This window comes from Anolis carolinensis, chromosome 5 (assembly GCF_035594765.1).
Source record: "Anolis carolinensis isolate JA03-04 chromosome 5, rAnoCar3.1.pri, whole genome shotgun sequence".
In the NCBI taxonomy this organism is placed as follows: domain Eukaryota; kingdom Metazoa; phylum Chordata; class Lepidosauria; order Squamata; family Dactyloidae; genus Anolis; species Anolis carolinensis.
In genome coordinates, this window is record NC_085845.1 from 176,298,379 (window position 1) to 176,408,802 (window position 110,424).

The 110,424-nt window shown below is 39.5% G+C and overlaps 1 protein-coding gene and 1 long non-coding RNA gene across 2 annotated transcripts; one reads left to right on the top strand and one right to left on the bottom strand.

The window, feature by feature from the left end:
- Nucleotides 1–11,947: 11,947 nt before the first annotated feature.
- Nucleotides 11,948–31,915, bottom strand: isx (intestine specific homeobox). Its single transcript, XM_062983008.1, has 4 exons — nt 31,044–31,915; nt 18,372–18,523; nt 15,460–15,576; nt 11,948–12,559 (listed from the first exon to the last, which is right to left on the bottom strand). The coding sequence occupies exons 1-4, from the start codon at nt 31,237–31,239 to the stop codon at nt 12,323–12,325; spliced, it is 702 nt and encodes a 233-aa protein (XP_062839078.1). The 5' UTR covers nt 31,240–31,915; the 3' UTR covers nt 11,948–12,322.
- A 28,787-nt stretch (nt 31,916–60,702) lies between these two features.
- On the top strand, nt 60,703–69,363 carry LOC134299632 (uncharacterized). Its single transcript, XR_010006865.1, has 2 exons — nt 60,703–61,028; nt 67,777–69,363. It is a non-coding gene; the product is annotated as an uncharacterized LOC134299632 (long non-coding RNA).
- Nucleotides 69,364–110,424: the final 41,061 nt, after the last annotated feature.

The following is a 110,424-nucleotide window of genomic DNA, read 5'->3' on the forward strand; positions in this document are numbered from 1 at the left end:
AATGCACTGCCATATCATAATAAAAGAAACCTGAACCATCATCACAATTTATTTAATAGTACTCTTCAACCTCCAGATTGTGGCTGAGCTCTGCATTCCCCTAGACTCCTTTGAATTGTTCCCTGCATATTTACGTCTTTCCTTTCCATTATTGTCTCCTCTTCTTCTCTGCTTCTGCCTGGCCTTGGGTTATTTTTTAAAGACAGTGCAATAATTTCTAAAATTATCCAGGCTTCTTTCTGTGTTAATGGACAGTTCTTTCCACTACATTTTGGAACTCAGCCCAGACAGAGAATGTGTAATGACTGAAAGCATGAGTTGTACAATTAGATTTTTCTTTCATCCATACCCGCCACCTTTTTGTATTGCTTTTGAGCTGAGGATATTTGTCAACTCCTTGCATCAACCTATTAGACAAAACTGAAGCTTTTAAAAAGCATGGTATGATTTTCAAAAACTTTATCCACACTTTTAACCACAACTGTAGAGCTTTTGTTGGCATTATTGTTGATGCTTTACATGTTTCTATGCGTTGATATAGCTTGTTGACTTTGGAGGAGGGCCTTCCCTGATCTTTTACAGCCTTATAGTGAGATATTATAGTACTAGCTTAGTAGTTTATGAGATATGGAGCTGCTCTTTGAATGTTTTATTCTTTTCCTTGAATAGATATATTTATAGCATTTGTAAAAAAAAAATCCACACAACTCTGATATGATCTGATGGCATTTATAAAAATAGGGTTTTACAATACTGGGAGAAGGCTGTGACTGAAATGAAAACTAGACTCAGTGGTATTCATTGGGCAGCACTTCCCAGTTATTACATACAGCAAATCTTCTGGCATATTAGGAAAGTCTTTTTCAAGAAGACAGGGATTACAGTGATTTATATCAGGGACATGATATGACAGGACATAGCACACAAGACTCTCTGAAATGAACGTTATGTGCCCTTTTACATTTTCAGTTCATTTCCTAAGGGTTTATGCTCTGAATCTCTCCTCATAGGATGCTTGTTGTGACACCAGGAGTTCAGTCAAAGCCTGGGAAAGTTTCTCAGAATTATAGCTGCTAGCATCCCCCAGCAGTGTGGATTCTGGAAATGGTAAAAAAAAAAAAAACTTTCTTGAAGCTGAGTTTAATCTAGCACTTCTGTGCAGTTTCACATACCCTCTATGCTTTACTATGCTATGCCAGTACCTTTCAAAATGAAGGATGATTAATAATTACAAAATTGTCAGGTTCTGTGGGGCAGAGACCAGATGATGATGATGATGATGATGATGATGATGATGATTTATTCATTTCTATCCCACTTTTCTCCCGTGGGTGGGACTCAAGGCGGCTTACAAAATACAAAACCAATGCAAATACATCTGCAAACAATATATAATCAGCTGAACATCATATACCAATATAAAAACCCAATTTAATATATCATATAAAACAGTTAAAACTTACGGCAAGAACAATTTAAAAGTATCCATAACCTCCAGCCACTGAGGTTATTTACCAAATATTATCAGACTGGCAGTGCCTATTATTCGTCTGGGAAGGCCTGGCTCCACAGAAAGGTTTTAATTTGTGAATGAAAGGCCAGTATGGAGGAGGCCAACTGCACCTCTTTAGGGAGGTAGTTCCAGAGCCGTGGGGCCACCACAGAAAGGCCCTCTCTCTTTTGATGGCAGTATACAACACTCAGGTGAAAACCCTTACTGAGCAAATGATATTGTACAACCCATAGTCTTACAAGGCTTGAAATGTTTTAAAATATATATATTTGATGAAATGATTGTGTTAAGAAGGGTGTCAAGACACTACTCCTCTTTGTGAGTACATATTACTGCACAGATCTAGGAAGCTCAGCTATGGTATGGTCTTATAGTAGAGCATGAAAAGTATATGCATTTTAGTCTATGACGTTCAGAATACCCCATCCAGCATACCCAATGACCATGTTGAGAGTTGTGGAGAAAAGAAATAATGTATATTTTGACACAGATGACAAACCTGCAGGTCATGTTCTTGGCCGTAGCTCTTGCGTCTCCCACTCTGCTTCTCTCACTCACAGCCATTCACCTTTGATGCTGTGCCTACTCTTGGGATGTTCCAATTCCATCTCACTTTCATTTTTCCACACTGACCTATTTGCATCTGATGTGCATCCCCTTGTTTTCCCCCATTATCAGTGGGTTCATGAATGTTCAGTGTTGCTCAGTGCCATACACAGAATACCAATGTAACAAAATAGCATCCCTGCACATTTCTTCAAGGTACTTCTTCTGACTTAACTTCAGTGACAAAGTTCTAGTCTTTCCTGAGGCAAACACTTTGTCTACAGTTCTGGGTCAAGTGAACACACTGCATGTGTCATATCTTACCTGGATTAGTCTCAGTTGGGCTTGCTTCTACAGGATTAACTCTGTGTATGTAAAGGAAAAGAGTACGCCTTCTGGCAAGGTGCTCTTCTTTCAACTCTGCTAGAGGGACACACGCTGTAGGACCCAATGCCCATGCTGGTATATTTTTATCTGATGGTTCAAAGACTTAACCTGGAAAGAAGCAACATGGTCAAAATTGATTTGAGCTGTTGCCAATGGCATTGGGCAAAAGAAGATACTTGCTGTCATGGAAAAACTGACACAATGGGTTTTGACTCATGAAATTAATTCTATCATGACTTCTTTATTATTAGTTTCAATTTATTTCTTTTATTAATACAAACAGAGATAATCTTGGTCTACTCAGCTTTCATGTCAATCTTTGGAATGACATTCAAAGGCTAGAAAAAGAAATGTCAGTATATGCATTTATTAAATGTTTCATTAAGGAATACTGTCAGACTGTAAAATTTATTTTGTTCTGTTGAATTTTGTAAAGTTAATTTAACTTCCATGCAAGTTTAAAGGAGATTATACAAACATTCCCTTTTAAAGTAGGAGAGATGATCAACCTATCCCTGTCTAATTCACAAGGTTTTTTGTGTGTGATTTTTACACTAATTCAACTAAACATGAAAATTTATCAGGAATATTCTTTCTCTGGAGCTTTCAATTGAATGAAGGTGGAAGAGCTGAACCCAGGTTGATAATGACAAAACCCAATCTCATTGATTGCATTAGATTGGTATATGTTTCTTATTTAAATTGTTTTACATTTGTTTAGTTTTAAAGCCCTTATTCCATCTTCCTGTACCAGTTTCAGTTACAGATTGAGATTACAAAACTGTACATGTAGCACCAATAACATTATTTAAGTATTGTGATATTGAGACATTGGGGGGCTGCAACAGAATGTTGGTATCTAAGACTAAGATCCTATGGTGAACATTTTTTACCACCCCAAAGCCTAGAAAAGTTATTTTTTGATAAAAGGTTCTAGAATCTACTAGTCAGCACAGTACGTACAGAAGTTCTGGGATGTATGGTCCTAAAAATAATTTTCTAAACTCTGTAGAATAGGAGTAGACAACTCTGGACAACACTGGATTAAATCAGTGGTTCCCAACTTTTAGTCTTCTGTGTGTTTGGGATTTTGACGCCCAGAAGTCCCAGCCAACCTGGCCAACTGTCAGGCATTCAGGAGCTGAAGACTAAAATACCTGAAGAATTAAAGGTTGGAAATCACCGGACTAGATGAGCAGCCAGTCTAGTCGGATTCACACCAGTTTTCTATATAAAGGAGATTAAGGGTCAGGTCCTGGGGCTACCAGGAGCAAAGATAGGTAATAAGCTTCAGACAGAGCCATTTTCATGTTAATTGTGGATGTGATAAAATCAGCATGAACCAAATTTGTCACATGATGATTATTTCATGCTCTTTTGTTGAAGTAGAAGATAAAGTTCATTTTTGTGGCATCTCTGAAAACTTTCCATGGCCTTTGCTCAGAATGTCATACATTTCTGGTCTCATTATGTGAATATCTGATCTCATTCTTAAAGTCACAGATTACAGAGAAAAGTCACTCACTCAGTTGTGTCTTTCTGTGAACCTTTATCATTTCAGACTGCTGGCTGTCCTGAATTCCTTTAAATAAGAGTTGTATATTTGGATCTAGTCTTCCTTTGTTCCTGACCTAGCCCTAGTCCTTATTCTACCTCACTCTTTGCCTAATGCTGATTAGGCCATCATTCAGTGAGATAAGAGGTCAAGGGAGGCAAGGTTATATAGCTTTATTAATGAATGATACATCAATGGTTCCACAATAGACAATCTCAGATCTACTTCTACCACCTACTCACAATGTGTGTATTTCTTTTAAGTTGTCGGGATCTGTAATCCAACTATGCCCTTCTGGTTTGGTCCATGCTGCTCAACCACAAAGGGACTACTTTGGCAAATCTTCCATTAGCACCTCAAGAACTACTATTAAATATCTCAAAAATGCACTAATAATCTTCCTGTAAATGTCCTACCTTACTTAAACTTTGCTTGCAAGTTGTTGTCTGTAACCATGATGTTTTTCCTCCTTTAACTCTGATATAGCAATTGCAGTATATAGTAGATGAGCTCTTCTTGCTTCGGCCAGTCCAACTAAGGGCCCTTCCACACAGCCATATAACCCAGAATATCAAGACAGATAATCAACAATATCTGCATTGAACTGGATTATCTGACCCACATTGCCATATATTCCAGTTCAATGTGGGGAAGGGGCCTAAGGGTGAATCAAATTCCTGTTTGGCTCTGTGACAGGTAAAGGGTAAATCTTGCAGAGATACATAGCAAAGTGTAACCAGGTGTACCTTCAGAATATATGGATACATTAGGAGTCCTTTTTGTAACTATAATGATATAATGAATTTTTAAAACTTTTTTGTTAAATAATTGCACAAGTGGGGAAGCTTCTCCCTCATTTTAGAGCTGTCGGGATAAAACTTCCTAGAATGGTAGAACACATTTACCACTGTTACCCCCCTCCCCCAGGTTTCAGAACATTTCACTCATCCACTGATTTTTGGAAAAACAACATTAAAAAAACCTACAAGAGCTATCTCCTTGAATTTCTATTTTCAATGATAAAGCATAATCAGGGCATTATTCCCCTCAAATTTCAGAAAGATTTGCACATCCACCAATTTTTAGGGAATTTTAACTAATATAAACTTAGCAGTATTATTTCACTGGAAAACCCCAGGGGCCATCCAGTCTAACCCCCTTCTGTCAGGCAGGAATAGTCAAAGAACCCCCAACAGAGGCCCATCCAGCATTTGAAACAACAACAACAACAACAACAACAACAACAACAACAACAACAACAGGAAACCTACTAGGTAAACTTTGGAGTTACTGCCTCTTAACTTTGCCTACCTCATAAGGTTGATTCAACTCCCAACAATTCCCTTTTATCTCAAAATCCCATTAGAGAATGAACACGAGTTTGTTTCATATGTACGAATTTTATGAAATAGACAAATTAGTTACAAATGAGGTTTTGCACAGGCCTAGCATTCATCCATGTTCTGAGTATCCGTGTCGCTCAAGGATCTTGTAACATTCATTAATAGTGTATCAGGCAAGTTGTATTCAAAAACCCACACTCACACCAACTCCATACAACCAAGATATGGACAATAGTTGCAATTGAGAATAGCAAATATTACAGTAGAGTTTCACAAAGGATACAGTATGTGCAGAATAGCAAATCTGCAAAGTTGTGAGGGTAGGGAATTGAAAGCAGTTTGAAACTATAGGGGCTGCTTAGTAGAGAGAAAGGTAAGAAAAAATAAGTTCAAAAGTAAGGCAGATATAATATTTTCCTTAATCTACAAACACAGACACACCAGAGAAAGATGGAGGAGTTTTTGGACTTGCAACATACAGGGAGACTGTTCCCTGAAAGATAGATTTAAGCGACGGGGGAATCACCTCTTGGTCCATATATACCTGTGAGAAGCTAGGGAGTCCTTCTGGCAGGAATATTGTGAGGAAAAGATTACAAACTTAATAAGGTCCTCTTTCTTAATCAGCACCAGGAATTTGAGAAAGAGAAATAAATTACAGAGATTCTCTGGCCAAAATCCTGGATTCTGAGAGTGAAAGAATGAGTTCAGCTAGTTTAGAAAGTGATTGCTCCGAATTTGTTTAAAGCATTTCAAGTCTAAGCATAGCATCAGAATTTCTCTAAAACAAAGGGTGCCACTGCCTACTTGGTTCTTGGACTGGTCAAAAGTGGCAAGGGTTCAGACCAGCATCCACTTAAGAAACATGTTATAGAAGTGTTAAAGTAAATTGTCCTTCCTCCAAAGGATTTATGTTCTAACAGTGTCCTTGTATGCCTGTAATGCATTCTTTGCCAACGGCAGAAAAATGCAATCATATCTGGGAGGTATGTAGCATTATAAGATTTAAGAAGAAAACTTGATAGTGGTAGATGATGGACTTCAGCTGAAGGGCTGGCTACAAGGTTTGACCCGGAGAGGCCTTATGTAGTCTGAAATCTCGGAGTTCAGCCTGGTATGTCAGGCTCTCATCAATTCCAATGTGATGTGCAAGGTGGAGAGCAGAGTCGGAGATCTCTTTTTCCCTCCGGACGGCCAAGAAAGGATGCCAGAGGAACTTTCCCAGATCTGACATACCTCAATATTACAAACTTTGACATTTTATAGATATTTGAAAAGAACAGATACGGCTCTAACTGGTAGAAATTATGACCCACAGTTTTATTGGTCCACAGTACATTCGTTTTGTGAGAGTGGAAGTATATTGGCTGCAACCCTGATGTTTTCCTTTTTGATCCTCAGTTTCCTATTTCTGTGCTTTCTAAGGCAAGTCACTTCCCAACAATAGGGAACAGAAATGACACTTTCTGGAGATCTTGGTGCTACAAACATTCTGATGTTGTGAAGATCCTGAAGTCTTCCTGTTATTTGTCCAAAAATCCCTTAGGTTTGCAAGATGTGCCTTTAAATCATGTGCTGGCCCAAGGTACAAGATTCCATGCAGAAGGAACAGATTTTTTTAAAGTACATAAAATCAAAACTATCCAGAACTTAGAAAGGTTGCTTTTGGGGACTACAAGTCTTAGAATCTTTGAGACTTCCTGGAAGTTGTACTACTAAAACAAACTTTTCCAGACTTTGAAAAAAACTTCATGTCTACACATATGTACAAAACAGATTGTACTCCATTGTCTTGTTAACACCATCTGAGAATGAAGAATTGGTGAGAGGTCAACAGAGCTGCTGCTAGCTCAAATTGGACCCTCAAGACCAACAAGTACAGCTGAGAGTCCTTAATGAGATGTTTTCTGCATCAGGCATAAACAATGCATAAAGGAACATTTGAAAAATAGGAATGTATTTTCTGGAGAAAAAGGATTGTTAGAGCTTCCTTTGCTTATTGTACCAGGAGCCATTAAAATAGCCAGGCCATTTCAGTTAGTAAAAATTTTGAAAATCCTTTGAAAAACAACAAAGCTTAAGGCTGAGGGGTCTGGGAGTCTCAATGCGTGCATTTAATGAAGGCATAAGCTTGACATCGATGACATGGCTGAGGCAGTGGAAACAAAGATGAGCAATGAGATGATAGGAGGCTTGACAAAACGGTGTTGAGGCACTGTCACTGTAGATGCAGAGCGGAAGGGCTTCATCCAATCAGCTGCCTTGATTCTTTTAATAAATCACTGGGTAGTTGGAAAGCCTGCTACACAAACCACTTAAAATGCTGTTGCTGAAGACCATGCCCCAAGGCTTTTAAGCAGCATTTCATTGCAGTTGTTCTTATTCCATGGGGGGCATTTTCTCCTTGAAATTTTTATGAAAACAAGTATCAGAGCTATAAATTCTTTGCAAGTTTTTAGATGCTGATTTTTTTTATTGGAGCTGATAAAAATCTATTTGAGTTTCCCTTTAAAGTGTTTAATCTAAAATTCCCTGAAGATTCAACCTGGAGATTGTATCTGATTATATAAATTGAAAGGTCCTGTCTGTTCCTTCGTTTTTTGTTTGTTCTGTTGAAGAAAATAAAGGTAACTCTTGAAGAGACACATTTACTGAAAAGTCTACCGCATTCTATTTGGGAGGGATTCAAGGCAACACCAGTTTGAAGGATTTTTAATTTTATTTTTAGAGATCCTACAAAGACAGATATATAACTGGATAAGCCTCAAATGTCTGCAACCAAGAGGCTTATTTTTTGCAAATAAAATGAGATAGTCTCAGTTGGATCTGATGGAACATTGTTGTGGGATCATCTGAAAGATAAGAACCCCCAGTGGCGCAGTGGGTTAAACCCTTGTGTTGGCAGGACTGATGACTTGAAGGTTGGGTTGCTGATCTAAAAGTTGTCAGTTCGAATACAACCTAGGGAGAGTGCAGATGAGCTCTCTTTATCAGCTCCATCTCCATGTGGGGACATGAGATAAGCCTCATACAAGGATGGTAAAAACATCAAAACATCCGGGCATCCCCTGGGCAACGTCCTTGCAGATGGCCAATTCTCTTACACCAGAAGCAACTTGCAGTTTCTCAAGTCGCTCCTGACATGAAAAAAAAAATCTGAAAGGTAGAGAATGGATGTGTATTTCATTGGTTGTAGTCTTAAGAGATAGATATCAATCATGTTAAATCTGCTGAAGCATTCAGGTTCTTTCAACTTCCATCACCCACGTGAACCCAACTGGAGTAAAAACAGTTTTTTTTTTGTCTGCTTACATATTAGTGTCAGTTGACAGGGGCAATTTCAATTTACCAAGTCCAAGAATCCCATCCAGGTCTTCTTCTAATTTTAGTGGAGCTGTCCAAGTTGCCCAGTTTAGCCTCCAAATAATTTGAGCACCTTAGATAGCAATGATAAAATCTGACAAAAACTTAGAATACCTTCACTAACCTATTGGTAAAGTATCCAGTACCCACCACTGTTCTTTGACTTGTATGTTTTTTTTTAAAGGACAGGGTGGTATCTTTGGCACAAGGATATATACTGTATACAATGATTAGATAAAGGATGCGGAAGGAAGCAGTTAGGTGGTGGCAATCACTAGACAACAAACTCAGGGCATTCTCTTCTGATGGTGCTTCATAAAGCTTCTCACTCTAGACCAGGGGTCCCCAAACCTTTTAAGCTGAGAGCCGGTTCACAGTCCCTCATACTGTTGGGGGGATGGACTATAGTTTGGGGGAAAAAAACATGAATGCATATTATGCGCACTGCACACATCTTATTTGTAGTGTAAAAACAATGAAAGAATACAAAATTTTAAATGAATAAAAAATTTAACCACCACAAACCTACCAGAATTTCAATGGGAAGTGAGGACCTGCTTTCGTTGATGAGATAGTCAAGTGATTAGGATTGTTGCTGTTATGTGTCTGCAAGCTGTTTCAGAGTTTTCTTCTCAATATTTATTCAAATGAGATATGCCTTTGTCTTCATTTGAGCCTGAGAGAGTGTGACTTGATTAAAGTCACCCTCCCTCCTTTCCTTTTCCTCCCTCCCTCCCTTCTGTCTTCCTCCCTTATTCCCTTATTCCTTCCTTCCTTCTTTCCTTTCTTCCTCCCTCCCTCCCTCCCTCCCTTTTATCTCTCCTTTCCTTCCATGCTTGCCTTTTCCTTCCTTCCTTCCTTCCTTCCTTCCTTCCTTCCTTCCTTCCTTCCTTCCTTTCTTCCTTCCCTCCCTCCCTCCCTCCCTCCCTCCCTCCCTCCCTCCCTCCCTCCCTCCTTCCTTCCTTCCTTCCTTCCTTCCTTCCTTCCTTCCTTCCTTCCTTCCTGTCACCCTCCTCATTTCTTTCTTCCTGCCATCTTTGCCTCCTCCCTTCTATGGTGGTGTGTGCGATATGGGTAAGAATAATATCTTATGAAGAAGGTAGAGGCCTTGCCTTCCAAAGCAAACAATGTTTCAGTACTACACTTCATCCAAAAAGTTCATGTAGAAAGTAAATACGTATTGGTTTTTATTCTCACAGTTGCTTTGTGGCTTGATAGATCATAACTGACCCAAGGTTTCAAGGGGATTTGAATCTGAGTTTTCTCAGTGATGGCAATGGGGAAACTTCCCAGGCTCTCCTTTCCATCATTTTTAGGGCATCAGTCTTAAGAAACCACTTTTTCTGGGATCATTTCTCCTCATATCCTTTAATTAGATCCGGGTTAAGGCATCAGACTTAAGAAACCACCCTTTATGGCATTGTTTCCACATATATTCTTCAATAACACCTGGGTTTAAGGCATCAGACTTAAGAAACCATCTCATTTGGCATTGTTTCTCCTCCGCTCCTTCAATAAGACCTGGGTTTAAGGCATCAGACTTAAGAAACCACCCTTTCTGGGATCTTTTCTCCTTAGAACCTTCAATAACACTTGGGTTTAAAGCACCAGACTGAAGAAACCACCTTTTATGGCATCATTTCTACTCTACACCCTTTCAGTGAAGCTGAGTGAAGGCACCATTTTTAAACACTTATTTCAGTGGGAGCCACATCATCAAAAGGAGCATTAGCTATTCTTAAAAAATTATATAAATTACCTCCTCATTTTATGGTGGCTTTAGAAATGGCAAAATACCTCTACCCCACATTTGAAGCTTGCTTTGTGTGAAGGCACTATTAGTGGCAGTTTGTTAAGTGTGTAGAAAGTAAATACTTATTGGTTTTTGAGTCAAAAAACAAGGCAAGCCATGCAGAAGAGCTGTGATTGGCACTAAGAATTTAGATCTAGTGGACTGGAGCACAAATTTGCCTTTCTCGGAAGCCTGCTCTGCTCGCAACAGAAAAATTGAGGCCCAGCTTGGCTAAAAGATACATCATGGCTTTCCTCTGCTCTGATTGGCTCAACAGACAGGGCTCACAAGGAAACCCCATGAGGGCATGCATCTACTTCTCTACACTCCACGCGTAGCTGAAAGAAACAGAAAGTAGCCATAGTTGGCAGCTGTGTGGTCTGTTGTGGTCGAAAAAAATAGTGGCAGCATCCATGCCATTACGGCTGGCCAAAAAAGCCAAACCAGCTGGAGCCCATTTTAAAAAACGGATCTGTGCACAGCCCTACTAAACAGTAGTGACTTGGTAATAACACTTTCCTATATTTTTGTAAAAAATACAGGCATTCTTGATGTATGAATTCTAACCATTGGATGAATTCATTTCTTAAGTTTTGCTTCTCTTTCCCATTTGGTTTACCATTTCTTTTCCCTAGCATTAAACCCACAGAAAATCTAGTAATATAATATTTTTTTCATCTCATCAGTGCTTTAATCTTTTATAGAAACAGGATGATATTTGATCCAGCATACCTATCCCTTGTACAACCTCCATTGCATTCTCAAGCCACATAAATAAGAGCAGTCAAAAGCTACACCTGGTATTTCTATCCCTTTCCTTAACTGTACTTTTAGTTTTGTGAAGCACAGGTGGCACAACATATAAAGAGTGAAAACACTAATATATTCTGAGTAGCCATTTCGATTAATTGACCAACTGCTCTTCTTCTCCAGCCTTTTCACACCACACAGTTATAGTGTTATGATTCTACTAAAGATGCCACCATTACTATGTAATCCTGGGATTTGCAGTTTAGAGTGGGGTATTTATAATTCTAGAGAGCTCTATGCTTCACTAAACCGCTAATTCCACAATTCCATAGGATGTCACCATGGCAATTAAAGTGGGATCACAGCACTATACTCTGCAGCATAAAGGGAACATTGCAAGAACTGTAAAAGATGAAAGGGCATAATCTCAAACTAACTTAAAAAAAATTGTGTTGTCGAAGGCTTTCATGGCCAGAATCACAGGGTTGTTGTATGTCTTTCGGGCTGTGTGGCCATGTTCCAGAAGCATTCTCTCCTGACGTTTCGCCCACATCTATGGCAGGCATCCTCAGAGGTTGTGAGGTATACCTCACAACCTCTGAGGATGCCTGCCATAGATGTGGGCGAAACGTCAGGAGAGAATGCTTCTGGAACATGGCCACACAGCCCGAAAGACACACAACAACCCCTTAAAAAAAATTGCCAGCCTTCTGTTTTGGAATCATATAAAGCTTGACGTCTTCAGCAATACAATTATAGAATCATCATAGGCAATTCACTGCGTTATCTCATCCATATACCAAGGAGGTTCAGGTGATGGGCATGGCTTCATTCTCTTGCATCCTAACAACATGCCAGTGAGGTAGGTTAGACACAGAGATACTGAACAACTCATGAAGACCTAACAAGGTTCATGGAGCAACATGGGCATTTAGGGGAAGAGGGGTGATCAGAATCCAGCAAATGTCACCAATATAAATCAGATAGACTTTGTGTTGTATAGGATTGATGAAGAAAAACATGTTCTTCAGACAACCATAGTCTTGCTCCTCTAAGCTGTGCAGAGTCATCTTCTATGTAAAATTGGCACTGATGTGTCTCCGCGTTTTCAGTGACAGAGGGGAGAGACTATATGGAGGGAGGCAATCCAGGAGCAGATAAGGTTTTGAGAACACCATGGGGTCCATGTTCAGAGGACTACATGGCTGTATATTTGGTAGGCAGGCAGATATAGAATATCTTTGTTCTGGTGGATAATGCCATGTGTGGACACCCATTCCAAAAATATTGCTGGACATCAGACAAGGACCCTGTTATAAAGTGAAAGAGGCAGAATCAACATGATTGCAGGTCTTTTGTTTAATCCAGTTTTAACATAATACTTTTTATTAAAATTTACATATAATGAAACTGCTTCAAACCCACATAAAATGACTAACAGAGTCTAATTTTAATGTAATTTTTGACTAACACAGGACTTGTCTTGTCAATTTCCTCAAGCCTTTAGCAATAAGGAAGCCACAAATTTCAGAGACTATCTTTAAATTGAGTCTTTAAAATATAGTGACAGGCAATCAGTAAGGCACAAAAGGATTCCTTTTCTCCCAATGATTGCAAATATCTGAAGATGGGGGACAGAAAATGTCTTTGCCAACTAAATAGCTCTTTCAGTTTTAGATCGTGCAGAAAATGTAAAACCAGCATTAAACCAAGTCAGGACTAGAATGAAAAAAGATTTCTGACCAGATTTTCAGGTTCTGGCTCATATTTACTCTTGTTTCTACTGCTATGTATTAAATGTTAATCCATGCAGAATTTTGGGAAGCAAAAAATTCATACAGAAAGATGTGGATAATGGGATACAGAAAGAAGTATATGTGCATTTTGTATTCTTCTGGGAATCACCATTATATCAGGATCGCACTAGGTTGCAATACATATAATTTTGGTTGTTGGGGTGGGGAGTGGGGAGGCCGAATGCTACAAACGCTGCCTTATATTACGAATCATCCTCTTCTGTCTTCCATCTGCCACCACATTAGATCCACAAATTGGCAGAAGGAGTGCAGGATGAACCAGCATTTAAGAGGGTCAGCTTTCATGCCAATGAAGAAGCAGTGAATTTTCTCCTAGGTCTAGTCTGAACTTCAAAAATGTAACCTAAAGTGTTGAAATCTAGCATCCATATAGGTTCAGAGTAAGCCCAAGGGTGGATTATCTACCCCACTAACATGGCAGCCACGTTTCCATTGTTGCGTGAATTTGTTATACTCCTATCATTTAATACATATGCATACAACTCATGGGGCTGCAAACTACACAGGAAACCCAAGTACCTCAATTTTCTGCATTTCCTCTCAAAATAATGACAGGAAATGCATCTTGTTGGAAGTGTGCGGACATGGGTAAGGTATATTTCCATGCCTTTGAGGTTATTCAAGAATTTTCTTTAAACTGGCCTAAACATTAAAATTTCAGAGAGGCTGGGGGACTGTAGGGTTGCAGCTACCCTGGAGAATTAATGAAGTTTGGTAGGATTTTAATTGCCATGTACCAATGCTATGGAATCTTGGAAGTTGTAGTTTTGTGAGGTGTTATTATGATGGTGTTATCTCCTGTTACATTAGAAAGCAAATTGCATCATTTCTCAGATCCCATCATACATTGTTCTTTCTTGTCTTAACTTCCAAAACCATCTAGTGGACCAGACTAATAACTGGGGCGAGTTACAGGGAGAGATCCACTCCCTTGTTCAAGGAGCTCCACTGGCTGCCGTTTATTTTCCGGTCCCAATTCAAGGTGCAGACCATCATTTATAAAGCCCTAAACGGTTTGGGACCCACCTACCTTCGTGACCGTATCTCCTATCATAAACCTGCCCGATCCCTTCGATCGTCAGGGGAGGCTCTCCTGTCACCACTGCCAATATCTCAGGCCCGCCTTGTGGGAACAAGGGAGAGAGCCTTCTCTGCTGTGGCCCCCCGATTGTGGAACTCACTGCCCGGTGAGATTAGGCAAGCCCCCACACTAGCAGCCTTTAAGAAAGACCTGAAAACATGGCTCTTCCGTTGTGCCTTTGGAGAGTAATCACTACATACATCCCTTTTGCTGCTCTCCTTCAATATTTGTCCTCCAGATCGCACCGCCACTTTATGATCCTGTCCTCTGTGGTTTTTACTCCTACTTCCTTTCTCACCTCGAGTTTTAATCTAGTGTTCATGTGGCCCGCCCTTGGTTTTATTGTTCTTTGATCTTGTTTAATGTAGTGTATATTTTCTTTTATTGTGTTGTTTAATGTGCTATGATTTGTTGTTCTATTATATTTTGTTATATTGTATTGTTCTGGGCATGGCCCCATGTAAGCCGCCCCGAGTCCCCATTGGGGAGATGGTGGCGGGGTATAAATAAAGATTATTATTATTATTATTATTATTATTATTATTATTATTATTATCTATTTCCAGATTATCACATGAGCGAGCTTGGGGGATACTTGACTTTTCTCTCCAATCCCATTGCTCCTGAGTAGACCCAAGGCACTGGTCTTAAGATAGACACCACTTTGGGGATACTAGACTGTCCCCTCCAATCCTGCTACTCGTGAGGAGACAGGAAGCATTGTTCTTAAGACAGCTCCCCCTTCCTCTGGGCTCCTCTCCTTCCTCCCAGTTTTATTGCTCTCAATCACAGAAGAAAAGTTAAAAGGCTAGCAGCAGTGTAATTTTGAAAGCTAAGATTATTATGAAGGAGAAATGACAGGAAAAACAAAGTGGCGATATATTGAAATTTCAATATTTTTAATGACTAAATTTATTTTTTAAAATTTCCATGCCAAGCTCACAAAGCAGGATTTTGGGAGAGAAATGTCAATGCTTGGTAGGAGACCGTCCATAGGAATGCCCATTACTCCACGTCACTGAAATGATTCATCATGGGCAAATCTGACAGATGCCATCCAATGTGTTTTTCACCATTTTCTCCAGTTTTATAGTGATTCCTGAGCTCAGAAATGATTTCTGCTCATCTTTTCCCTCCACTTTCTTAATGCTTTGAAAACACTTCCCCAATGAAGCACGATGGATGCAAGGGGAAATTTCCTTGCGTCGTGTGATGTACTTTGTTTCCTTAATGTTTTACTGCGTGGGATAAAATCCTTAGTGCTATAGTTGTGTGGTGTGAAAGGGTTCCCTCCAGGCAGTGTGATACTTACTGTCGTATCCGGGTTTGGAGCAGGAACGTAATTAACTTCAGTTAGATGTTGCAGTCCACCAAAATTGCCAAACCTTTCATGCTTCCTCCACTTTGCCCTTTGGTTCTGGAACCAGATCTATGTATGGGGGAGGGGGGTGGAGGAATTATTAGTTTGAGCCAGTGCTAATTTCTTTAAAGTAAATAACTAAATGATATTAGGAGAAATACTAAGGACACCACACACAATAAAATGAGTGTTTCTACACATTTAGGTATCAGCAACCCACTGAGCCCATCACATGATGCAAACCTCAACTGTGGGTTCCAGGTATTGCACCATTTTTTTTTCACAATTCCTAAGTTGTTTGGCAATTGACTAATGTTTCAATTCCCCACAAAGAGACACATAAAAGTGCCCAGTTTAACATGTGATGCCTGTTTGTAAATAAAATGATTACATCAGGAGGGAAGGAGCTGAGATGGGTAGTATAGAATAGTCATGTGCATTCAGGACCTTGCTCTGTTTTGTGTCCCAGCTTTTGGTGAGACCCTGATCCATTTTCGTCTGACCTCCCAAAATCTAAAGCCTGCACCACGCGCCCGGGCCTACGGGTGCAGGCTTTAGACCTACGCACCCTGCCAAGCCCGGATGCAGGCTTTAGTCCTATGCTCATAAGCTCAAAGCACCCATAGGCTCAAAGCTCCGGCCTACGTGTGCAGGCTTTGGGCCATGCCTAGCCGGGCCTCGCAGGGTCTACAGCCGATTGCTTCTTACTTGGCAATCAGCAATCAGCTGCAAGACACATCCAATTGCCGAGTTATGACCGCTTCTTCCTCGGCAAGATGCTGTGGGCCCTGCAAGGCTTGGATAGGCCAAAGCCTGCACCTGGTCCTCACAGGGCCTACAGCTGATTGATGCAAAAGGCAGGCTTGGAGCTGATACCTGATCCCCCTCGCCTTTTGTTTTGAGTTAATTTTTGTTTCATTGGTGGCCTTTCCATTTCGTGCCACCCGAATGGACGATACGAAATGGAAATACAAATGAAACAAATTGGACAATTACCACACACATCTCTAGTATAGAATCCTTTCTTCTGCCATAACCTTTAGAACCGATGAGGTAATTTATATCTTTTTTAACAATGGCTAATGTTCCTTCAGGCTGTGTGGCTCCCACTGAAATAAGTGTTTTAAAAACGGTGCCTTGACTCAGCTTCATTCGAAGGGTATTGAGGGCAAACAAGCCCTCCTTAAGACTGAAGCCTTAGCTCTTCTGTAGTTGAAGGATTTTGAGGGAAGACAATGGGGGAGGAGACAATGGGAGGAAACATATGTCTCTTGTGTGATGGCAAATCAAATGGATGAATCTTAAAAAAAGTGAAGAAAAGGATTAGGTGTGATGGGGGTAGGAAAATCTTCTGCTTAATTTCAAAATGGGGAGTGGTGAAATTTAAGGGAAAGCCAACAGTCTCAAATGTTTTACTTATCCTGTGGGATGAAGTCCTAAAACATGAAATCAAATTATTTATTGCTATAGTAAAATGATTTCATACTCTTTATCACTACTCCATGCTTAAAACCAACTGAGGCCCCTTCCACGCTGCCTCTATATCCCAGAATCTTATCCCAGATTATTTGATTATCCTAGATTATCTGGTAGTGGAGACTCATACAATCCAGTTTAAAGCAGATAATCTGGGATCAATCCTGGAATATAGGGAGTGTAGAAGGAGGCTGAGTGAACTTTGACAAGTGATTCTCTCTCAGCCTCAGAGGAAAGCACAGGTAAACCCTTCTGAATCAATCTGGCCAAGAAAAAATTGTTATAGTTACTTAGGGTTTCCATAAACAACTTGAAGGCATTCAAAGGCACAATAACAACAAATCTGCCCTGCATCTTGTGTTGGGAGAAAGGTGGGGTACAAATTAAATTAAATTAAGCACATACTATTTTTGATGATAAAAAGCTAAACTGATTTAAATGTTGGAGGTTGTCAAACAGGAAGCTTTGAGGGAGCAATGATGAATGTAAGCATACCAACATAAGCATGTGCAAAAAAAAAATGCCACTTCTGAAATGGTCAGAATTGAAGTGAAGGGAGTAAGACCTTTCTGAATTACAAAACCCATGATCCTACAACCACTGTGTTTAAAAGCCATGCTGGCTGGAAGGCTTTGGGATCTGAGTTTCCAAATAGCAATTTATCCAGTATTTGGAAAAGGCTATTATTTGATTTAACAATTGAAGTAGGGCTGAGAGGTTGGAGTTTTTGTTTTGCTGTGTTTTAAATCTGAGGTGCATCTAAGGATTCATGGTTCAGTTGCCACAGAAATATATTTCTTTGTTGTTCTGATGGGGGCTGCTTCAAAGAACTGCCTCTGGGGAAATGAGGGTTGTTCTGCCAATTTGCCAATTTTCTGATTCAGCCTGATGGCAGCTGGCCTGAGTGTGCCCATCTCTACTTAGAAGTGGAGTTGTTTGGTGCTCTCCCTCCCAAAAGATTAGTTTGATCTAGTATACAGTTTTACAACTGAATCAAAGCTTCTCACTCCAAGAAAATGAGCTGAACTGCAAATGCATGACATTGAAACTGTTTACTGGAAAGTCAATTTTTGTCAAAGAAATGTATTTTTGATACAACTGGGATAATAGCAAAAATAGTCATTGCTGCAATGTAACTGTTGTGTATTTAGATTGCAGAGATAATTGCATCAGGAACAACAAAACCTTTTCTTAGATTTTGTCATCAAAAATTTTCATATACTGAGAACTGGCAGTATTCTCCAGAGAAAGCAGAAAGAAATATATTACACTGCACTATAATAAATGCAGTAATCAGGCTGTTTTCCTTGACAAGACTATGAGTAAAAACAACTGATCAGCTAACTTTCAGATGGGCTCATCTGACATCAAAAGGAACCAAAACTTACTTGGACCCTGGTTTCTGGAAGATTGATCTTTGCTGCCAATTGATTGCGGGTGTTGACATCTGGATAGTGTGTCACTTGGAAGATTTGCTCTAGTTCCTGGAGTTGATCTGCTGTAAACGTGGTCCTGATCCTACGTTTCCCTTTTTTGTTATCTGCGCAAACAGGAAAAAGGTGCATTTCTTAAAGAGTATGTCTGGAGAGTATGCCAATGGCCATACAATGGATTCTTGGAGTGGCAGGCTGAAGATGTAATTTGCATTAAGATCTGAAAACAATGAATTCATGCCTCATCCTAGAGATTACTTTATTTGCACATGCTTCTTGGTTACAGTTAGATGGAATGGCTTCCGTATATCTCTGATGGCCCCTGAGGATCTGAATTTGGGTTCAGTCAAGGGAGAGAAGTAGTAGTGACTTCCCTAATGTACAGGTCAGTAGCTGGTAGAAGGTGGCAATTTGCTGGTGCTAAAGGTGGTTCTTTGTCCTCTCCTTTCCCTCAATGCACGACCAGTGAAACAGATGAAGTCCTTACAGTGGAGATGGCATCTAGTGGTGAAGTAGAAGAAAAATCTTTGCACCCAAGTCTGCTCTCATCTGACAAATCTGTTTTAAAATGTATTTTGTGATAGTCTATGAAATGAGATGCTCTGGGTCTCCCCCCCCCTTTTCTCTCAAGCATGAATGCTCTCTTCATGTGAAACTTCACACCTACAATGATGCAAACTTTATCAGAGTCTGACAATGTTTGTGTTAGCTAGCCCTCAGACTTACTGTCTGGAGAATATGTTGGCCCCTGAGATTGAAAAGCCTATGGTGTGATGTCTCCCTGAAGACTGCAAACAGCATTGTTGGTGTTATGGTAACCTTCATCTTTCTGCCTCTTACTATTTGGCCTGGCAAACATATTTCTGATTTGCAGGGTTGCATGGGGACAAGAACAATGCGTGCAGTTTGGATGCCTGCTGAGAACAAACATTGTTGCTGTTTTTATTTATTTCAAACTGGAACTCATCAGATTAAAAGAATAAAATAACCTGCGGTCAGCTGTGGGCCAACAGAGACTGTGTGGACAGCCTTTGATTTCAGCTCCAAAATGAAATTGCTGCTGATATTCTTCTAGGGAGCTAATCAAGAACTTGCCAGTAGGAAAGTGAGATGATGCATTTTTGATTAAACTTAATCAGTAATTCTGTTTATGTTTCCCAAAAAAACTGAGAGAGAAAGATGCAGGGTGTAGGGGAACAGGAAAAAAGTGACAAATCTGTGTTTGTGTTCTCTCCCTCAAGGTGATTTCCCCCCCTTTGGCTACAGCTCTGAATATTAGTACATGCCTCTGGGACTCCATCTTAAGAGAGTCCACAGCAAACAAGAGTACTCAAAGCTACAGTCTAATAAAGAATGTGGGGGAGGGGAAAATAAAAGGCTAGTAAATGTTATGTGTAATGCTGGATTTGCAAATTTGTTTTCTGTATCCCTGGAGAAATAAGGCTACATTGCTTTTTAAAAATTTCCATATGCATACGATGCTCATAAAAGAGGAAGACCACATTTCAGAGGGAGAGACTGAGGAGCTCATCACATTGATGAGCCTCAGCAGAGCGATTAGCCAGCCTCTGTGGCAAATCCACAGGGCAGTGGGGTAATCCTGGCACCCCACACCCCGCCTCGCCCACAGTGATGCTTCCCCATCACACCTTCTGCACGAAGTGTCGTGGGATGCTTGCACCACAGTTGGTTGATGGAGCCTCACTGGAAGTTAGCGTTACATCATGTGAAGGGCAGCGTGGTGCTCCACCAATCAGCTATGCTGCAAGCACCCTACGGCGCTTGCAGCCCCTGTGTAACAAAGTCGTCAGTCAAAGAAGTCACAACACTGAGTTTGCAAGACCTGAGCAGGGCTGTTGATAACAAAACTATTTGGATGTCTTTCAGTTATAGGGCCAATAAGTACAGATTTAATGGTGCTAACAAAAACAAAAAAGGCTGAAGGGCAATAATTACAAGTCACTATTTTGCTTTCTTTTGTGATAAATTACTTGTAAGCAATTATGACTGGAGCTAATGGGGGAAAGGAAAGGAAGGGAACAAAGTGTGTGGATGCAGATACAGAACAGGGACACAGGGGATTGCCTTGGAGCTACCATTGCTTTTTCTCCATTTAATGATTATATCTCCTCTTGGCAATAACCTATACTGATACTGACAGCCTGCATGGACTATCAGTGATTGTATTGTGGATTATCTCCTTCCTAAGCAGGTGTTTTGAGGATGATTGCAACTTTAGATCAGGCAGCTAAGCCACTACAAATTGAGATTTCTGGAAGGGCCATCTCTCCCTCTGGCTGTGTATTGCACTTTGGTGTAATGGTGAAAATTTCTAAAATGATGGCCCTCCCATGAATGTGTAGCCCTGTCTACCCATTAAATACACACAGAGAGATATGTTGGCATGTCACACTTCAGTGAAGCAAACCAAACTGATTTGTGTACGTAAGGAGATGAGTTTTCTCTAGGATTCCTTGTCCGAGCTAAAGAGCTTGCTTATCCATTTAAAAGACCTTGCAGAGAGACGGAGAGGTGGGAGAGTGGTGCCGTGGTTAATTTTTATTAGAGGAGCTTTTCACCCTTTATTAAAAGGGACTAGCATAGTGGGAGAGAATGGCTCTAATTGGGTACATACAAATTGCTCAGGGTAAAGCCTTCTGCTACCGAAGCACAGCATTTAGCATCCTGCTGCTATCTGTTAAGGCATTGCAGAAATGGAGCAGCAGGATGTTGGGATGTTTAAAGGCTCCATTTCATTTCTCTCCATCTCGAAGTTTCAGAAAAAAAGCTGCCACCACCCAGATGCCAATCACAATTGCTTAATTATTGGAGAAGACAGCTGGAAAGAAGAACAAGCAGAAGACCTCAGGCACTATGACTGGAAAAGCTTTGAATATTTTTTTTAAATAGGATATTTCAAAAGGGATCACAACAAGGTCTGGGGACATGTTCTCTTTTTCTGTTTCCACTCCTTTTGTGAAGAAAAAAGTGATTTGCTTACATCTGTTAAAAAGGATCTTGCTGAGTTGCCAGTGCTTGATGGAAGAAAATATCTTTGGAGGTCAAAAATAAATGGAATCATATTCTGACCAGTGTTTGTTGGAAAATGATATTTGCTAGAACTGATTTTATGCATATGTATATATCCCCTCTAGATCAGGGCACACATTAAACTTTCCCAGTGCAACCCCTTTCTGCCTGAGAAATTTTTATGCAACATTATTTACATAGATATTTAAACTAGATATCAAAATCAAATATTTACTTATAATAATTCAGCATTTGCAAGGCTTACTAAACAGGTTGATTTCCCTTTTTATGAAATAGAGCTGAAGCATTTTTTTTGAAGAGTCCACTGTAGACATTGCACATTGCTGCTAACAGATTCATGTAAATGTCTAAAATATCCACTAGGTTTCTTTTCGACAATTTTTTTGGCAACCCCAACATTGAGCTTATTTGGGGTCAGGATCCAGAGTTTAAAAAGCAGTGCTCTAGACTAATGTCATATATGTGGCCAGTGGACATTGCTAGCAGGCACAATCCACTTTCATCTCAAATCTTCCAGATTCCTATTCCAGCTCCAAGCTTTCCAGAGGCATCAAGCTGTTTGCTATTAATATTATGCACTGAACTATATAGACTTTTGAAGAGATCCAACACAATGCTTCTTGTATTTAATGATATATTTTAAGCTAGAGAATACTAGCTGTTGTTGTTGTTGTTGTTGTTGTTATGCCTTGAAATTATTCGTGACTTCTGGTTATCCTAAAATGAGCCCATCACAAGTTTTTCTTGACAGAATTTGTTCAAAATGAGTTTACCTTTGCCTACCTCTGAAACCAAGAAAGTGTAATTTGCCCAATGTTGGTTTCTATGACTGAACAGTGATTTGAACCCTGGTCTCCCAGAGTCCTAGTTCAACATTCAAACCACAAGCACACTGGTTCTAACTATAGAAGACACTTGCTTATATAGGGAATTCACTACCACTTCTACATGATGTTTTGAGGGGCAACAACTTGGACTGCTTTCAAGGTGGTTTAGGCAAACTGGTGGAGGATGAGGCTACCCATGGGTGCCGTTCACAATGGCTGTATATGGACATTAGAAGCAGAGGGTATATCCCTCTGAACACTAGTTGCGGGGAATAGGAGTGGGAGGTTGTTATTGCACTAATGTTCTGGTTGTAGATCTGTATGCATCAATTATCATGTGTAGAATAGCATGCTGGAGTAGACATCCCTTTAATCTTTTCCAGCAGAGCTCTTCTTAAGCTCTTTATATTGCTACATTTCTCTATTTTCAAGTGACCTGCTGTTATCTGTGATTATTTGTGCCCACAAAGCTCTTCACATTAATCAGGAATAGTTTGCCTATTAACACTTCTGTCTCATGACCTCATCAGATGGTCTGCCAGAATCCCACACATTGTGGTGAATCCAGGGGGGCATGGGGAACCTGTCGCTGAGTCTCCATTCCACAGGGGGAAGCATTGGCCACCTGGCTTTCCCCAACTGACTTCTATTCAACACGGGAAGCCTCCCATGTTGTCACCAGTTCAACTATACTTTTAAGGCCGAGCCTCACTGGAAGTTGCTCTACATCATGGGATGGGAGCTGGTTGGCTCCATCATAAAAGCATAGGCGAACTGGCACATGCTGCCGAAAAGGACCTCATGTGATGAGATTGTCAGGCTTTCTTTATCTTCAAATCTGTCATTACCTTGCTATACCTAGCCTCTGCTTTCTACTGACATAAGATAAAACTCTTTTCAAAAACAATAAATAAAAAGGTATCCCCCTTCCCAATTTTTAGTCTAGGAATAATGAGGGAAGGAGGTAGAATCCTTAGGCTGTAATGTTATGTTCTTAGATCAGTTTGGAAAAGGCCAATAAAACCACAAAAGATATTAGAAAGGAAATGGTCTATAATGTTATTAATTTATAAAACAATCCTATAACCCAGGGTCTATTATCTGGAGCTCAACAGCCTTGGCAGTAACATTACCTGACAGCCTTATAAAATGAAATCCATATGTCTGAAGTCCTACAAAATTTAAGAGAAGAGACGCAAACCCGATTAGCATCTGGGACTATTTGTTCTGCCTGGCATGCTTCTGCACAACTCCTGTTCTGCCCTGGTGGCTTATTATTAGGATTGTATGGATTTGTTGTAGAGAAATGCAAAGGCGCTTTTCACTCTGCCTTTATTGGAGGTTTATTTCCCAGAAAGAATTGGTGACATTCACTGGTGATGAGGAAAAAATCCTGTGTTCAGTTATGTGCTAGTTCCATGGGGGTCTTTTTCCTTGGTTATAGATTGGGTTATATTTCATCCAAATGTTTCTGGGTGTCTACATCCTGCATTTCTTGCCATAAAGCTTTCTGGCTATGGGTAACTGTTGTAGCCTTATAACAAGATCCAGCCTTTGTTTCAATTTCCTCTCCAATCAGTACTCTTGGCCAACTCAGGGGTCCGAGGCCCTTTCACACTCTATAATTATAGGCCTATGATTCCACTTTAATTGCTATAGTTTCATGTTGTGGAATTCTGGAATTTTCAGTTTAGGGAGGGGGATTTAGAATTCTCAGCGAGTGAGATCTAGTGCATTACCAAATTATAAATCCCAGAATTTCATAGACTGCTGCCATGGCAATGAAAGTAGAATCACAAGTCTATAATGTGAGTGGGTCATAGCCTATTGGTCAGATATGCCTCTTCAATACCCAAATTAGAATTGAACCAACAATCTTAAATTGAACTTTGCATGCTTTGTAAGTGGAATAGACCAAGCTTGCATAGCTCGGTGTCCTCTGGATGTGTTGGACTCCATACACCACCAACCTGGCCACCACATCCATTAGCAGTGCTGGCTTTAGATGAAAAAGTGTTCAATCCAATGTGTCTGGTTCAGGTTAGGGAAGGCTGGCCTAATATGATTGCTTTTGGAATCTGGGTAAGCATGAATTTGCTTCTTGAGATGCTACCTTTCCTCCCCAAGAGGACATGCTAGTTGGATTCACAATAATGATGCCATCCTTCACAGTGGAATGGACCATTATCTATGTAAAACTCTATGGAAGTTGCCCACATCTTGTATTCTTTCATATGTGGGATGTTTGGAAAGGATGTCCATCTATTTCTCCACAGATTTTGGTGCCTGACTGGTAGACAAATGGATCAGGCGCACAATTTGATTTTAAATGTGGTGTTTTCAACTTAACTATCAAGTTTGAACAGATTATCTTGAATTTCTCTCCTCGCTGCTCCCAAATACACTGTTTGCTTGAAGTTCTGTGCTTTTAAGTGCTGAGCAAGAGGCAGAAATTGAAGCAATATTTATGATTATTACATTTCTTCCTAAAGTCCAGGGGATTTAATAAGTATGATTAACTGGAATGATTATACTATTTTTATAGAGGAGGTACTTAATGTGTAGCAACTATCACTCTCTCACAGCTCTGTACAAGTCTTTAAACAGATCAACTTATTTACTGATGAAACTTAGTATTAATCTTCAAATAAAATTCCTGAGGCTGCTTTCATTTAGGAATGAAACAATAAATAGCAATCAAAATGCTGATAAAGAAATGGTAGTTAAATTTAGTTGTTCCTTTCTAAGGAATTTTGTCTTTCTGGTAGTTTAGGTTTCTCTTGCAGTCTTTTGCAGAGAAATTATTTTGCAGAGGATAAAGAAAAAGTGGAGCAGGAGAAACACAAATGTTAAGAGCAGACAAAAGGGTGGAGAGAGAAAAGGGCTTTGGAGCCAGGGTGACATTTTCTTTGGTAAATTTAGCATTTGACTTCCAGAAATGGTGACATTTTCGCCTGGCACAAGCTGAGGGAAATGTTACTAATCAGTTCAGAAATGGCTTTGAGGTTGGTTTTAAATTGACTTGGCCTTAGAATGGTTCCTTTTGCTTCTGGAAACATTTTGTTTTCATTGTAGAAATTTAGTTGCTATTTCTTGTTTTCCCAGTATTTGTGGCTGGTATCATGCTTAACAATGTTGCCTCCAAGTCAAACCATGTTTTGCTAAATCTTATCTTAAACAGACAGAACACTGGCATTTTTGTTGTTGCGTGCCTTCGTGTTATTTCCAGCTCATTTCCAAACTACTTACTTACTTATTTCCAAGCTAAGGTGAACTGATTGGGTTTTCCTGGCAAAGTGGGTTTTCCGTTGTCCTCTGGGGATGAGTGTGGATTTGAACTCTGGTCTCTTGAGTTACCATAACACCACACTAGCTGATATATTAGCATGCTTTAAAGTAAGGGTATCTATAAACTGCATGCAATGGCCCCGAAGCATACAAAGTTCAATTTTTAAAAAATAACTGGAATGACTCTCTAGTTACTAAGAACACATCTTAACTTGCCTGAAACAGTGATGCTGATCCACAGTAGAGTACTTTGGATCAGTATAGCTGGAGATTACATTGTGCAGCCCCAAACCGGCCTAGCAGCTGGATGGCAGTTGCAGAACTAAATGGTGCCAGAACCGATATAACATCACTTGAAAAGAACCTTTATGTTGCCTCATTGACCTGGCATTTGCATTGTCCATCAGGTACAAAAATTCACTGGTCACCTCTCCAGAGGGGAGAGAAAAAAGGCATTTCTCTTTCCTTTCCCCCTTTTCTTCTCCAATCACCTCATCACTCTAGGTCAGCATTTCTCAACCTGAGGGTTGGTACCCCTGGGGGGGGGGTGTCACGAGGGGGGTGTCAGAGGAGTCGCCAAAGGCCATAAGAAAAAACATATTTCTGAGGGTCATAGGAACCCCATTGGCAGAGAAGGATGACAATCTCTCCGCCTGTCCTTCTCTTCAAGGTCTATTTTCCCCAAACCCCACCAGTGTTCAATTTGGGCATATTGAGTATTCGTGCCAAGTTTGGTCCAGATCCATCTGAGTCCACAGTGCTCTCTGGATGTAGGTGAACTACAACTCCAAAATTCAAGGTCAATGCTCACCAAACCTCAGCAACTACAACTCCCAAATATGAATGTCTATTACCCCCAAACTCCATGAATGTTCAGATTTGGGTATATTGAGTATTCATGCCAAGTTGGGTCCAGATCCATCATTGTTAATGTCCACTGTGCTCTCTGATGTAGGTGAAATACAACTCTAAAACTCCAGGTCAATGCCCACCAAAACTTTCCAGTATTTTTGTTGGTCATGGGAGTTCTGTGTGCCAAGTTTGGTTCAGTTCCATTGTTGGTGGAGTTCAAAATGCTCTTTGATTGTAGGTATACTATAAACCCTAGCAACTACGACTCCCAAATGACAAAATCAATCCCACCAGTATTCAGATTTAGGGGTATTGGGTATTTGTTTCAAATTTGGTCCAGTGAATAAAGATACACCCTGCATATCAGATATTTACATTAAGATTCATAACAGTAGCAAAATTACAGTTATGAAGTAGCAATGAAAATAATTTTATGGTTGGGAGTCATCACAACATGAGGAACTGTATTAAGAGGTCACGGCATTAGGAAGGTTGAGAACCACTGCTCTAGGTATTTTCATTGTGGTGACCAGCACAATTGTTATGCCCAGTTGGCACCACAAATTCCAGATCAACAGGGCAAGGGATGTGCCATCCCTTGTCCCCAGGCTGCCTGAGATTAGGGAAAGCAGGATGGCAGTATAAACAGCTACAGCCACTTCCCAAACAGAGCAGCACAACTACTCACATGAGCCAGAAGTCATGCTTTACTCCAGATAGTGAAGGAAAATTCAGAGCAATCTATGACTTCTGTTAGTTGGTTCAAGGCAGCATTAACACATCCATCTGTGGGTTGTGCAACTGTCACAGAGCTTTCTTTCACAATGAAAGGGTCAATGAAGATGCACCCAAGGTCAGCTTAAGGTCTCCATTATCTTGGCTTAGAGTAGAAACTCAGAATATGAGACAGCCCTTTCTTTATTTTACGACTCGTACAACTGCAAACCATCTAGCGTGTCTCGGCAAAAAGTGGCGTGCAAATGACACCACTAAATAAACAATGAAAGGACAGAGGAAGATGAGGATTGGACTAAATAGTTATTTAAAAGATCCATAGTATGTTAGCTTTTATGGTCTATCTTACACCTCTCTATCACTCTGCCCGCTTGCTTTGGAATTTCAGAGGTCAGATACTTGCTTAGTTTTAGTGATATATATCATGAAAATCTGCTTTTTTCTATTCTCTTTGTTTTTAATTATTTTTTCTTTACTTCTGAGTAAAAATAATCTTCAAAAAGGAATTTCAAAGGATGTGGTAGGAAACGATAACAATCAGTTATCAGATTAAAGAAATATACATTGTTGCATTCAAAATTTTGATGTGATTGTGTTTTAAAGATGGGCTCTAGTGCAATATGTTATTCCCATATAAAATATGTCTGATGCCAAATATGACAGGAATAGGTTTATTTTTGCACATGGCAGATATAGAAAATCTTCCTCTTGTGCCTTGAAGAGTCCTCATACCATTTGTCAGCCTCAAGCTTTTACTTATCTGATGAAATTTCCAGATCTCATGTTTGGTTTCTTAGCAAAAGGAGAAATTTATGGCTTGTTTTGTCAGGACAGAACTGACACCTTCTAAGATAACACAGATCATGTAATTATTGAAACTGACTGGAAAGGGGCTCTTCAGAATTTGAGACAGGGGTCTTTTCTAGCCCTATCAAAGACTGAATCTGGGAACTTTTAAATGCAAGGTATAAATCTTTTCACTGATCTATAATCCTTTCCTAAAGCATTTTGCTGGTATTTGATGCAAGATAAGGGTGGACAGACATCTGATGATCAAGGTCTGCTTTGCAGATTAATGGAATCTTCAGTACATCAACTGGAGCCTACTACAAAAGACATAAGATTTTGAATTTTTAAAGATTCAAAGATGTTTTCTAAGCAGCAATGACAGCTGTTGGCTTTCATAGCATTGCGATTTTTTGTGTGTCAGGAGTGACTTGAGAAACTGCACATTTTTAGTCTACTACCAGAGGCAGTCCAACAGCAAGGCAAATTAAGCTGTCGCTTGTAATGCACATCAACAGGGGGTGCACTCGAAGCTCCCCCATGTAAGCATGGTGCCACCCGTGCCACCGCCGTTGCCCGCCACCACTGGCCCATTGTCCATGCTTTTTTCTGCCTGCCGGCTGCCTCAGAAGCCCTGTGCATGCACACAGGAGTCCCATCGCCCAAAATGGCCGATGGGACTCCTGTGCGCACGCACGGCGGAAGAGAAGGTTGAAAGGGGACATCATGATATGTGAAAGGGTGTTAATAACATGAATATGTCTAGAGGAGAGTTACTAGAATGATCAAGGGTTTGGAGAACAAGCCCTATGAGGAGCGGTTAAAAGAGCTGGGCATGTTTAGCATGCGGAAGAGAAGGTTGAAAGGGGACATCATGATGGTAGCCATGTCTAAATATCTGAAAGGGTGTTAATAACATGAATATGTCTAGAGGAGAGTTACTAGAATGATCAAGGGTTTGGAGAACAAGCCCTATGAGGAGCGGTTAAAAGAGCTGGGCATGTTTAGCATGCGGAAGAGAAGGTTGAAAGGGGACATCATGATGATAGCCATGTCTAAATATCTGAAAGTTAATTTCTTATAGTAGCAGTAAGGTTCAGTAGTTATACAGTATGTAAGATTGCCAAATCCAGTAATTAACCAAGGCCACTGCAAAATGATGAGGATTGTCTATGGATTTATTTCTCTACTTTCTATTGTTGGCGCCTTTTTGGTTGTATTGGTGAAGTCTTCAGATTGACTATGACTTAGGGTAACCATCTTATAAGGGTTTCTTGGTAGGATCTGTTGAGAAGAGGCTGTCTGATGATCTCCTCTGATGATGAGAGAATGTGTTTTGCCCAAAGTCACCCAATGGGTTTACATGGCTGAGTGGGGATTTGAACCCTGATCTCCCACAGTCTGAGGTCAGTGATTCTCCCCTCTTTCTCCCACTACAAGTGTTAATATAACCTAACAAAGTTGTCTTATGAATTAAAATATTGTTGTCAACATCCTTCCTTTTCAAATGGACTTGATGAGAGTGAACAAATTTAAATTCAATCCAGACAAACAGCTGGAAGGCAGATCAGGGAAGAAAGATTCAACCTGTGTTGGATGGAGTTACATTCCCCCTGAAATCTAAGTTTTGTAGCTTGTGTGTGCTTGCATCTGAGCCTGGATGCCCAGGTTTGGGCAGTGGCCAGAAATACATTAGCACAATTAAAACTAGTGCGCCAGCTGCACCCATTCCTTGAGAAGGACTTGATTATCTCCCATTTGGACAGTTGTAGCATACTGTACATAGGACTGCCTTTGGAAACTATTCAGAAACTTCAGTGGGTCTGAAATACTGCTGTTTGCTGTTGACCAGGGCTGGTAACAGTGACAAATCTAGTGCTAATAGAAAATATATTATTGTTGCATTTCCATTCTTTTTCTATCCACTGAGTTTCTGTGAACACTATAACATCTCTACACATTTAAAAAAGTATGATTATCCATGATAACTTAGAACAGATCTTCATTGATTAGAGAAGTACCTGAATTTATTTATTCCATTTATACCCCGCCTTTTTCTACCTCAAAGGGGACTCAAGGTGGCTTATATAGAGGCAATTATTAAAATTCCAAACATTACAGATACAATTAGATTAAATTAAAACATATTAAATGTTTTACAACATTACACTCCATAATTAAAATCACGCCATCCATAATCAAAGTCCAAGCCATTCCATAGTCATTTCATATACAGTAGAGTCTCACTTATCCAAGCTTCACTTATCCAAGCCATTTTTGTAGTCAATGTTTTCAATATATTGTGATATTTTGGTGCTAAATTCGTAAATACAGTAATTACAACATAACATTACTGCGTATAGAACTACTTTTTCTGTCAAATTTGTTGTATAACATGATGTTTTGTTGCTTAATTTGTAAAATCATAACTTAATTTGATGTTTAATAGGCTTTTCCTTAATCCCTCCTTATTATCCAAGATATTCGCTTATCCAAGCTTCTGCCAGCCCTTTTAGCTTGGATAAGTGAGACTCTACTGTATTCTCAAATCTGTTGTTGTACTTCACTATTCACCAAAAGCGTGATCCCACAGCCAAGTTTTTATTTTTTTTCTGAAGGCTAGGAGTGAGGAAGCTGATCTAATATCACTGGGGAGAGAGTTCCACAGCTGATGGGCCGCCACTGAGAAGGGCCTGTCTCTCACTCCCACCAATCATGCCTGTGAAGGAGGTGGGACTGAGAGAATGGCCTCCCCAGATGATCTTAATCGCCAAGATAGTTCATAGGGGGAGATATGTTCAGACAATTATCTCTACCAGTTGTGACAAAAAGTAAACCCCTTTAGGCTCCAGTCATAAAAGTGATCTCAGTGGGATTTCCTTCTAGATCAGCATGGATATAGTAACACTGTAAATAAAGCAATGTTGATTGATCACATATTAAGAATCATTTTGATTACCTACGAGATACCTGTTTTAAGCAGGTAAGAAAGAACAGAACATTTTGGCCCTTTCAAAATAGCAAAACCTAGAGTCAAGAACTATGGACCATAAAGTTTCATAAACCAGAAAACATGGTACCTACTTACCCTTACATATTTTCCCAAGCGGCTCTGATCTCAGAATCTGAGCAGACTCGGTTGGGTTTCTGCAGATCACGGTCTTATGTAGGCAAACCTCAGTGGATGTCTTTTTTAAGATCTCTTCAATGGAAAAAGACAATACTGGCTTCTCTTGCTTGCTACAATCCTTTGAGCTACTCATCTTCATTGCATCAAATTGCATTTCACACTCTTTTACTGTTCATTTTATGCGGGAATATGGTGTTGTTAGTTTTCTTGCAAATGTCTTCAAGAAATTTTTAAAAAGAAAAAAAGTTTCACTTTCACTTTGCCTGTGAGACTATTACAAGAGTCAGAACAATGTTGAATCATAAATCTTGCTAAAATGTTTCATTAAATTGTTACTTGATAATACATGTCTATGTCCAAATTATGACTTTCCTTTTTTAGGTGTTCAATGAGATCTGTCCACAACTCCCTTAAAGTTGTTGCTGGACCAATAGGAATGATGGGACTGAGTAAACAACTCACTAAAATAATATTTTTCATGCTTCTCCAGAAAGTATTTGTAAATCCTGTGCAGAAACAAAGAAGTTTCTTAGACTTATCATCATCTTCCCTACAACTACTTGTACTTCATCTTAATTCTTCTGTAAATTTCAGAAACCTGTAAAAGATCACAAATATTTGTCCTGAAAACAATTTTTAACCAAATGATAACAGGAAAAAAGTAAAATAAAAAGCTGGAATGTGCAGACTCTTCATGCTTCATTTCCTCAATCCGGTTAAGAATCCTAAAGATTACATTTTCTTTCCATTTCAATTTTTTTCCCACCACTAAGGACTTTGAAGGTCAACATTTTCCTTCTTCCAATTTCTGATGCTCCCCTTAAGTTAAATAAAGGTATACTGTAAAAACCAAACCACAATTAATAAAAAAAAACTCGCCTAAGCTTTCCCCTCACCTTTAAATGCTACTTTCTTGGATCCTTTTTTCTTGGCTTGTTTGCCTGCCCAGTTTTTGCTGCCTTTCTTCTGCAATCGTACTGACAGACCGTTCTTTGTTTGTCCAATTAACCTGACAATTGTCAAGCTGATATGCAATCATATGATTCTTTGTAAAGCTCAGGCTGAAATTACTGTGTAACCAGGTGGCAATAAAATGCACCTGATAAGATGAAAGACATTTGTTTTTTTCCAAGAACTGGAGAAGTAGCTGCTCAGGGAAAGAAAGGATGATGGAACACCAACACATTACAGTCAAACAGTGTTGTATTGTAATCTAATGAATACAGTCCCTAGGCATGTTTATCCAGAATTAATTCTTGCTGTGTTTGGTAGACCTTATTGTGTGCAGAATGCATTTTGATAATACAGTTTCATGCATGCCTTTATAATGCAATTTAGGAATCTGCTTTCTATTGAATCAAAATACTGGCACATTTAGCACAGTATTGTCTACACTGAGATGGACAGGTGTCAAGGTCAGGAGTCTACATTGGTTCCCCAGGGGGCCTTGAATGGCTAACTTCTCTATTCATTTTTTCCCATGTATATGGGGCAATTTCAAGCCAGACCGTGTTCTCTAGATGCATCTCCCGGTGGTGCGATGGGTTAAACCCTTTTCTGGCAGGACTGTTGACTGACAGATTGGTGCTTCGAATCAGGGCAGAGCGGGTGAGCTCCCTCTGTCAGCTCCAGATTTCCATGCAGGGACATGAGAGAAGCCTTCCACAGGATGGTAAAACATCAAACATCTGGGTGTCCCCTGGCAATGTCCTTGCAGATGGCCAATTGTCTCACACCAGAAGCGACTTGCAGTTTCTCAAGTTGCTCCTGACATGAACAAAACAAATCTCTATGGTCTTTACATCATTGACCTTTATAGGTCAGCATCAAATAGGGTGGCCAAATGTCTAATTTCATAGAGGCTAGCCTTCTGTTTTAGGGTAGGGAACATTTGAAAGTCAAGATTTTCCTGGATTCCAGTTATTATCAGCCCTTATCAGCCTGGCAATGGTGAAGATGAGGATATTGGTCTAATAGTACAGGCATGAATGTTCTCCACTCTGATTTTGCTGAAAAAAACAAGGGTCCATTCAAAATTATAATGCTATTATTCCTCTTTAATGGCTGTGGTTCCATCCTATGGAATCCTGGGATTTGTAGTTTGGTTAGGCACTTGAACTCTCTGGTGACAAATTCTAAATGCTCTTCCTTAAATGGTCAATCTAAGAATTCAAAAGATCAGAATGATGGCAGTGAAAGTGGAATAATAGTGGCATAATTCTGTAATGTGACTAGGCTCCTTCAGATATAGATACCTTAAGGTTCCCAAACCCTGATCTATCTGAACATTCAAAAGTGTATTCAAAAGAGCTCCCTTTGGCCAGATCTCTCCTGGAATACTGTGTCCAATTCTGGAAACCATAATTCAAGAGAGATATTGACAAGCTTGAAGATGTCCAGAGGAGGGCAACTAAAATGATCAAAGATCTGGAGACCATGAATCCCTACGAGGAGCATCTTAAAGAGCTGGGTCTGTGTAGCCTGCAGAAGAGAAGGTTGAGAGGAGACATGATCAACATGTATATGTGAAAGAATGTCATGAGGAGGAGGGAGGAGGCTTGTTTTCTGCTGCCCTGGAAGCTAGGACTCAGAGAAATGGGTTCAAATTACAGGAAAAGAGATTTCACCTGAACATTACAAAGCACTTCCTGACTGTAAAAGCTGTTCAGCAGTGGAACTCTCTGTCTCAGAATGTGGTTGAAGCTACTTCCTTGGAGGCTTTCAAATGGAGACTAAATGGCCATCTGTTAGGGGTGCTCTGATGGTGTTTTCCTTGCATGGTAGGGAGTTGGACTAGATGGACCATGTGGTCTCTTCCAACACTATAAGTCTATGATTCTAGACACAAAAAGTTGGAATAAGGATCCCCCTTAAAGTTGTTCATCAACAATGAATACCTCAAACTTAACAGGCTCATTGACCATACTTGGTCTTCTTCACTACTACGAAATATATTATAATTCTGTTAAAACTGAAGCAGATTATTTGTTATTTGGGCTATGCATCAAGGTTAAATGTGGTATACTGAGGGCAGACTGTCAGAAGGGGTCTTGGAAACTTCATGTTCTTGTCCCCACTGAGCTGTGAACTTTATTGAATGACCTTGGACTATTCATTCCTTCTCAGCCTGGCTTTCTGATAAGGTTGTTATGAGGGCAAAATGGGGAGGAGGACAGTCATGTATGCTGCATCAAGCTCATCAGAGAAAAAGGATAAAAATAACTACAATTAAATCAAATTGAATTGCATCTATATATGTAAATTAGCCAATGCAATTTTTATACATGTCTCTGTGTGATGTTGCTTGTCACTAACATAATGACACAGTTTGAGCATTAGCTATGTGGTTGCATTCTGACTAAATTTCATCTTCTAGGATTGCATTAAGCAGCAATCACAGCTGGTTCCAACTTGTTGTCCAAACAGAAACCCAAACACACACGTCATATTTTCCTGTTTGGAGATAAAGGCAAAAACCACCAAACAAACAGTCAAAGGTAGCTGTTCACAAACAAGGGGAAATGAGGGGATTATTCATTTTTGGCTGCACTAGATAAGGAACATTTGTTGTAATAGTAAAAGAAAAATAGCAAACATCTTGCATCAAAATCAACCCTAAAATTAAATCAAAAGAGATTAAAAATTGCAAAGTGCACCAAGTAGGAGGCACAGCTAGTGAAACAAGGAATTTTGTCTACAGGGTGCTGTAAAACAGAAAGAAAGAAAGAAAGAAAGAAAGAAAGAAAGAAAGAAAGAAAGAAAGAAAGAAAGAAAGAAAGGAGGAAGGAAGGAAGGAAGAAAGGAAAGAAAGAAAGAAAGAAAGAAAGAAAGAAAGAAAGAAAGAAAGAAAGAAAGAAAGAAAGAAAGAAAGAGATCACAGATATGTGGCTGTCTGTAATGTGCTAAATTTTCTTGGCTGGACGTTTATTTACTGAGAACTGAGCTCACAAAAACTGGAAAGTTGAAACTCCTGCTTCCCAATCAGAACTGACTCATGAAAACTGGTGACTCTGGCAAGAGCCTTGAGATCTGGCAACCTTAGAAGTGAGAGATGCTTTCAGGCTGGCAGTGGCCACATTCAATCAAGACACTGTAAAATTTCCCCTTTTTCATTCAAAGTGACTATTTTTTCACTGAGAAAAAAGCTTGGCATATGGAGAGATTATGATGATCTCTCTCTCTCTCTCTCTCTCTCTCTCTCTCTCTCTCTCTCTCTCTCTTTCATACACACACTCATAAATACATGACCTATAACCTGGCCTTACTCTCCTTTGTATTACCTATTTGCTCTCACCTTTTTATGATACTTGACCAGTGCAAAAGGACAAGGATAATGACCATATAGTCTAAGCCCTATTATCAATGTGTTGGTATTTCCTTTCATGTCTAATGTGCTGCCTTTCATCTCAGTCCTTTCGGAGACAAGGTGACTCATCCTCGGATATAGGAAGCTGGAAGTGCCTAGTGTTGCATCTTTACTATCAATGCACATGACTCCATGTTTACAAAGTGTGTGTGGGGAGGGGGGGGGTGGAGGAGGAGAGACGCAAGAACCAGAATTCATGACCAGAGTTATAAATGTTTACACTAGAATTGTGCATCTGTAACTGAGGACTTGTCTACATATACTAAAAATAGCGTACTCCTGTTGTAGAAGCTCTGATTCTGACACATAACTTCCACGATGATTCACTTACAATGCATTTGTTCGAGCTTTAAACCATTTTAAAAACTTTCCATTTACTCTAGGTTTACAGAAAATATAGACATGGTATTGCTCTGCTGTGTTGTTGAGAGGCAGAATTAGTGGTGGCTGGAACTGGTTGGTGACAGGTAAGCATTCCTGCAACATCCAATGTTGTATAAATATGGGTACTCTCATATGAGTATATCACTGTTACAACAATTCCACTTTATTTGCATGCATGATGGATAAAAACAAAAATATAAGCAAACCTTCCATGGCCATGTATAAAGAATTGGAAATACGAACTGCTCCCTAACAGTGAAGTGAATTTGCCAGAGGAAAATGTGTGGCCTGTTATGGCAATCTCATCACAAAGTGTGATATGTGCGGCATTAACGCTGCGAGGCCGATGCAGACTAGGAAAATGCAGTGCCATTTTTTTTCATCAGTGTAGATAAGCCCTGATTCATTATTCACAATTATAAGGAATGTATAGGGATTATAAAACCCACACAAGTCCTATCTTACCAGGCAGCATTCACTGTGAAGCTGCATTATATGGTTAGTGTAGACCAGGGGTCCCCAAACTAAGGCCCGGGGGCCGGATGCGGCCCTCCAAGGTCATTTACCTGGCCCCCGCCCTCAATTTTATAATCCAACTAGCTGTGCCCGGCCACGCGTTGCTGTGGCGAAGTATGGTGGTATGGGAAATAAAGTATTGAGGAATTGGTGGTAGTTAAGGTCAAGGCTAAAGGTGCCGGCCTGTTTATGTCGGATAAGTGAGACTCTACTGTATATTTATAATCTTATATTATCTGTTTAGAACTGGATTCTATGAGGCCCCTTCTTCACAGCTGGATAAAATGCACACTGAAGTGGATTATATGGCAGTGTGGAGTCAAGATAATCCAGTTCAAAGCAAATAATATAAGATTCTAAATGGGTTATATAGCTGAGTCTACATTGCCGTATAATCCAGTGCAAATTAGATAATCTGTGGAAGAGGCCTAAGTGAAGCCTAAGTCTGCCTGTCCCCTGGGCTAGGTCAATTGCTAGGAGACCAAGTGGGTGGAGCTTAGCCTTCTAACTGGCAGCAACTGGATTAAAACAATTATTCCTCTCCCTCTAATTAGGACTTTATTTTTCTTTTGTTTTTGTTGTATCAACCTAGAGCCGTGGATGATGGGTTGTGATGTCAAATTTTGAGGTTGGGGGGCCTGTAGTTTTGTTGTTTTGTCCGCTGCCCTGATGCCGTCACTCTTTTATATATATAGATATTTTTATATCAGTTTTAATAATATAATATATTCCATATACATATAATATTGATAATAATCTTATGTTGCAATATAATACTAATAGTAATACCATATAATAATAATAATAATAATAATAATAATAATAATAATAATAATAATAATAATATGTTATATATTATATATTATATAATAGTATACTGGTATAGTTCAATATAGTAATATGTAATGCTAATATTGTGTTATGCTAATAATATAATATATTGTATGTTCATACAGCTGCTCTGAGTTCCCTTCAGGGTGAGAAGGGTGGGATATAAATGTAGTAAATAAATTCAGTAAATAAATAATTAATTTTAGTCTTAGGCTCAGCCAAAGTCTGACATGACTTGAATGCACACAACAACAATCTTAATTAACTTGACTATATCATTGGCCAGTAGCAGACCCACACTTTCCATTGAAATCCTAATAGGTTTATGTTGGTTAAAATTGTTTTCATTTTTAAATATTGTATTGTTCTTTTGTTGTTGTTGTTGTGGCACTACAAATAAGACATGTGCAGTATGCATAGGAATTCGTTTTTTTTTTTTTTCCAAATGATAATTCGGCCCCTCAACAGTCTGAAGGATTGTGGATCGGCCCTCTGCTTAAAAAGTTTGGGGACCCCTGGTGTAGACTCATGTAATGCAGTTTAACCTGACCATATAATGCAGTTTCAAACTGTATATATGACAATGTAGATGGGGCCTGAGACTCAAGAGACTTTTTCCACTACCTCCCAACCTGTGATCTCTACTACTAGGATGATTTGTGACATAGATCCTGCTTTTGAGTGTTGCACTGGACATCACTGAAGAAAATGACAGTCCCAATCAGCAGCTGAATAGACTCTTGACCAAAGTTTCCAAGTTGTGCTTTAAATCCACTTTCAGAACATCCCACTGATGTGGGCAAGGGAATGAATTCATACAAGAATATTGCGGATAGGCCAGGCATACATGGCCTCTAACTATAAGGATAATCTAATAATGATTGAATATGGCTTATAACTCTAAGGCAATTGTATGACTTGTGAATATTGCAAAAAGGAATTCAAGGAGTTTGGGGATGCTTTCTGAAGTTGATTTAGTAACCCAGTGACTAGAAACCCTCCAGGGAAAGAAAGTTCTCTTTTATTTTTCCTCTGCTGTCTCTGAAATATTGTGGAAAGTTACATAGTCTGCCCTAAGGATTTATAAAAGAAGAGCTGCCCATTACAATTAGCTAATATCTATCTATATCTATAATCTATGATTTATATTTCATTGAGGACAAAAACTGAGTTTTTTCTTCACCAAACCACAGCTGCTCTTCTCTGGCATGGAATACAGAAAAATGTTTAGCTCAATTAGAACCTGGAAAGTTTTTTTTGGGGAACTACAGATCCCAGAATCCTGTAGTTGATGGATTTTGCAAACTGTAGTTTCAAGAAGGATCCCCCAATGGTGCAGCAGATTAAGCCACTGAGCTGCTGAACTTGCTGACCGAAAGGTCAGAGGTTCAAATCTGGGGAGCAGGGTGAGCTCCCATGGTTAGCCCCAGCTTCTTCCAACCTAGCAGTTCGAAAACATTCAAATGTGAGTAGATCAATAGGTACTGCTCCAGCAGGAAGGTAACATTGCTCCATGCAGTCATGCCAGCCACATGACCTTGGAGGACAATGGACAATGCTGGCTTGTCGGCTTAGAAATGGAGATGAGCACCAACCTCCAGAGTTGGACACGACTAGACTTAATGTCAGGGGGAAATCTTTACCTTTACCTTTACTAGTTTTAGGAAGCCCCTTTTTAATAAATTGATTAAAATGTTGAGGATCTAGTGTTGTGCAAAATAAAGCTTATCAATTCTTGACATTGTCAAGTTGTGGGAGAGACAACCAAATGCTATTTCACTATAGACACTTTTTTACTTTCCATATTGTATCCAGTGAACTGAGGATAACAATGTTCCCCTTTTAAAAATAAATTGCCATAATAAAGGCTACAGGTGTTGTCAATAGGACGAAATATTGTTGTTACATTCCAATAGAATGTAAGCCATTTCTTTAAAGTACTATGTGGGCCAAAAGATTCTTGTGGGCTGTCATTCTTTATTCATGGAAATCACAAAAAACTAACCCACTTTTTTTCCTGGAGACATTCAGCCACATTTCAGCCATATCTACCTGATTTCTTTGCCCAAACGGGTGAGCAATATTGACAAGCTATTTGCTTGAAGCTCTCTATTCCACCCCCTGTATTGGCAGGTATTGGACATAATATGCAAATATCTCATGTTAAGAATTGTTTAAATGAAATTGTTATTCCATTCCCTCTGTGCTGGACCTACTGTGTTCTTAACTCTAAAGTATGATTCTCTCCAACTGGTCATCCATGAAAAATAAGGACACAGTTATAATTCAACAATTTTTATACAAGGCAAATTGTGCAAGCCCACCCACATCATTTCACTTTAATGAAGGCTCAATTTTTTAGAGCTCTTCATTTGCTTTGCTGTCAACTGTTTCCCATAAATTAAGCTGGGGGCGTATTTGTTGTTTGGATTACAGAGACAATAGAGAACTGACTTGCTACATGTTGTTATTTGTTCAAAATATGCATCAGTGACATCTGTGACATACAAGGGCTCTGGACTGACACACTTTAATATATACAAGCATGAGTCAACACTTCTGGCTCTCCCTAGTCAAGAAATTATACTTTTTGGTTGCAGTATTTCAGGCTTCAGATTCTCCATCAAGCCACACACTTCAGGGACCTTGATTCACAGGGTCAGACCAATAAGATAATCTTTTTGCCTTGTGGTTAAAGATGATAGCAAGGTGCAAATTTAGCAGAAGAAGTGAGTCAGAGCTGAGAAGGATGCAAAAGAAATGTGCTTGGCAAGACTGCCACCTGATGAAAGACAAAAATTGGTTGTTAGCTGAGTTTGAGTTGATGCTGATGATATACATAAATATGTAGGTAAGAAATATGGTTTGGAGAATAGGGAGGTCCTTTCTTTGTTCTTTGCACACCAGAAACCAGACACTATGTGCCTTCCCCACCCCCTTTCTTTTGCAGAATTGGAGCCCTCTTTGGTAAAGTCTGTGTTCATCATAGCATGTGATTTTCCCCAGATCTTGAATTTATTAGGTTTTGATTTGTGATTAATCACAGGAAAGTGAAAAAGAAGTTTAATTTGTAAATCTGAACTCTTAGGCATGTAGCTCTGAGGAACTCCCACTGGGGAAATGGATTAACCATAGTGAATACTTTTTTTGTGTATGCGTTAACATCTCATTGATACTGAGATTTTTGTGTGTGTCAGGAGCGACTTGAGAAACTGCAAGTCACTTCTGGTATGAGAGAATTGGCTGTCTGCAAGGACGTTGCTCAGGGGATGCCCGGATGTTTGATATTTTCACTATCCTTGTGGGAGGCTTTTCTCATGTCCCTGCATGGAACTCAAGCTGACATCCGTGCTCTCCCTGGGTTGGATTTGAACCTGCAACCTTCAGTTTAGCAATCCAACATCCAAGTCAGCCAGCACAAGTGTTCAACACATTGTGCCATCGCGGGCTCTGATATTGAGATGATCAAAATGCATTGTAGTTGGCATCATCATAGAAGAGACACTCTCATCTCTAAGAAGGTGTTGCCACCTGTGGTTGCTACACAGAAATGTACTTTAAAAAAGCATATGATTGGGGAAGACAATTTTTATTAGTTGGGAGTTTTTAATTAAAGTAAGTGGTTAACTGTTAAAATGTAATTGTGGTCTGAATGCTGTAGCTCCAATGGTTCTGAATATAAAGAGAATATATCTAAATATAAGCAGAGTCAATGTACATGGAACATGAAAGTTTCCGGAATTTTATTTCCCACCATCTTTTTCTTTTGCAATAAGAAAGGGGAGGAAAGCTCCACTGGCTGCTTTTCATGACATGTTACAGATTTTGCTGTTGTTAACTGCCATGAGGTCTATTTTGACTTATGTGAACGAGAAACCTCCACGTCATCCTTTCCTTGGGTCTCAAAGACTTTCAAATAGATATACACCATGGCTTCCCTGATTGAATCTATTCATCTATAATGTGATTTTTCTCTTTTATTATTGTCTTCTCCTTTCACAAGTACTATTGTTTTTCTGACTGTAGTTGACTCAAAAATGCATGAAACATATGAAAAATCATAATGCTGTGTCCTGTGGGATATTATGCTGTATCCAGGGTCACATCTGTTGACCTTCCCTTGGTTTAGCAGCTAAAAACAATCTGCTAGGCAACTCATTCACCTTCCTTTGGGATTTATTACTCCCATTGTCTTCGTAAATGTCTCAATGAGCCGATAAATTAGAAATATTAATAGAATGGCACTGTCGGTTTAAACCAAAAACATTTATTGTGCTTTTTATGGCATAATTATTATCAATTGACTTTTAAGGCAGGCTTGTAATCTATCAAGGTGAATGGCCTTTGAAAGCTATTACTCAGATAAAATAATAACACTCATTATTATTGTGAAGAATTGAAAAAAGTGAGAAGGAAAGCAAGAGAAAGAGAAGCATTGCATTGCTTCAGTCTGTATAATTGATTATGCAATATTAGTGATGTGTTTTAACAACATTTCCTATTTGGTAAGAGTTTAATTTATGCTTTGATGGTTAGGATGTTAGGCTCTTCCTCTTAGTGTACATTGTTTTGCAAAAAGCTGGCTGAATAGAAGGCTAATTAATATGATTTTGAGCTCTTGCTTTATCCTTGTCATCTAATATACATCCTATTTCCAAAGGCTTCCTCTCTTAACCATCTTTGTGAGGATCATTTTTCAATAATCAGTGCTTGCTCTTATTCTAATTTATACGTTAATGTGTGACCATGTCAGACTTCAGAAAAAAAAATGCTGGAAAGATAAAGATGCCAAAATTGCTGGCAAATATACTTGAATATCTTCTGCATGGTACATAGCAAACTTATCAGTATGTAACAAACCCAAGACTTGTTTATTCAGTTCCAACATGGGAGACTGACAACATCTTTCACAATTTAAATAAAATAGAGAATTAACATGATAGTTGAACCATTTTGGATGTCAAATGCCACCAGACACTGAAAAAACTTGGCCAAAGTGAAATAATCCCTGAGAATTTGGATAAACACACATTTCAATGGCCTGTTTATTCAGCTCAGGTATGGGGTTTTGGGCCACATCTTTCTGTCTAACTAGTTATTTGTAACTTTACTTCAACAGCTGAAGTGTTTTTTATAACAATGTTTAACTTGGTTAATTTCTTATAGAGGAAAGAATCTTTTAATGCTCCTTCTTCTGCTTTAGACAGGTCACAAATTATGTACAAGGCAGTTTTCCCGGTTTCCCATGGGAGGCTATTAAGCAGCTTCCTTCTGGTTGCTCTCCAGAGCCCAACTGGAAGCTGCTAAAATAAGAAAAGGGCAGAGGTCCCACAGGTCATGGCTGCTCAGGAAATCTCTAGCATTCGGCATGCTCATTCCAGAGAGTGAAGGTAAGCACAGTTATCTCAAGCTGGGGCATATCAGAATAAACTGACCAGGATGTGCTGTGAATAGTTTGGGTTGCTTCATAATAGAATATAAGTAGTTGTGTTTGCTATAGGTTTGGGGGGATGTTTCAGATTTGTGTTCTCCTCCATCCAATTTCTTTTTTAAAAAAACAAAGTCCCTTTGTCCTAAATATGAAAAGAAACTAAACTTTAAAAAAACTTGTAAACTGAAACCCCAGACTGGATTGGAAGCATCTAGTAAACACATATTACCTCATACTTTTTGTATGAGTATATGTGTCTTCAAGTCACCTGTTAACCTATGGCAATGCCATGGATTTCATAGGGTTTTTCTAGGCAATGGATGTCCAGAAGTGGTTTTGCCAGTTCTCACCTCTTAGATATGACCAACAGTTGAATCCGTCAGTTAGGGAAATTTAGGGACGCTTTATGCGGGAGGCTAATGTAACTAATCGACAACACCATAAAACTGCTCACGAGGAAAAGAAGAGGAAGAACAGCCACCAATGGATGGTGAAGCAACAGCTCCCCCTGTGGCCGGAAATCGTGAAGCTGGAAGATGTTAAAAAAAAAAATGCCTCTGTGTCTGTCTAAAAAACTGAATGTTGTTTGTCTATTGGCATTGAATGTTTGCCATATATGTGTTCATTGTAATCCGCCCTGAGTCCCCTTCGGGGTGAGAAGGGCGGAATATAAATACTGTAAATAATAATAAATAATAAACAGCATCTGGCATACATTGGTGGTCTTCCCTCCAGGGTTAGTTTTGCTTAGCTTCCAAGCTCTAACAAAATCTGGTGTCATTATATAGAAATATGCATATATTTGTGAAACAAATATACACCTTTATGAATGGAAATAACTATTTGTGGATTGTATAGTTTCAATGAAAGGAGAATTTTCACACATTCGAAGAGTTGCGAAAAATGTTAATGTTGCCCGAAGCATTCACGCTTTGGTGAGCCTTGCAGGCCAATTTCTTCCCACCCTTGTTCCATATCATGTTACACTTTGTACTTTTATTCCTACACTGTAATTTGTGCAAACCAATTATGTGTTTTTCCTAACCTGGGCACTAATTTGCACAATTTACCAAATTCACAAAATGTATTCCTGCTTGTCTTTTCCAATTATGTTCATTTGAGCTGTTCTCATTTTAAAATGTGTGCACTTTGTCACTGCAAAAGTCCCTGAATGACTTCTCACTGTGTGATTGCCTGAGGTGAGGTGAACATTTTCTCATCACAAGTTTGGGAATGTATGGCAAGCCTACTTTTGTTGAGCCTTAATTACAGAGCATGAAGAAAGCACAGAGTCTTTTAACATAATATGAAACAAAGATGGGAAGAAAATGAAGATGGAATTCATAGAAACTCAGCAAAATGAAGAGTGCGAGATCTTTCTTGACAACTGCATATCCCCCAAATAACAGGTTCATGATCATTGGCATCTTTGTTCTGTGTATTTTAATAAGTATTTTGTAGAAATATGTTTTAATATATGTATTTTAATATATGCTTTTAGATTATGTGTTTTAGCATTGTTGTAACCTGCCTCGAACCACAAAGAAATAACATAATCATCATGAATCAAACACAATCCATGCTGCATGTGTTTTAGCAGGTTTGATGCTGTCAACAATTCAAGCATCTGCAGACCTTCTTTTCTTCTATCATGCTAGTACAGTGGTTCTCAACCTGTGGGTCCCCAGGTGTTTTGGCCTACAACTCCCAGAAATCCAAGTAAGTTTACCAGCTGCTAGAATTTCTGGGAGTTGAAGGCCAAAACATTTGGGGATCCACAGGTTAAGAACCACTGTGCTAGCACATCTGGGCCAGAAAAAAATATGCAAAAGAATAACCCCTGGTGGTGCAGTGGGTTAAGCCTCTGAGCTGCTGAACTTGCTGGCTGAAAGGTTGGCAGTTCGAATCTGGGGAGCAGGGTGAGCTCCCGCTATTAGCCCCAGCTTCTGCCAAACTAGCAGTTTGAAAACATGCAAATGTGAGTAGATCAATAGGTACTGCTTCTGCGGGAAGGTAACAGCACTCCATGCAATCATGCTGGCCACATGACCTTGGAGGTGTCTATGGACAACACCGGCTCTTTGGCTTACTAATTGAGATGAGTACCAACCCCCAGAGTTGGACACGACTAGACTTAATGTCAGAGGAAACCTTTACCTTTTGCTAACCACTTTTTGCAAGGGGTTGTAAAGCCACTTATGTGCATTTGTGTACACAAAAATGTGGTTTTTCTCCTTCTCTTTTATTTACATTGCTTTCACCATCTATGGCTTGAAAATGTTTTTCCCATTCCCACAAAAACAAAAGGCAAATTTTGACTTTAACATTTTATATAAGAGATACCATTTTATTGTACCAGTGTATGTAGTGGAACTTGATCATCCATGAATTATGGTATCCACAGAGGGCAGGTAGGAAACTGCATCCGATACCAAGGTTCTGCTACATACGTATATATCTTTGTAAATGTTGAGGAGAGGGCAGAAGATCCTTCCCATCCAATCCCATATTATGTTGAGACAAGGCAATCCAGCAAGCATCATGAGAATGCTGCTGTCCCTTTGGAATCAGGAAGACCTAGTATTGATGGGTCCTTCCATGGACTTCACTGGCATTCCTGTTGACAACACTGAAACCTGGGCAGCCTGACTTTCTGTGTGCCCCGTGTCAGCTGGGAACTGATTTCAACAGGATTGCAGCTTAAAGACAGCTCAGTAAGCTTTATAACAGCAGCTGTGTGCAGGCACTTTCACAATCGAACACATGTTTAGGTAATTGCCCCTACACGAGTTTGGATAATTGCCTTTCTTGACAGCTAAGTAAATTCCAAGCAGGGGTACGCCTCTCCCTGCCCAGTTTGTTTAAGGCATGTCATGATTGAAATTAGTTCTCACTGTACACAGCGGCATGTTCCATCAGATGAGCCTCTCATTGTAGCTCGTGTGCCATTTAAGCTAAAACAATATTTCTTCTGCAGCCTGACAAAACAAAACAAAAAACCCACCATGGGTTGGGGCTTTTTTTTTTTTTTTTGCATACTTAACTGTGCTCCTCTTAGGATTGCCTTCTGCATTTAGTACAGAGTAGAACAGACAGAGCCTTCTCTAAATACCCCATGAAAGAAAATCTGGCTAGATTGTGATGCAAAGCCCTGAGAGTGCAAGAGGCTAGAATTAATAAGACACAGTATGCGATAGAGTCGTCAGGAGTTAATCTCAATCTGTCAAATTCTGTGGCTGGATAACTTGAATGTAGAATGTGTCTGAGAAGATATGTAGAGTAGATGGGACCAAATGTGTTATTTAAGAAATGAGGGAGTCTTTTGGAGGAGTTTAACCCCCCCCCCCCAATTCTGTTCCCAATCCCTTGTCCCAAAGGAACTCTCTGTAAACATTGCTTTCTGCATCGCTCTTCAATCCTTCTGGCTGTGTTTGCAACACACATACATTTTCAGCACTCAGTTAAATGCTGAGTAGCTGCTGCAAGTGGTGAGAGGTGGAGAACCTAGGTGTGAGGCCAGAGAAATGGCAAATGTAATGCTTTGCACCTGTGTACACCCCTACCTGCTATTTGCACCACAGAGGATCAAGATGAAAGCTCAGGGTGCTACTGTGAATAAGATTAATATGGTGCATCCTATCCTTTCATGGTTATTAAAACAACCTCTGCCCTGCATTTTTCCTTGTCCTCCTGCCTTTTGTTTTTTAGGAGGAGAGGTAGGATGTAAAGCTGGTCATGGGTTGGAAAATGGGAAAAAGCAAAATACAAAAAATAAAGATCACTGTGAGATGCTGAGTTCCCTTCTAACCTCACAGTTGTTCTCAGGAAGATTCTGCATCTTCTCACAACTGGATATTGCGAATTTCTGTAAAAGGCAGAAAATTGAAAAAATATATATGAAAGAACATTTGCTCTCCTGCATGGACTAATAAAAGCTTCCCCGGGTTGTTCTATGGGCAAGACAGCTATTTTGTTCACACTGTACACTGTGGAAACCATGAACAACTATTTTTTTCGTATTACACAATTATGACGCTACTTAAACTCCCATTGCTGCATTTCACAGAGTCCTGACATTTTTAGTTTGGCAAAGCATTAGAGTTTTGTGATAGACAAGTCTTACTACCTTACCAAATTATAAATCCTTAGATTACATAGGATGAAGACATGGCAGTTAAAGTACTAATAATTGTGTTGTGTGAAATAAGTTTGGTCTTATGTCTAAAATCTTGGGTTCCTTGTAATGATGGGAAACTGAAGAATACACAACACAAGGGACAGTTTGCTGTTGTATGTCTGGTCATCAGCTCTGACTTATGGCAACACTGTCATAGGGTAGGGTTTTCTCCGCAAGGTTGCTTCAAAAGAATTTTACCATTGCCTTCCTCTAAAGGTGAGAGAGTATGACTTGACAGAGGTCACAGAGGGAGTTTCCATGACTTAGTTGGGATTCAACACTTGGCCTCCTTCAGTCTTTAACATTCAAGCCATTATGCCATGCCAACCATGAGACAGGTTCCAATATCTATCTATTGGGACAAGTGGAGCATCCTTTATCAAGAATTTCAAAATAATGACCTTTTTTTTTTTGCTTTCTATCAGCTCAATGCACACAGCACAAAATTATTGAAGTGACTGTATAAAATTACCTTCAGATAATACATGAAATTGTGTGTTTAAACTTGGTGGTGGATGGTGTATCTCCAAGATATCTCACAACGTATGCACAGGTATTCCAAATTCCTTCCTTCCCAAATCTAAAATTGAAACCTGTTTTGGTCATAAGCATTTGAGATATGGGATACTCAACCTGTAATACATTTATTATGTTGATAAAGATGTATGCTGGAAGATAAATGCATGCTTTCATACAGCAGGGCAAAGACCATGGATTATACACACACACATGCACAAATGTAAATATGTGTTTCCCTATTCATGGGCCTGTTTACAATTACTATCAGATTGACAAGAGAGAGAGAGGGCATATGTAGTGGGAAAGTAGCAATTTTAATTGTGTTGTCGAGAAACTTAGCTGTAGATGATTAAGAATGATATACAGTAGAGTCTCACTTATCCAACGTTCTGGATTATCCAATGCTTTTTTGTAGTCAATGTTTTCAATGCATTGTGATATTTTGGTGCTAAATTCGTAAATACAGTAATTACTACATAACATCAATGTGTAATGAACTACTTTTTCTGTCATATTTGTTGTATAACATGATGTTTTGGTGCTTAGTTTGTAAAATCAGAACCTATTTTGATGTTTAATAGGCTTTTTCTTAATCTCTCCTTATTATCCAACATATTCGCTTATCCAACATTCTGCCGGCCCGTTTATGTTGGATAAGTGAGACTCTACTGTACATAGGATTGTAGATATGGATAACTGATTTAGGAATTCTTTGAAATCTTGTGATTGGAGCCACAAAAAAGTCCTTTTGGGTTTCAGTGCTGCTTGCTGCTAATTTGTTCACCTTCAGCAATAAATCTCTCTGTCTCTCTTCTGTCTCTTCTGTGCTACTAAAGCCACTTGCACTTAGGGAAAAACAAGCATGCTGATTCCTAATGCACCAGACAGTAAATTTGGGGTGCCTGTGATTAGAAGCAGGGAGCAGGAAAGTAGTCCTTTATCAGAGAAAAGCATACCGTTCAAGGCCAAACTAGGGTTTGAGTGTGCCTTTTGCCTCTAATGTTCAAATTTTTCTAAATGCAAATTGCACCAGTTGGGTTGATAATCAATGGCTTCAGAGAAGGCATAAAATGTGGCTCCATCCCTTCCCTGCCTTGCTGTGGTTCTTAATAAACATCCTCCTCTGAAACTTGTTCCTGCATTAGAGCCACTGCGGGGATTTTCCCTCCCCAAAGCAAATATTAGGCCAAAAGAGATTTCCTCCCTTCGTGAAGGCCATGGGGTGGAGGGTAGGAATTGAATTCCCTATCCCACATTTGAGATGTGAAGACATTATTCATGCCCTCTGTAGTTTGACCCTCCTGGAAGCGTAAAAGCCACAAACATCATCAGCATAACCAGCCTTCCAAACAATGAGGAAGATTAGCTGTGTGAGCCATCACTCACTTTGACACCCCTTCCCTGTTCCCCTATTTTTTTACTTACTACTTCATTTACTGCTCAATCTGTGATTAATTAGAGCAGAATTTAATAAGTAAGCAGATGCTAATTCATTTAATCCGCTCCCTCTGGTTTGGCCATGGAGGAAAAAGAAGGGCCAGATCAGATGGAGGGATAGGCTTTTCCTAAGGGACTAACTAAAGGGCCGCCAGAGGGAGCTGTATGTGCAAATTCCAAATTGCTAAGCAAAGTATCGCCCATGAAAGTGTCAGAAATGTAGAAAAATCAGAAACTCATTTGCTTACCTGTCCACTTGAAACTAGTTATGTTCAATAACTAATAAACATCTGTATGTATTGTCACTACCTAGTTGCTGAAAACGTGGAACATAATTTTAAAAATGAATACCAGGAGCCATGATTCTGTGCAGAGATCACACAATTGTACTCCAGTGACTGGTAATGGAACTTCTGTTTGGAAGATTTAATTCCATATTGCTTTTTTCTCCCCAGTTTGGACTCCTTGTGGTCAACATCTACTTGGGCTGAGATATTTCTTTTGCTATTTTGCACTCTCCTTGGAGCATAGGTTCTTTAGCTGGCATACTTTTAGTGGCATACAGAGGTATCAGTTTGCATTATGCATGCAGAGCGTAGGTGTTGGTGATAGGAAATGGATGTGACTCCTGAGCTCTACACTGTTGTCAACCCTGTGCCACTTATTAGATTAGTACATATAAGTGCTATGCATTCCCGATTCCTGTTTTTCCTCTCTTTTTTGATGACCCATTTTTTTGTCAGTTAGGGCAGTGCATAGGTGGTCAAACAGTGCACGCTCCCCCAAGAAATGCAAATCCCCCTCCAAAGTATAAACCAAAGTAGCCTAGGATTATTCTAAGCTTAACCCAGTTTCTAAGGTTTGTAATATATTATCTTCGACAGGTCACTAGATTATATACCAGCCATGCCCTGGTGTTCTCAGTTCAAGCCCCAGAGTTGCCCATACTTGCATAGGAAAAAAAATCCCCTGCTTCTAGGTAGACATGCAAAGGAATGGGCAGTAAGTGGCCAGAATAGCTTCCCATATCTCATGGTTAGTAATCTTAGGAAGTCAGGAATTCAGGACTAACTTGAAAAGTGTATGGATATATTTTTCCTCCTTTCTTGATTTAGTGTTTTTTTTTTTAAAAAAATGTGAATGGAGTACTCTGTTCAACTATGATTGATGCTTAGGATTTCGTGTTTAATGACGTCACCAGGGTTGCTCCTTGTGATATCAATTCTGTAACATCATGCCCCTAAAACATTATAAGGTGTTGTCATTAGTTTTCAGATCTGGGGTCTGAAATATCAGAGTCTGAGATAGTCCTGATCTGGCAACCTTAAGTTAGACAAAAGTAAGGCTGAGTAGTCACACCAGGGACAAGCACAACCTTAGATAAGTTATTGGATAGCATGGGCTTGAACATCAGCAGAACATATGTTCAGAAAGCTGTCATTTTTGAGATCAAGAAGATATGCCATTTCAAATGTCTGTGGTCCCCTTTAGAAAATTAAAAGTGGATTGATATTGGCCTCACCAACTGAAGTCATACTGAGGGATTCAGGACCCCCAAAGTTTGTGCAGCCTGGAATCGCATTTATGTTTATTGTTTCCCCAAAGCACTAGCTGAATTGGTGGATATTTATTTTAAGTCCACTACACATTATAGGCACATCCACATTACTATTTTATATCACTACTGTTTTAAATTAGATGGCTTTTCTCAGAGGGTCCTAGGAATTATAGTTTCATGATGGTGATAAAAATGTTTTTAGTGGTTCTTGCCCCCTCTTGCAGGGTTAAAAGAGTCAAAGTTTCTCAAGGAATAGACTAGTTATTAAACCAGCTTCTTGCTGTTGTGTTGTGATGCTCTTTGAGTCTATAGTTTCCCCAAGTGAGATGTACATTAAACAGACATTATTTTCCAGCAAGTTGCTGATGCGGAAAAACCCATAATTTGACAGAGCTGTCAAGTGTGCTGTACCTTAATGCTGCATTAACTAATATTATTCAGACATTTTGACCAAAGTGACTCTTGAAATGCATGGTTAGATCAAGTGTTTAGTATTCAGCTCAAGTTCTGGCACAGTGCAAATAGCTAGGAATATATAGATTTTTTTCTTTTAGAAACTCAGTGCCTGTGCCGTGTCTCAATCACTAAGGAAGAAAGGGAGATGTGACAAAAGGTGTGTGTGTGTGTAAATCTGAAATAATATTTGAAAAGTTATAATATTAGAATGAGATCATGTTCTGTTATAATCTCATCAATGTCAATGACATCTGTGCCTTTCTCATTTTATATCCAAGATTCTTCTTTTCTTCCTATTCATTCACAGAATCTGAGACAGGATATAACACATCAATATGGTCTAATAAGCCATACAAGTTCTATCTACAGTGAAACTCCCATATGAAGGGGATATGTTTCAAGATACCCCCACCCAATGGATACCTGATAAAAATGATAATGAACCCTATATTTTGACTATCTCAATGTGCACCCAAAAGGGTGAACGAATGCACAACCACAACCATACTAGCCCCACACTGTAAGATTAGGTAGGTATATATTTGTATACCATGTTCCTTGGTCTCAATATTCTAACTTAGAACATCTTTTAACTTCATTCTTCATTGTTTCTCTATGGCAGGGGTCCCCAAACTTTTTAAGTGGAGGGCCAGTTCATGGTCCCTCAGGCTGTTGAGGGGCCGAATTATCATTTGAAAAAAAATACGAATAAATTCCTATGCACACTGCACATGTCTTATTTGTAGTGCAAAAAGAAAAGAAAAAACCAACAACTATTTATTTATTTATTTACTGCATTTATACCCCACCCTCTCTCACCCCAAAGGGTACTTAGAGCAGCTTACAAGTTGTATGTACATACAATATATTATATTATTGGCATAGCACAATATTAGCATTATATATTACTATATTGTCCTATACCACTACCATAATATTATTAGTAATATTACATTTAATATATAATGTATAATTAATGTTATTATATTGTATAATTATTAGTATTATATTGTATTACATTATAATATTAGTATCAATATTATATGTATACACAATATATTCACTTATTACCATAGCACAATATTAGTAAATGAAAGAACAATACAATATTTAAAAATAAAAACAATTTTAACCAACATAAACCTATCAGGATTTCAATGGGAAGTGTGGGCCTGCTTCTGGCCAATGAGATAGTCAAGTTAAGTAGGATTGTTGGTATTCTGTGCCTTCAAGTCATTTCAGACTTTGGGCGAGCCTGTCTTAATACTGAGGGCGGGGCCCAGGTAAATGACCTTGGAGGGCCGCATCCGGCCCCCGGGCCTTAGTTTGGGGTGCTTTATGGGAACACTGTGTTCTGATGCTAATAAACATTGCAAAAAGACAAACTGACCCCAAAGAGAACAAAATGTGTTATTTATTCTTGTAAAAGAGTTTTCTGTTATTTTCTTCATGAGACATCAGCTATAACATGACTTGTACCCTAATTGGTACTAGAACACTGTAAAACCTTTCATTGTAGGAGTCATGACCACCCTATGAAACTACTCCATAATATCTAATTGAAGTCAGAATTAGCACTCTATCATCACCCTACATTTGTTTGGATCCAATTCTAAAATTACATCTCTTTTTAAAACTTGAGTGCAGTCAAATTACGGTAGTAATATAATTATTCTTTTGATATAAGGATTTCCCAAATATTTTAAGCATTGTACATATTCACAAACTTGGTGTAGCGGCTTGAGTTTTGGATTAGAGCTATGGAGAACAGGTTTCAAATTTCTGCTCAGTATGGTGGTGGCCAGAAGTGTGTTTGCATGAATAAAGATAGCTGAACCTTGTTTTAGTTAATTATTGTAAGCCACTGTATATCCCATACTGGAAGGAAGGCAGAGCATAATGTGTAAGTAAGTAAGTAAGTTTTGCACCACCAGATCTGAACACTTTCTGGTGTGATTTTGGTTAGATGTTGCAGAGATAGTTCATTTACTTTAACATAAAGCCCTGTAAGAAGCTTGTTGAGAGCTGTAAATAATATGTCTTTCTTAGCTGACTGCTCTAGTGTTTGGAATATTGTCATGTGTTTATCACATCCCGGATTAACTATGAATAAGCAGAATTGTTGAATTAGAGCATCAGGGGTACTTTACTTTTCTCAATAGCCAGTACAATGCGACTTCCATTAGAAAGCCCAGAAGAAAAGTAGGATTAAGAGAGATGTAAATGAAAATACAAAAAAAAATCCCCATTTCTACCCCCTCTGGCTTTTGTTAATATTTTGTCCACCTGGCCTAAAGAAATTAATGTTGACTGGCATTCAGTCCATTTCAACTAGAAAATATACTTTTTATCACAGCGGTTTAAAGAACCACTTGATATTTCAGTCAAAAGGGAAGTGAACCCTTGAGATGGTACTAGTCATGTTAATTCTTTTAATAACAAAGATGCAATGTTTTTAAAAATCAGTCCCCACAGTGGTGTGTTTTCCATGTAATGGATGGTACGGATCACAACTCTAGGAACAAAGCTTGGGACTAATCATTCTGGGTCTCAGTGATACTCAAAACATGTTCATGAAAATATGGCCCAGAGTGAATCTACTGAATCAGTTGTTTCTGCCTCTCTTGCTTGGGAAACATTTAAGATTTCTGTGGTTGGAGAATACGTTTTTCACTTGCTTTGCTCCTTTCAAATTCCTTTTTGCTTCTGCCTGTCTTTGCTAATATTTAAAGTGTTCTTAACCTGGGGTGCTGTCACCTACAGTGAAGAAGACACCTTTGGGTGGGGCAAATCATGGTCTTAATGTTACCCTATGGGAAGTTCAAAATAAAAGGCTCCATGTGCTTAGACCAATGCTTGAAAAGCTTGTGCTTCATGTGCCAAAAGGGTCTGTGTGCAAAAGGGCACAAGATGTATGCCTGTCATCCTCTGGTGATTCCTTTAAAGGCTTGGGGAGATGAAACACCCTCTGATGATTACTTTTAATGGTCTGGGGAGATGAAAACAATGGAGTTGTAACACATTGGAAAAACCAAATCAAGCGCAGACGTTTTCTGTCTTTTATATATAAAGAGAAGCTACAAAGTTTATTGATTAGTTCATTGTTTTTGTTACCACAAGGTACAAAGGGGCCAAAAGAAATCAGCATCTTTGTTAATCCAGGGATGCATACATAGGACACCTAGCACTGTGAGACTAAGGACCTTGTCACACAGCCCACTTGGGCTGTTCGATGTCACCGGCTTTTGCCAGCAATAGGGAAGGCTTGTGGGGTGACCCGTGGCACCCTGCATGTCCTCTCTCCTCCTCTCACCACACATGGAAGGTGGGAAAGGGTGTCTTGGCACCCTTTCCCACCCCATCACTTGGCAGAAAGGGTGGCAATGTGTGGCAACATGGGTTTTTGGGGCCAGAAGTGCGGGTGGCTCTACCCACATGATGCTTTCCTCCCTTGTAGTGGAGGGAAAGCGCCTTTTGGAACTCTGATATCAGAATGGGAAATGCATCTACCTGAACTCTTAGGTACTTTTAGCCAATTAGTAGAAAGTACTGGGTACTATGAATGAATGATTTGATTCACTAAAATCAGTGTCCTATATTCATATGTAGAATTAGAGCTTCAATGATCAGGCAAGGTTTACAAACCATAAAATTGTAATGAGCCATGAATGAAGCAGCAGTAGGAACAGATGGGAGTCATTGGGAAAGCAGAGTCAGGGATGCAGCCAAATGGAAGGCCAGGACCAAGGTGAGAAAAAAGCAGAATTGCAGCCAAATAGACCATCCTGGGAGTCAAGAAGCAGGTAGAAGAGTGTATAGAGTTGCAAGAATCTGGAAAAAAAAGCATGGAATACAGAGGCACAGAAATGCAGAAGCATGACCAAGGAAACTGCTGTATAGCTAGAGGCCTGGAAATATGTATTCCCAAAAATGACTTTCCTCCCATCTGTAGAGTTGAGGAGTGGATTTACTGGAAAGAATAAAGTGAAGTGGGACCATGCAAGTGCTAGTGAATCAGATGAATAAGCTGCAAATGAAGAATGCTTATTTTCCAGCCTGCAGTTTTCCACAGTTACTACCAAGATGTGTTGCAGGCAGAGACAAAGCATTCTGTAAGAAGATGCTTATTCTGGAACAAAAAACAGACTTGAGACGAGCTCGCAATCTGGTCTGAAAAGTAACTCTCTTGCAGGGCAATCTCTCTCCCCCACCTCCTTACCCTGATGCCAAAGGTTCACTGTTGCAAATTTTATTTGAAATTAAAACTGTATATTGTCAGCGATAATTATAATGCTATTAGGTGCTATAATCATTTACCACACAGCTACAGCAAATGATTTAATTGTATGGGACCTTTCTGCCCTGCACAGCAAGAGCATAGCTCATACTGCCGATAGTAAGAGTTATATGCACATAACCATGTGGGAAATGAATGGACCCCTTTTGATTACAATAAGGTTATAAGCAGCTGGAGTCCATTATGATTAGCAGTAAAATGAAGAATTTCTCATAAATCATAAATGTTACCTTATAATTTCCATTCTCTCTTATCTTCTTCCCCTGTGTGCATCTGTAAATTTATATTTGGTCTCCAAGCAGGTATTTTGCATTCAGCTAAATACCAATCCCTGCTATGACAATGTGCTGATTTTTTTTGTTTCAGTTGCAATGGGTCTATTTGGGAAAAGCCCCATCCCCTTTTAGAAAGAAACAATAATAAATAAATAAAATACCAGGATATAATTTCTACTCCACCATTTTCCCAGCATTTTCCCATAGAATTAATCTTGGGAAGGCAACAGACCTTATCTGATCTTGAAACTAAGTAGGCCAGTTCTTGGATGGAAGGCTGCTAAGGAGAACCGGGTTCTGAAAGCTATTTTTCAGAGCATTATTAATTGCCTAAGAAAATCCTATGAAATGTATGGGGTTGCCATAAGTCAACAGAGAGTTTGAAGGCTCAACCACATACACAGTTATGCTTCCTTCTCTAAAGTAAGGATGGAATAATCAATTAAGTTCAGTCCAAACATTTTAAACTTCAAGTTCTTCTCAACTTATATATTCAGAAATGTGCAAATTTGCATGAACTGAAATAATATTCTTCCCCATCTCCACTGGATTTGGGACCTGCCTGCCAGGCAGCTGTAAAAGATGAGTGAGTCTGTCAGAAAAGAGGGTTGTTGCTCTTTTTCCCATATGAGCCTGTCCATAATTCGAGATCTTCAGCAGAGACAATTTTCATGTCCAGGATTTTCATCTTAAAGATGGTGTTATTAGGATTACACTGGTTTCTCATTTGCTTTTGAATCAATTCAAGGTACACTCAGCCCTTTGTATTCTCTATCCATTGAGACATTATGTTTTGAAAATATAAAAAATAATACCCCCCCCCCAAAAAAAAACAACATTGATTTTGCCATTTTTATGAGGGACATGAATGCTTATGAATATCACTTGTTCAAAGGCTTAATTTCTAACAAAGTCATGCTTTTTTTGACTAGTGGTTTTGAAAAGGTGATCTCCACATGTTCATGGAGATTGACATTTGCCAAACGGATATGACATCATTTTTCCTTTTCAATAAGGTTATGATTGCCATTTATTTCCAAAGGGATATGTGCCCAGAGACTAGATGTAGTTATTTCCAGTATTGACCAACAAAGCCGTATGTGGTTTACATCCAGGATATCTAAAAAACCACCTCTTCCTAGTATGTGCCAAATTTGAGATCCTTAGCAGTGGACCTGTTGTGTATCCCAATACCTTATATGGCTAGGCCGGCATGTACACATGATAGGGCATTCTGTGTAGCAGCACCCTGACTGTGGAACTCCCTGCCAATCGAAGTTATAATAGCTAAGCTATATCTACTTTAGCTTCTGGCAGATTATCTGCATGGTGTCAGATAGGGCCATGTTGCTGTATGAAAAGAAGTACTGCCATTCTTCTAATTTTTACAACTATGTGAAGCTGCCTTATGGTGACTCAGATTATTGTTAATGCCACTCCAGCCCAATCTCTAGCTAGTCATGGCTTTCTATGATTTTAGGCAGACAAAAATGTATCTTGCCTTATTCCATGAAACCCTTCCATCCAGAAATGTTGGTTACTAAACATAGAACCCTATGAACACAAACCACTTAGCAAAGTCTTCCTTTATGCAAAGATCACTATTTCCCTTGACTCCCCATCTGTATTTCAAAATTCAGATGTTATCCTGTTACAGATTTACAGTTCTACAGGAATTCATGGAACTTATATATGTGACTAGTGCTTGGATCAAGACTCTTAAACCTGAATCCAGATATTATACCCAGTTATTATACATTCATTGAAATAATGTGTTGACTTACTATTCCATAATTTATTTGATGGGTCTCCTCTAGCTGCACCTAGCAGTTAGAGATAGGATATAGCCCTCTTTTCAATGAATTTTTCACTAGGTTGATGTGTCATTACTTGTCATGTTAGCAACTTTCTTTCTACTTCATGGAGATACATTCACCTCTAACTGGAAACACATATGTCCACTTTCGACTTTAGGCTCATGAATGTGCACCATAACATCAAGTAAATGCCAGCAAGTTGTAGGGGGAGAAATGTTGGGGGAAATAGAGATGAAAAAGAAACAAGTATTAACTGAAATACAACTGATGAAAAGAGGAAAAGGGGGGAACATTGACAATTTAATAAATGAATAATCTACTTCCTTCTAAACTCCAGCCATTGTGGTTCATCTGTTTACACATTGCAATGTGTCTGAGTGAGCAAGAATTGTTTTTGCTTAGGAAGGCAAGATGTATTTATTTTTTCGTTCCTGGTGGGGAGAGGAAAATCCAAACCAAACAGAGCTTTTCAGTGCCATGATACTTCAGCTGTGTGTGTTATCCCAAGGAAGGAGCTGATGTTTTCTCTCCTGAATTAATATGCAAATGAACTTAATCAACACATCCCATGAGCATGTTTGGAATTATGCATTGTCCTGAATGTTTACTTGATGCTATTCTTAGCAGTATTGCTCATGGCTCTGTATGTGTGTTTTAAAGTCTTCCAGCCATAGGAAAGCAAAACTCACATTAATGCTGTGATGCTTTCCTGCCTTGAGAATATTGAAGTTTTGCATCTATTAGTGCTAAATCACAATTCACAGTGTTATATTTAAATATTTGACATAAGTGCTGTGATGCAGAAGGTCCAGTTATTATCATGTTTGCACTAGAAAACCTCCCAACATCTTCGGTTTGGATGACTGCATCCATGTGTGCTCGCTGTGGTTGAGAAACACAGTTATTATCGGTTGATGCTATCTTGCTTGATTTGAATTTCAACCCATTTCTTAGCAAAACAGATGGAAGCTTTGGAGGCTTCCCCATTTCCAGTTCTAGCTTCAACTACTTGTGCACATACATATTGTGAGCAATTTTTGTTACCTGGAGCTTGTAGCTTGTAGCATTCACATCTGTGTTCTTGAGCTGCAAAGAAGAATGAGCAACAGTGGCAGCTGGTGGCTTCTATGTCAGTGAAGTCATTCCAGATTTTAAAGGAGCTGTCCAGGGTGCTGAATGAATTTTGGAAAAAGTTTTCACCATCCTGGGCCTATCATTTAAACACAGAATGGATTGGCCATCTCATTGACACGGATCATAAGCTGACACAGGTGAACAAGCATTTCTGGAAACTTTATAGGGGGTTAAATCAGTCAGGAATGGTGTTTGCTTTCTCTTACATGCTCCTTCGAACTTTAATGGTTATCCATTTATGAAAAAGTTAATTTCTAACAAATATGAGACAAGATTCTCAACCATCTGCACTGTCCTTTCAGAGGACTGTGTTGTGCTTGCCTCCCACAATACTGCTAAAGGGAAGAGCCTGCTTGGTAGACAATGAAAAGCATCTTAATTTAGCAATATAAAACACAGTGCAACTCCACCTCTCAACCCTCTCAGGTTTGCCTGCTGATGGACAGAGAATTCAGTTAGATAGAGCTGGGAAAGGTTAGTTCCCACTGCCCCCTGAGCTTCACCCAACCAGGTCTCTTTAATGAAAGCCGAATTGGCATATTTGTCCAGCTTGATGTCCTGCGTCAGAGGTGTTTCCCATTGGGCAACAACATTTTCATTATAAGGGGGGGGTGTCTGTTGCTAAGGCTATCCAGGCTATTTGAAATGAGAGGATAATTTGAGGTCATTCAAGACCCCATATCTTTCACTTGAATTTCATCTATATTGGTGGTTTCAAATATCCTCAGCTGCTTTAACTGGATTTGAGATGTCTTGTGTGTTTCACATGCTTTCAATTTGCTGAAATTATTTTTACGTATTTAAATTGGTTAACTGATTTTATTGCATGCCATTTTGATAGATGGTAGATGGTGGGGTATAAATATTTTAATAAGTATAATATATAAAACAATAAATTATAAATTATGTAGTACTGCCCAATTCTGGCAGAAAGAAGCATTCATGAGATTATTTGCACCAAGCTTTTCATGTTGAAAATACAACGTATTCTCCAAGCACTGTTGAATGTTTTCTTCAATTTCCTGTTCTGACTTCCCTTTTAAAAAAAAGGGAAGTCAGAACTTAGCACACCATAAATAGTCTCACTGTGTACTGTGATCAGGCTACTGAAGTCAAAGTTAAACATAGTTATAAATCTTTGTACTGTTGGAAACATTACAGCGCACCTGCTACAGTATATCAAGTACTTAACTGTATGCATGGTTTCGGTGACTCTACTAGAGCCAGAAAGTGTCTTTGCTGGAAGGTAAAACTTTCTATATACCTGGAACAAACAAATGGCATTATTGTTTGTGCCTTCATGTTGTTTCTGACTTATGGTAACCCTAAGGCAAATCTGTCATGGGTTTTTATTGGCAATTTTTTGGAAAAGAATTGTGGGGACAATCTTACCACCAGGTAAAACTGCAGAGTTTCATAGCCAAGGAATGGGAGATGCGATGGGATCCCATCGGTGACAGTAACTTTGAGTAAGTGCCAGAACCAGTTCTGCAAAAAAATGGGGCCACTGTCTCAAATATTCTATATACATGATCCTTAGGAGAGAGTGCTGCCTCCTGATTCCAAGGAGAGGGTTTCAGACTTCATTGGTGATCAGGGACATTCTGAGGACCACTCTCCAGAGTTTCCACTCTATTTCACAGCCTTTCCTTCAGATAATCCAGTACCCATAGGAATATCCAAATGAACAGAGCTTTAAGAAGACACTTGGGACCTGCTGCTATAATTTGTTGCTACTTAAGTTATCTCTGTGGTTTGAAAACAGCCCCAGGTATTGGACCAGTTCCTCTGTCACTGTCCATAAAATTAAAACTATTCCTAATCCAGTTGTCTTTCTTATAGCCTTCTCTTCATCTGAACCATTGCTCAGAGCAGATGTTGGAATCTGAGACTCCAACTAGATTGTTTTTTGACAGAGATAAAAAATCTTACTAATAGGATGTAGTTATCTTTATATACATACTTTCCCTTGCAAGGTAAATAAGGATGTAATTTAACTGCCAAGGTATATATATCTGAGCTAATCAGAGGAAATGCCCATTTCCTTTAATGCCCATTTTGATTCCTAGCGGGACCAGTACAAGCAATTGCCATAGGAAGTGGGTTGCCGGGGTCATGAAAGAAAGCCAGAAATATGGAGAGATGCTCATAAAAATTTTATGCAATTTGTGTGTGCCCTCAGATTTCTCTCTTTTGCAGGGGCATGTGCTCTTCAATTGCAATAAATCATGGGAGAAACCTGAGGGTATGCATTACTATTTTGAACCTTTCAATACTTGGCCAATAGAGACATTACATTTGGATGAATCCAGTATCATAAATCTAAATGAATAGACACAACTGGGGAAATATGTCAGTTTTTCTTTATCTTACATATGATTTTTTAAAAAGAAGACACAAATTCTTTTTTGAATATGTAGAAATATTTGGATTTCTATGCAAACTTTTAGAATTGAACTAATTTCTTGATGTGAATAGTTCCAGTGCCTTGCATTACTTCTGAAGTCTAAATCTTTTGTTCTGTGCATCCAGGAAGTATTGGCTACACTGAAGTGCCTGCTATGCTCTGAGTTTGCTCCTTCGACTGCTTTTATCACACTTGAATTTGCAATGATGCTTGCATCATGGGCTGAAATTCTATTCTCTTGCCTCCTATCATCCTTTCTCCTCTTTCTGCAACCCCTTCAGCCTCAGACACAGCCTGATAGATGTAGCACTTCACTTTGGTGCACCACTTTTTAAACTGTGAGTATAAACTTCTCAATTCTATTGGTTTTTTAATTGGACTAGCTTTTGGCCTTCTGACCCTGTGTTCATCTGCTGAAGTCTGAAAGAAAAAGAAGGGAAAAAAAGCTACTTTCAAAAAAGGTATGCACTGTTCTAGCAAAAATGTGAATAAAATCACCTAATCTATTTCAAGTTTGGCTTCTCATCAGGGATGTTGCACAGACTTACTTAAAAGATTTCAGCTTTGTGCAAAATGCTCTGTAGTATATCATTCTCAAGTTTGACAGAGAGCTAGTTGCTGTTTTGAAAGTGAGCAAAACATCATTTGGAGCAAGAAACCTTATTTTGTGAATTTAGATGAGCAGCTTGCTGATCTGCCTGCTTTGGGAATCTTCCGCTGCTCCTATCTTTATCTGACAATGTGTCACTGTCTTTATATTGCACAACATGTGATCTGCCCAGCTGAGCACAGTCCAACAACCATATATTATATTGCTAACCAGATGCTTGTAAACCCCATTTCCTTTTGCAGATATAGGCAGTCACCAAACGCAAGACGTATTTTGAAAATTTGGAATATCTGGTTGGTGGTTTGCATCTAGCTGGGTCGGTCACAAGTATCTGGAAGAACAGATAATATTCCATGTGTATGAAACCACATTAATTGATAATCCTGGAGCTAGGCACTGTGGGTACAAATCCATTAATTATAGAAGACAGGCTGATGGTGGCTTCTACCATGACATACAACCAAACTGGGTGAATCAGACAACTGATGGAGTCATTTGTGTTGTTATCACTTTGCCAGCAAATGCATTAGAGTTCAGGCCAATATTGCTGCAAGATTACATGTAGCCAAGAGCATTTTAACTTTTAATATTTTTGATGTTGGCAGTGCTCACAGTAGACTTAAACACAGCTTGAGCATCAAAATGTCTTCCTGTTAGGCTTCCTAACCAACTCATCCACAAACTGTATTTGCTGAAGTCTCAAAAAGGATTCTGCAGATGAACAATGTTCTGCCATCATCTCCTTGGCCAGTTATAAACAAAGGAAAACAGCAGCCCAAGGCTTAGCAGTGAGTTGTTGCTAAGCGATAGCACAGGGTTAGCTTTGTATCCAGTAATGCTATGAGACCTGAGGAAACAGAAAAAGAAGATAAGGAGATGGATTGCTGTAGGAATGGGCATGGGTTGTAATGCATATGAATAATTCAAATGCCTTTGGACACACATTGCATTTCATAAGCCAACAGTGAATTAAATCTGCCATTGTGCTGTCCAGTTAGCTTCTTCGGCCCTTCCAGAATTCCTCCAAACCTCCCCTAGCCTAAATTAAGCTAAGCTAAAAAAAAATTTGCGTACTGTCTGCACTTTCTCCACTTTCTCTCTCTCTGTATATATCTGTATGTGTAATATGTATATGTCATGGTGAAGAGATATGTACTGGAGGTCATTGTTGACTTTACAATCAAAATTTCCATTCCAATTGCCAAAGAGAACGAAAACAAATTTTCAAAAAGAGAAGAAAAAGTAAGACAACACACAGAACTCTGTTATATAATTTACTGCAGCATCTTTGCCCAAAATGTGGTTTTTCAGGCCCAGGTAGCCTGGCTTTCTTTCCCTCTCCCTGCCAAAAGTAAAAAGAAAACAGAAATTGAATGTCAGAGACAGGCAATGAAAATGATTAGGGGCATTGAAGGAGTCCTGGAAAAGGTGAGACTGAAAAGATTAGAGCTGTTTAGATTAGAGAGGAGACAGAAAGAGGGACATAAAAATAACGAATAGCACTGAAAAGCTAGATCAGGTACGCCCTCTCATATAGCAGAAGAAAACAAAAGGACGCCTAATGAAATAAGCTGAACATTTAAAACTCTAGAAAGAGGTGGGTTTTTGCACAATGCCAGAGTGGGGTGAGTGGGTTTAGAGAGAGTAAGAATTTAGCATTTGACTAGTTGAGAATTAGGCATTTAACTGAGAAGGAAACCTCATGAAATGTCGTGTGGTGTGACCCACTCTTAAAATCTAGTATTTTATAGTTGTAACTCTTAGGATTACATTAAGGTAGGTTTGTTCCTTGGCTTGCTTAGATTTCAAGGTTAGGCTGGGCAAGGTTAGAATTTGTATTCTTCAGAGGTGTGCCTCATTGAGAATATGGAATGGATACAAACTCACGCTGTGCCCAAAAATGGATCTCAGCACCAGAAACCTTTTATAAAGAGAAAGAACAAGTAGACATATGGTTATTGTTTCAAAACTTGTTAGAGATGCATCAAGGAGAATTTACAGAGCAGCTATAAGGAGAGGAATGTATTTTCAATGGTATTCTCATCTACAATTCTCAAAAAGATTTCAAATGGATAAAAAGGTGTACAGTTTTGAACAAAATAAGTCAGAATTAGAAGGGTGATTGTGTATAGATAATAAACACGCAATCTCTAAAATGTACAACCATATGTTGAAATTTGAAATGGAAAAAGAACTGGTAAAAGAATGAATGACAAAATCAACTAAGAATGTTGGTTATAATACACTACCTGTGCCCAGCCACGCATTGCTGTAGCAAAGTGTGGTGGTATGGGAAATAAAGTATTGAGGAATTGGTGGTAATTAGTATATGTTATTTCCCAAAGCTTGTGAATGTACAATATTTCTGGTTGTTCCTTTTGTGTGTGTGTTGAAGACAAGTATGGATGCTGCAGTTAGCCGGAATGATTAACATGTAATGGCCTTTCAGCTTCAAAGCCTGGCTGCTTCCTCCCTGGGGGAATCTTTGGTTGGGAGGTGTTAGTTGGCCCTGATTGTTTCATGTCTGGAATTCCCCTGTTTTCAGAGTGTTGTTCTTTATTTACTATTCTGATTTTAGAGGGTTTTTTTAAAAAAAAATAATACTTGGAACCAGATTGTATTCATTTTCATGGTTCATTTTCTCCCTCTTCAACTTCCTCCCCAGGGGAATTCTTTTTTGGGAGATATTAGCTGGCCCTGATTGTTTCCTGTCTGAAATTCCCCTATTTTCAGAGTGTGGTTCTTTATTTATTATTCTGATTTTAGAGATTGCATTGTTTTGTTTCATTATACCACAGTAATGTTTATTTATTATATTTATAATCTTATATTATTTGCTTTGAACTGGATTATATGAGGCCCCTTCTACACAACTATAAAAAAATCCACATTGAACTGGATTATATGGCAGTGTGGACTCAAGCTAATCCAGTTCAAAGCAGATACTGTGGATTATCTGCCTTGTCATTCTGGGTTATATAGCTGTGTGGAAGAGCCTTAAATCTGTATTTTATAGGCAGTGTGGAAGAGGCCTAAGTGAACCCTCAGCCATTGTGGCTGAGGTGGTTGCTAGGACACGAAGTGAGCAAGGCCCAAAGGGGGCGGGGCCTACCCTTCTAACTGGCAGCCAGGGGGAGAACGGCTCTGTAATTTAGTCTTTATTTTTCTAGGTTTTTTTATTGAAAGACATAGATTGGATGACTATGTCTTTTGTGGCAATATTTGGTGTGATTTGGTTCAGTGGTTTTGTTGTTTACTCCATGGGAAAAATGCACATTACATTTTTATATATATATATAGGTGCTTCAATAGGAACATATGTGGTTGAAGGGATTGAATTTTACATGGGATCAACTTACACAGGAATTGGGCGATGCGGAGTATGGGATGCCAGATTCCCCATGCTCCCCGATGATGCGGGGTGATTCCGGCAGCTGGGTGACAAGGTAGTAGATCATGTGTAGTGGATTTGTACAAAAACTTCAGAAGACCTGCCTCCAACTCTCCATCTTGGGGACAATCCATTTCAGCCCCAATGGAGCCCATACCTGCATACTAACACCCAACTTTTTAAACTATCAAGCTTTCAAAGAATATAGGGCCCCACACAACATTCACTCTTTATGCAAGACTATATGAAGAAACTTTGAGGAACCCCTTTTCTCTGTTTTGGAATTGTCAAACTTTTCCCACTCCTAATATAATGTCTAATTATAGGGCAACACTATTACTGCATCTGATATTTGCCTTAATAGATGCTCTTGTTCTGTAGGAAGCTTTCCATCATACTAGGTAAAGGTAAAGGGTTTTCCCTGACATTAAGTCTAGTCATGTCTTTCTAAGCCGAAGAGCCGGTGTTGTCCATAGACACCTCCAAAGACAGGTGGCCAGCCTGACTGCATGGACCACCGTTACCTTCCTGCCAAGTGGTACCTATTGATCTACTCACAGTTGCTTTTTTTCTGCTAGATTGGCAGAAGCTGGGGCTAACAGCAGGAGCTCTCTCCACTCCCCAGGTTTGAACCATTGACCTTTCAGTTAGCAAGTTCAACAGCTCAGTGGTTTAACCCACTGAGCCATCCAGGGCTCCTCCATCATATTAATATACACTAATGTGAGCTACATCTCACTTTGCCTATTTATGTGCATAGGCTGGAATCAGGAAGAGATCTGTCAGAAATCATATGCCATTGGGGAATCTTTCACATGCCAATCCCCTCCAACATGTGCAAAATTACTATGCAGATAGCATATGGATTTCAGAGGAACTTATTACAAAAATCCTTAGGCTATTTATGGAAATGATCCTCTTGAATTACCAAGCACTTTCATTCACCTGTTGTGAATCTGGTCAGTTCTAAATCATTTTGTATGCCTTCCTTTTATTTCTCAAGTAGAAAAACAAAGAATAAAAGGCATTCAAATGTGTAAGACAAGAAAAAATAACAGCAACACAGTTTTGAGTTGTCTGCTTATATGGAGGGGGGAACATCATGAGGTTTTTTAAAAAAAATTAATTAAGGATACATTTATTTTATAAAGGATAGATTAATGGCACATGTTAATCTTTGTATGTCACATTTTCATACAACTGCATGTTTAATTCAGCAGTTCTAATACTCCATAAAACCCATTTAAAGGCAATAAATAAGGTGACACTAAAAGTCTGTGCCAGTGTCCTCAAAGTAAATATTGACAGCTGTATTGATGTGTTCGTACACTCATCACTTATTTCCCTACTCACACAATGATATATGTTGTGGCATGTTTTCACTGTCATTCCCTGCAAGTATACTGCAGCTGGGAACAGCTGTGATCTCATCATCCGTCTGCTTTGTTGTGCCTGAGAATAGACCACAGCCATTATAGCATGAAGGAATAGTCTCATAAAACAGAATCCATCTTTACAGAGAGATGGAAATAACACTGAAGAATGCCCTCCCAATTTTGCAGCTGTATTCACAAGCCTCAAAGGTGTGAGGATCGTCTTCAGCAAAATTCTTTGGTGAACTTGAGAAAGATTCACAATTTTTAGGGAAGGGATTTAATAGTTAAGGCAGGAATTGCAGAAACTTTTCTAAAAAAAACAAAACATCCCCATAGATTTTTCTGGTTTCTTCAGGTATTCAGGAGAACCTAGCACTGTCTTAAGTCCCTTTCATAAACCATGTTGTCTCAGAATTCAAAACACATTGATGACCAAACACAGAATAACAAGACCAGACACAGAAAGTTGGTTTAAATAAGGACCCCTTTATTTAAAGTCAAGCCTGGAAAGTAGCAAGAAAGGAGAACAACTTTATGTGAATTCAGTTGAAGCCAGATGTCATCCCTTGACTATTTTCACAGTCTTTACTTGGGAAATCCAATATCTGCATTGCCTTTCAGTTAGCTATCTCATTGGAAATGTAGTCCAGCAACATCCAGACAATGGCACACATATATGGAATATATGTTAGCTATGAAAAATTTCAAAAGAAGATTAAATTATACCACAATTAAAATTGCATATAGACAGAAAATAACACTCTGTGGAATAGAAATCATATATACATTATATATATATATATATATATATATATATATATATATATATATATATATGAAATTTAAAATGTTCAATCTTTAAAACAAAGGATGGGAATATGTAACTCTCCTGAAGTTGGATAATAGTAATAATAATAATAATAATAATAATAATAATAATAACTTTCATAATTGTGCGGTTTTCTGGCATTGTATATTTTTGCCGCTTCTGTGACTGTTCATTTGTATTTTGATTCCGTAGCTCACTTGTTGATGGATGTCCAGAATCAGCAGCATCCACCGGGGTCCTTTTTATCCTGGGCGATGACTGAGCCAGTATAGACTTTGTTTTGGTTTGATTCTCCATAATGCTAATGGGCACATTGGGTGCCATGCCAAAAGATCTCAGCCGGCATTTGGAAACAATAGACATTGACAAAATCATGATCTGCCAACTGCAAAAGGCCACCCTACTGGGATCTGCATGCATCATCCAAAAATACATCACAGAGTCCTAGACACTTGGGAAGTGTTTGACTTGTGATTTTGTGATACGAAATCCAGCATATCTATCTTGTTTGCTGTGTCATGGTAAAATAATAACTTTATTTTTATATCCCGCTCCCATCTCCCCAGAGGGGACTCAGGGCGGCTCACATGGGGACAAGCCCAGTTTCAACATACAATAAAATACTGCATAATTAAACCAATGTAAAACAGGTATAATAGTATAAACATACAAACCAGCATAAAACATCAACATCAAAACATTAGAACATTAGAGTCTGAACATAATATACAAACTGTAAGATAAAATTCATTTTGGTTCAGCCTGATGGGACATGATGTTCAAAAGTTTCTGGAGAGCCATGGGTTCCTTTTTTTGGAATTTATTTTAGCTTTATTTACAGTTTCAAATGCTACATAAAACGAAGTGTTTCTTTCTGCAGATCTCTTCCCAGGAGTCTTGGAATTCATTCTTATTCTTCATCGTCAGGGGGGATTCCCAGCTCTTCATCTGCCCACTTAGAAGGATCTGGATAAGGAAAGTGGCCCAGCACAACATCAGGATCATGCCAGAATTTCCACAGGATCCAGAACCACATTAGAGCCACGGGTTCCTTAACATGACTTTATTGAGCTCACAATACGTTGTGTTCCAAGACATAGAATAGCCGTCATGTTCACCAGTGCAATGCTTATGTCAATATTCAAGTTGTAAAAAGAACAGACATGGTTTTTGAATTATCTCCTTGTGAAGAATAGTCAGTATAGTGCAGAAATTGACTCTTAAGAGTGCATGGAATAGAGATCATGATGAAAATGATTATTTATGACTTACATGAGGTCATTGCTCTCCATCGTACAGGCTTCTGAGGAAGCAGTTATGCAAGAAGCTCATTTAGAGAAATCAAGATAGATTGCATTTCATTCCGTGTCATGTCCTTTGTGGTTGATGGCCACAATGCACAGGGACAGTCATTATTCCTGCTTACCCAGAAGCACCATGGCAGCTCTGCTAAAGAAAACAGATATTTGTACATAATAACTTGTCCCCGACTCATGTAGCTTCTAATGGAGGAGAGGGTGGAAGGGCGAAGTATACAGATGGAGTAGGTACATGATAGGATGCTTCTGAGCTAATGAGGCACGCTCATCATAATTTGCAAATGACAGTTTACTCTCCAGTTCTTGGTATTTAACTTAGAAATCATTGACTGGCTCTCATTTTGCAGGAGGGAATCAAATTATTGTTGTTATTAGTCATTAGGCATTATTATGTGCTTATTAGGTATTAGTATAGTGTTGTAGGAATGTAAATGCTAATAGAGTCCAGTCGTGCAACAACTGTGTATTTCATGTCTGTTTACTGATCATTACTTTCTAGCTTTCACTTACTGGATCATTACAGTATATATATCATTATACTGTAGTTATTTTGAATAAAAAGCAGTCTTTGTGAAGGAATTAAATTAAATGACCTTGGAATTGTTTTGTTCATAAGCTGAGTCAAATTTCCCTAGTGGGAAATCATGACAAACGCTGGCCAGCGCTGCTCTCCAATTTGGGAATTCTATTTCCAGAGAGGAGAGAGCTATAGAAGGGTCTTACATGTTAGCATATGTGACATATGAACAGGAGCCATGTCTATTTAAGATTAAAGTTTTAATACATTTTTATGTTATTAATGTAAAAGATTTTAACATCAAAATTGTGTATTTTTTATTTTTTAATTCTTATATTTTTATACATTTGCATATGGGCTAAGGGGAGCATCTTTGGGGACATGCCTTGAGTCACGTAGGCATCTAGAATTTGAGTATATAAAGGAGGAATTTCTTTGTCCTCTCTCTGGAAGCACACACGAGGCTTTTACACAATCTTCTACCATGCTCTTTGGAGAGAGATGTAGTTCCTGATAAAGATAGGCCTGCATGATTTATTGCTGTATCCTGAACTATATTTGGAACTAAGATGTTTTTACCTGTATGACCTACCTCATACATGCTTGTGAGTAAATACTTTTGCTATTTTGATTTTGGTGTCTCTTTAAAAGGGAAATGACTCTTTAAAAGGGAAAGGGAGACTGGTTGCTTGTTTTTACCTCTGCTCTGCTCTGCTTTTGTATTTTTTTCTCTGCCACATGTTAATTTTCCAGGTATAAGCATGTCCAATACCTAACAGATATTGGTATTAAATCTAATGTTTTTGAAGAAAGGCATTAGGAGCCATTTGAAGATGTAATGTTAAATGAAGAGAAGACAAGCCCAGACTCAAATGTTCACTCACTCACAAAGCGCACTACACATTACAAGGTTGATGTGATGATTAACTGGAAGAAAGTCATGCATGGGTACTGAAGATATTTAGAGGAAAGTGGTTATATTAACAGAGGAAATTTTAGGTGGCTAGGCTCCAAAGAACTATGGAAATAGTTCTGTGAGTCCAGAAAGATGTGGAAGGAAATAGGTGGCTTTCCTTTGGAAAACAGACGTGGTCTACTGTCATTGTGCCGTCCGCCGGACAATAAAAAGCTATAAAACTGAAACGTGCTGTCCTTTATCCGGGCGAACTGCAAATCCCTATAAGCTGTCCTATAGATATTGAACGACTGAGTCTGGATAACTTCAAAAAAGGATGTTTATTCATACAAGGTTGTAAACCTGGCACAGATCTTAAAGTTGCAGAAAATGAAACAAATTTCTATAGGTTTTAGTCACAGAATTATCCCTGGTTCCAGAAGGCAAAGGTGATTATAAAACCACTATACCCTAATCACGCTGCCTATATTAGAAGGAGAAACTCTTTCCTTCCCTATCTTTACAGCAAAGATTAGTTCTAGAAGCGATGGAATAACTCTGCTCCTCTAACTAGATTTCCTATTCCAGATCAATATAATTCAATACTTATCTAATTTGGATAGGCTTAGATTGGCCTGGTTTTGAGGATGATTTGTCCCAGTTAGCCTTGCACAGCTCCAGCACGTTGGAAGACTATAGCCAGAATGAAGCTCCAAAATGGAGACTAGACCCTGGTAAAAAGGGCGGTCCTAAGATGTTGCATTCTTTGACCAATCACTGCAAAGAAAACTGCAGCCAGCTCTTGCAGATTCCAAGCCACTTTTCCTAGGCTTTTGCAGCCAGAGGCTCAAACAAAATGTAAAGGAGGGAAAACAAACAAACGACCAATAGGTAAGGCAAACCATCGTCCTGGGGGACGGAACACTCCCCGCTAAATTCCCAGGATGTGGGAATTTACCAATCAAAAACATACAAACACCTTTGTATACACAACAATACAAACACTAGAACTTTAAACATCTCCAATAAGCAACACGAGGTCACTAATAGGTCTGTCCAAAATGGACACTTTGCCTCTGTTGCAAGTCTTTAATTGAACTTTCCTGACCTTACCGTCCGGGCAAGGAAAGGTCTTTAATACAATGCCCATGGGCCATGCATGGCGGGGCAAGTCTTTGTCCTTTAACAACACAACGTTGTTAACCTCAATGTTGTCCTGTGGGCTTTGCCAGATTCTTCTAGCTTGAAGCTGGCTTAAGTACTCAGCTTTCCACCTTTTCCAAAAGTGGTTGGCCAAGGACTGCACCTGTTTCCACAGGGCACGGTGAGTTCCGTCCGGAACTGGCAACATGATGTCCTTCCATCCTGGCACCTTTTGTGTCAAAATAAGTGCAGGAGTCAGTGGTTGTAAGTTCTCAGGGTCACTGGTAAGGGGAACCAGCGGCCGGTTGTTGATAATTGCGGTAACTTCCGCCATAAGTGTCACCAAAACATCATGCGTCAATGACCTATGACTCAAAAGCATGGCATTAAGGATTTTGCGACTAATACCAATCATCCTCTCCCAAACACCACCCATGTGGGAGGCGTGAGGAACATTGAAAGTCCACATAATTTGTTCAGTATTCGTAAAGTTCTGAACCTTTGGGTCTCTCCCAAACCTAGACACACAATTGAGTTCTTTGGTCGCACCTACAAAATTGGTGCCACAGTCCGACCGAATTGACTTAATTGGCCCTCTGAGGGCTATGAACCTTTTTAATGCGTTTAAAAATGATGAAGTGTCCATCCCTTCTATGACTTCTATATGGACAGCTCGTATTACTAAACAAGTAAACAAAACTGCCCACCTCTTGTTATTTACAACACCACCCCTGGTTTTCCTAGTGACAACCTCCCAAGAACCAAACACATCGATTCCCACATGGGAAAAGGGTGGGTCTGTCAAAGTCCTATCCTGAGGTAGTTCTGCCATCAACTGACTTTGACAGTTTCGCCTAAGGCGCCTGCATTTAACACATTTGAAAATACAACTGTTGACCAACCTTTTGGCATTAACTACCCACAGACCTTCATTTCTAAGGGCTGCCTCAGTTAGAGTTCTACCCTGATGATGGATCCTTTCATGGTGATGCCGAACGAGCAGCAATGCAGTGTGACTATTAGGGGGTATGATGATGGGGTTTTTTATGCACGCCTTGAGTTTAGCTTTGGCTAACCTTCCTCCAACTCTCAAAATACCCTCCTTGTCTAGAAATGGGTTTAACTCATTTAGAAGACTTTGATTAGGGATGTTGAGCCCTTGCTCTAGCCTAGCTATTTCCTGCTTGAAAGCAGATCTCTGTACTGACTTGAATATGACGCTCTTAGCCTTTATCATATCCTGGACCTGTAAAGGCTCACTATCTTTGCAAGCTAAACGATGTATAAGCCTAGCAACTGCTCTAAGAAGACTGTGCCACTCCGAAAAACATTCAAAACGGTGTGGTTCCAGGCAAGATCTTTGGCCCATCTTGATTTCTGTGGTTGATTTGCAGGCTTTCACCTCTGCACTTCGTGAGACTTGAGCATTCATAATGTCCGAAAACCTTTGCTCATCTTTCGAGAGCGCTGTGGCTTCGTCTCTCTCAGAGACTTTGAAAATGGAGGAATACTCTGGAGTTATTGCTTGGCAGTAGACTGAGATGTGACTTAGGCAACTGCGCACAAGTGTAGGACGTCCACCTTTAAGCACCTGTGCTTGATTGGAGTCCAACGACGATGGTGGGTGCATCTTGTTTATGCACACTGGGCCTGTAACTGTCCAGCCTAGTGGTAGCAGCTGAGCAATGGGCGCCCCTGGAGGTCCCTTAACTTGGTCGTTCACATAGAACAAGTTCGGACAGTCCGCACCAAGCAGAAGGGCAATGTCCACATCTGGACGGAAAGCAGGTATGGCATTCTTTAATCGTCGCAAATGTGGATGAGCCTCCACAACTTCTCTAGTTACAATTTGTTTTTTGTTCCGAGGGATGGAGGAACACTCAATCAGGTCTGGCAACTTGAACTGCCTCTTCTGGTCGCAAGAGGAGACAACAAAGCCAGATGCTATGCGACCCTGCAACTTCTTTTTTCCTGCACACGTAGTCATAGTGTAGTCAACCATCTTGGTTTTAAGGTCAAACATGCGGAAGAACTCTGGAGTAGCCAGGGAGGCGTCACTCTGTGAATCCAGGGCCACATAGAGTCTCTTTCTAAGCCAAGGGCTCTTGGCTGGATATACATCCGCTAGGCAGATAGGATGACAAACTCTGTACTGGTGCGAGTCAGAACACAGCTCTGTACAGGCGACTGCTGAAACCTCCACCTGCATCTCTGGTACGACTGGCTTGTCGGTGTCTTCGACTGCTGACTTTTCTTTTGGTGAAACGTTCCCTTTGGGGTGGGAGATGACACTGGAGTTGTGCATTGCGGTGCAATGCTTGAGGCTGTTGCATTTCTCACACTTGACGTTTTCTTTGCAGTTGGACGCAAAGTGTGGAGTTGCTCCACAGCATCTAAAGCAGATTCCCTGCTTTTGAACTAGCTGTTGCCTTTCTTTGTATGACTTTCTACTAAACTCCCTGCAGTTGGCCAAGCTGTGAGGCTTTTGGTGGATAGGGCAAAGCACCTCCTTTACTTCTGACCTGGTTTTGTCAGTCTTGTGTTGAGTTTCGACTGCCTTTACGCTGACAGGTCTATTGGCCTCTCTAGGTGGTTTCTTGTCCACTTCAGGCGCCTTCCCTGTATGGATCCCTTGATATAAGGTGGGCAGGCCCGTCTGTGGATCATTCCTTTCCCTGGCCGCTCTGGTGATGAACTGGACCAGATGGGAAAACGGTGGGTACGCCTGAGAATGGGCCTCCTTGTAGTTAAAAACCTGTTTCCCCCAGTCTTCCTGCAGGGCAAAGGGAAGTTTGTCCAGAATCTGCCGCTGGGACAGATGCTGATCAAGGCACTGCAGTCCAGGCAACTCTGGATTCTCCTTGGCCGACTCTAACTCTGCAAGAAGATCACTGAGGTCCCACAAGAGCTTGCAGTCCTTGAGCTTTAAGGTTGGGAACCTTTGCAGCTTGTCCATTAGAGATGCTTCAATCTCCGTGCTAGCTCCATACCGCTGATGTAATCTGTCCCAGGCCTTTTCCAAGGCTTTGTCGGGATCAGCTACATGGGCTGAATATATTCTCTTAACTTGAGAAGATGATGCTGGACCCAACCAGGCGCCTAGCAGGGTCAGCTCTTCTTCAGGCAACAACTTTAAGTCTCTAATTGCCCTCTTGAAGGTAACCTTCCAGAGAAGGAACTCTTCAGGCTTGTCTGAAAACTTTTCGACTCCCTTGTCCTTGAGGTCTCTTTTGGGACTTCTAAGGATCGAGACGAGTTGGGATTCTGGTGTTGACGGTGTCCTATGTGGCGTTGGCTGCTGCAGGGAGAAATCCCGTGCTCCTGGTGTCGACCTTTGACCCTTTGGAGGGATGACATCGTCTGTAGATGGACCGATGGTTCCCTTTGGACTTGCTTGTAGGGCCCAATTGGTGGTAGGCTTTGATGGTTTGGCTGACTGTTCAGGAATCTTAGTAGGAGGCACAGGCAACCTGAGCAAAGACGAGCTCCCCGCTATGATGCTCTGAACTTTAGGCAACCCGAAGGCAACTTTAGGGCCCTGTTCTGACCGAAGAGAGAAGTCTTCATGTTCCTCGTCAGAAAGCTGGCTGTTTAAACTATTAAGGTGCACAAGCACCTTGGAGGAAGGGTCCTGCATTGGCAACTGACTTACATTTTCTTCTGTGAGTTGCCCACTTAGGACCTTGGCCAAAGTCTCAGCCTTTACCTTTTTGGCAGTAGCATCCATCCTTATTCTAAGCATTTCTATTTCACATTGCCTTTGGGCCTGTTCTATTTGGAGTCGCTGTTCCTCCTCTTTAAGGTGGAAAGTGTGGTCAGCTGCTTTTGCATCAGCTTCCGCCTCCGCAACCTTGCTCTGTAGCTCCAGACGTGCAGCCTCCTTAATGTGCAAGGCAGCTAGGGAAGAGATGGCACTCCCAGCAGCAGAAGACTTGCTAGAGTGGCTGTGTTTAGACGATGCACGCTCCCTTAGTTTAGATACCTGGCTAGACCGGTTGGACTTAAGACTAAGTGCCACAGCAGGTGATTTTAAAAGATTGGTCTCATGGCTGCATAAGGAAGCTAGGATTGCCCTCACCCTATTTTCTTTCTCATTAGTGTCAGCTAAAACACTCACTATTTCTAACTCTGAATCCTTGGCGTTAATGCGCTCGAGGACCTGGACTATCTTAGACACTAAACCCCTCCAAAGACCGAAGGTCTCTTCGAGGTCTGTCTGTAATATGGATGGCACCCTTGTAATACCCAAGCTCTCTATTCTGCCCATCAATGTTGTGATGCGCTCCCATGCCGAACCTAACCTCACATGGAGGAACTCCTTTTCGTCTATTAGATGGGCTAGCATTTTGGCTGAAGGGTGCTTTATCCTTTGGGGCCTTTCATTCCTACTTTCAGCCTCAGGAGGAGATATACCATCTGTATCATCTTGAAATTGCATAGACATTATATATTCTTAATAGCAAGTAAATTTACAACAAAAGCAAATACAACATACCAGCAAGTAAATTTACAATAAAAGCAAATGCAATATATAATACAATGCACAACACTTAACCATAGCAATATATATCACTAAGTAACTATACTTTACAAAGATTGTGACCTTTGGCGCCAGATTTTAGTGGGCAAGCTGCAAAATGCCAACTGACAGCAACTTGCCACTTGATACCTCCCTTGCCCGAGTGACGTAAACTGCCAAAATGGCGACTTCGCCAAATTTTCAAGCACCTCGTGCTCCGCGGCTCAAGGCCTGCCGCCGAAGGAGCACCGAGGCTGGCTTTGGAAAGGAGGAGAGAAGAGACGCCTCCTCCCCGCTGTGAAGGGAGGTCACCACCGCAGGACGATGAGACAGGTCACCACCGCAGGTCAATGAGGCAGGTCACCACCGCAGGATGATGAGACAGGTCACCGCCGCAGGTCAATGAGGCAGGTCACCACCGCAGGATGATGAGGCAGGTCACCACCGCAGGACGATGAGGCAGGTCACCACCGCAGGACGATGATGCAGGTCACCACCGCAGGACGATGAGGCAGGTCACCAACGCAGGACAATGAGGCAGGTCACCACCGCCAGGCGACCGTCCCGGCCGAGCGCTTCTGGACTCACCACCTCCGTGTAAGCCCAGGACCTACTGCTGGAGCTCCGCGGCTCGATGCCTGCCACCGAAGGAGCTCGGGGTAGATTGCTGGGTTTTGCACAGCCGTGCAATTGCAGAAACAGCCGCAGGGCTACGCGCACACACGCAAGCTGAAGAGCAGGATACTGCAGAGGCTGAAGAAATGGAGCCCCACTCTCTCACTTGCCTTTCGGCCTGGCAGCAAGCTTTCACTGCAACAGACCACAAAATCAAAGTCTCTATGGCCGTGCAAGCTAGCTCAAGCGGAAAAACCGCTGATCTACCTCAAAACTGTGCCGTCCGCCGGACAATAAAAAGCTATAAAACTGAAACGTGCTGTCCTTTATCCGGGCGAACTGCAAATCCCTATAAGCTGTCCTATAGATATTGAACGACTGAGTCTGGATAACTTCAAAAAAGGATGTTTATTCATACAAGGTTGTAAACCTGGCACAGATCTTAAAGTTGCAGAAAATGAAACAAATTTCTATAGGTTTTAGTCACAGAATTATCCCTGGTTCCAGAAGGCAAAGGTGATTATAAAACCACTATACCCTAATCACGCTGCCTATATTAGAAGGAGAAACTCTTTCCTTCCCTATCTTTACAGCAAAGATTAGTTCTAGAAGCGATGGAATAACTCTGCTCCTCTAACTAGATTTCCTATTCCAGATCAATATAATTCAATACTTATCTAATTTGGATAGGCTTAGATTGGCCTGGTTTTGAGGATGATTTGTCCCAGTTAGCCTTGCACAGCTCCAGCACGTTGGAAGACTATAGCCAGAATGAAGCTCCAAAATGGAGACTAGACCCTGGTAAAAAGGGCGGTCCTAAGATGTTGCATTCTTTGACCAATCACTGCAAAGAAAACTGCAGCCAGCTCTTGCAGATTCCAAGCCACTTTTCCTAGGCTTTTGCAGCCAGAGGCTCAAACAAAATGTAAAGGAGGGAAAACAAACAAACGACCAATAGGTAAGGCAAACCATCGTCCTGGGGGACGGAACAGTCATCATACACTTCTTTAAGGTGGCATAGTGTTTTTTTTGGTGTGTAATGGTAACTAAGCTACCACAAAAATATCTCAGGCTTTGAATCTTTCTGGGCTTTGTCATTGGGGAACAAAGTAATGAGATAGCCTCAGAAGATATGAACATCAAACAGGGAAAATCTTTATAAATTTCATTTCTAAAGACAATTGTACCATTTCCCACTGTTATGAAGATGTTGGTGAAATCTGCACAGTGTTCAAAAACTATTAGCATTTTGGAACTTACTCTGGACGGAAAAGTAAAAAATAGAATTTTCTGTTCAGCTAATAAGTTTCCTGTACAAAAAACAGCATTTGTGTGTGTGTGGGGCAGGGGAGGGAATGAAAATCAACCCTTTTGTGCACACAACATTTATTGAACAGATATAGGATACATTATTTCCTATGGAGAAAATGCTATTTAATGTCCTCTATCCCAGAGTGAACAGCAAAGAGGATTTGACAGTGCCTACTTAGCGACCCACCTTATGTACACTGTGTTGAAAGGATGGAAGAAAGACAAGATATTCTGTTAGTTTTTTGGCCAAGAGCCAGGTGAATGTAATCACTGAACACTATGCTCCAATTTGTTAGGCTCATTGACTTGTAGAAAACAAGTGAAAATTAAAGCTGATACTTAGTCTTCAAGGAATAAGGTGGAATAAGAGCATATGGAGCAAACCCATGCTCAGTGCACTGTGGGGCATCAGAGACTGAATTAGCATCTTCTTTTACTGTTGCACGTCTGCTCTGGGGAAATGTGTTAATTGGTGAACCTTATCAGCATGATAGAAATATCATGAATGGTGCTGTCAAGAATATAATTATGAGTACGAATAGGGGAGAGTTTTCGAGTTTTGTTTGGTCAACATTTTAAATCAACTTGTAATTTTACATCCTGGTTTAATATGGAGATTTAATATAGAAGAGATTCATCAGTTGAATAGCACTCTTATTGAAATTTTGTAATGCAGTTTAATGGTTCAAAAACTGCATACAAAATGTACATGGTATGGAAAGTTACATACATAAGCTATGTGGTGGGAAATGTGGCACAAAATTCAGGTGAATGTTCATGCATTTTAAAAAAATCTCCAGATTGATAGAAATTGGAAAGAAGTGACATGATAATAGAGAAAATAATAGAGAAAATGTAAAACTGATACTAGCAAGATACAGGGTGATGTACTCAATCATCCATCCATAGTCTTGAGTACATGTCTTGATGATTTCTGATGGAAATTGATCTTGAAAACCATACTTATTGGATATGTATATTTCTCTGCAAGTCATTTCTGGTGTGAGAGAATTGGCCATCTGCAAAGACATTGCCCAGGGGACGCCTGGATGTTTTGATGTTTTTACCATCCTTGTGGGAGGCTTCTCTCATGTCCATGCATGGAGCTGGAGCTGATAGAGGGAGCTCATCCACGCTCTCCCGGGTTGGATTCGAACCTGGCAGCTTTCAGGTCAGCAACCCAACCTTCAAGTCACAAGACTTTAACCCAGTACACCACCATACATTTTTTGGCATGATGGCCTGAGGTCTCTTTCACAGTGTGAGATTAAATGTGAAGTGGGTTGTCTTTTATATCAATCAATCAGCACATGCATTATGTGCAACCACCAAATACATTGCGTCCATTACACGATGCTTTGTGTACAACTGTTTCCGGATCCATTAGAAATAGCAATTTCAATCCTGACCCCCATTGTTTCTCAAAAAGCATGTTGACCATATCCCAGTGCTTGATAGTACACAACTTTCTGATCAGATGGGCTGATGGTTCACAAAGATTTCAGTTGCTTTCCCCAAATCAGTGCCAATTCCATGTGGTTCTGAATAGGTTACCTAACAAGCTTCTGAAACCTTAGACTGATATCAACTAGCCATTTTCTATTGCATAGATAGATATCATTCCCAGGAAAATTTCTAAAAATATGAATGCTTTATTTGCTCAAAGGAAGGTTACATCCGTAAGAGCAAAAGAAAAGAACCCAAGACCATGTGTTGAACATACTGGACATTTGATGTTGTGTGATTCATTTTATGGAACAGAGGCTGAGAAATAAAAGATGTGCACTTACAGGTGTTTCAGAACTATTCTACCATCAAAGGAAAACATTGGAATGCAACACACAGCTTGTAGGCATTAGATGGAAAAAGCATTTTGTAGGATGCTTCACAGATGGGAATAGCTTTGTTGAATACATCTTTTTCTCTCTGCTGGCAGTTTTTCTGTAAATTCTCTAGAAAATGCTGAACTGAAATTGTCAGTAGTAAGTAATCATTCTCGCCTAAGCTGGAATAGCTGGTGTTTAAAAATCTGTGGTGAAAGCTCACCATGCATTTCAAATGAAGGAAGAAGTGAGGGTGGGAATAAGCATTATTTTTTATATAGAAAAGCCTGTTTTGATAACTTTTTTGCAGGGAGGGATGTTTAGATACTTTCATGTGATCTCTCCTTCAAATTCTTCCTTAAAAAAAAGATGAAATGATCTTCATTTCTGCCTTTTCCACAGTTGGGGAGCTCATCTCCTTAGCGGATTCTTGGGTTTACTTATAAGCTTTACCACTGCAATTGCATACATATTTTCCCCTGAGGTAAAAGAACTGATTTATTTGCAATCAGCGACAGATGTTGTGAGATCAGCTCCACAACAGCGCTTCAAGTAAGGATCAGGATTTCAGAAAAATGTCCTCACTGATACATGAGCAAGTAAAAGATTGTTTACTTATGTAAATGCACAGACAGAAAACAGGAATGCATGTGAGTCTGGAGAGAAAGAAAGGGAGGGAGAGAGAGAGGGGGGGGCCCTAGAACCTTTCTTTTTCTTACAATTTATCCCAGAGATAGGAAAAGTTGGTTTCATGGGCTTTACAGGCTACAGCACGAATTTGGAGGGAGAACTATAGTTCAAAACAGTATCTTTTAAGATCTGCTTTACCTTTACTACATAGCAGCCATCTCAAATAAAATCAGGACTAATCACAGCAACCTAATTAATCTAAATTATAAAATAAAAAAAACATGTATTTCTCCAGCATCAAAAATGCAACAAAGATCCTTTGAAATGCCTTCTAAGCTCCTCGAACTAAAGTGTGCTTGCTCTTGCAGTCCTTTTCAAGAGGTCTCAAAACAGTGCTGTTGAATACAGTAAGATTTCAATTTTTACTCAATTATAATGAGGCTAGGATCTAATCATTATACCGTTTGAGCATAACCATCTGCAAGGATAGCTGTGGCAATGGTCTGTGTGGATGATAGATTTTTTTCCTCCTCAGGTGCACAAGGACAGTCGTGTCTCCTTAATACAGTTCTATACCTAATGCATCCAGTACAATGACTATTCACAGAAGTGTATCCACATCTCATTGGGGGATGAAAAGAAACAGATCGGTGTGCAAGGACAGCCTGACCATTCCTGGAGGCATCCCCATTACTATTCAGTGGTGAGGAGACAGAGCTCTGCTGAGGAAACTTGAACCATATTTTCACATGTTGGGGTAAATACATAAAGCAAGAAGGTACAGGATATCTTATTTTGCAATGGTCTTCGAGGTACATATACTGAAATACTGAAAGATTACTTCTGTGTGACATGTAGGAGTCTATGTAGGGCTTCTGTCTCTCTGTATTTGCCCAAACTTTAAGCCAACTCAGGGCACCTCCAGATTAAAAATAAACTTTCTGGAAGTTCTAGGTTTTGTTACTCTACAAACTAATTTTTCCCCCAAGGCCAACATGATGTTCTCTTTATTCCAAACTATTTCCCTGCCTTACCAGAGGTACTCCGAGTGGCCAAATTCTGGTCAAAGGAAATTTAGTATGTCAAGTTTTTAACTTTGTGTTTTTTTTTTAAGATACATTATAACTGTACCCTCAGTTCGCTTCTGACAGGATAAATAAAAAACCTGCCTAAGTTGGTTTGAATTAACTCAGTGTCTAAAGACACTCTTGTGTGTGTGTTCCTGCTATTTCCAAATCACTAGAGATGGTCACCATTAAGAAAATACTAAAAACAGCTATTATTTCCAGTAAACAGATTTAATAGAGATCAAACAAAGCAAAAAGGAATATTAGCATTTAAACAAAATGATCCTAATCCTTAACTAGTATAATATCGCTAGAGCACCTTGGCCCTTTGATTCCAACTCCTGAATGATAAGCAAAAAGGTAGAAAATTAAGTGGAAATGGGTGAAATTAATTTCTGAAATGTTGAATGAGACTAGTTATGGCACATTGATCAGCATGGGGAAAGAAGCATGTGGAAAGAAACCCACAGTCTTTTAAGAAAGCAACTGAATGCAAACACATTGATATCCAAGTACAAAAGAAGTGTGGCCACTTGATACTTGCCGAGACATTTTACCCATCTGGCAGCACCTTTAGTAACAGTAGGCCTGATAGCCTGTTAGACTTACTGTTTTGGCTGGAAACAACTGAGTTTACATAAATTGACTTTAACTTAAGAGAACAGCACATGTGACTGAAGGTCCTTCTTACCAATATGTTCCCTACCAGGCTCTCAAATGCATTTTTCACAAGTTCTTATTACCTCCTGCAGGCATTAAAATGCAGCTGTCTGGAACAAGTGGGAGAAGCAAAAAGAGGAAGCTATAACAAAAAGAAGCAAGGAGGGGAAAAGCAGAAGGGAGAGAGAAAGAAGGCAAGAAAAAAACTTAGCTCAAAGCTTTCCCTGAAAGGGATTTGTTTTCCTTTTTTCCTTTCTTCTCTCTTCCCCATTTTTTCTTTATCTCAGCTGTGTGTGGGCCTCTTCTCAAGCAGAAGATAACAGATGGGAAGAAACAGGTGTGAAGCTGGTTCACTTTATAATGTGGCCTCTTGCCTAATAGGATCTGAACTCAGGCCACCAAATGAATTTCAATTACAATCTAAGGCTTGCCCTAGGAATGCCAGAACAATCCACAAGCCAGGCAAAGCATCCAGGTTTTGTTTTCATTATGAAACTTGGATCACAGCAGCATGTACCAGCCAAGAAACTACCTTGACTCCATTGGTTAGATGGAAAAATCCAGATCCTAGCTGTGAAAAGTGAATGTGGTGATATTGCTTAAGGATGGTATTTAGATGGGTGTATGCAGGCTTCCTTAATGATCAGAGCACAGAATTCAGTAAATATACATTTTTGGACTATCACTTACAGAATCTCAGCCAGCATGGCTACAGCAGATCATTTCTAACTCTTATAACAGTTCAGTAAAGACTCTGATTCTCTTTATGGTCAGCCCCGGGGGGGGGGGGGAATAGAAATTTGGGTACCAAGAAAACCTTTTGATTAAAATCAACTGGTTTTGGAGTTTTGAATGCTAACAGGCAATGGCTCTATACTTGTTGTTGCCAGAATTTGGAAGAGCAATATGAAATCAATGGTTAGAACCCAAAGCAAGACCATTCTTTGTTCCAAGTTTATGGCCCCAGAAACAAATATATAGATATAGATATAAGCAATAGCTACTTGCAGTCTAGAAGAGCTAGGAGAGTTTAATTAAATAGTACATTGCAAGCTTGGGAGGGGGAGGTTCTCAAAATATTAGATTAAATGACTACATGCTCAGCTCCCTCAAAACTGGACCACCCACATCCTCTTTGAAGAAATACATTGTTAGACTCCCATTGACATCCAAGTTTATATCAGTTATAATTTTTCATCAGTTGCAAGGTCAGTGCTTCAGACAGATCTTTCAAAACTTTGAAGTCTTTTGCAGACCTGGTTTGAGGAATGGGATCAGTGCTTTATAGCAGAGGCAAAGGAAAAAATTCTTTGTGAGACTAGAACTTCCAGAACCCACAGGCAGCACTTCCCTAGTATAAGTTGTGGTACTAAAGAGTCACATTTTTGAATTTTGCAAAGCAGTGAAAGGTAGTGAATTCCATGCCAATCAGGAAGTAGGTATTTGAGGATGCATCTATGCTGTAAAATTAATGGAGTTTGACACCACTTTCACTCCCATAGCTCAATGCTATGGAATTCTGAGAGTTGTAGTTTGGAGCGGCACCAGCATTCTTTGGCATAAAAATAAACTAAATACCTTTAAAAATGGCAACTCCCATGCTTCCTTAGCATTGATCCATAGCCATTAATATGCTGTCGAACTGTGTTAATTCTGCAATGTTGATGCACCCTGAGATGAACTTTGAAGGTACTTTCCAAGGTGCTGAACCTATTTTGGTGACAGACATCAGCAAACTGGTACCTTAAACCTTGGCTTCTTATTAATTTTTTTTGGTGTTTGATGATTTTATCCAGCTCCATGGCTCTGGTATTTAAGTTTGTAAATGTTTCAGCTTTTACATATTTTTTTGAGAATGGTTCAGTTATTTTATATTGTTTACAAAACGGAAATGGATTTTATTGAAACCCAGTCAGAAATCTCATGATATAAGCAGGCCATGAATACTTATATAAAATTTTTAATAGCTCCTTTAAAGCTCAGACTGAAACCTGGAGCAGATTTCCTCCTCATGGAAATGGAATCAACCCGCTAACACTGTGTATATCTCACTGTGCTACAATCCCAAACCAATTATTTCCAGCAAGCTACTTTTTACGACCCCCAAAATTATTGGTGCTCCCACACTCCAATGTGGGGATACAATAGATGTCTGTGACTAATGTAATGTAGTGCTTTGAGCATTAGACTATGACTTTGGAGAATAGAGTTTGAATCCTTGCTCCGCCATGAAAACTCACTTGGTGACCTTGGGCAAATCACATAATCTTAGTCTCAGAAAAACTTGTGAAAAGGTCACCATGACTCAGAAAAACTTTGAATACATACATCAACAACAATCTCTGTGACTATACATGATAGAATGACGTAAGAGGATGGGTTTTAGATTGTTGAGCCGAAACTGTTTCTTTTATATGTCTTTTTCTATGTGGCAATTTACCTCCAGTGCTGTCTGGGATGGAAGCTTTATGTGTTCTGTTTATGATAAGCTGGTTGTTCTTCCATGGCTTAGCAGGCTTATTTGCATCTTCAGCTGGATGTATGGTTTTGCTGGCCAAGCAGATGAAAGGATTTGGCTGAACTTTAGCAGAGTTGCTGCTCTTTCTTAAAAGCTAGATGAATTTGGCAAAATTTAGCAGGAAAGAGCAGACTGGTTTCTTTCTTGATTAGCATTCAGTAATGACTTTATGGTAAATTGTCATTCCAGAGATTTGTCACTGAGGACTGAGGAACTGTGGGCAGGATACATTGGGTCTTTGTGGTTCATTAGAATTGCCCTCTCAGAGATATAGGGTTCAGGGAGAAAGCTGCAGTCAAAGACCATCTTTTGCATCTGCAAAAGAGTTCTCTAAGTTAAGGGTAGGGATTGGATGACTCTGCACAGACTGGCCTATGTTGCCACTAAGAGATGCTAGTAACCTGTTATGTAGAAAATATGCACTCCAGTTTACCTTCTTCTGATCCTTTTTTTTAATTTGTGTAAATTAAATGTTTTGTTTGTCTCTTTATTTCTGGTACCAGTCATAGAACTTTTGACAGGTAATAGGTCCTAAATAATTGCTCCTTCTTAAAGCTAGTTTTTGTCCGCCACAAAGGACAATAGTTTCTACAACCGGCAGAAGTTGTGTTCTATTTTCTTCTTATTTCTTTTATCATGATGATAGGTTATATCAAGATGTTTTCCACTGTGAATTAGCAGGAAGTTTTCAGCCAAACACAAGTTGTTGTGATGATATTCCTTTTTTTGTCAATTGAAGACTTGTATTGCATATTTCTTTTGCACAAATGGTTTAGAAATCATAGCACCAAGCTTCTGATTCTCCTCCAAACACCACACAGTACTTACAGAGTGCACCTTGTACATGAAATGAGTAGGCTAACCAGGGAAATCTGTTTGACCAATTGGGTTGAAAACTTAGATGCTTCTTATCCACAGGAAATGCATATCCTGGCAATGGAGTCCATGGATTTTGAACCAATTGAGTTTTCACTTACTCATCAGAAACAGTCTTGTTCATGTAAAATCCAAGGTCTAACAATGACACAGCTTTTTGTCTTTGCTCCTATTTCATTGTTTCTTTGGCAGGACTTGGATTAGATGAACACGTGGTAGATACCTCAGTTTTCACCTTCAATCCAGGTGTGCATATTCTGAGGTCTTCATCAATACCAAATGTTACAATGGTTGTCAACCTGATAACTTCTTGATCTTCAATATTTGCCTTTTTCTTTTCTGCCATGAACTCAAAATGTGCAGTTGCTTTGATAGATGTTTGTTTAGGCATCTTTTGGAGTCTGGTGGATAAAAAGAAACACTAATAGCAATTGACAAGGTTTTAAGTCTCTGAGCAGCAACTCAGGCTAGCAGATAATTGCACAGCAAGACATCTATGTTTGGAATGACCCACAGCTGCTTCCATGCCTTCCTTTTATACCACAGTGGGAAGAGCAATAAGGTGGATGTAAGAGAGAGCTCTGAAAATGGGAAGAGCAAGGGAGCAATAACTCCTACTTTTAGATGTTTTTAAAATAATATTTCAAAACCTATTAAAGATAATTACATGGGAAAAAACAAATGAAACTACATAATAAACTCTATCATTGTGTTCAAATTTCATGAAAAATGTTTATTTATTTATTTACTATATTTATATCCTGCTCTCTCTCACCCTGCAGGGGACTCATTGGAATCAGAGATACAGCATTTTGAAAGCTCTTATACATATATTTTTCACTTTAAATTGGAATAGCTAAAAATTAAGATCCATGACCCACACATATTTAGAAACTACATAAAATACCTTTAATCTGGTACCTAATTATTGAAAAATACTTGATAATTTAGGATAAATAAAAATGTAAACCATTAAAGCAAACAATAATTGTCATAATTGTTCTATACCTCGAAACATCACAAATTGTCTTTAAATTTAAGTTATGGAGTTTAACCTGAGAAGTCCGATTCTGATGCCAGTTTCGGTGGATTATGTCATCTTCACATAAAAAATGGTTAGTAATCATTAGCAATATCAACATTTGGTCGCTTCCACTATGTCAATTATTACTACTATTTCAAAGTAAATTGGTGGGAAAGTAGGTAATGATAGTGTGAATAAACTATCAAAGTTTGGTTGAGATAGTGCTTGCAGTTCCGGAGGAACTCTGATTTTTGCTTCTCACAGATGTAGCATGGGGATTTGGTTAACCAGTTAAAATTAATCAGTAACCAGGTTATTTTTTAACCTGAAAAGTTTCGGGGGGGGGGGGGGCTGTGCATAAGCCATAAATCCCTTTCCCTTGCCTATGGGCTTGAATATGACTTTTCTAAATGGAGCTATTACTAATTATTATAGCAATTATGCCACATTGATCATATTTTATTTATTCTCAATATTTTGTTTTGTCAACTGGTTAATTTGTTTTAGCCCTGTTTCATACCTGCTACATTGCATCAATGTGTGTGCGTGTTTTCCACTTGTATCTGAAAACAATTCCAGTTTAGTAACCTTTGCAGATTTCATTAACCTCTTGTTTGTTTTCTTTTCCAGATCAATTAGTGAAGACAATAAATTAAATGAAACTTAACATCAGTTGCTCTGGCACCCCAAGCAGCTACCTTCTCAGAAACTAGAAAACTGCCATTTATCATTACCATTCATTAATGGTCTTTCAGTCCATTGATAGACCATGTGGCTGCATTTCTAACCAAAGGCAGTTTGAATTCGTTTTTCAAGCAATGTTTTTTGAGAAGTTCCCTTTCTATGTCTGTAGCTTGTGGAGTCTTGGTTATGATCTTTAAAATCCTAAATGACTAAGTGTCATCTTAGTCCTTTCACCATCAGAGGCATGTTTGGGGAGGATACAGGAGATAAATTACTCAGTGGCTGCTCCTAAATTGTCAAGCTTCCGTCTAAAGGAGGTCTGATGGGCAGTCTCCCTATTGTCTTTCCACTAGGTGTTGTTGTTGTTGTTGTTGTTGTTGTTTATGCCCCACTTTTTCTCTCCAAAGGGGGCTCAAAGGTAGGCACTGGATTTTTAATTTGCTGCACCAGACAGTTTTAATGGTGTGTGTGTTTCTCTTTATTTATGTTTTAAATGTGTTTTAAGAAGTGTTTTTAACTTGTGCTTTTATCATTTGCATGTTTTATGTACTCATTAGGCTTGTCCGATCGATGGAAAAAATGTTTCAATTCTCGTTTCTAAAGTAGGGGGTGCCGGCTCTTTGATATAGAAATTATTTTTTAATTTTACACCCAAAATTTTCAGATATTTCCGAAAATTCGTAATGTTTCTAAAATGTTTCTAAAATGGCGGACGCGCATGCGCAATCGCCAAAAAACAGGAAACCGGGGGGGACTTTTCTGGGGGTCTCCCGCCCTCATTTCTTGAGCTATTCTCATCAAATTTGGTACAGTGGGAGAACACATTCCACACTCTTTGCTCAACAAATTGCAGAATGTTTCCTGTCTCCTATGATTTTTGGCGAATTTTCATAACTTTTTATAAAACACTATTTTTCAATATTTGAAGAAACCTGTTCCTGGTTTGAAAGTCTTATTTCCTGTTCAATTGGGTTCTTATCACTGTAAAAGTCCCTCTTCTACTTGTGTAGACTTTGGATTAGAAATGCAGCACATGCCAAGCAATGCCTTGACAGGATTGGCAACGTCCTTTGGAAACTATAAATTGCTGTGGACCCTCTATTGAATCAAATCAATGTCTGACTTTGTGATTGCAGAAATAAAACTCAGCCCAAGGCTTGGGAATAGAAATGGAGCGTGAGGGAAGCAATGCCTTGGCAGGTGCCCCACGTCCTTTGGAAACTATTTCTTCCAATGTACCCTTTAGGTTTGAAAACAATGTGTGTCTTTGTGATTGCTGCAATAACACTCAGCCCGGGGGCTTGGGATTACAAATGGAGCGGGAGGGAAGCAATGCACTTGCAGGAATGCAGACGTCCTTTGGAAACTATTTCTTCCAATGTACCCTTTAGGATTGAAAACAATGTGTGTCTTTGTGATTGCTGCAATAACACTCAGCCCAGGGGATTGGGATTACAAACGGAGCGGGAGGGAAGCAATGCACTTGCAGGAACGCAGACGTCCTTTGGAAACTATTATTTTCAAGTCCCCCCCCTTTCAGGATTGCAAAGAAGGGCTGATGTGGTGATTGCTAAATTCCAAAAAAGAAAACAGAAAGGCAAAAGGTCTCCCTCAGGACTAGATGGAAAGCACCCCAAGCTCAGCACTAGCAGGGACGCAGATGTCCTTTGGGAAAAAAAGTTCCCTAAAGCCAGCCACAGCAAGGACTCTGCCCCAAGCCCCCAGCCAATTTCCCCCCAAAAAAACACAATATCGAACCAGCAACAACATAAACACTCTACCCCCAGTTAGCCCTCTCTCCCCCAAACAAGCAAGCAGCAGCTTCCCAGCATGCGCCAAACACCCTCTCTCCTCGGTATCCCAACCCAGAATGGCTTGGGTCGGCTGCAGTTGGGGATTTTTATAGAGATCCTCCACATGGACACGGAGGACGCTAGCCCCCACCTTTGGCAGCCATCGTGGAAGACTCTGATTGGCCAGGGAGCGGCCATGTTAGGCTGCGCTAGGCTCCCATTCATGTTAGGTTGCAGAAACAAACAAAAAAATTTTTTTTAAAAAAAAATATTTTAAAAAAATTTTTGGAAGGAAAAAAATTAACGAACATTTTAAGAAACAATTAGAGAATGGGCCAACGATGGTTCGAATTACATTGCCAGTTGCGCCCAGGGAAAACGTTTCAATACTCGTTTCAAAAAACGAGAACAATCCGAAATAATTACGAAACGAGAAACATAACAAATATTTGGACAACCCTAGTACTCATGTATAAGTCAAGAGTTGGTTTGGGGGCCAATATTTTAAATTGTGCTCTTATTTATGGATGTTTAGTTAGGATAAAACATAAAGAAAAAAACTCTTTTTCTCATTTTAAAAATGCACAGAGGGAAAAGATTGAAAGAAAAGCCCTGTGCACTTCGGGTCCAACCTATCTTTGAGACCACCTCTCCTTCTATTAACTGGCATGCGCATTAAGAACTGCTGGGGAGGCCCTTCTTTCGGTCCCACCACTGTCTCAAATACGGTTGGTAGGGATAAGAGAGAGGGCCTTATTGGTGGTGGCGCCCCAGATCTGGAATGCCCTCCCTAAAGATATCAGGTTAGCCTGCTTGCTTCAAACCTTCCATTCCAGCTTAAAAACATGACTTTTAAAGCAAGCCTTTGATCTTATGTAGGTTTTTAAGGATTAGTCTGAGGACTTACTGTTGGCATCATATCATCACTGGGCTGTGTGATTGAAACAACTGCAGATTTTATCTGCAGCCATGACTGCATTTTATGAATTTTAATGTTTACATTGTAGTTATTTATGTGTGTGATTGCAATTCTATGGTTTTATTGTTTTAGATTTATGTATTGTCTATATGCGGGTCTATATGTCTATATATATATATATATATGTCTATATACATAGACATATATATGTATTGGGCCCCTGGTGGTGGCGCAGTGTGTTAAAGTGCTGAGCTGCTGAACTTGCAGACCGAAAGGTGCAGGTTCAAATCCCGGGAGCGGAATGAGCGCCCGCTGTTAGCCCCAGCTCCTGCCAACCTAACAGTTCGAAAACATGCATATGTGAGTAGATCAATAGGTACCGCTCCAGCGGGAAGGTAACGGCGCTCCATGTAGTCATGCCGGCCACATGACCTTGGAGGTGTCTATGGACAACACCGGCTCTTCGGCTCAAAAATGGAGATGAGCACCAATCCCCAGAGTCGGTCACGACTGGACTTAACGTCAGGGGAAAACCTTTACCTTACCTTTTACCTATATTTGCTGTATTTACCACTTTGCTGTATTTTGTTATCCGCCCTGAGTCCCTTCAGGGAGATGATCGCAAGGTAGAAATACAATGTATTATTATTATTATTATTATTATTATTATTATTATTATTATTATTATTATTAAAAAGAGAGGCTCTATTTGAGAGCTTAGAATGGCGTGGGGGGTATAAATTGCATTGCTGATTTCAAAATGTCTACCGCTATACAATTATAGATAAGGAAAGGAATATAAATGATGAAAAAAAAGGAGAATGAGCAAGGAAAGCAACCTGTCTTTATTAGGTGCCCAGCAGATAGTAGTCTCAAGAGTCATAGTCAGAAGATCCCACCGTATTACCAATCCCTTGCCCAAACTGTGTGTGTGTACACCTGACCTGTGTTCAACAGCAATCTGGGAAAGCCTGAGATATGCAGTGCACCTACCATTGGAATTGTGGAAACCATTTTTAATAAGGACTTTACTGCATAAACCTCGCTGCAGATAAGAGCTTAGTGAAAAAGCCTATCCGCCCCTGCTAAAAAGGACCACTACAGACTCTTTGCTGGGGCTTCTAATTTGCCTCCACACTTATTAATTTCAGTTTCCTTGTTGTTGTTTTTAAATGTTTATGTTTTATTTTTTTTTGCAATGTGGCTACAGTTGAAAGACAATGGATTCCTTATATTCCCTTATAAGTTGGTACAAGATTATAAACCAGGATTGTCCATCTCATACCTATTCCTTCTGTATATATCTGTTCTGATATATCAAAATCCTTGGTCATCTTGTGAGTGGATAAAATTAGTTCTTAGGTTTATATGCCAACCAAAAAGCCCTCCAGATAGTTGAAAGAGGGGAAAATCTTGTTACCACCTCTTATTGCTACCCATACATGACACTACTTTTAATGAGATTGTTATGGAGAGGACACTTGAGCCAAGGTAGCAAAAGCTGGGGCAAAAAAAAAAAAAAAAAAAGAGCAGTGCACTTAATGTACTGTAATTATAACTGCAAATTGAACGTCAGCCCAAGGCTTTACAGCAAAGCTATAAAAACTAAAATCAATTTTAATCTTTAAGGGCACTTTGCTACATTCTTCTTCATCAAGGTTAGGTCAGCCCAGTTATTGGGGATGGAGGGGAAAAATGATCTCTGTATCCTTTAGCTATAAATATCAGCTCAGGTATCAAAGATCAAATCTCTATTTAAGTATATAGCATGAGCAACTTTTCAATTATTTCTTTTCTGCATGCTGCATATCCACAGGGCAGGTCTATCAGGAGCCACATAATGGGTGGGCCCCAAAGTGGGAAGGTATGTTCCCTCTCTTCCCTCTCTTGTTACCACTTGCCCCTCTCTCTTTGCTACTCTGATTTCAGTTGTATACAAACACTATCTTCTTCCCATGTCACCCAGTGGGCTGCTTGTAAAGGTATGGATTACTCTTGCCAGTGTTCTGAACTCATCATTCTCAATAGGATGTTAAAATTAGTCCAACGGATTCATAGAAATAGTATAAAGACCATATATGACCCAATGGACAGAGGTAGCTTACTCCTGTTTTAGGACATGTCCATTTGGCTCAATACCATTGTTCTCTGACAGAGGCTTTGTATAAACATGTTACAAAACCAGCCAACATGGAATCAGCAACTGGATTCCATGTTTAAACCATCCACCACCACTGTTCAGATTTGTAAAGATTCTAGTTCTACTTGCAACATCATTCCTTCATTGAAAGCCATTCAAACATTCATTTCATACAGTTCCACATGAAAAAGTTAAGACACTACAAGGATAGTCTGTCTTACTTAAAAGAGTACAGATAGCTCAGCATGGAATAGTCTGTTAAAATTAGGAAAGTGTCAGATCTCGCTTGGCTTGGTTTTTTAAAATATATTCCTTCAAAATCCATAGGTTTATCCATGAATTGGGTGGAAAGATCTTGAAAGTTTTTAAAAAGAATATAGGAAAATGGTGAAACTGACAGCTATGTTCATCCAAGACTGTGGTTGACTTTGAAGCCAAGGTGATCTGGGCAGTTTCATTGATTGAGGTTTTTCTTTGGTTCACATTTGATAAGAATTTCCTGAAAATTCCATGTTCAAATTTCTTTTTAATTTGATGGAAGAAACTTGACTTTTTTTTAAATTGTAGAAGAATGTGAAAGTAACAGAGTACAGTGTGGCTGGTATCTGTGGTTTCATTTATCTATGTCTGACAAAATGTGTCATCTCTAGGCATCAGTAGACCCTCAAATGTGACTTTATGATATTCTTGGGCCTGAAATCCTTAATTTCAATAGGGTTTGCATTTATATATGGTTTTGCAGAAACAAAGTTTGGAATTGTATTCTCTGCAGATACGGGGTTGTACTATACTTGTTCTTCTCTTTCCTATTGCCTATCAGGATGCATTCATTTCTAAACCAGGAGTATCTCTGTTTTGTCTGGATTAAGTTTCAATTTGGTTGCCCATTACTGATGACAGGCACTGGTTTAGGGTCAGGACAGCTTCTTTGGCATTAGGTGGAAAAGGAGTAGTAGAACTGGGTGTCATCCACATACATGTGGCACCGTATTCCAAAACTCTGGATGACATCTCTCAGTGGTTTCATGTATATGTTAAACAACATGGGGGACAAAACCAAACCCTGAGGAACCTCACAGGTCAACAGCTGGGGATTCGAACAGGAGTTCCCAGCACCACCTTCTGTGTATGGCCCTCCAGGAAGGAACAGAGCCACTGTAAGACAGTGTCTCCCAGTCCCATCCCAGTGAGACAACCCAGAAGGTCAATGGTATTGAAAGCCACAGGGAGATTCAGGAGAACCAACAGGAACACACTTCCCCTGTCTAGCTCTTTTCGTAGGCCATCCACCAGGGCAACCAAAGCTTTCTCTGTTCCATAACCAGGCCTGAAATAAGATTGAACTGGATCTAGATAATCAGTTTCATCCAGAAATCCCTGAAGTTGGGAGGCCACCACACGCTACAGAACCTTTCTCAGAAATGGAAGGCTGGACACTGGCTGATTGTTGTCCATTACTGAGGGGTTTAGTAATGGCTTTTTAAATATAGGCCTCACAATTGCTTCCTTTAGGCAAGTTGGAACATTGCCTTGTTCCAAGGAAGCACTGACCACCACCACCATCCACTCTGCCAGCCCCCACTGACCTGTTTGATCAGTCAGGAAAGGCAAGGATCTAGAATACATGTGGTAGCTTTCACCTCTCCAAGGATCTTCCCCAGGCTGCACCAATTGAAAAGTATCCATCAATCCTGGACAAGCAGGAGCCAAAGTTACATCCATTGTAACTGTAACGATAACAACATCCAAGTCAGAACTGGTCTGAGTGACTTTGTCTGCAAAGTGGCTTGCAAATTTTTCACAGTGAACTGCCAAATGGTCAGGCATGTCCCCTTGAAGACCAGTATGTAGTAGCCCACTGACCATTCAAAACATCTCAGCTGGACGGTTTCTTGCAGATGCAATGGTGGCAGTAAGGAATGATTTCTTTGTGGCATCCATTGTTGCAGAGAAGGCTTTCAAATATGCTCTAGTCCATGCTCAGTCAGATTCGCTTCGAGTTCTCACCAACATCACTCTAGTCTTCAACTCACTTGCATCATTGCTGGCAAACTCCTTAGAAGACCAAGGGGCTGGCTTGGTTCTGCTCTGAGAGAGGAGATGTTCAGGAGTGATTGTGTCCACCACCCTAGTCATTTCCCCATTTCAGAGTTCAGCCAGAGCTTCACCAGTATCACCTGCCAAAGTGACAGGAAAGTTCCCAAGGCCATCAGGAATCTATCTGGATCCACAAGCCTCCTGGAGTGGACCATCTTAACCGGTCCCCCAACCCTGTGGAGGTTTGGAGTCCAAGCAAGTCTAAACCAGGTATTGATCAGTCCATGATAGCGGAACTGTGACAAGTTCCTCCACACCACAATCATGTCTGGATTACTGTAATGTGCTCTACATGGGGCTGCCTCTGAAGAGTGCTCAGAAATGTTAACTTGCCCAAAGAGCTGCAGTCAGATTGCTAACCGGGGCTGGCCACAGGGAGTAGCCACCCCCTCCCCCATTGCAGCAGCTCCACTGGCTGCCAATCTGTTTCCTGGCACAATTCAAAATGCTGATTATGACCCTTAAAGCCCTAGATGGTTCAGGTCCAGGCTATTTGGCTGACTGCATCCACTTGTACAAACCTGCCTGGGCCCTGAGATCTTCAGGTGAGGCCCCTCTCTTGGTCCCACCTCCATCTCAAGCTCAGTTGGTGGGAATGAGAGAATGAACCTTCTCTGGCTGCCTCTCAACTCTGGAACTTTGAACTTGTTATAATGATTTTAAACTGGGAATTTTTTAATACTGTTTATATTTAATCCTGTATTATTTATATATTTTAAATGGCTATGCTGATGCTTTTAGATTAAGCTTCGTTGAATCCCCTTCGGGGGAGATAAAGCGGGGTATAAATAGTAGTAGTAGTAGTAGTAATAGTACTACTAATAATAATAATAATAATAATAATAGGGTTAATTTCCTCTGTTTCTCTTTTTAAGACAGAGGGAAAGCCAGCACAAGTTGCAGAATACATTTTATGGGTTACTGAGTTCAAAGTGCTTAGTTTCCCATAGTCCCAATGTTTTCTGTGTCTGACTGCTTTATTTGGCACACAACATTAGCCAAGGGGTTCCCAAGTCCAGCTCTGTTTCCTTGACTATTGATTAACTATGGGAATGAACATGGGAGGAAGAAGGGGCATTGATTGCCTCCACTATAAGTCTGCTCCCTCCCATCCTTGATGTTGAACAGCAGATGAAATGAACCAGGTCTCTCCCCATAGCTGATCAACAGCTGAGGGGCAAAGCTGCACTCAGATGTAACATCAATGCCTGTATACCATGGTGGGGGTTTTGTGGAAGTAGGTAATGTTACCACCTCTCACATGTTCTGACAAAAAATCATCTCAGCTGTAATCACCTATTTTACCTGCATATGTAATCCACAATATTCCAAACCATGTTAGTCCTTCCAAGAACAAGAATTTGGGGAGAGTTTCTTTTGGGCTGCAACTGAAGGATTCTGGACACAAAAAATAATTCTGTAAGCTCTGCTGTGGTGTCTATTTCTAGACGGAAAGACACTTGTCCTAATTCTATATGCCCCATCATCTGACAAGAACGACCATTAAAGAAAAACTCTATTTGCAGATCACAATGTTCTACTGAACAATCATTATTATAGCTATTCACTGCTTTTGATTTACTGTTATGATATAGTGTCACAAAAATAGTATCTTTCAGACTAATAGGGTGGGATTTTTTTTTGCCTAAAATAGATATCATAATCCAAAGATATGAGAGATACAAGCAGCTGAGTGGATAATTAAGAAAATACATCAACTGTTCAATATACATCTTCACAGCATATTTAAATAAATTATTTAGCATTTGGTGCTAATTAATATTTTTAATCATTCAGTCATTATGTATGGGCCATAGAAATCCATGAAAAACCTGACACACAATAATATATCATACAGTACAGTGGAACCTTGGTTTCCACTGGATTTGGTTCCAGGACTCCCAAGGATACAAAAATCTGTGATTACGCCCATCTAGTTCCATACAATGGTATGTAAAATGGTGTCCCTTATCTTAAATGAAAAACCAAGGTTTGATTTATTTATTTTTTGGGGCGGGCATGGGGGATATTTTTAACATATGAATATTTGCATATGTGAATGCAGAATCCATGGATACAAAGGCCTGACTGTATAATAATTTTCTCTATCTCGTAGTATTTCCTAAGACTAAGTTAGTGTTTAGAAATCAAATTAAGAGTCTATCTGTTTCTGTTTGTTACTGCATCCTGTCAAAATGGTTGAATGGATTTTCATTAAATTTGGAGGGTACATTTGGGATGTTCTACGAAAAATATAGGGCATGCGTTGCACACAAAATTGATCTAGAGAGTCTGGGGGCACACCACTTATTATTTATGAACACAGAGTTACTGTTGTACACTATTTGAAAGTTTTTGATACATTCAAAATTGCCTCTCCACCCTCTGCAATCTATAAATAAAACTGAATGTGGAATCCTGTTAGTCCCAACTAGAAGAACAAACCCATTCAGTTAATTTGTGGATGATGAATGGTGAATCACTACTAAAGAACATCCAACAGATTAAATGGCTCTTCTTGGGAACAGCAATAGATGAATGTTTCTGTTTCTTAGAGTGTTACACAGAAAATGAATAGATTTTCAACAAATTTTGGTGTTCTGACTTATAATATGGACTATGGGGCATATACAGAATTCATTTTGAGGAGCTAGGGACACCTCAATTAATTTTGTTCCTACAAAGTAGTATGTTTGGTAGCCAATCAGGTGATGAATGCATTCTCAATGGCAATGGAGATGTGAAAGTGAGGCACATTTGAGCACTGAAAGAGATATGTACTTATACTCCAAACCAGTCAAAACTGAGTGATCATTAACAATGGTGAATGATTCTCTTGAGCAATATTGGGTACTGCAGTTAGTTTATAATAATGATACTATTTATCATTAGATTTAGACAAGCATTCAAGGAAATGTGGCGCTACACTTTAATTTTAAGCTTAGATACTTGAAAGTACATCAGATTAAAAGAAATGGGCCTTTACATAAAACTATAAAAATGTATAATAAAATGTATAAGAAACTGTGTTGATTTAGACTGCAACCTAGGGAAGGAATATTGCTTATGACTCCACCTTGATTCAACATAGCATATAGTCAGGGATGATGGGAGATGTAGTCCAACCCCTGAATAAGCCCATTAGTCTAATGCTGATAGATCTTGTTCAGACAGAGCATTTACTTGCAAATAAATATGCTTTGCAGATCTGGCTCTCTAATTTAAGGAGATGGCAGATGATAGGGGATGACTCTGTCTTTATTGCTTGACCTCATTCATTCTTGAATTGTAGTAATTCACTGTCTCCTGGGAAACAATCTCATTTTCCCTTTTGGTCTGTACAGAAAGATGAACACAACTAAAGGCTTTTGCATATAAAAACAAATGCTTAAGTAAACCACGTGGATAGAGCCAAGATGCCTGAGTGATTTGTATTGAATAAATGTACTTATAAATCTGAATGAGTTGAAAGGTGAGGGTTATTTCAACAAACTCACAGTTTATGGCTCCACTTTATTTCTTTGCATTTTGGAGGACCATGTTTTAGCCTCTTAGTCAACAGACTTTCTTAAACATGCAGAAAAATTAAATAAAAGCTTGGAATCCAGGCCAGCTTACTAGGCAAACTGGTGTTTCATGGCATTCCTTGTGTGAACAACACCCAGCTATATGGTTAATATAGAACTGCCACCAAAGAGTTTTTTAATGATTTTGGGTGCAATTGTAGAGGAAAGAGACAGTACCCCAATCTCACTGTGATGAATAAAATGTCTGAGAAAATTTTCTTAAGATGGTTTGGTATATAGTGCAATGCATACTGCTGATTTCACTTATCCACACCTAGGAAAAATCATCTTTCTAAGAATTGGCTAGGACTCCAGATGATTTTATGGAATGCTTCCCTCTGAGGTTACCACAAAGTTGTTCTGGAGAATCCACTTAGGCAAAATAATAATAATAATAATAATAATAATAATAATAATAATAATAATAATAATAATAAATGCAAAGATACGGAATGGGGGACGCCTGGCTTGACAGCAGTACGTGTGAAAAGGATGTTGGAGTCCTCGTGGAAAACAAGTTAAACTTGAGCCAACAATGTCATGCGGTGGCAAAAAAAAAAAAAAAGCCAATGGAAATTTGGCATGCATAAATAGGAGTCTAGTGTCTAGATCCAGGGAAGTCATACTATCCCTCTTTTCTGCCTTGGTCAGACCACACCTGGAATACTGTGTCCAATTCTGGGCACCGCAATTGAAAGGAGATGTTGACAAGCTGGAATGTGTCCAGAGGAGAGCAACTAAAATGACCAAGGATCTGGAGAACAAGCCTTATGAGAAGCGATTGAAAGAGCTGGGCATGTTTAGCCTGCAGAAGAGAAGGCTGAGAGGAGACATGATCAGGGCCATGTATGAATATGTGAGGGGAAGTCATAGGGAGAAGGGAGCAAGCTTGTTCTGTGCTGCCCTGGAGACTAGGACATGGAACAACAGCTTCAAACTACAGGAAAGGAGATTCCATCTGAACATTAGGAAGAATTTCCTAATGTTAGAGCTGTTAAACAATGGAAGTCTCTGCCGCAGAGTGTGGTGGAGGCTCCTTCTATGGAGGCTTTAAGCAGAGGCTAGATGGCCATCTGTCGGGGGTGTTTTGAATGTGATTTTCCTGATTTTTGGCAGGAGGTTGGAATGGATGGTCCACGAGGTCTCTTCCAACTCTATGATTCCATGATTCTATGAATCTATGATTCTATGAGTCTAGCTAATTCCTAGAGAGGATATCTCTCTAGGAATCCCTTATCCACCAACACAATTCTGTGATGTGCTAAAACCAGATGTTATATGCAAATGTATCTTCCACAGAAATGGGATCTTACTATATTATATGATTGGTTTATTTCCCTCATATTTAAATAAAATTTTTGATCAACCTGCAGGAGCAAATAGTGGAGCAGAAATAACAGCATTGTGATATCCTCTTTGGCTATGGTAAATGTGTGCTTTCATGATAATATCTTTAGAATAACGATGTGTGGATCAGTCAAATTCCTTCTCCTTTTTTCATCTTGGAAGGGGTCACCTTTTGCCACATTAAGGACTTTTAATTAAATTCAACAAGGTGACAGAATCAACTGTATACATGGAATGATCTAATTTTGGACTCTCGGTGTTTATTTTGAGGGAGGGTCAATGATTAACTGGCAAATCCCTGCCCTTGGCATTTCTTGCTTTTCACTCCTCTTATTAAGTAAAGTTCAGACCTTATGAAATGAACACTGGCAGAGCTAAAGGGGCAAAATATCATCTCCTCATGGAATAACGTGCATTAAAGAAAGGGGGTGGGAGCTGATGCTTGGTTCAGCACTTCATTTTTATGTCGTTTGGCAAATCTCAAATAACAGAATCATAAGAGTTGGAAGAGACCACATGGGCCATCTAGTCCAACCCCCTGCAGGCAGGAAAAACACAATCAAAGCACCCCTGACGGATGGCCATGCAGCCTCTGTTTGAAAATCTCCAAGGAAGGAGCTTCCACCACACCCCGAGGCAGAGAGTTCCACTGTTGAACAGCTCTTACAGTCAGGAAGTTCTTCCTAATGTTCAGGTGGAAACTTCTTTCCTGTAATTTGGACCCCTTGCTCTGAATCCTAGTCTCCAGAGCAGCAGAAAACGAGCTTGCCTTCTCTTTCTTACGACATCCTTTCACATATTTATACATGGCTATCATGTCTCCTCTCAGCCTTCTCTTCTGCAGGCTAAACATGCCCAGGTCTTTAAGATGCTCCTGATCATTTCAGTGATCAATTTAGCGATGACTTGGGCAGGACCTAACCAGAACATGAAAAATCATAAGACTCTGAGAAAAAATAAATAAACAAATAATAAAAGTAATAATTAAAACTGGTTATGGAGCTTCTGTGCTCTCCATTTTTATTCAGTGTTTGAAATTCAAAGACATTCTATGTGCTCAAAACTGTAACCTTCGGCAAGCTGTGTTCTTTTTGATAATGCCTGAAGGAAGCAATGTACTCCCCAAGGTCATTTTAAAAATTTGCAATTGAGAAATGGTAAATTCTTACACTTTACCAATTTCTTCAAATTTGGTCCCTAAAATACCTGGGGTGTTTTAAAAAGCAAATGAAGGACAACCTGTGTGGTGTAGTGCTTTGATTGTTGGGCTGTGACTCTGGAGATTGGGGTTCAAATCCCCACCCAAACAGAAGCCCATTGGGTCACCTTGGATTAGCCACACTGTAAATCTCAGAAGAAGGCAACTGAAAATCCTCTCTGAAGAAATTTTGCCAAAAAACCCATGATAGGTTCACCTTAGGTTCACCATAAGTTGGAAACAATTCTATGGTAGACAACAATTATGGATCTTTTCTGACTATACCATTATAACACTAAGATTAAGCTGTAAACATAATGATAACATTCCATGAATTCCTTTGATTTTCAGTACAAGTATGGATATTAAGAATATAGATGGATATCTAACATATAATGAAATCTAATCCAAGTCAAAATCTTAGTATATATGAATGTTAAAGGTGGATAGTGAAGAAAGCTGGTAGAAAGAAGGGCTTTATGGATACCCTGAACTGCTAAAAAGATGAACGAATCCTAAAGCAAATCAAGCCTAAGCTAACACTAGAAGTGTATGTTGCTAAACAGAGGCTATCAGACTTTGGATATGTCATGAGATGACATAACTTATTAGGAAAGAAAATGCTTTGTAAAATGGAAGGCAGCAGGAAGAGAAAGAAACTCCAGAAAGGGAGCCACAGCCTTATTTTGTAAACCTTAGCAGGGGATTTGATGAACGGGAATTCTGGAGATTTCTCAGTCATATGGTCACCAAAAGGCAAAGTTGATTTGATAACAAATAACCACTAGATACCAGCCACAGATGCAGGAGAAACGTCAGGAGAAAATGCTGCTAGAGCACAGCCATACAGTCTGGAAACCACACAAAACTCCAGTGATTCTGGCCATGAAAGCCTTCAACAATAGAAATAACAACAAATATGTGCCAGAAAGCTATTGCACTTCACAAAAGTACAAGACATGAGATGAAACTATAGAAATTAAAATGGAATCATACTGGTATCATTTTGTTTTCTAAATGGGCCATATGTCAATGCTGAATTAGAGTTCTCCCTGTTTCTCCCTCTTTCCAGGGGCTCTATATTTCTAGGTCCAACAGGTAGAACATAAGCTTTGAATTGCTATACCTAGCAAATTAAACTAATACAAACAGAAAAGATGTTTCAATCATTTTTAAAGAATTGCCCCAACATTACAGACCTCATGTTGGTAGACAAAGAAATTTATACTGAATCAATTCAAATGGGAAAGAATATAAAACGAAAATATGTTCCCACTCCTGCCTCGAGGACTGCATTTATAATGAAAAATGATGTAATTGATATCAAAACATCTAACATCTTTCCAAGCAAACTTAAGTAATTGTTTGTGTTTGGGCCAGCCTGTAGCTTTGGTGCAAATCCCAAGTTTCTTTCTGTTGTGAAGTTTTTAAAAAGTAGCAGTAAAAAGGGATGGAAGGAAAGTTGCTAGAATTAGTTGGGTGCTATTTTATGCATACGTGAAGAGTTTTGCCAGAGGGCTGCTCTCAGTTTTCCAGTTGTAGTGAGGAAAGTCTTTAAACATTGATGATTCTAGAGGTGGTGACAATGCTGTTGGATGTGACTGCTTTTAAATTACAGCCATGTGCCAAACAAAACAAAGAGAAAAAGTTGTGCAACCTGCCAAAGTCAGAGAAAGTGCCTGTTTTCACAGTAAGTGAAGGTGCGTATAACCAAGCCTAGGAAGAAAACCTGATATCACCTGAACATATAATGAGCATCATTTCATCGCCTTCCCTTACAGCATGCTGATGGGCTTGCTTTTCCACTTCAGGCTTCTTTTTCAGGGACAATTTCCCACTATACACCTGGAGAGAATAACAGAAGGAGCACTGATAGGAAGTCTGATAGTCACCAAGAATTAAACACTTTATTCATGGTTATTCGGCGGTCCACAGTGATCAACATGGCCCACCCCTTGTATAAGTGCCTGTGGAAGAGAAAGAATTTGCAACTCTCTTCTCAAAATCCCCCAGTCTGTGATTATGACAGCAGCTCATATTATTAGAAATGGCAAAATGCATAACAAATAAAATGGCCAAAAATGACACACGTTTGAAAAATATGTGTGATGCAAACGTAGGTCCATTTTTACTTTTAGATATGTTTAGATTTATGATTGTGCAATACATCTCAACACAAAGTGCATTAAACTCTAGATTTTTATCATGTGTCCATGCTGACGAAACCTAAAAACCATGAGGGCATTTGATTTTGGAAGCTAAGTAGATTTAGGTCTAGTCTGGTCAATACGCAGTGAAGGAAGACCAGGTGCTGTAGACTTTATTTCAGACAAAGGGAATGGTAAAGTGCTCCTGGGTTTTACATGACTTAAGAAACCCAATTATAGGCTGTTCCCAAAGTTATGGACAAGATAGGTTCTTTAGGTTTGTTCTCAAGTTGAATTTGTATGTAAGTTGGAAGTAGGATCCCACAGTAGCACAGCGGGTTAAATCACTGAGCTTGGGTTAACTGAACTTGCTGAACGAAAGGTCGGTGGTTTGATTCTGGGGAGCGGGGTGAGCTTCCACTGTTAGCCCCAGCTTCTGCCAACCTAGCAGTTCAAAAACATGGAAATGCAAGTAGATCAATAGGTATTGCTCCGGCGGAAAGGTAATGGTGCTCCATGTAGTCATGCCAGCCACATGATCTTGGAGGTGTCTATGGACAATGCCAGTTCTTTGGCTTAGAAATGGAGATGCGCACTAGCTCCCAGAGTTGGACATGACTAGACTTAATGTCAGGGGAAAACTTTTACAAGGAAACATGGATTGGTGATAAAGCTTCAGTTCAGACACCTTTTCCCTATGATAACTCTTTCAGGAGTAAATTTCCCTTCCTAGGGGTAGATTTCTTTCACTTCTTGTTCTCTTTCTCCTGTTCTTAACATACCCAAAGTCAGATGTTTCTAACTTGGGGATTTCCTGTACATGTCACCAGAGTGGGGGAGACTGTTTAGGTGTGCTGAGAATCTGTTCAGACAGCCAGTCTGATGCTTAGTCTTGAGTAGATGCAACTACAAGCTCTCTCTTTTTAGGACTTTATAATCTTTAAGGATGACTTAGACCAGACAGCTTTTCATAGAGAAGACTGGTCTAAGTAAAATAAGTCTCTATAAAATATGAGACATTGACCAGCAGACTATGGAAGCATAGCATTTATTTATTGGATGGACTATCATTCTAAAAATGTAGGATCCAAGGCATCTTACTGCATAGATGAAAAAAAAGCACAACTGAAGCAAAATCAGTGTGGTGTAGTGATTCCAGTGTTAGGTTAGGACCCTGGGAGCACAAAGTTTGGATTCCTGTTCAGTCATGGAAATCCCCTGCATGACCTTTGAACAAGTCAATTCAGTCTTAAAGGAATGCACTGGCAAACTGTGATACATCATAGCAAGAAAATCTTACATTAGAACCAACCTTCTCTCTGTTTTAGTTGACTTGAAGACACACAACTATAACAGCAGCAGCAATAACAAGCTGAAACAAAATGATTATAATAATATTTATAAAAACGAATCTTATGAAAAAAATGCTGATTTAAACTGATTTAAAAGCATATAATTCATAACCTTAAGAATAAAATATAGAACATTCTACCCTGTGAAAAGACCAATCTGGGACAGCCATTAATTGCCAAAAGCCAGTACAAATTTAAAAAGTCTTTGTTAGTAGAAAAAAGATGGCCACCAGTCTGTTTTCCAAGCAAAAAGTTCCACGTCTTTGGAGCAACCACCAAGAAGCCCCTTTCGCAAGTATTTGTTTCTTCAGATCACCTGCCAACTTATGGTGGGTCCATGAATCTCATAGGATAGTCTTAGACAAGGAATGCTCAGAGGTGGTTTTGCAATTCCTTCCTCTGAAATATACCCTAAAGCACCTGGTATTTGTTGGTCTCCCATCAAGTACTAACCAGCTCTGATCCATAATCAGACAGGATCTGGTGCCATTAGTATATTTTGGCAGTTCCACCTTGGGTACCCTTACTAATTCCAGCAGATAGGAATAAAAAAGAAATCCCTTTCCCAAGACAGTCTTTAATCATCTGGACAACAGGGGAAGCATTTACTGTCTCCTCCTGTAGATATGCAGGTGGAGGCTTATTTTCTGTCAGCATATTGTAGGATTACAGACAATGGCAACCCTTCCAGGGATGGAACTAATAGGCCATGAAATAGCAGACTAAATGGCATGAACCAGGCTATAGTTCACAAAAGTTCATCCTGTACTAAATGTGATAGTTTTGTGGTGCCATGGGTCCCTTCATCGTTTTTGCTGCAGCGAACAAATGTGGTTTCCCTACTGGAAACTGATTATCTCAAACTCTGAAGTCATTACGTTATCACAAAACCAATCCTTATAGGGCATTCACAAATATTCCTCAAAGATACTGTAACTAGGGAAGAAGAGAACAAGCTGATGAATGTTGCTGATAGCTTCAGCCTGATTGCAACCACTTCTCAAGGTCCTGCTTTATCTGAGGCTGGCTGGATAAAGGAGCTTAGTTGCGATGGATGTGAAAAGGGTGTCAGAATTCTGGATTCATCTGAGCAAGAGAAACAGCTACATGGCACATGCTTAGAATACAAAATTGCACCAGTTATAAACAACTGCCTTTGCCATCTTGAATATTGACAAAAGCACATTGGATTCTTCAGGCTTCTTACAGCATAGGCAATAGAATCATAGTGCAATGACCTCATGGGCCATCCAATCTAACCCTCTGCCAAGAAACAGGAAAATCACATTCAAAGCACCCCTGACAGATGGCCATCTAGCCTCTGCTTAAAAGCCTCCAAAGAAAGAGCCTCCACCATAGTCTGGGGCAGAGAATTCCACTGTTGAACAGCTCTCACAGTGAGGACGTTCTTCCCAATGTTCAGGTGGAATCTCCTTTCCTGTAGTTTGAAGCCATTGTTCCGCATCCTAGTCTTCAAGGTAGAAGAAAACAAACTTGCTCCCTCCTCCCTGTGACATCCCCTCACATATTTATACATGGCCATCATGTGGAGCCCCTGGTGGCGCAGTGTGTTAAAGCGCTAAGCTGCTGAACTTGTGAACCAAAAGATCGCAGGTTTTAATCCGGGCAGTGCCCACTGTTAGCCCCAACTTCTGCCAACCTAGCAGTTCGAAAATATGCAAATGTGAGTAGATCAATAGGTACTGCCCCTGTGGGAAGGTAACAGCACTCCATGCAGACATGGCGGGCACATGACCTTGAAGGTGTCTATGGACAACGCTGGCTCTTTGGCTTAGAAATGGAGATGAGCACCAACCCCAGAGTTGGACACAACTGGACTTAATGTCAGGGGAAAACCTTTACCTAACCTATCATGTCTCTTCTCAGATGTTAGTACTGTGATATTTTTTTTCCTCCAGTGCCCTCCAAGTTATCTCTCCATTCCCATGAATAAGGTTTCCTTTTTCAAAATCTCATGCTAAAGATGGTTTATATTTTTTTTTCTTTTGGGAATATTTCTAAATTTAACTTTTAGATGAAAAATGACCAGTATCATTGTGTTGGCCCTTCACTCTTTCCTGTGTTCCTTCCTTCCTTCTTGCTTTCTCTCTGCATAACTCTCCATCATTCTGCAGTTGCCTTGGCTGCCCATGTTTCCTGATCTGATACCATAACAGAGAAATATCTTTTCCTGGACTTGAACTGACATTTGGGAAGAAGGATACTGACAACTGGTACAGATCTTGAGCAAATCAGCCAAGATCATAAAATATCTGGGAGCCAAGTCTAATGAGGAATAACTTAGGAAACTGGATATATTTAGCATAGAGAAGGTAAAGTTGACAGGTAACATGATAGCTATTTTTATATATCTGGAGGAATGTCATATAGAAGATGGTGGCAGCTAGCTTTCTGCTGCAACAAGGACTAGAATATAAATAATTCACATTACAAGAAAAAAACCCTTTCCATCAAAATATTAAGATTTTTTTTTATAACTGTAAGAGCTGTTCATTAGTGAATATTTTGTCTGAGATGGTTGTGGACTCTCAGTCTCTGGAGTTCTGTTAAACAGGTTGGATCTCTCAGGAGAGCTTTTATTGTGTATTCCTGTGTAGCCAAGAGTTATACTAGATGCCCTTTGTGGCCTCTTCGATACCTAAGATTCTGTGTTTCTAAGCCAGGAAGACTGCAGAATCCCATAGGAATGATTGTAAACAGAAATACATGATGCTCTCACACATATACACTTTTATTACCTCCAAGGTAAAGAATTCTCAGCCAATTCAGGAAGACTTGTTAGAAACGTTTGCCTTTGGAGCCTAAAAATCCAAAGCAATTTAATTTATACAAAATTGAATGAAGATGCTCAGCAATGCAGCAGCAAAAGATTTTGGAGCAGCAATACTAGATGGTATAAACATAAAGAGAAATCTGAAATGGTAAAGATGCAGGTGGAAGATCATTGAGAGAGAAGAAAGCTGAAAGTGAGTGATACAGAGGTAACTATTATGTTGTAAGGTTCTGCTCTGGCTGGAGATTTTCTTTTCTCTCGCAGTCTATATCTTTACTTGTAACTATAAAGCATGTTGCTTACTTGTTTTCTTTTGTAACAGAAGCACTTTTCATTATCTTTCACAGAAAGGCTTTGTCTAGCAACAAAATAAATGTGTTTTCTGGTTAGCATGTTTATCTCACTCTGGGTTAGCACACTTATCACATTCTGAGTTGGTTTGCAATTGAAACTGTGTCCACGTAAGGCTATTTATCCTGTATGGATGGAAAGATGGTTTTGTCATATCTCAAGGAGTGGAGAAGAGCTTCTGTTCTTGCATTGTTTCTTATCAACTGGAACAAAGTTCAAGATGACCTGATATGTATCAAATTTACAGGTACAAACACAGCTTTCTACCTAAGGCTTTCTATCTATATAGATTTACTTTTTATGAAGGATTGGTGCCAGGATGCAGGGAATTTCAGTCATGCTCGGAAACATCAGATTCACAATTCCAATGCTAAAAATAATATTAACAACACCACTTTATTTTTGCAGTCAAGTGGTCACCTCAGACTCTTTCAGACTCTGATTTAAAAATTACAAATCCAAATAGCATTTATTCATCTTAACTGCCCAGTGATTTGTCTTTGAGCAAAAGCCATTGTACTGTAAAAGCCTTTGACTTTAATTCCTCTCTTCTCTTTAGTTTGTATTGATCATTGTGTAATAATAACAGATCTTTCTAAGTCAACCATCTTTTCTCATTTCTTTTCTAAACAAAAATTAATGCGGAGACTGTCATAATGACATATTTGAATAAAATCTCTTCTTAAATTTATTGTACACTCTCAATAGTGATTTCCTTGTGAAGTGACTCTTGAAATTTAAACTTGCTTTTATTTTATCATACCAAATATAAGCATGCACCACACATTTTAGACCATTTCCTTCTAATTGTAATAATCCTTTGTTTCTCAAAGTTAGTCAGTTCTTCAACCATGTCAAGGTAGGTTAAGGTAAAGGTTTCCCCTGACGTTAAGTCCAGTCGTGACCGATTCTGGGGGTTAGTGCTCATCTCCAATATCTAAGCCGAAGAGCCGGCATTGTCCGTAGAAACCTCCAAGGTCATGTGGCCAGCATGACTGCATGGAGCGCCGTTACCTTCTCACTGGAGCGGTACCTATTGAACTACTCACATTGGCATGTATTCGAACCGCTAGGTTGGCAGGAGCTGGGGCTAACAGCGGGCACTCATTCCGCTCCCGGGATTTGAACCTGGGACCTTTCAGTCCGCAAGCACTGAGTCGAACACAACTAGACTTAATGTCAGGGGAAACCTTTACTTTTACCTACCCACACTTTATCAGAAAAGAATATGCCTGTACAGGAGCCAGACTCTGTCTCATCATACTCAAATACATCAAACTATTCATATTTTTATAAGCATCATATGTATAGTCAAGAATTACCTTCAATGCAAAACCTCAAATCACATAATGCAATGTAGCTGCAAAGAACCCAAACAGAACAAAAAATATCCACACCTGCAATTAAAGTGAACAATTTGAAAAAAACTAAAATGAATGGCAGTTTGTTGGCAAAAATCTATTATTTGGGGAATTAAAAAAGGTCTCTGCTCTATTTGCAATTGCCCACCTATTTGTGCTAGAGGATGCAGGATCTCAATCACATCCTCTTCAAATGTATAAACTGTCTTCACTGGAAAGGGCTATGTTTGGGGTAACATTGAATAATATGAACATTCTGCACTGTGGTGATGACTGTCTTGCTCAATAATGCACACCTTACTGGGTTTTCCTATTCAGGCATATAAGGAGTTAGTTCACTGCATTGTACAAACTAATATAATGAACTGGCAAATTCACTATATGTTCTATTGCTGCAGAAGTCCAGAGCATCAACTTCCAGCTTTAAAGCCATGTACAAAAACTGATTAAGTGGAGAATAACTCAGCCTGCTTAGTAGGCAGGAATAGGGTTAGCTGTGAAAATTAGGAGTTACTGGGTCAAGAGAGCTCAAAGGCACAACTTCTGGAAAATAAGGGTCTTTAAAATTCTTCTGGGTTTAAAAATGTCTGACTAGGTCACATTAAAGCTCTGATATACAGAAAAATTAATTCCCAGCTGAATTTTCATCTTCGCGAGTGTCTCCAGGTCAAGGAGTCTGGCTAGGAAAGATACTATTAAGCATCCCACTTCAGCTTGTAATTAGGAACAGGTTTTTAAAAATGTCTACAAGACTATCTTTTAATAGACTCATTCAGAAATATTTCTCCAAACTCCCTAAAACAGATTAGCCCCACCTTCTGTTCCATAGCTCAGCTTTTGCACTATTATTATTGATGTCCTTCATTGATTTAAAATAAGGAAAGCAGCTGAAAATGCCATTTGCATTACATACCCACCGATTGTGGAATACAGATGAATTCAAAACATGCCTTAAATGTCACCTAAATGAAATGGTCAAATTGTTCATGACCGTTTAGACTATGAGATTCTGCTTTTCTTCTTCTATCATGGATGTTGGGGTGAGAGAATACTATATCCTCCAATCAAATCTTTATAATTTTTTCAGATAATTATATGTCTGTTGTCAAAATCTGCAGATTATTTCCTCATAGGTAATGGAAGTTATATGTCAGTAGTAACAGCCGTGGGCTCTATGTGTTCATCAGAAAGCACTATCCAGCTTTAGGACCCATAAAGGCCTTCTTTTCTCTACAAATGTACGAGTATAAACCAATATATCATATACCCAGGATATATGGCCTGGGGATGCCTGGGTGTTTTACCATCCTGTGGGAGGCTTCTCTCATGTCCCCACCTGAGAAGCTGGAGTTGACAGACGGGAGCTCACCCCGCTCTCCGGATTCAAACTGCCAACCTTTCGATCAGCAGTCCTGCTGGCTCCTATTGACATCCATAAAGCTATAGAAAAAGTATTAAAACTATAAATACCCATGCATCCAGGCATTCTTATTATGCAAAACAGATAGATCATTTATGAAAACATATGTCACACTTTTATTCTGTTGCAACAAGTATTGTGTATTTGTGGATGTGGAAAGTAGAAGAAATGCCAAAATGGAATAATGGATAGTAAAATATCTCTTAACAGACAGATTAGGTGATGTGGGAGTGAGTCTAGCCATTGCCTCAAATTCCATGCTAGAGAGGATCCCTGAAAACATTATGCAATTACATGAAATTAGGGCCTTAGCTAACTTCATTTATCTATCCAGATTCTTTATTTCTAGGGCAGAGAGGTCAGTGGCTCATGTAATTGGTAACTTCCTTCAGTGAAAATCTAAAAAGTGAAAATTTAAAATATAAAGCTCGAGTATTAGGTAAACATTTATAGGTAAATGGTACAATGCAATTTAACATTAGTTTTCATAATCCCCCCCCCCCCCCCGCAAATCTTCTCATTTTTCACCCATACTCACAGACATGTGTAGAACAAGTTTCCATTTCTTACACTGTGTCTGGTTTTTGTTTTGTTTCTTGATCTCTTTGTTCTCTTGCCATAAAATTTAATTCAATAAAATCAACTTTGAACAATATCTGTTATCCCTGCTGGCAAAAAGTGTTAAGGGCATTGTTTGAAATGCAGATTAAATGGGCTGGTAAATGCAAAAGGTGCTTCACAAGCCTATTGGGTTTTTAAAAAGAAAGATTGTGCCTCATTTTTCCTTTGTTTTCCACTTCTGTTGCTTATGCATATTTAGAAGTTATTGTACATCTGAAAGAACTTTGAATATCTACGACCTTGTCTCGAACAAGGTCTGACATAATGGTTCCCTTACTGGGTTAGGACTCGGTCATAAAGCCTCAAGAGATTATTATGGAAAGATAAAATAACAGAACTCAGTCCTCAGAAAAAGTCTATGAAATAGTGCACATAAAGTTTTGTTTTTTCATCATTGGGACAGTGATCTAACAATTAATTTCAGAAAATGTATTGCCTATTACCTTTTGACTGCTAGCAGTTCTTGAAAGAGTTTTCAAACATCTACACAGAAAAGAAAAAGAAATCTCATATATCACCCAGGAGCAAGGAGATTGTTTCTAGGTATTCCTATGAGAACATTCTGTGTCTTTCAAAGTGCAGAAAAGGCCATTTAAGTGGAGTACATAATAGGTATGGTCTCTAGTCTCTCTACCATTCAAATGTACAACTTACTTTTTAATTCCCAAGAAGCAGTATGACCATTTGTAATGTCACTCTTTCCCTTTACTTCCATAAACCACTGCTTCTCCCAAATAGTATAAACATGGCATAAGAGGTGCCCACTTACACACTCTCTTATCAGTTTTTTCCCACATCTTCTAACAGTTTGCATCCACCTC

Coding starts and splice junctions, on each gene's coding strand:
- isx (XM_062983008.1), bottom strand. CDS start 31,239: ATGCAATTTGATGCAATGAAGATGAGTAGCTCAAAGGATTGTAGCAAG. Junction 18,524..31,043: donor GCTTGGGAAAATATGTAAGG/GTAAGTAGGTAC, acceptor CTGTTTGCGCAG/ATAACAAAAAAGGGAAACGT. Junction 15,577..18,371: donor TTCCAGAAACCAGGGTCCAA/GTAAGTTTTGGT, acceptor CCCCATACATAG/ATCTGGTTCCAGAACCAAAG.